The sequence below is a fragment of the Muscardinus avellanarius genome (genome assembly GCF_963383645.1).
Source record: "Muscardinus avellanarius genome assembly, chromosome: 7".
NCBI lineage: Eukaryota > Metazoa > Chordata > Mammalia > Rodentia > Gliridae > Muscardinus > Muscardinus avellanarius.
In genome coordinates, this window is record NC_137793.1 from 83003047 (window position 1) to 83120731 (window position 117685).

Genomic DNA, 117685 nt, shown 5'->3' on the forward strand with positions numbered 1-117685 from the left:
TTCATCCCACATTTACTTCATTTTAGAAAGAAAATCCAAGACAATTGCTGAGTATCAAGTAGAAGAAAGCAGCAATTTAGAACATTCGCTAGGAATAAAAAACCCAAAGGACTTATAGAGATCCATTTTGTTTCCAGAAATTGTTGTAATGGGGATAAACTAAAATTTAAAAATAAACCCATATTGTTGAAATAACCTGTAATTCTAACATAAACATTTTTTTTCATTCTCTCTAAAATATTTCAAAGGAAGAAGCCACTTTTCAAACATTTCAAAGGAAAGAACAGAGATGAAGAAACTTGTGGTTTTCAGTCTTGAAGTGACTGGGTACTATTTGATAAAAATGTGAATCAAACATAGAGAGTAAATATAGGATAAGCCCTCATGGTTTAATAGTCTGAGAGCAAGAGGTGTTTGCGTAACTAACCCTTGTTCCATTTCAGGAAAGTATTGGGAGTGTATTGAATCAGGAAATCTGGAAAATTATACCTGTGATCATTTTGTATATTGAAGACACACCAGGTCCAGGTGAGAGGGCATAGAGTGTATCATGAGCATCCAGTGTGTAGAACTGCTTCAGCCTGAAATGGCCATACTTAGGGCACATTGTAAACTTCTAAAGTTCTCACTAAGCTCTCATACAGCTGAATCATCTCAATTATAAATTCTCTAATTTTTTTATCTGTGTATGTGGTACTGGGGATTGAACCCAGGCGCATTCTACCTCTGGGCTATACCTCAGCCCCATTTTATTTTTTTATTTTTGAAATAGGGTCTAAGTTGCAGATAGTCCAAGTTGCTGAGGCTGGCCAGGACTTGGCGATCCTCCTGTCTCAGCAGCCCAAGTACTGGGATTACATGTGTGTGTCACCTCGCCCTGCTGAATCCTCTGGGTTCAAAAATTGGTAACTTAAAATAGGGCTGGAGGTGTAGCTCGGAGGTAGAATGTCTCTGGGTTCTACTCCCAGGACCATAAAACAAAACAAAGCAATCTGGAAACTTGACCTTTACCTAGCCATAAAATATGACTCATCTCTCTGACCTTTATGCACACCTTGATGACTCTCATCTGTATTTCTCTATTTTTTAATAAGCAATCAATTTGACTTATTCATACATTTAAACTTTCTTTTGACCTTTTTTAAAGCACTATAAATACTATCACTGGGTAGATAGTGGGATTGACACAAAGACCCACACCCATTATATCTATGTCTGAGTTGAGAAACACTTGGACTAATGAAGGTGAGACACAGGATATTGTGACGTCTGGGTTATCATAACATGCAGAGTTTAAGATAGCACAAGTCTTGAGATGTATAATATGAAGTAGATCTTACCAGTGAGCATGAAAACTATGACCTTGACTCCCAAGAAACTGGTCCAGTGAAATGTATTGGAATAATGTAGAGAACAATAACCACAAAATCCAATATTCTGTGTGTGTGTGTGTGTGTGTGTGTGTGTGTGAGAGAGAGAGAGAGAGAGAGAGAGAGAGAGAGAGAGAGAGAGAGGGAGAGAGAGAGAGAGACTGGGAATTGAACCCAGAGGGATTCTACCTCCAATGTACACCTCAGCTTATTATTATTATTATTATTATTATTATTATTATTTAATTTGGAAACAGGATCTTGCTAGGTTACTGAGAGTCTTGCTAATTTTTTTTTTTTTTTGCACGGTTGAAAAATATGAACCAATAGAGGGAGCCCAACTCCCATAAATGAAACTTCTGGATCCTGGGGCTTATTAACAATGTTAGACTTAAATAGTGACATTAGCTTTTGGGATTTAGGATAAAACACGAGAGGCAATATAAACAAATTCTGTTTAAAAGGAAAATATGAAAATATTATTGGTAAGGATACAATAAATAGTGGGAAAATCTGCCACTGCCTTCCAAATCACCAAGGTATTAAAGACCTATCCAATTTCTTATTTCCTGTTTTGAAGTATATTTTGTATGTACTTATACGTACAAAAAGTGTAATATCTTAGATGTAGAGCTCATTGGCCTCAGGAGTGAACACACCATGTAACTCCATCTAGCTGAAGGACCAGACATTGAGCAGCACCCCCAAAGCCCTTCTGGTGCCTCCTTCCCACCAGGATTTGCTATTGCGATTTCAAGTGCTATGAAGCACTTAGGCCTGTTTCTGTAATTTACACAAATAAAACAGTGTGTACCCTTTTGTGCCTGACACTCATCCACTATACATTTTATGGTTTGAAATCTATCATAAAATCATTCATTCCACTGTTGTGGTCCATTCATTCCATCATGAGGCACACCATGGTGAATTTATGCCCTCTACTCCTCATGAGCATCTTGGTAGTTCCTGTTTGAAAACAGGGCTCCAAAAGACCGTCTAATGCATCTCCACTGTAGAGCATATATATGCTCTTCTCGGGAGTAATACCTAGGGATGGAACTTCGGATCATAAGAGCAGGCACAAGTTCAGTTTTGATAGTTACTGACAAAGAATTTTGCGAGGCAGTTGGACCAGTTTCCCCAGAAAATTTTCAGGGGCAGTTGCAATAGATTCTTGTATTTTAATTCAGCTATCTGTCTCAGAATATAGTGAAATGGTACCATGGTTTAAATTTTTTTTGAAGATTTAAAGAAGTTTTTAAAGAAGTTTATTAGAAAGATAGAAATACAGAGTATAGAAATACAGCCCCATGCCAAAATGGCATGGGGGGGTGACTCGAAATGAATACACCCTAATTTTTTTTTTTTAATACTAAGGAAGGAACCCAGGGGCATTCTATCTCCAAGCTACATCCTCAGCCCTATTTTATTTTTTATTTGGAAACAATATCTCATCTCATTAAGTTGCAGAGTGCCTCACTAAGCTGCTGAAGCTGGTCTCAAACTTGGCAATCCTCCTGTCTCAGCCTCCCAAGTACTGGGATTACAAGCATGTGCCATCACACCCAGCTTTAATTTTAATTTCCATTCAAGTAATAATATAACAACAATTAATTTCTATAGCCACCAACACCTCTTCAAACAGTTCTGGCAAGTTCTTTTAAACCTATGCATTTCTTATTCGCTTGGAAAAACTTTCCTTCATTTCAGCAACAATTTCTTATGTTTATTTAATGCCTTATAATTACAAAAGTATCCTTTGGTTTTTTTCATTTCTTGTTACTGTAAGAAAATTTAGTCAACATTTATGATAGCAGAATTGTTTTTGCTTTATGGATGGACATATTTTCTATTCAATTGGTAGCAAGAATCGGAGATGGCATAACTAACCCAATGGGAAAATAAATGTGTTTTAAGCATTTTTTAGCATTTATTTATTTATTTATTTATTTATTTATTTATTTAGGAGCATTTACTTATATATAAAAATGACTTGAAAATTAAGTTATTTTAATTTCTAAAGCAACCTGCAAAGATTTTTTATATGTTATTCTGAACATATTATCTTCTATCTGAATTAGAACAATTTCCTCGATATTAAAAATTTTCTTTATAATGTACAAATAAAAAGAATAATAAATGTTCTTTTATTTAAAAATAATCTTTTATTAATAACATAGTTCATTGCGTTCTCTCAAAATATTCGAAATTACCACCATTTGATTGTATTAAGACTGTATTAAGTCTTCACTGGGAATTTTTCTTCATACTTTAGAGAAGCAATCCCTTTCTCAATAACCACATACCCACCACATGAGCCAGAGACCTTATTAGGGTTGAGACCTCAACGGGGCACCATGCTGGGAAAATACTCTGCAACTTGGGGGCACAGTGCAGCATCCACACTGAAGCTCGGCGTCCTTGAATGTCTTGAATCATGATGAAGAAACATTCTCTGCTTAAGCAACAGTTGGAATGGTGCTAAGGGCACGTGTCACTAGCTAGGAAGGGCAAAGAAAATGACCTGAAGACAAGCTGTTGAACATGGATCCCGCAGGGGTAAGCTGGTATGGCCCCTTCATGGTGAGAAGAGTCTGGAACTTTCTGCAAGAGCTTTGTATCTCTTTACTCTTAACTCAGGACTTCATCAGTGGTCAGGTGGGCAGGGAAGGAGCTCCTTTCTGGGTGTGTATATGATTCCTCTATGAGTAAGTAAGAGTCAAAGGCAAAGGGGTGTAAAGAATGTGTGGCTAGCTCAACAGGAATTAGAAGTCACAACATGTTAAAAAGCCCGGGATAAGAAGCAGCGCCAGCCCAGGGAGGTGGTTTTCTTCATAGGTACAGATTGCCCACAGATGAATGGGCTTTCAAAAAATAAAAATCTAAGCTGGGCATGGTGGCACACGCTTTATTCCCAAATCCCAGCATTTGGGAGGCTGAGACTGGAGGATCGCGGTTCACGAACAGCCTCAGCTACTTAGTGAGGTCCTTTGCAACTCAGTGAGACCCTGTTTCAAAATAAAGAATAAAGGCTGGGCGTGGTGGCCACACGCTTGTAATCCCCGCACTTGGGAGGCGGAGACAGGAGGATCGCGCAGGTTCGAAGCCAGCCGCGAGCGCTGGTTTAGGAGACCCTGTTTCCAAATAAAAATGTAAAAATAGGTCTGGGAGTGTAGCCCGGAGGTAGAAGGGCTTCCAGGAACCCCAGTACCACCAAAAATAAATAAATAAATAAAGAAAGAAAGAAAGAAAGAAAGAAAGAAAGAAAGATAGGGTAGGGGTGTGGCTCGGAGGTAGAATGCCCCTGGGTTCTATCCCCACACCTACACACACACACACACACACACACACACACACACACACACAAAATCTATAAGGTTATATCTCTTCCTAGACAGCCTAACCAGAGCACAGTAATGCAAGTCTGAGTATAAAAATTCTAAAGAATCTAGTCCAAATGATAATTATTCTTATATTTCTTTAGTGGGAATTTTTTTTCATAATTTCCAGTTTCTTTTAATGTACCTAAGACACATACAATTCTAGTTTGGGAACTATTCCAGTCCATGTTTGCAGAAAAGAAAAATACACCAAAATCTAAATTATTGACAATGATGAATTAGAAGAAAGGAAGATTTATTAGGACTTTCAGAATTTCTGAATGTTATTGGATCAGATAGTAGTCTCAAAGCATAAAAAGACAAGTTGTTGAAAGACACACTTGATATTCTTCATGGACGGTAAACCCCAAGATTAAGCTTCCCTTAGCCATCTGGAACTGCTTAGTATTCCTCCAGATCATCTCTACATTTAGTCCTAAAGTGAGAGAGATGACGCTACTACCAGTCTGGATTCTGTACTTTGATCAACTGCGTTTTCTGTTCCCGGAAGAGACAAAGCTAGTTATCCAGGCAGAGTCAGCTTCAGAACTTGTCCCAAAGTGCTTTACACTACACAGCTAAGTTGGAATATATGCTACATACCAGTAATAGACTGCTTATTTCTTAAAATTACTAGAAGAATTACCAAATATAGCTGAGCAAATTTCTTTTCTTTCCTTTTCTCCTCCTCCTCCTCCTCCTCCTCCTCCTCCTCCTCCTCCTCCTCCTCCTCCTCCTCCTCCTCCTCCTCCTTCTTCTTCTTCTTCTTCTTCTTCTTCTTCTTCTTCTTCTTCTTCTTGTGGTACTGGGGATGGAGCCTTTTACCTCTGAGCTACATCCCCAGCCCAATTTTTTATTCTTTATTTTGAAACAGGGTCTCACTAAGCTGAGAAGGGCCTCAGTAAGTAGCTGAGGAAGAAAACTAAGTAGCTGAGCCTGTTCTTGAACCCAGATCCTTCTGTCTCAGCATCCCAAGTACTGGGATTACAAGCATGCACCACCACGCCAACTTCTGAGAAAATTTCTTTATAATACTGATGAAAACATAATTAAACTTCCTAGAAAGAATGGGATAAAAATGAATTCACTAAACAGTTGCTTCCTGTAGAAAGAGAAACTATGATAACAAAGAGTAATTTAAATGATTGACCAGAAGGCTTTATTAACCTGGTTTTAATTTTAAACATACAATGTACTAAAACTTTATATGAATTATTGTAATTAATCTCAGAAAGCCCTGTGTCATGGCTTTTCTTTATTCTATAGATGAGAAAACAAGTTCAAATAGATAAGTAGCCAGGTGTGGTGATGCATGCCCATAATCCTAATACTTGGGAGGCTGGAACAGGAGATAGAATGTCAGTGTCATTTGTCTCAGTGTGTGTGTGTGTGTGTGTGTGTGTGTGTGTGTGTGTGTGTGTGTGTTGCCGTGGATTAAATCAGGGGTATTCTACCTCTGAGCTATACCCTAAGCCTCATTTTATTTTTTAGTTGAAAGCAGGATCTTGCTAAGTTGCTGGCAGCCTCACTAAGTTGCAGGCAGAGACTGGCTTTAAACCTTCGATCTCTTAGCCTCTCAAGTATTCATTTTACAGGTGTATAACACACACACACACACACACACACACACACACACACACACACACACCCCAATTAAATAAACTCCCCCAAACCTCTCAAAGGAAAGAGAATAATAGTTGAAGAACTTGTGCTTCCTGATATCAAGACTTAATATAGAACCGTTACGAACAAGACACTGTGGAAACGTTTCCCTGAAATCAATGACTGCAGCTGCTCTGCCTTCTAAAGACGAGAGCAATCATTTCAGGAAAAAATATAAATGCTCTCAATGTTGGCAATGCCAAGGTGATGTGGAAGAAATAGGCTAAAGGGAGGAGGAAGAAGCAGAGTTCAGTGAGAATAGAGAAGCAATAATTTCATATCCTGTGGCAGAAACTCAGGTCAATAAATAAGCAGGCAGGAGACTGGAGGGCCCGTCTCTGGAGAAACTATAAAGCAACACAGGTGGTACCAATAATTTAGAGGGGATCCCTCTAAATTTTCTGTGTATACGATAAGCTGCTATGATAGAACCATAATGGCTAACCAGGCAGAAATGTATATCTCTCCTATGAAACAGTTCATGATGTATATTCACAGTCATGATGTATATTCAGTCAATCACTAAGGCAAACATGAAAAGAAGAGAGTGGGGAGGGAATGGAGTGGAAATGGAGGGATAATTGAGTGATGTGTGCATGTATGCCTCTACCATCTTGTACTCCATTAAGATGTATGACTACAATGCACCAACAAAAAAGAAAAGAAAAGAAAAGAAAAGAAATTTAGTAAGGCCCTCAGCAACTCAGTGAGACCCTGATTCAAAATAAAAAGTAAAATAGGGCTGGGGATGTAACTCAGAGGTAGAAGGCTTGTGATTTATTCTTTGGCCCATAGATTAATTAGGAGTAATTGTTTATTTTCCATGTTCTGATATATATTCCAAATTTCATTCTTTTTTATTTTTAATTTAATTTCAATGTAGTAGTAAAATATTTTGTATGAGTTCAATTTTTTTTATAAGTTTATTGAGATTTTATGACCTAGCATATGATCTATCCTGGAGAATGTTTTATGCATTTTTGAAAATAATGTATATTCTGTTCTTCGGTGGATTATTGAATAAATGTCTATTAGGTACAGTTGGTTTTTATGGGTGTTCAGGTACTATTTATTTATTTATTTATTTATTTATTTATTTATGTATTTAATCACACTGGGGATGGAACCCAGGAGCACTCTACCTCCTAGATACACCCACCAGCCCTATATTTTTTATTCTTTATTTTGAAACAGGGACTCACTGAGTTGCAAAGGGCCTAAGTAGTTGAGGCTGTCCTTGAACCGCGATCCTCCTGTCTCAGCCTCCCAAATGCTGGGATTACAAACCTGCACCCCCACGCCTGGCCCCAGTGCTATTTTTTTATTCTTTATTTTGAAATAGGGTCTCACTAAATTGCAAAGGGCTTCACTAAGTGGCTGAGGCTATCCTCAAACCGTGATCCTCCCTTTTCAGCCTCCCAAATGCTGGGATTACAAGCATGCGCCACCATGCCCGACACTAGGTAATCTATTTTCTAATTGATTTTATGCCTCACTGTTGTACCCATTATAGAATATGGGATATTAAAGTCTCCAATTATTGTTATTTCTATTTCTATTTTGAATTTCTGTTTTTTGCTTTAGTTTGGCCAAGTTTTAGTTGATGTATTTTTGGTCTCTGTTGTTTGGTACAAGTATGTTTGTAATTATGCTTTCCTACTGAATTGACTCTTACCATTAGGAAGAGAAGATTTTGAAATATATCTGTGTTGTTGTTCATCATAGCCCCTTTGATCCACCATAGAACACCAGAACTTATCCTCCTGACAAACTATAACATTAACACATTGACTTGTCTCTCCTTATTCCTCCCCCCCCCCACTGTTCCTTGCATTGTACCTCCTAAATACATATTATGTGCCAATAAAAAATCTCAATAAATGAAAAATATAAAAAGAAGTGTGTTCCAGTTGATCCGAGCTCTGACTCAGGATGGCAAGGTCACCCAGGAAGGGACCCGGTCCCTTCCTCATTATTACTCCAGCATCCCCCCCAGCAATGTCCTCCACGTGGCAGAAGCCGGCCCAAGAGCATCCGGTCAGCATTTCAGTCCTCAGTGGGGGGAAGGAGGAAGTGGCCAGCAAGCCACTTCTAAAATTTCCTTTTTAAGAAAGTGACTGAGAGTTGCACCCATTGGGAGGTTTCTCCAAGGGAGGGTCCAGCTGATCAACCACATTCCTTGCTGATCTTTAAAGAAGTAAGGGCAGTTGTATTACCTAACACAAGTAGGGGAAAGGGGATACTTAGAAACGATTAGAAGACTCTGCTACAACTTCCATTAAGGACAAAAATCTCTCTGAGTAAGCTCCTCGTATACATAAAATTTGAATCAGCTATTCTGGGCCTCAGCCTTCAAAACGACAATAGAATCTACACTCATCATTCACAGAAGCTTGCAGAGAGCAGAAGAGAACTTTCAAAGAAACCTACTAACATCGTCTGATAAATATGAATAGACACTGCATTCATAAAAAGAAGGCATTTTAAATAAAAGAAATATATTTTAATTAACAAAATCATAACAGTACAGAGTCAAATGAATAACCCAAAGGATACAGAGGAGGGATGAGGCAAATATATGCAATAGAAAGAGAAAATGTAAGGAAACAAAGAATTGACAAAGAGTCTAATATCTGAGCGGTAGGGATTTTTGTCTTTGTTTTTGTTTTTGTAGTACTGGAGATGGAACCCACGGGCATTCTACCTCCGAGATGCACTCCTATCCCTATTTTTTATGCTTTACTTTGAAACAGGGTCTCACTGAGTTGCAAAGGGCCTCGCTAAGTAGCTGAGGCTCCCTGTGAACCCAGATCCTCCTGTCTCAGCCTCCCGAATGCTGGAGTCAGAAGCTTGTGCCACTACAACCGTCTCCAGTAGGATTTTTGTAAAGAAAAAACAAGGAATAATATTTCTGAATTTTTGATAAAGCCGGGCGTGGTGGCGCACACTTGTAATCCCTGCGCTTAGGAGGCTGAGACAGGAGGATCGCACGGGTTCGAAGCCAGCCTCAGCTACTGAGTGAGGCTCTCGGCAAGTTAGTGAGACCCTGTTTCCAAATAAAATATAAAAAAGGTCTAGGAGTATAGCCCGGAGGTAGAAAGCCTCTGGGTTCCACCCCAGTGCCACCAATAAATAAATAAATAAATAAATAAACAAACTATGATAAACTGTGAAGTCGTCTTGTCCTGGCTTTATTGGACCTGAGTTACTTCTTTAGTCTCTTTTTTATTGGTCTGGTCAAGCTCTCTATTTTTTATTCATTTTTGGTAAGTTGCATTTTTTTTTTTGCATGTGGTATTGGAAATTGAATCCAGAGGCATTCTACAGCAAAGCTACACCCCTAGCCCTATTTTATTTTGTTATTTTGAAATAGAGTGTCAATAAGTTGCCAATGCTATCCTTAAACCTGCAATCCTGTCTCAGCTTCCCAAGTCCTGAAGCAAGTTACATTTTTCTAGTACTGTATCAATTTCCCTTAAACTATTATTTTTCCCGATAAAACTTTTCATACTTGTCCCTTATGCTTCCTTTTAAAAAACATTTTGAGGCCTATGTTGAAATGTTCCCACTTTCATTCTGATTTTTCTTATTTGCATTTCTCTTTTTTCTTAGCTTAGCTACGAGTTTATCAATTTTGTTTACCTTTTAAAAGAACCATCTCTTGGTTTTATTGATTTTTTCCCCTATGGATTTCTGTTCTCTAGATATTTGGATTCTTTCTGCTTTGTCAGTGTAGTTACATTTATTGTTATAAACTACCCTCTTGTAAACTGCTATTACTGCATCCCATAGATTTTGATATACTATGTTTCCAGTGTCACTTGTCTCAAAATGTATTTTTATGTTTAAGCACTGAACATTTTTTATTTTTTTATTTTTTTTTTATTTTTATTTTTTTTTAATTTTATTTTTTATTTTTTTTTAATTTTATTTTATTGGTGCACTGTATTCATACATCATAGTAGGATACATACTTTTGTAGACATACATGCACACATCGCCCAGTCAGCCCCCACCCGATCCCCACCCTATTCCCTCCCCATCCCTCCCTCCCATGCTTGGCTTAGTGGTTGACATCTAGTATTATAGCAATTTATCCAAAATTAAAAATGATAATCTCACATAACAGTTTCATTTGTCTGATACCAAGCTTTTGATGACTTAAAGATAACATTTCAATATTTCTTTTTGCTTTCTTTCTTACCAGAGAATATTTTTTTCTTTTTTTTAGGTGAAACTATCATATATTTATTTTTCAGAAAAAAATCTATCCTGATATGGAATATGGACTCTAGATACCCAAAACAATCCCGAAGCAAAAACAAAGCTAGAAGATGTATATTTTCTGATTTCAAACCATATAAAGCTACAATAATTGAAACAGTGTAGTACTGTTCTAAAGGCAGATATATAGACCATTGGAGTTAAATACAAGCCTAGAGCTAACTTCTTCCCTATATTGTCAAGTTATTTTTGACAAGGTTTCCACGAACATTTGGTGGTGGAAATAATAATCTTTTAACTAAATATTGTTGAAAAATAATAATTACATGGAAAAGAATAAAATTGGACCCTTACCTAATCCCACATACAAGTATTAACTCAAAATAGATAAAAAACCTAAATATAAATCTTAAGACTATAAGCTTTTAGGAGAAAATCTGGGTCATAAAACCTCACAACATTGAAATTGGCAGTGATTTCTTGGATATGATTTCAATGGCACAGGCAACAGAAGAATATACAAGCTCCCTAAAAAATAAAAGAAAATATTGTATATCCAAAGACAATGTAAACAGAGTTAAAAGTTACTAATAGAATTGGATAAAATATTTCCAAATGCTATATCTGAAGGTATATTAATATTCCAACTAGAAATCCTAAAAATTAACAACAATAAAGGCAAACAATACAATTTAGAGATAGGTAAAAGACTAACATAAATAATGGATCTCCACAGATAACCAATCTTAGTTGTCTGTTGGATGGAAACTCTTGTTTCTCTGGTTCTGGTGAGTGTTACCTATTTCTTCTTTGTAGTTAATCTCTTTGAGTATTTTCTCTAGCGCTGGTTTTGAAGACATAAATTCCTTCAGTTTCTGTTTGTCATGGAAGCTTCTTATTTCTCCATCTAGTTTGATAGAAAGTTTTGCTGGATAGGAAATTTTTGGCTGGAAGTTGTTTTCTTTCAGAGTTTGGAATATATTACTCCAAGCCCTTCTGGCTCTCATGACTTGGTTTGGGAAGTCTGGAGTGATTCTAATTGGTTTGCCTCTGAATGTCACTTGGCCCTTTGTTTTTGTTGCCTTTAAGATTCTCTGCTTGGCTTCCACATTGGTCATTTTGACAATTATGTGGCGTGGGGATCCTCTTCTCGGATCCTGTCTAAAGGGAGTTCTATAAGTTTCCTGGATCTGTGTATCAACCTCTTGCTCTATATTTGGAAAATTTTCTGCTATTACTTCCTTGAAGAGATTGTTGATCCCTTTGGTATCACTTTCTTTTCCCTCCTCTATTCCAATTATTCTTAGGTTAGCTCTCTTAAGATGGGCCCATATTTCTTCAATGTCAGATTCCTGCTGTTGGATATCTTTTTCTAGATTAGAAACTATGCATTCATTTTTGGATTGCTCATCTTCTAAGAGCGAGATTCTTTTCTCCATGTGGTCTAATCGGTTGTTTGTGCTTTGAATTGAGGCCTTTACTTCATTAATTGCATCCTTTATCTCTTTTTGGCTCTCTCTGAGTTCTTTTCGAAGCACCTCTATTATTTCTACAGTTATTTTCCTGATTTGATCTTCTAGAAATCTCTGATTTTCTGTTTTATCAGGTTCTGATGTTGTGGGGTTGTGCACATTCATTGCTCCAGTGTTATTCCTCTTTCCCATGATTTCGGAGGTTTGTGCCTTCTCTGGGTTCTTCCCTTGGGTCACTATGGCTTCACTTAAGGTGCTCTGGATCTCGAGTCTGTATTAGCTCAGAACCTACTACTCCTTTACTGGGTTGTATCACAGAGTCTCCGACCCAGGGAGTCGATAGAGGCTGCTTTAAACTATGGGGGGTGCCAGGTTGCACGCTCTCCTATGGTGTGATATCTCTGCCACCACTACTCCCTCACTGGGTCAAGTCCCAGGAGGCACAATACTGGGATTTCTCCTCTGTGGCCCGCAATTTGACTCACTGTTCTTGAGTACGTAGATGTAGCTGTACTGGACTCGGTGAATTCACTGCTGCTGCCGCCGCCGGTGGCAATATGGCGCCTCTGCCACGCCCTCGGCCATGAGGCTGGCGTATTTTTTCTTCTCTGGTTTTGATTTCCACTCTGAATCCCTGCAGCATGTGCTGAGCTCAGCCACTGGGAGCTTTAAATGCTGTCTGCGCCGAAAGATCCCGCCTGGCTGATCCGCGTCGGCTCACCTCGGCTTGCTGTAGCCTTCCGCTGAGTTCACCGCTGCCGCCGGCAGTATGGCGCTGCTGCCGCGTCCTCGGGCGCGTGTGTCTCCTCTGTGGCCCTGAGCTCTGTTCTCAGTCCGCTTTCTCTCTGGAGACTGGTGGTTTTTTTGTTTTTCTGGTGTTGGTGTTTTCTGGCTATGAAAGGCGCTCTTTTTGTGGTAATGGAGATTGGTTGTTAGCGGGACTCTTAAGCCCCGCTTTTCTCGGTCGCCATCTTCCCGGAAGTCTCTCTCTGAACATTTTTTAAATTTTATATTGGTGCACTGTAGTCATGCATCCTAATGGAGTACAAGATGGTAGAGGCATGCATGCACACATCAGCCCTTACCCAAATTCCACCCAACCCTTCCCCCTCCTTCCTTCTCATTCCTCAATGTACATGATGTACATCCACAAACATAGCAAATATTTTTAATTCCCTCTTTTGTTTCTTCTTGTATCTATTGTTTTTGCAGCATGTCGTTTAATTTCCCCATATTTGTGCACGTTCCAAGATTTCTCCTGCCACTGAGTTAATCTTGAATTTGTTAAGATTTGTTTTATGAAGTAACATATGGCCTATCATGAGACTGTTTCATGTGTCAGTAGGAAAAAAAAAAATGCATCTTCTTCTGTTGGTGGATGAAAAGTTCTGTATGAATTTTTCAGTTCCATTTTATCTAAAGTGTAGTTCAAGTCCAGTGTTTGCTTATAAATTTTCTATGTAGTTGATATATCTATTATTGAAATTGGGATATTGACAAATGGTGCTGGAAACTGGATGTGTATACGTAGGAAAATGAAACTAGGTCTCAATCTCTCACCCTGAACAAAAGTCAACAGACTTGAGGTCATCTGTCACGTGTGACCCAGACAGGACTTGGAAGTGCTTGCTAGGGCCCCAGCATGTAGGCACGCTCTGGACCACCTCTGCCTGCTGCTTTGCCCAGGCGTCTCCCACAACCGCAGCAGCAGCAGCTATCCTGCCTTTACCCTCCATGAGAGGTGGAAACTATTTTTAATCAGGATAACACCTCTTTCGCCTTTGGGTGCGCTCACTCTCTGCGTATGTGAGTGACAGCTCTGCCTAGTTTCTCCATGGGATTAGGCTCTAGGCACCCGCAGTGCTGAGCACTGACATCGCACTTCACCTCGACTCCCTTTCTTCTCTCCTTTCGCTGTCCCATTCTATTATTACCCAGATATCTGCAAATTTTGAATACATGTAACAGTCAACCAAAGAGGTTTGAATAAGATACTTAAAACACTGAGGTTATAACATAATTACTTAACTCATAAGTGAGTTTTTGTCTACAAAATGTGATACGTCATACAATATAAATTACAAATTAGGTTTCATCCTACTCCTAAAAAAACATTTATTCTAATGTAAGTGAGCAGTGAAATACCTTATTAAATATATAAAATGAATCCTACTAGTATTTAACAAAGAAGATAAAAATAAATTAATATTTTAAGTCATTACCTAATGATTGTAGACTTTTGTGTGTATTTGTGTGTGTGTGTGTGTGTGTGTGTGTGTGTGTGTGCATGTGTGTTATTGGGGATTGAACCCAGAGACATTCAACCTCTGAGCTACACCCCCAGCTCTTTTTTTTTTTTTTTGGTGGTACTGGGGTTCCTGGAAGCCCTTCTTCCTCCGGGCTACACTCCCAGACCTATTTTATATTTTTGAAACAGGGTCTCTTACTCCAGCATGGCTGGCTTCGAACCTGCGCGATCCTCCTGTCTCCGCCTCCCAAGAGCAGGGATTACAAGCGTGCGCCACCACGCCCGGCCTCCCAGCTCTTTTTTAATGTGTTGTTTTTGAGACAGTCTCGCTAGGTTGCTGGAAGTCTCACTAAGTTGTTGAAGCTGGTCTTAAGCCTTCAGTCTCCCCATACTAGGCTTACAGACATGCACCACCAGCCTAGTTGGCTGGAGCTTTTCTTGAGTGAGGTATGGTAGAAAGAGGAAGGAGAGGGTATAACCAGCCACTCTTATTGGGGGAGAAGATGAGAATTAGCAAGATTGAGAGAGGGAAACAGAATGTGCCAAATACTTATCTATATCTAACCCCAAGAATCTGGCCAGCATCCTCTTCTCCAGTCTCTGAAGCAACAGGAAATAAATAAAAGGAAGCAGTCCAGGAAGTCACAGACACAGCACAGTGGACATTTGTTTGTGAGTTCTTTGCTTACGATTGTACAGTTCCTGCTGTCATGAGTCTGTGTTGGCAATACACGTTTTTTGAATGCGATATAACTGCCCACCTTCTGAAAAGAACAATGGTAATTATTTTTTGTATATTCTAAAATTTACTTAAAATTTTTGTATAAAATATTCAGAATATCTTCTTTCCTCTTATTCACACCATCCGTGAGCAACAGGTTAAACAAATTCCTCTACCGCAAATACTGCCGACACTACTAGGTATCCTAGGCTCTTGACAATCTCCCTCACCTTCCTAGATCCTGTTCTCAGTGAATAATGTAGGAAAGATGAACGTTATGAGATAGAAGGCATTTAAACATTGAGAGCAGAAAAGGAGATCCTACTGAGAGGATGTTCTGAGCCACCAAGGTAACTCATGGTTTATCTGCTTTCTCAGGGGGAAAAAAAAAGATGGAATCAAGTTTGTCATAGTGAATTGTTGATTTATTAGTAAATTTCAATTAAACTTTTTTTTTTTTTTTGCAGACAGGTTGGCAAATGTTTGTGAGAATTAGGTTACAAGAGTGTAGACCCAGAGTAGTGTGGGAGATGAGAAAATAGATCGCTACCCTGCCAAAGTGAATGTGATTGTGTTGGGGACACCAAAGGGCATAGTGGCCAGGATCTGACAAGAGAAGTCAGATCTGTGTGGGGAGAGTGTGGAAGATGGAATGATGCGTCAGCCCATGAGACCACACATGAGACTCCAGAGGGTCCTTGTGCCCCGACCCATGCCCTTGACCTTCCTTGGAAGTCACTGTAAACAGCCCTTGTGGGTGACAACGCTAGCAGTGCCTGTGTCTGAGGGTGGTTAATCCCTGCCCCTGGACCTTTATTTGCTGGCCACAGTGTGGTCCCTTGGGCCAGGGAGTCAGTGCTGTTGGAGCAGGTCTTCACTAGCCCTGGAAGGTGATCAGTAGATAAGGTCCTCATCAAACTCAGGGTTGGATTTTGCACCTTCTGAGTACTGTGGGCCTGACTGGGCCCCTGTTAGTAATAGCAGCAATCCCCTTCATGATGGTCCCTTGTTAGCTTTCCTTCTTTCTCTGTCTTGAGACCCACACATTCACTGTGTTTTCCAAAATTACCTTTCAAGCAAAATAGTAGCCCATATATCCTGATAATCAGGAAAACCCAAAGATGAACACCAAAGACATTTCTAGTAGGTCTTTTAAGATCAGGGATCGATACCTCCCTTGGTAGGTGGGATTCCCTAGCAGTTCAAGGCCCTCTGTCATATATGAGACTCAGTGAGAGCCTGGGACACCATGACCTCCTTGCAGTATGTTTGGGAAAAATAGAGAAGATGATGTTCCCCATAGATTTCTGTGTAAAAGAGAGAGGAGATAGCAGGAGATGCTGAGATAGGAATGCAGAAGAGACTTCAGAGGAGTCTGCGGAAGTATTACCCAGAAAGAATAAAACCCTCCAGCAGACCCAGGGGATAAAGGAGATTGGGACAGGTTTTCTCTTTATTGTGTGACAGTTTCTTAAGCCACTTTATTTAATACTAAGGAAAATGTGGCCAAATCAGATGCAAGACTTGGGAATACAAAGGTGGCTGAAGTATGGACTTCATGTTCATTAGCCCTCTGGAATTTCTTCTTTGGGGTTGGAAAGAGGAGATCAAACTGCCCAAATCCCTGTCATGTAAATCTTTAATCTGATCTCTGAGGGCCTGAGTGACCTGTGCATGTTGGTCTGTAGAAGCCAAAGAGATGTTGGTGTAAAATCCAAGTATGTACTTCTTAGGTCTACACAATAAATAAAAGTAGCAAGGTATGTATTGGATCACAAAGACAAAGTAGTTTTGGTATATGACTGTTTACTATCATGAATATTGATGCCAAAGATATAGTAGAGTTTCTAAATATTAAGTGATCCTTTTGAATTGAAGGCAGCAAGCCAGGCAGGCATGTCTTTCTCCTTCTTTGGGGAAATATTACAGTGATGACTCTGGAATGGACTGTTCTGCCTTCTCTCTCTGTAGTTCCAGTAGTTCTGTCTCCAGAGACAGCTTGTATGCCTCCAGGGCCATTTTCACCTCATCCGCGCTTGGGAGACCCTGCATGAGTTTTCTGCCTGCAAGTACTTGCTCACAGCCATCAGGGACCTCCTGAAAGAGATAGAGGTGATAAATGTGGTGAAGCGTCTTCTCCAAATCACGGAGGAGATGCATCTGATGATAGTAAGGCTACCGGTCAGAACTTAGACCAGGCCCAGCATGGTGGTTAAGCAGGAAAAACCAAAGGTCACATTGAGGTCTACCAAAGTTTTCCCAACTGACACATGTCCATTCTGAGCATGGTGCCCAGATTAAGGAGATAGAGGTTATTTCTGCTGATCATTCAGAAATAGAATAGTGTCTTACATGCTCTGTAAAGTGTACAGTTAGGAGTCAGCATCCCCAGGTCTATGAGATCCTGTTCTCTAAAGGGCTGTTTTTCCTGTTCTCAAAGAAGAAAGAGAAAACTTGCCACACTTAAGAATGCTTCAAGAAAAGAAAAGAAAAGAAAAGAAAAGAAAAGAAAAGAAAAGAAAAGAAAAGAAAAAAAGTTTCTGATGACTCAGAAATGAATCCTAGAAGTCAAATGTCACCACTATTGGCTAGGAAAAAAGCTTTGTAGGGACCACCAAAACTTTTGGTTTGATGGCACAGAACTTCATTGCATTTTCTCTACTTACCCACTCACACTTGGGCACCTCTGGGTACCAGGTTCCATTCTCTGAACAGGTAAGATTTTGAGGACCTGCCAGTCCAAAGCCAGAGTCACACTGGACAGTGACATTTTCCATTTCAACATACTGATCCTTATCTGCAGACAGCTTTCCATTTTCAATCTCTGGTTTCAGACACAGAACTATAGTAGAAACACAGGAAAGCAGACCTTATTATAGTCTAGAATAATAAAAATGAACTTTATTTAGGTGCTGTTTACTATTTTATCTTATCTTTCTTTCTTTCTTTCTCTCTCTCTCTCTCTCTCTTTTTTTTTTTTTTTTTTTTTTGTGGTACCGGGGATGGAACCCAGGGGCATTCTACCTTCAAACGGCACCCCCAGCCCTATTTTTTAATTCTCTCTAATTTCGTAACAGGGTCTCACTCAGTTGCGAAGGGCCTCGCGTAGTAGCTGAGGCTGTCCCCGAACCGTGATCCTTCATTCTCAGCCTCCCGAATGCTGGGATTACAAGCGTGCACCACCACGCCCAGCTCCTTTTCTCTCATTTTTATAGCAGTAATATTATTGTTATTAAACATGGCTACCTATCAAATTTGGGGCTGAGTTCTTAGTGTGACCGTCTCATTTAAGCCTCATAATAATGCTGTAAAGTGATTACTATTATTATTTCCATTTTACCTAGGAGAAAGTTGAGACAGGGAAACAAACTTGTTCAAGGTTTTAAAGGTTCTCAATAGAGGGATGAGGTGTTTATAAATCTATGTGATATTAGATTCTTAGCTATCAAGGTAACTATCCCTCCCAGCTTAGTGTTATAAGATGCAAAGTTTCAGATTTCCCCTCTTGATCTTATTCTTCTGTGTGCCATGGAGACAATGGTGGCAAATAAATAAATTTGCTAACAGCAAAATGATGCTTATTGATACAAACCTGTATGCCTATGAAAATTAGCCTGTCATGACTCCTCCTGTTCCCACAATAGGCTAAAACCAACAAGTCCCTTACTTGTACAGAACCCTACAGTTTAGTGGGGCCTACCCTGTACATGACTCTGATGGAAACACCTATCACATTATGAAGTTTAAAACTGGCCTAGGAGAGCCTACGCTCACACTAGAACGAGTCTTTGAACAAGCCCACAGGTACACGCATGTGAAATGTGATGCTCTAAAATATATCAGGAAATATATACAAGAAACTGGGAGTAGGGGCTGCCTCAAGAAAAAAGAACTATGTGAGTAGGAGGAAGAAATGAAGAGGAGGAATGTTTCTGTACATTCTTTTTGCTTTCCACTTGCATATATTAATTTCCATCTATATATATTAATTATTTTATTTTATTTTGTGGTACTGGGGGTGGAACCCAGGGGCTTTCCCAGGGGCTTTCCTACCTCCGGGCTATACTCTCAGATCTATTTTATATTTTATTTGGAAACAGGGTCTCACTAAGTTGCTGAGCGCCTCACTCAGTAGCTGAGGCTGGCTTCAAACCTGTGTGATCCTCCTGTCTCAGCCTCCCAAAGCACATGGATTATTACAAGTGTGCTCCACCACACCCGGCTCTATTAGTTATTTTAAATAAATGAAATGAAGTGGGGTGAGATGTCTTTTTGTCGTTTCTGGCAGGGAAGAACTTTGCTCTCAGTCCTCTTGCGACAGTTCCAGTATGCGTCGTGGGCTGAGAAGGGAGCAGAGTTACCTTTGCACTGAGGGGCTGCAGGTGACCACTGTGAAGAACTGCAGGAGAGTTTGGCTTCTCCGACCATTCGGTATCCCTCGTCGCAGTCATACCTAACCTCGTATTTGAAGATATTGTATGAGTTAACGCGTGTGTGATATCCGTGGGCAATGCTAGGAGGAAAATCGCAACCTTGATGAAAAGACACAAAGTGAGAGAGTGTGAGTTTGTAAAACATGTAAGATAGCACATCCCAGAATTTGTGTGGTTGGTGGAAAGCTTCACCCCGTGTTTCCATCTTCTCTGCCCCTAGGATCATTTGCCAAACCTGTGCACCTGTTTTTCTCCCGTAAACCTCAGGTTGGGGAACTAGAAAGGCTCCCCCTTAGGCTTTATTTTGTTCAACTCGTTGACAAGTTCACTCAGATTCATCTTCTTTAGGAAACATTTTTGCATAGCAAATTGAATTTAGTCCTAAGTCATATCACACTAGTGGTACATCTAATTAATTTCAGGATAAATGCAGAGATGCATGTCTGTGAGATTGTGTAAAGATGTTAATGTCTGAGTGCCTGTTCTCCAACCCAAATGCCCATCCATTTCCACCAAGAAAATACTGGATTTTAAAATATCTCAAAGGAGAGCTCATAAGAAGAATAAAAATGTCGATAACATGCACATTGAAATAATCAATAGACCAAGGTACAAAGTCCTCTCAAAGGGACCACTGGCAGGGACCACAAGTATTGCATGAGAAAGTTAAATAAAATGGAACAGAGCTGGGTGTGGTGGCACATGCTTGTAATCCCAGTACTTGGGAGGCTGAGACCGGAGGATAGTGGTTCGTGGCTCAGCTACTCAGTGAGGCCCTCTACAGCTTAGTGAGAACTTGTTTCAAAATAAAGAATAAAAAATCAGGATGGGGTTGTAGCTCCGAGGTAAAGTGCCCCTGGTTCAATCCCCAGCACCACAAAAATAAATAAATAAATAAATAAATAAATAAACAAACAAACAAATAAATAAATAACAGAGAAACTGGGGAAGGGTTAAACTAGTGCTCTATTCATGTAGAGCTGTACTATCTCGTACCCCATCAAGAGGTACGATTACAATGCACCAATAAAAAAGTGGAATAGAGCAAATGTTCAGGTATCCTACTCAAATAAGATTGGCTGGAAACCAAGTAACAATTGTTTCCAAAGTATAAATTTACTAAAAATAAAAATTAAAAAACATTTACCAGAAAATTAGTATTTAGAAAACTCTCTCCTGGCCTTTCGCATAGATACTTCAACATTAGTCACTGCTATTTTCTATAGGAATCATGTGTGTGTGTGTGTGTGTGTGTGTGTGTGTGTGTGTGTGTGTGTGTGTGTGTTACTGGGGACTGAGCCCAGGGGCATTCTACCTCTGAGCTTTATTTTGAAATAGAGCCTCACTAAGTTGTGGCTGTAACTCCCAAGTACTGGGATTACAAATGTGCGCTACCATGCTTGGCTTCATAGAAGTCGTCTTCATAGACTAATTAATCAATCTAACCATTGGTCCCAGTATGTCATTCACATTTCCACATGGTACCCATACTCATTATCTTCTCTCCTACACAGAATGCCTTTCTTCTTTTTCTAGTCCCATTGCTCTGGGAAGACTTTCCTTTCCTAGTAAGCAGTTACTAATTTCTCTGAACTTTTACAGTTTTTAAGGAAGAGATTATATAATATATACAACTACTTACTGAGATCTTACTATAACACCACATATTTTATATACATGTATCTATAAATGTATACATGTATATTTACATTTTTATTATAAATATATAATTTATACACGGTTTCTATTATACATACTTAAATATACAGTATATTTGGTATGCATTCTATGGCAATATATAATATATATACATATATATATAATAGCTTATATATAGTGTATTACAGAGATTATCTAAACACAATATTTTCTCATTCGGTCATCAAAATACCACTAACAAATACACATCATCATCTTACCCATTTTTTATAAAAGAAAACATTTTTACAGAAATTTAGCATCTTGCCCCATTTAACACAACCATTACGTGGCAGAGTCAAAATTAAAACTGAAGTCTAGTTTTCTCAAAACCCCATATTCTCTACAGCTTCAGCCTACACTTTCCAGCTACTATTTAACAGCTAACTTATACTATTTGTATCTTTCATTTCCCATTTTCCCAACAAGGAATATTGCCAACAGTGTCTTTGTTCTTGACATATTAGGCCCCAAATAAATGTTCACCTATGTACTACTTTAAGTTTACAAATGGAATTTCCTATGCATAAAATAAAACACACTCCTCAGGAAAAGACCTTTCCTGAATTCATCTAACAAATATATCTGTAATTCATTTCCATAAGGCTGTTCAGAAAACAATGAGCTTCAGTCTCGCAGTACTGTAAGAAAATAAGTCAAGCTGGGCGTGGTGGCGCACACTTGTAATCCCTGTGCTTGGGAGGCAGAGACAGGAGGATCGCACAGGTTTGAAGCCAGCCGCGCTGGCTTAAGAGACCCTGTTTCCAAATAAAAAAAATATAAAAAATAGGGAGTGTAGCCCGGAGGTAGAGGGGCTTCCAGGAACCCCAATACCACAAGAAAAAAAAAAAGTCATGACCACATGAGTAGTATAACCACAATACTGGTCAATTTACAATTATGTCCAAAAAGTGGCCTGCAAAAAGGGTATAAAAAAGAAGGAAAGAGAACCAAGGGAGAGAGGGATAGGATGGAGTTTCTTGGAGAAGACTGTGTGTGTGTGTGTGTGTGTGTGTGTGTGTGTGTGTGTGTGTGTGTGTGTGTATGAGTTACTAAGACTTAACTCGAGGGACTTTTACCCTCAAGCTACATCCCCAGCCCTTTTTTTGTGTGTAATACTGGGGACTGAACCCAGGGGCATTCTATTTCTGAGCTACACCCCCAGTCCTTTTTATTTTTTATTTTGAAACAGGATCTCACTGAATTGCTAAGGCTGGCTGTGAACCTGTGATCCTCCAGCCTCAGTCTCCTAAGTACTGGGATTATAGGTGTGTACCACCACACCCAGCTAACAACCCTTTTATTTTATTTTTATTTGTATTATTGGTGCATTGTAGTCATACATCTTAATAGGATAAAAGATAGTAGAGGCATACATGCACACACCACTCATTTAGCCCTTCCCAAATTCCCTCCCCTTTTCCTCCCTTTTCCCTCCTCTTGTTTGGCTTAGTGATTGACTTTGATATGTTTGTGCGTGTACATCATGTACATTAGGGAATTTCTCTCTTCACTCTCCCATGCGCCTCAGTTAGGTCACCTTATTTGCTCATGTATAGTTTCTCCTTCTTTTTCTAGAGTTCTTCCTACGACCCATTTTCTCCCTAGCTTCCACATATTAGGAAGAGCACCTGATTTCTTTGTGTGTGTGTGTGTGTGTGTGTGTGTGTGTGTGTGTGTGTGTGCCTGACTAATCTCAGCATAAATTTAAAAAGAGCACAAGTGAACTTTATTTTTTTGTTTTGAAACAAGATCTAGTTAGGTTGTTGAGAGTTGCACTAAGTTGCTGAAGCTAGTCTTGAACCTGTGATCCTCCTGACTCAGCATCCCAAGTGCTGGGATTATAGCTATGCACCAGCATGCCCAGCTTGGAATAATGATTTGACCAAAGGCTTAGAGGCAGCAGGAAGTTGACACTGGTGGAAGAAAAAGAAACAAGCTTAAAAACTAGGTTGACACTGATTTGGGTTTAACTTAGACCACAGGTTAAGAAACATGGACCAGTGGTAGGATTTTGATGAAGTTGGAAAAAAGGGATAAATACAGAAAAACCTGAAAAAATCATGACATCTTTTGGTGATCTGTTGGATACAGAGTGCATTCCCTGCCTTAGAAAGAGGGGGAGAACTATCAGGCTAGGAAAATAGTGTTCCGGGGGGAATAATGAGAGGGTTAGAGTAGAGTATCTATCTTTGGAAGAATAACCGATTTGGCCATTTGAATTCCCAAGGATGGAATCACCAAGGGTAAAAGAACTCTTTTAAGTAACTTCAAATTTCCGTTATAATATAAGAAAACTTCCAAAGTAAAATACTCTTCTGCCATTCTTAGAAAAACACCTATGAAGTCACCTTGTGATATTAAGAAAGTTTAAAGTCTAGAAAATATGGGATCGTTCTGGAATCCTAGAAATTAGTTTTGACAAATTGCCTATATGCTCTTATCAGGATGACAAAATGACATTATAGGAATCCACGTTCTATCTGCTTTGCCTGTAATCTTTACATCACTGGAATTCGGAAAATGCCCAATATCACTTGAATATGGAATATAATATCCATAGGAATAAACAAAATGAGTGGCAATATTTTTTCTTTTCTGTCGAGTGAATTTGAATACAAACAAAATGCTTCACTTTAAATGTTCTGATATTAGTATAAGGAATGTGTACGTAAGTACTTGTTAAATGATCTTAGAAGTTTTTCTCTTAAAGAAAACATACCAGAAGAATGAGAGATATTAGTTTTATCAGCATATCTTCATTTATAAATTGAAAATATCATCACATCTGCATGTATAACCAGCATTATCTTAATGGGACCTGAAGCTGCTCCTAAGACCTTTCTGTACTTGTTGGTTATAATAAGTTATAATATAAGACCTCACACTTAGACAATGTTATAAATTTATCCAGTACTTTGGAATTTTACTCTAGCAAATTTACTCATGATGTATAATAATTTAAAATGTTACTTTCACAGTGGCAAGTAGGTTCAACTAAATTGCTGATGCAATAGAAAAGAAAGAAATCTTATGGAAGAATTAACTTTTAATTATTTAGGAATACTTTTTGATATATCATACATGGATAATATAAAATTATTTTGGTGCTAGACCATTACTTCAAGAATTTATAATATTTAACTTTCCGAGTAACTATAGCCTATATTAAAAGAGCTAAAACTACTCAAGCCAGGCATGGTGGCTTGTAATCCCAGCATTTGGGAGGCTGAGAAGGGAGGATAGTTGTTTGAGGTCAGCCTCAGCTACTTAGTGAGGCCCTCCACAACTTAGTGAGACCCTCTTTCAAAATAAAAAGTAAAAAGTAGGGCAGGGGTCGTATCTCGAATGTCAGATGCCCCTGGGTTCCATCCCCAGACCCACACACACACACACAAAATCTAGTCAAACATACTTCTTGGTAATGCACTTCATTGTATATCTCCAAAATTGTACTGAATTATGGCTATATGCTTTACTAATTCTTAGTCAATAATTCTCCATACCTTGATTTAAGCAACCTATTTTTCCCCATAATTTCATACTTACCACACCGGACAGGTGGACACTGCAGTAGAGACAGGACCCCAAGGAACCACATTGCTGGGAAAATGCTCTGGAATTTGGGGGCCATGGTGCAGTATCTCAGAGGCACAGCACAGGGGCTTAGCATTAGATGCCCTGAATCAGGCTAAAGTTAAAGCTTTAAATTACTTGTAAATGGATCCTTGAGTTGAGGAACTAAGTCCTGGCAAGGACAAAACATGAAGTCACTGAGAGGGAGGGGCAGAGCTGGGGAGAGCAGGTTCAGGACAGCCAATAAAGCCCCCAGTCTGGGGGACAGTGAGGTGGGCTTGACAGGAGAGGTCTCTCAGATTCTGTGGCTATTGATGATCACAACTCCAAGACTTTATGGCTGTGTTCTTCCCTGAATAAAGAGGCATTCGTTGGCTTGTTATTTCCATTTATCCCTCAATTTCCTTCTTTCCTTTCTTCTTTCCTCCCTCCCTTTCTTCCTTCTTTCCTTCCTTCCTTCCTTCCTTCCTTCCTTCCTTCCTTCCTTCCTTCCTTCCTTCTTTCCTTTCTTTTTTTTTTTTTTGCTGTGGTACTGGGGGTTGAAGCCAAAGGCATTCTACCTTTGAGCTACATCCCCAGCCCTTTTTATTTTTTGTTTTGAATAGGGTCTCACTAGGCTGCTGAGGCTGTCCTCAAACCTAAGATCCTCCTGTCTCAGCTTTCTAGGTACTGAGATTACAGGAAAGGACCACTATACCTCAAGTTTCCCCTGAGTAATACTGATCTAGTCTGTGTGGCAGGGTTTCAGGGAACAGGTTGAGATGCCAGAGCATGTTGTACACCATTTTCCAGAGGTGCTAAGTCTTTAATCACTTGTTTGAATCTCCAGTAAGAAAGTGGGGTAAAAAAGATCTAGAGTTAAGTTTTCTCCTTAGATACTTCAGTCTAGTTGGACTAGAGACTGTATGCAATTCTATAATCATGAAAAGTCAAAAATACAGTAACACGATTATTTATTAAATATGTATGTTTTATTGAAGCATATATGGAACCAAATTAATCAACTTCAGGGCTGCATGAGTTGGAAAATGCAGGAAAACTTCTGAGAATTATGTTTATAGTGCAGATAATGCATGCATGGGAAATTAAAAGTAGAGTATGAGATGTTATTAGTGGAGAAAGTTTCATGACAACTTTATAAAAAACTTTTTTGTGGTGCTTATTCAGAGTGAAGACCTTTCATGTCAGCATTATATCTCTAACAAAAGCACAAATAGGCCAGGCATGGTGACGCATGCTTGTAAAACCCCCACTTGGGAGACAGACAGGAGGATCGCACAGGTTCGAAGCCAGCCTCGCTGGCTTAAGAGACCCTGTTTCCAAATAAAAATATTTTAAAAATAGGTGTCTGGGAGTGTAGTCCGGAGGTAGAAGGGTTTCCAGGAACCCCAGTACCATCACCACAAAAAAAAGGCACAAATTGAGTTGTAGGAGGCAAATTTGTTAACCCAAGACTTAAATCATTAATAATTATTTTTGTGTTAAAGCTGGCCCACTAATAGCTATCTGGATCTTATGCCCAGATTATTTATTTTAGTCTCCATGAAGGAGAAGGGGAAGTTATCAACTTGTACTTCTGCTTGGATATTTGCAACTTGAAAATACACAAATATTTATCCTGAGGTGATGGTGAACTCTGGAAAATGTCTGAAAATGACCTTCATGTCCAAGCTGAGCTGTCATGAGTATACTAGGGCTATAACAACCAAGTGCTTAGCTCTCAGAAATAAAGAGGAACATTCCCCAGAAGTAAATGAGTGGACTCCACAGGAATACTGATGACAGTGTAGTTAAATTTCAACCTTCTTAGAAAGAAAAGCAAATAACCCCACCAAGTTCCTTTATAAACAGGAACTTAATAGGAGTATGTCATATAAAAAAGGATGTGTAAATGATTGAACAAAATATCATTATTGAAACACAGATATGCTTATTAATCAGGTCGCAAATGTTTACATAAAAGATTGCAATACTTTCTTAAGGTTATAGCATGGGTAGTATTAGCCATGTTTTACAGATCAGAAGGGCTGAGTCTTCTCCCTAATGCCTTTCTCATCAATGGCTAGGTCAGATTCTAAACTCAGGCCTGAATCAAATCCCAAGCTCTTTCCAGTAGAACAAATTCATTTTTATTAAACAGAATCAGATTACAAATGTTTCTTTTGTAGGATCCTGATCGTGTCACCTAGGAGAGTGTTCCTGGGAACCTTCTGCTTCTGCAGTGGTGGGAAGGACTACAGACTACCTGTGCTAACAGAAGACCAGATTTCATTATCATTTACCATGCATCCTGTGGCTTAGTCTCAAAAACTCAGTCTGTAATATCCGCACATATTAAAGAAAGGGTTGGGACTAGAATGACTTCTCCATTTTAAGTTCAGAGACTTTATATTTTTACACTAATGGCAAGAAAGAATGATAGGTATGTTTTTTTAAAATAAAGTGGAGGCGGGGTGGAGAGCAGGAGTGAGGTTGGGATCTTGAGGGATGAAGGCCTACTTCTATGGTCCAACTCAACATTAAGGATCATATCAATACCTATCAAATGAACAAAATATATAAATGGAAAAGACCTATTTGCCTTAGCCTGCCAAAAAACAGACCTTGAAATTGAGTGGAGGAGCTTCATATGGCAGGTAAACCCAGATTGTACCATTAAAGGAAAACAAATATAAAAATGGAAGAGAAGTTTGCACTTATAAATTACTTTTGTGGCAATTGAGGCTAAATTTCTTAGGGAACCTCAGATAGAGAGTGTAAAACATTTCTTAGAGATATAATACCTGTGGAAAAAGAAAGTTAACATTTTAAATCTACCAGCATCCATTATGGTACCATTTTCCAGAGAGAACAGTGATTTGCCTTTGCAGGAGTGGGTTCTTATATGAACTTAGATTTACAGTCCTATGACCTATGATCTTGTCTTGTACCTCATCATGGTTGGACACGCAAAATTGCTTCTGATCAAGAAATTCACTTACCAATAGAAGAAAGGAAGTCAATGGACCAATGCTCCAGAGCTCCACTGGTTCTACCTAGAATCCCAACATACAGAAGCATTGATCTATCTTATAAAAGAGTATGATGACCTATCAAATGCCCAGGCAGCTGAAAAAGAATGCTATATGAATTTGGAGGGTTTTTTTGTTTGTTTGTTTTATTTTGTTTGTTTTGTTTTGTTTTGGTGGTACTGGGGTTCCTGGAAACCCTTCGACCTCCGGGCTACACTCCCAGACCTATTTTATACTTAAAAAAAAAAACATTGGAAACAGGGTCTTTTAAGCCAGCACGGCTGGGTTCAAACCTGAACGATCCTCCTGTCTCTGCCTCCGAAGCGCGGGGATTACAAGCGTGCGCCACCACGCCCGGCTGAATTTGGAGTTTTGAACTATGAAACGTCCTGTATTATTCGATATAGCAACTGGTAGTAGGTGACATCCTGAAGTGGCCAAACTAGTGAGACCAAGGACAGACATTGCATAGAAACAGTGATGCCCGAGGAGCCCTGGTGGCTCTAAATCCCAACTTGTGGAGTCTTCCAGCTCAGGAAGACAGGCCAGTGAGTGAGTTCAACTCCAGAACCTTCTGGACCCCAGTCTTGAGACACCCTGGCTGATGCTGAGTAGAAGAAAGTCATGCCCCCAAATTCCTGCTCACATTGTAGATTGTGGAACATCGGAAATGTTATCACTTTAGGCCACATATTTTTGAGTCCCCATGCAACCACAAACAACACTAAAGCATTCCCTCCATTAATTAAAAGTGCCTTTGATCATTTCAGTAGATGCAGAAATAGCATTTGATAAATCTCAACACACATTTGTGTAAAAATAAAAGTCTCTTAGAAAATTAGAAACTGAGCCGGGCGTGGTGGCTTGTAATTCCCATGCTTGGGAGGCAGAGACAGGAGGATCGCGCAGGTTCGAAGCCAGCCTCGCTGGCTTAAGAGACCCTGTTTCCAAATAAAATATAAAAAATAGCTCTGGGAGTGTAGTCCAGAGGTAGAAGGGTTCCATCCCCAGTACCACACACAAAATAAGTACCACACACAAAATAAATAAATAAATAAATAAATAAATAAATAAATAAAAAATTAGGAATTGTAGCAGGCACCACCAAGCCTGGCAGGAAGGGGACTTCTGTAATTTTATTAAGAATTCTACAAGACACCTACAATTGGCATCCTCTATAATGGGGAATAGTAAAATATTTTCTCCCGAAATCAATAACAAGGGAAGGACAACTCCTATCAGCCTTTCCATTTCACAGGGAATTGTAGGTCTTTTCCATGGGAAAAGAGTATTATTGATAGGGGTAGATAAATGGATAAATAGGCAGACAGACACATAGAAAGAAAGATAGAGAAATTAATAAAAGGCAGAAGCAGCAGAAAGGAGAGTAAACTGTTAAAATTCACAGGTGGCATGAACTTAAAAAAATCAAAAGACTTATGTAGAAAATAAATTAAAATTAGCAAGTTATTAAATACCAATAATCAAAAACAACTTTTTATGTGTATGTGGTACAAGAACTGAATGCAGGAACATTAGCTATATCCCTAACCCTTTTTTATTTTTTGTTTTTAAACAGGGTCTTGCTAGGTAGCTGAAAGTCTTATAAGTTGCTGAGGCTGACCTCAAACCTGTGATTCTCCTGTCTCAGCCTCCCAAGTACTGGGATTACAGGCATGCATTGCCATACCCAGCTCAAAAACAACTTTTTCTATGTCCAAAAAAGTTATGCAAAAATATATGTTTCTAAATAAATTCTAGATATCTTGATGTGGGGAGCCTTCTAGGCCCTGCATGCTAAGGTAACCATCTCAGACAGGCACATAGCACTTGCTGAGTGAAAATTATCTGTAAGCAGACAAATTTCCTTTGACCGGATGGAACCAATAAGCAAGGTGGATTTTTATTTTTTATTTTATTTTTTGTAGTACTGGGGATTGAACCCAGGGGCATTCTATCTTTGAGCTACACTGAGCCCAAGTTTTTATTCTCTACTTTAAAACAGTAACTCATTATGTTTCAGAGGGCCTCTCTAAGTAGCTGAGGCTGGCCTTGAGCCTGCAATCCTCCTGTCTCAGACTCCCAAGTACTGGGATTACAAGCATGTGCCACCACACCCACCCAGGTAGCAAGGTGGCTTTTGATGATCTCCTATTCTCCAAGAAATGTTTACCTTGCCCCTCCCTAAACCTAGCTCATGACTACCTCTCTACCCTGACTGCCTTTCCCTAAACTTAACTTGTGATTGCCCAGCTGTTTAATCATTTTAGAAATGCTTTCTTAAAACCCTCAATAAAGCCGGGCGTGGTGGCGCACGCTTGTAATCCCCGCGCTTGGGAGGCGGAGACAGGAGGATCGCGCAGGTTCGAAGCCAGCCTCGCTGGCTTAAGAGACCCTGTTTCCAAATAAAAATATAAAAATAGGTCTGGGAGTGTAGCCCGGAGGTAGAAGGGCTTCCAGGAACCCCAGTAACACCATACACACACACACACACACACACACACACACACACACACACCCTCAATAAAAAAGGATGCTGGTTGAAGGAAAAGCAGAACCCTTTCCCCCAGCTGCCCCATATCTCTCATAATGATTTTCTATAAAATTAATAATTCTTTTTTTGGTTGTACTGGGGTTCCTGGAAACCCTTCTACCTCCGGGCTACACTCCCAGACACCTATTTTTTATATTTTTTAATTTAGAAACAGGGCCTTTTAAGCCAGTGTGGCTGGCTTCAATCCTGTGCAATCCTCCTGTCTCCCTCCCAAGCACAGGGATTACAAGCGTGCACCACCACGCCTGGCTAAAATTAATAATTCTAACTCTGAGTCATTTTATGTGAGAGATTTCTAACAGCAGCAGCTTTCCATGGTGGCTAGTGCCTGTCACACCTTGAGATAAATTTAATGATAGATGTACAACTAATCTTCATTAAAACCTAAATAAATTATATAAATGTACAGAAATACCATGTTTATGGATTGGAAGGCACAATGCTGTATAGATGTCCATTCCTGTTAAATTGACCTGTGGATAAATGCATACTAATAAAAGTTTCAGTAGGATTTTAATGGAAATTAGCAAGCTGATTCTAAAATACATGTGAATGCAAAAGATGGAGAGCTGTCATACCAATCTCTAAAATAAAGGAGGAGGTGAATCCGAAATAGGAGAAAAGAAACAAAATTGAAGAACCCACATTTTTTTTTTTTTTTTGGTGGTACTGGGGTTCCTGGAAACCCTTCTACCGCGGGCTACACTCCCAGACCTATTTTTACATTTTTATTTGGAAACAGGGTCTCCTAAGCCAGCACACGCGGCTGGCTTCGAACCTGCGAGATCCTCCTGTCTCTGCCTCCCAAGCGCGGGGATTACAAGCGTGCGCCACCACGCCCGGCTGAAGAACCCACATTGACAGTTACCAAGGTTCATTGCAAAGGTTTAGTAAATAAGACATCAAGATATTGGTGTAGATAACCAAATACATCAAGTATTAACAACTGAGAGTCAAGTAACAAAACCCAAATTTATGTGCTCAGTTGATTTATGACAAAATGACACTTTAGTGAAATGACAAAATGACACTTTAGTGAAATGGCATTTTAAATGAAGGGGGTAGATATATTGTATATTTGTATGTAAGAAAATGAATCTTGGTCTTTGGCTTCACACCATAGTAATTTCAGGTGGATCATAGATCTAAATGTGAAAGTATAATTGTAAGTCTCCTAAAATAAAACATCGACAAATATATTTGTGACACTGGGGTAAGGATAATCTTTTAAAAAACAAAAAGGCTAATTGAAAGGGAAGAAGCACTATATTAAAATTAGGATATTAATATGGCACTGTATTAAAATTAGGATTTTGTGTTTATCAAGACACATTTTATGAAATTCTCATTAAAGTGAAAAGGTATGCCATAGAGCAGTAGGAAAATATTTACAATACATATCTCACAAAGGATCTTTATCTAGAATATTTAAAATTATTATAACTAAGCCAAGCGTGGTGGCGCACGCTTGTAATCTCAGCATTCAGGAGGTGGAGACCAGAGGATCATGGTTCGCAGACAGCCTCGGCTACTTAGTGAGGCCCCTTGTAACTCAGTGAGACCATTTCAAAAGATAAAGAATAAAAAATTAGGGCTTGGGGTGTCACTCAGAGGTAGAATGCCCCTAGTTTCCATCCCCAGTACCACAAAAAAATTATTATAACTAAATTTAAGAAAGATAGATTTCCCACACAAGAAAAATGTGTAAATGATTGAACTGGAACTTCACAAGAAAAGGTTTTATTTATTTTTTATTGAAAATTTCATTACTTTTATAGTGTACAACATGATGTTGTGAAATATGTACGCAATGAGGAATAGCTAAGCTGAGCTATTTGTCATTTTTTACTTAACTGCTCTGGCTCTCAAACTGAGTACAATGTTGAGTAGAAGTGGAGTGAACAGACACTTTTCTTGCTTTTAGAGGAAAAGCTTTCCACTTCTCACCACTGCCTATGATGTCAGTTGTGGGCTTGCCCTATGTTGCCCTCTCCTGTGTTTAGAACGTTCCTTCTTTGCCTAATCTCTTGAGAGCTTTTATCATGAGAGGATGTTAGATTTTGTCAAATGCTTTCTCTTCATCTACTGGAACTATCATATGGTCTTTATCCTTCATTCTGGTTAATGTGGTGTTTCACATTTGTAGATTTGTGTATGCTGAACCACCCTTGCATCGCTGAGATAAATTTCACCTGATCATCGTCTTTTCAATGTGCTATGAAATCAGCATGCTAGTATTTTGTTGAGCATGTATGCATCTACATGCATTGGGAATATTGGCCTAAGAAAAGGTTTTATTTATTTTTGAGGTACTGAGGGTGGGACCCGGGGCATTCTACCTCTGAGCTACACCCCCAGCCTTATTTTTTATTCTTTCTTTTGAAGCAGGGTCTCGCTGAGTTGCAAAGGGCCTCACTAAGTAGCTGAGGCTAGCTGTGAACCATGATCCTCCTGTCTCAGCCTCCCGAATGCTGGGATTACAAGCATGTGCCACCACGTCCGGCTAAGAACAGAAATTTTAAATAGTCAAGGAGCATATTAAATGTAGTTCAAACTCAGTAATCATCAGGGAAGAACAAATGCAAGTATAGTTTGATGACATTTCACAACAGAGCTTCTCAGAAAAGAAGAAACATAGACAACAGCAAGTGTTACAGAGAATGCTCACATTCTGCATGTGGGAGTTGGTTTATCTGGATTACTTTGAAATTGCTGAACACATACGCACCCCCTCTGGGCCAGCAATTTCATCCTTAGATAGATGCTGAACACCATAGTATGTATTCAGAAAAAGACAAAAATGTTCACGGCAGCATATTCATCTCATTTATAATATCTAAAATATTAAAGATATTCATGATATCCACATAAATATATTTTTGAACATTAATAATATTTAAAAACTAAAAAAAACAAATGTCTATCAATAATAGGTCAAACAAGTAAATTGTGTGGTATATTCATATGCTGGTAGAATACTAAAGAGAAATGAAAATACATGGACTTTACATGCAATGTGAATAAATCTCACAAATATAAAGTTTAGGGAGAAAATATATAAATTAAATAATGCGCAACGTATGATTCCATTTATATAACGTGGAACTAATCGCAAAACCAATTGGTGCTGGTCAGATCCAGGAGAAACCAAGTCTTTGCTGGGGTGGAGTAGAGAACTAGTGGCCAGAAGGGGGCACTAAAGGACCATCGCAATTTGAAGACTTTTTTTCTCACTTTGGTTTTTAGTTCTGTAAAAATGTTTATTTGAAAGTCCACGGGATTTGGGACCCTTTCCAGTAAGCACAGGTTTGGCAGGCTGGACCTGTGAGGAGTGTGGCAAGAGCATCAGGTCAAGGCAGGGTCTAAACACAGTTTTAGTTTTCTGGTTTTCCTTCTTTCAGAGGGAAATAGTTAATTGCAAATGTCAGAGGGGGGCAGGGTACTGATCATCATACCCAGGGGCACTCTACCTCTGATCTACACACCCAGCTCTTTATTTTTATTTTTTTGCGGGTCTGGGGATGGAACCTAGGGGCATTCGACCTCTGAGCTACACCCCCTACCCTATTTTTTATTCTTTATTTTGAAACAGGGTCTCACTGAGTTGCAAAGGGCCTCACTAAGTAGCTGAGGCTGTCCGGGAACCACGATTCTCCTGTCTCAGCCTCTGAAAGGCTGGGATTACAAGTGTGCGCCACCATGCCCAGCTCACCCAGCCCTTTTAATATTTTTATTTTGAAACAGGGTCTCACTAAGTTGCCCCAGGCTGCCCTCGAATCTGTGATCCTCCTGATCCTCAGCCTCCCAAGAACTGGGATTACAGGCATGAACCATCACACCCGGCTACAAATCGCAGAGATTTTAAGGAACAGAACTTTGTCCTGGGTGTGTGTTATATTTATGTGATATGCTGACGAAGATGACAACACAAGGCAATCTGATATTTGAGCGATGGTTATTTATTTAACCAGCTTAGTGAGTCAAGAAAAATAGACATTGAAGCCACAACAGCAAGATAATCAATAATTACACATCTTCAATAACAATAATCATATGTCATTTTCTAAGCCTAGACACAACATGAGCAAAGATGCTTAAAGAAAAGGCGAAGTTGGTGACTGGAAATTCTGGATATTAATTTAATGACAAAACTGATCCGTCACTTTCATCTTTTTTAGTAAATGTGTTCTTGATCTTCACATACTTGTCTTTCTCTTGCTCTAGTATAGCAATCTCCAGAGACAGTTTATACACCAGCAAGGCCAGTTTCACATCCTCCGGGTTTGGGAGACACTGCATGAGATTTCTGCCTGAGATTACTTGCTCACAGCCTTCAGGAATCACCTAAAGGTGATTGAAGAAATGAGTAAGTAGAGAGAGGGGGCATCCCGAGGGGGTGGGGGGTTACTGGTAAGAGTGAGAAGCCTGAGGACCCAGTGAAAAGGAAATCAGTAGACTTTGCTCCCAGCAGGTGTTCACTGCAGGGCAAGTTCAGATCTGCTCTGAGCAGCAGTCAGATACAGTTGACCCAGGAAAGACCCAGAGCTGTGAATGGATCTGGGAGTGCCTCTGTAAGGACAGGGGAGGGATGCTTTTCTGGCTAATCAGAAATGCAAGAAAATGAGCAACATTTACTATTAAAAAAAAAAGTGCAGCTAGAAGTCAGGGTATCTGGTGCAGATGACCCTCAGGTCTAGACTTTGGCCACAGAGAAGAAAAATTTGCCTCTCCCAGCTCAGGTTTGTGCTTCAAATTCGACATTGCTAATTTGGATAAATTATTTAGACATCCTGAAAAAAGTTAGATGTCACCCTTGTTGACCGGGGCAGGCCTCTGGGGGACACTACCATTGTCAGGGGTTGAAGAACCCATACCTTCCCCGAGATGTGCCCCTTACCTTCTCACACTTGGGTACCTCTGGGAACCAGCTTCTGTTCTCTGAGCAAACGATACTTTGGGAACCAACCACCTCATATCCAAAGTCACACTGGATGGTGACATTTTCCATCTCAACATACTGAGCTTTCTCCACAGACAGCTTTCCGTTTTTTATATTTGGCTTTGAACACAGAGCTATAATGAAAACATTTTAAGCATTTAATAGTCTTTTCAGGAAAATACATCAAAACATATTAGATAGTGAAAATAATGAGAAACTTTGCTCATAGTTATACTCACGTCCTAGAAGTTGCTCTAAATCTTCATTTTAGCGATACTTATAATAATCATAATCAGCATTTGCTGAGTAAACACTCTATGTGTCTATATAGGTGCTAATGTTTCTAACTTGCCTCATCTCAGTTCATCCTTACTACAACACTATGAATTAGTTACTATTATTTTATCACCATTTTGCCAACAATGACACTGAAATTTTTGAATGATTTTTCTCATTGTCACATAGCTTTTAAGAAATAGGACTGTGCTCCCAGTTGGTGGCCCTGCAGCCGTGATCTGTACAAGACCCCGTGCATGCATGTACTTTCTATTCTTCCTTCAGCGTCTTCCTGAGTTCAGTGAAGACTGTGGCATTTGTCAGCAAAAGGCTGAAGGTGCATGCACAATGAAGAAACGGACCCTTCCTTGACTCCTCTTGATTCTACATCAGGTGATTCACCAGGAGCATCACCAGGTCATCCAAGGTGGAAACAGAAAGGCCATGGGTGAAATGGTGGCCATCATGAGGTTTTAGTGGAGATTTCCAACACTTCATGACTTGGGAATTCACATTTGAGATTCCTCTTTCTTAGATTTTTGAGGAACCATCAGAGAACACACATTCTCATTGCAAAAGGAATAATTATGTATAAAAGAGTAACAAGTCTAAAACTCATCAGGTAATGAAAAACCATACTACATCTTAAAGCTGGAGATATGTTTGTTTGTTTGTTTGTTTATTTTGTGGTGCTAAAGATTGATCCCAGGGGCATTTCACCTCCGAGATACATCCCCAGCCCTATTTTGATTTTGATTTGGAAGTGGGATCGTGCTAAGTTGCTGAGAGCCTCGCTAAGTTGCTTCAAACCTGCAATCCTCCTGTCTCAGCCTCCCAAGTACTAGATTCTAGGCATGGACCACTATCCTCAGAGAGTCAATCTTCTTTGACTCCACATCTGGCGTTCTAGGCACACTGGTGTGAGATTAGGCCCCAGACACCTCAAGAAGCCCTGATCCTCTGGCTTTGCTGGGCTAAGCCTGCACTTCGCTCTCTCAGGTGTGGTATTCCACCCGCAGCTTTCCCAAGCAGGCATTACACATAGGTAGTGCTAAATAGTTCTGGGGCCTCAGTGGTCGTTCCATATCTATGAGTCCACTAAGCATTTGACAGGTACTGAAAGACATTTCCACTTAGAGGAAATGTTTTTCAGTTTCACAAACTTACACAAAAATTTGCAAAAATTAACTGCACTGGGAATGCCAAAAAATTAACTGCACACAGGATGTCCTACATTGAAGGATGTTTCCTCTAAAAGTTGAAACTAAATGAAAGGAATTTTGGCATGTTTTATTTTCCGAAAATGGAGTGATGAATATATTCAACAACACAGAGGCATTAAAAAAAAAACTTTTGTTGGATTCTTTCGAAGATCCTTCAGGTTTTTATGGAGCACTCTTTCTATTTAACTAAAGTAGTAAACTCATCTTTCCTTAAACATGTCTCGTGCATTTCTACTTCTATATATCTCCTCTTGGGAGCCTACCTTATAAGACTGTTCTCTATTCATTTTGTCAAGTCTCATGTTCTCTGTGAAACCTTCTTTGATTATCCCAGTACATGACGGCTATTTTTTTTCCTTTTATAGCACTTATGAACAATAGATTATGTGTGATTATTACTGAATTCTTATCACATATCAAACATTACACTGTATACTATATCTGCAGGGGCCCATTTAAATGTCACAGCAGCCACAGAAATAGGGCTTAATGAGTGATGTGTGCATATATGCCTGTACCGTCATGTACTACATTAAGATATATGATTACAATGCACCAATAAAGAAATTTAAAAAATAGATATTACCATCATCCTATCCTCCAACCCATACTGTTCTATAGCTGCCTCTCTTGGGAGTGTTGTCTTGGTGACCCCCTACCCTTGGCATAATGCTTAGAAAAACAATCCTCACCCCGGCATGGTGGCACAGTACTAGGGAGGCTGAGACAGGAGGATCGCAGGTTCTCGGCCAGCCTCAGCTACTTAGCGAGGCCCTCGCAATTTAGTCAGACACTGTTTCAAAATAAAGGAAAAAAAAATAGAGCTGGGGGCGTAGCATGGAGGTAGACTGCTTCTGGGTTCAATCCCCAGTACTAGAAAAAAAAAAAAAGACAATCTGCACCTCACTTAGTTTTAAGAAGTTTACTCTTTTGCATAAGATCGTTTGGGGATTCTGGGAAATACTGATGTCACCCAGCTCTCTTACCTGGCTCACATGATGGTATTTTTGGTTTCCATCTGCCATCTGCTTGGCACAAACTCCTTCCGTCATTAGAAATAGGGTAGTAGCCTTCATCACACATATAGAAAACATAGTCTCCATAGGCGTAGACACACATACCAGTAAAATCCCGCCTCTCACTTATGATTCTGATCTTCTCCAGATTTGGCTTCGGGCAACACACCCCTGGAAAATTAAAAAGTGATGTTCATGCTTAATGAAATTGTCAGGGAAACATGTCAGGTGATGGGCAGAAACAGATTCAGGTTCAAATGACTGGATTAAATATCGACTCCTTCAATCTACAGACTTGGTGACACATCAAGCGTCAGGAACTTCCAGGGAACCACACCTCATCTACCAGGCAAAATAAAGCACCGGAACTTGGCCATAAAGTGCTGGATAGGTGCAATTTCTCACACAGAGAATCTAAAATATCACTGTTTTTAAGGAAATTCAATGAACTTCAAGAAAATACAAAGAAACAATTCAATAACATATCATATAAACTCAACAGAGAGATGTAAAAAAATTTAAAAATCAACTAGATATCCTGATGCTGAAAAGTATATTTCAGTGAAATGAAAAATGTTTTAGAAGGCATCAGTAAGGGACTCAAAGGAAAGAAGGAATTAATGAACTCAAACTATTTGAAAATACACAGAAGAGAAAAAATTTAAAAAATAGGAATGAAGAAAGCTTAGAGGAGGTATGGAGGAACATTAAAAGGGCAAATAAGTGGGTTACTGGGGTTCAAGAGGGACTTTAGAATGGCAAAGGGATACAAAGTTTACTCAAAGAGATAACAGAAAACATCCTAAGCCTAGGGCAAGTTGTAAATATTCAGAGATAGTAATAGCAAAGGCCAATAAGATTCAGCTCAAAAACATAGTATAATCAAAATTTCAAAGATTAAAAACAAAGAAAGAATTCCCAAAGCAGCAAAACAAAGGAAACAACACCCAAAGCTGTTTCAATTCACCCAACATTTGTTTTCTTAGCAGAAATCTTTCAGGCCAGGAGAGACTGGCAGGACATATTCACAGTGCTGACGGAAAAATACTGCAGCAATCTGGCTCCATCAAAACTACACTTCAGAGGTGAAAGAGGGCTAAAGGTGTTTCCGGACAAATAAAAGATGTGAGAACTTATTACCAGCAAACCCATCTTACAATAAATGTTAAAAGAGAGTTCTTCAGACTAAGATACTGATGAGTAAGGAGAAAATATTGGAAGGTATTACAATCACTAAAATGTTCTAATATTGCAAACATGATTATATATATATATATATATATATATATGAAATTAAAAAACAAATAAGTTTTAAAGTAATAACTACATCAACATGTTAAGAGATAGGCAATATAAAACAATGTAAAGGAAAACAAAAATTCAAAATGTAGGAAGAATGGAATGTAGGTATAAAATATTTTATTATTATTATTATTTTCATTGTTTCTTTTATATATATTTATGAAATTAGAAAAAATCAATTTTAAAATAATAACTGCATCAACATGTTAAGAGATAGGCAATATAAAAAGATATAAAACGAGCTAGATGTGGTGGCACATGCTTGTAATCCCCGCACTTGGGAGGCTGAGACAGGAGGATCACACGGGTTCAAAGCCAGCCTCAGCTACTTAGTGAGGCTCTCAGCAACTTAGTGAGACCCTGTTTCCAAATAAAATATAAAATAGGTCTGGGAGTATAGCCCAGAGGTAGAAAGCCTCTGGGTTCCACCCCCAGAACCATTCACACACACAAAAAAAGATATAAAGCAAAACAAAAATTCAAAATGTAGGAAGAATGGAGTGTAAGTATAAAATATTTATTACTCTTTTAATTGTTTCTTTACAATGTTAAATTTTTAGTCATTCAAGAAACTTGATATAATAAAAATATATTTTTTGTAAGCCTCATGGTAAAACACAAGACAAAAAAAAACCATAATAGATACATAAATAATAATAAGGAATGAATCAGCACACATGACTAGAGAAAATCACTTAACCACAAAAGAAGACTGGTAAAAAGGAAGAAAAAAACCACAAAAATTATAAAACAAGTAAAAAATGATAGTAGAAAGATATTACTGGCCAATAATTACTTTGGTTGTAAATAGATTAAATTATTCCATTAAAAGACAGGTGGCTGACTAGTTTTTTTCTTTTAAATAAGATCCAACTCCATGGTATCTATGAGAAATTTATTTCACCTATAAAGACATATGGATTAAGTGAAGGAATGGACAGAGATAGCCCATGCAACTAGAATCTAAAAGGTAGCAAGAAGAGCAACACTTATATAAAATAAAATAAAAATTTCAGTCAAAACATTACAAAAAGACAAGGAAGACCATAATATAACAATAAAGGGTTAGATTCAGCAAGAGGAAATAGCAGTTATAAATATATGTGAACCCATGTGGAATACAAATTTAATCTCATCAAAGTTAAAAATAGAATAGTGGTTATGTGAGTTAGAGTAAGGGGAAGAGAAGCATGGGGAAAGGTTGATTAATGGATATTAAGTTCCATTTCAGATAGGGGAAATAAGTTGCAGAGGCTATTGTATGGAAGGATGATAATAAATAATTATAATATGTATGTTGCAGAAAAAGTATTAAGAAAGGATTTTAAATGTTTTTTTCCATATAAATGATAACTGTTTGGGTAGAAATACAGGCTCAACCTGACTTGAAAATGATACAATGTGTCTATATATTGAAACATCACCTGGTACACCACAAATATGTATAATTTTTATGTAACAACTTGAAAAAAGATGAAAGAAATTAAGGAATGAGTTTTGCCAGGTATCTTCTCCAAATTCTGCCACTGGTTGAATTTCTATCACTTAATTTGCCTCTTTGACTGGTTTTCTTAGAAGTCCTTAAGAAAAGAAATTGATTTTGCTGGGCTGGGCTATGCAGTTCACACTCCCCTTCCCTTTAGCCAGTAGATAAACAAAGGGGTGGTGGTAGTCCATGAAAAATTCAGGGGAAAACTCCTCAATTGTCTTATGTATCCTTATTTTAACGAGAAAGAATGAAATCCATAGAGATGAGCCTGGAGGATAGAGCTCCTTTCTATAAGAAGGCTACATTTCTTTCCATAAAGAACAGTTGAATGCCTAAAAAGTTGATCACAAACCAAAGTATGTGGTGGTGGTGGTGGCCAGTGGATTACTGGTAAACCTCAGCTCTTGGAAAATTTCAGAGCTCTACTCTGAAGTAAACAAAACCCAAACCAGACCAACTATCTAAGCACCGAAGCCCAGTTTTGTATCATTCTGATGCCTGACCACATGCAACAAGGAAACCATCAACAAGAGAAAAAACAAAATTTTTAAAAGCCAGAAAAGCAAGAGACAATAAGAACAGACCTAATTTAAACTGATTTAAACAGAATTGCCTTATGATGATAAGAAAATAAAAGACAACATAAAAATTTTGGGTAGAAAAATCAATATGATAAATTCAGAGAGACTTCTGGGAAGATGGCAACTGAGAAAAGCGGGGCTTAAGAGCCCCGCTAACAACCAATCTCCATTACCACAAAATCAGCACCTTTCATAGCCAGAAAACACCATCACCAGAGAAACAAAAAAACCACCAGGCTCCAGAGAGAAAGTGGACTGAGAACAGAGCTCAGAGCCACAGAGGAGATACACCGGCCTCACGCCCGAGGACGTGGCAGCAGCGCCATACTGCCGGCGGCAGCGGTGAGTTCACCAGATGGCTACAGCAAGCCGAGGTGAGCCGCTGAGGAACAGCCAGGCGGGATTTTTCAGCGCAGGGAGCATCTAAAGCTCCCAGTGGCTGAGCTCAGCACACACGCAGGGACTCAGAGTGGAACGCAAAACCAAGAAGAAATAAGCCAGCCTCATGGCCGAGGACGTAGCAGCGGCTCCATATTGCCACCGGCAGCAGCAGCAGCAGCAGCAGCAGCAGCAGCAGCAGCAGCAGCGAATTCACCGAGTCCAGTACAGCTACATCTGCGTACTCAAGAACAGTGAGTCAAATTGCAGGCCACAGAGGAGAAATCCCAGTACCGTACTCCCTGGGACTTGACCCAGTTGGGGAGTGGTGGTGGCAGAGATATCACACCATAGGAGAACATGCAACCTGGCACTCCCCATGGTCTAAAGCAGCCTCTATCGACTCCCTGGGTCTGAGACTCTGTGATACAACCCAGTAAAGGAGTAGTGGGGTCAGAGATACTACAGACTCAAGATCCAGAGCACCTTAAGCGAAGTCATAGTGACCCAAGGGAAGAACCCAGAGAAAGCACAAACTTCCGAAATCATGGGAAAGAGGAATAACACTGGAACAATGAATGCCCACAACCCCACAACATCAGAACCCGATAAAACAGAAAATCAGAGATTTCTAGAAGAGCAAATCAGGAAAATAACTGTAGAAATAATAGAGGTGCTTCGAAAAGAACTCAGAGAGAGCCAAAAAGAGATAAAGGATGCAATTAATGAAGTAAAGGCCTCAATTCAAAGCACAAACAACCGATTAGACCACATGGAGAAAAGAATCTCGCTCTTAGAAGATGATCATTCCAAAAATGAACGCATAGTTTCTAATCTAAAAAAAAATATCCAACAGCAGGAATCTGACATTGAAGAAATATGGGCCCATTTTAAGAGAGCTAACCTAAGAATAATTGGAATAGAGGAGGGAAAAGAAAGTGAAACCAAAGGGATCAACAATCTCTTCAAGGAAGTAATAGCAGAAAATTTTCCAAACATAGAGCAAGAGGTTGATACACAGATCCAGGAAACTTATAGAACTCCTTTTAGACAGGATCGGAAAAGAGGAACCCCACGCCACATAATTGTCAAAATGACCAATGTGGAAGCCAAGAAGAGAATCTTAAAGGCAACAAAAACAAAGGGCCAACTGACATTCAGAGGCAAACCAATTAGAATCACTCCAGACTTCCCAAACCAAGTCATGAGAGCCAGAAGGGCTTGGAGTAACATATTCCAAACTCTGAAAGAAAACAACTTCCAGCCAAAAATGTCCTACCCAGCAAAACTTTCTATCAAATTAGATGGAGAAATAAGAAGCTTCCACGACAAACAGAAACTGAAGGAATTTATGTCTTCAAAACCAGCGCTAGAGAAAATACTCAAAGAGATTAACTACAAAGAAGAAATAGGTAACACACACCAGAACCAGAGAAACAAGATTCTCCATCCAACAGACAACTAAGATTGGTTATCTGTGGAGATTCATTATTTATGTTAGTCTTTTACCTATCTCTAAATTGTATTGTTTGCCTTTATTGTTGTTAATTTTTAGGATTTCTAGTTGGAATATTAATATACCTTCAGATATAGCATTTGGAAATATTTTATCCCATTCTAATAGTAACTGTTAACTCTGTTTACATTGTCTTTGGATATACATTATTTTTTTATTTTTTAGGGAGTTTGTATACTCTTCTGTTGCCTGTGCCATTGAAATCATATCAAGAAATCACTGCCAATTTCAATGTTGTGAGGTTTTATGACCCAGATTTTCTTCTAAAAGTTTATAGTCTTAAGATTTATATTTAGGTCTTTTATCTATTTTGAGTTAATATTTGTATATGGGATTAGGTAAGGGTCCAATTTTATTCTTTTCCATGTAAGTATTATTTTTCAACAATATTTAGTTAAAAGATTATTATTTCCACCACCAAATGTTCGTGGAAACCTTGTCAAAACTAACTTGACAATATAGGGAAGAATTTAGCTCTAGGCTTGTATTTAACTCCAATGGTTTATATATCTGCCTTTAAAACAGTACAATACTGTTTCAATTAGCTTTATATGGTTTGAAATCAGAAAATATATATCTTCTAGCTTTGTTCTTTTTCAAGATCGTTTTGGGTATCTAGAATCCATATTCCATATTAGGATAGATTTTTTTTCTGAAAAATAAATATATAAATATATGATAGTTTCACCTAAAAAATAGAAAAAAATATTCTCTGGTAAGAAAGAAAGCAAAAAGAAATATTGAAATGTTATCTTTAAGTCATCAAAAGCTTGGTATCAGACAAATGAAACTGTTCTGTGAGATTATCATTTTCAATTTTGGATAAATTGCTCTAATACTAGATGTTAATCGCTAAGCCGAGCATGGGAAGGAGGAATGGGGAGAGAATGGGGTGGGGATCGGGTGGGGGCTGATTGGGTGATGTGTGCATGTATGTCTACAAAAGTTTGTATCCCACTATGATGTATGAATACAGTGAGTGCACCAATAAAAAAAATTCAATGCAAGTAGGAATTTTGAAAATGAAAAGATAACTGAAGTTAAAAATTCAATGAATAATTATGAAGAAATATTACTAAACATTATTTGTATTTATATGAACATTATATCAGATAAATGAATAATTACTGCACATTATCTGTGTTCATAGTAATGCTCTGGAAAACAGAAAGTTCAAAGACATAGATAAGAACATAGGAAACACAGAGGTCTCAGTATAAAAGTGTAACATAATGATGCAAGTGAGAAAAATTAGTATCTAAAGAGGATTAATTTGAAATGCTGACATTAACATTTTTCCTAAATCAATGAAAAACATCAAACCTCAAATTCTGGGAGAATTCTGAATCTCAGGGAGAATAAACATGAAGAAATCAGCATGCACATATCTGAGAACACTGCTGAAAAATAAAGACAAGGCGAGCATCTTAAAAGCAATCAGAAAAACGTCCAACCCTCAGATGCTCGTCATTGTGAACAAAATTCTTGTGTGAACAAAATCCTTGCAAAAACAACAGAAGGCAGAACATGAGAGGATGAAATCTTTCATGTGGCTCCCCCCCCAAAAAAATATTGCCAATCTAGACTTGTATTCAAATGTTCAAGTGAAATAAAGACATTTTTGATAAGACAGAGCAAGCTTTCAGCAGCAGCAGACCCCCGCCCCCACGAAAGGAAACTAGAGCATTCATCAGGCAAAGGAAAATGGCAGCAGATATAAGGCAGAAGAACCAAGAGAGAACCAAAAGCAATAAGAATAGTAATTATATAGATACATTCACTTTTTTAAGATAATAATAACAATAGTGGTAACAATGGTAAGAGTAATATGGAAATTGAGACTTAAGTAGAATTGAAACACACACACACACACACACACACACACACACACACGATACAACCCACTCGGGAATAAATCAGGTTAAAGGTTCTAGGGCTTTGCATTGTCTGGGAAGAGACAGGGGTAGTAAGATACACTAGAGTAAAAACGCATAATAAATGCCAGGTTATAAATGAAAAAAATTCAAAAGAAGTCAAGAGAAATGAATTTCGAAAGGTGGAAAATATAATAAATAGTAATATGACACTAGTATTAAATTATATAGAAATAAAAATTATATACTGCACATAAACTAAGTGCTCTGTGAAATTATAAAAATTGTCAAATAATATTAAAATATCCAACCATATGCTGCTTCTAAGATGCACTAAAACATAAAATATAAAATTATAGGAAGCTTAAAATTATTTATTTATTTTTATGTGTGTGGTGCTGGAGATGGAACCCAGAGTCTTTCTACCTTCGGGCTACACTCCCAGACCTATTTTATATTTTATTTGGAAACAGGGTCTCACTAAGTTGCAGAGAGCCTCACTAAGTAGCTGAGGCTGGCTTTGAACCTGTGCAATTCTCTTGACTCAGCCTCCCAAGTACTGGGATTACAAGCATACACCACCATGCACGGAGGAAGCTTAAAATGAAAAGAGTAACTTAAATATATCATGCAAACACAAACTGAAATGCAGCTATTAGAGGTATATTAAAATAAAAGTATAATTTATAGATAAAATAATTATAGTAATAAAGATGGTCATTTCAAAATAAAAAGTTAAATTCACCAGTGGAACAAACCATTCTAAATATGTGTGTATCTATTAATTCATCTCAAAATGTAAAGAGAAAAAAATGGCTTTAAAAAACTAAAAAAGCCAGGCGTGGTGGCGCATGCTTGTAATCCCAGCATTTGGGAGGCTGAGACTGGAGGATCATGATTCCCAGACAGCCTCAGCTACTTAGTGAGGCCCTCCGCAACTTGGTAAAACCCTGTTTCAAAATAAAGAATAAAAAATAAGGCAGGGGATGTAGCTCAGAGGTCAGATGCCTCTGAGTTCCATCATCAGGCAAAAAAACAAAAACAAAAACAAAACACTAAAAACTAAACAAATACATGACAAATCCATAATTAGGTAAATATTCTTCAATGACAAATAAAACACAGACCAGAAATAAGTATATTAATTTAACCTCACCTTCAAAAATTAGAACTTATTACCATACATCAAACATTGATTCCAACAACTGCAAAAGACACATATTTTCAAATACACACTGAACATTTACAAAAATTAAATATATGTTGTGCAATGAAGCAAATACCAGGAAATTTTGAAGATTGTTCTCAACATTTTTAATAGGAAAGAAAATCGACACCAACACATAAACAAAAGAGTTCAAGCTGACTTACTCTCACACCTTTTGGAAGGTACCCAGGTCAAATTTTCCTGACAAGTCGCAGTCTGAGGTTCATCTGGGCTTGGTGAATAGCCAGGCTTGCAATGATATTTCAGTTCTGTCCCAACTTCAAATACTTCCTGATGTCTTGAAACATAGCTATTTCTATCCCAGGAAGCATAGGCAATGTCTGGTAAGCCTGTACAACCACCTAGTTATGAAGTGAATATGAAGGTGAAAAAAACTGTTATAGAACTTGGCCATGTGACCCCCCCTGTGTCTGGTTTTTTTTTTTTTAATTAGATATCTTATGTTCATTGAGCAAGAAACCAGATGGTTAAGACTAAATGGGAAGACCAGAAAAAGTCTCAACAGTATCATTGCCCAATACACTGATATCAAGCACTAAATGATGGACCCCGGGAGAAGCTGCCACTGGGTATGGTACAGGGATAGTGCCGGAAGCAGAGAGTTTTAGGTGTTGGTCCAAGTCTATGGGGCCTTAGTTTTACTTCGCTGCATCTTCAGGAAAAGCATTAGAATCACTGAGATTACACAGCAAACATTTCCTCGGAGCTAACATTAACTTTCAGTGGTCTCTGCCTGGTGGAGAATTAAAATGAGAGGCATTCACTAGGAACTTCAACCGAATCCTGCACAAGACCTTGGCCCTGTATTATTTTCACTCAGTCATGTGCTAATGTGGATTGGAGAGGTTAGACTTGTCTGTCAAGTTACATATGTATTGAATTTCATCACTATACATTTTCAATGACACCTAGGTTCTTGCGATAATGAAAGAGAATAAATAAACCATGATATAGTGGTGGCTTCTACCACTGATTAACTATGTAAATTTGAGCTAGTTACTTAGTGTTTCTCAGCTTTCTTGCCTCTGAAATAAGACGAAAACTACTGTTAACTCCTAGGACTTGTGTGAATATTAAATTAGTCCTCATAAAGCACTGAGAACAGAGAGCAGTAAGTGTCGCTCATGTTATGAATGATCTGAATATATTGTCAATGTCAAGATCTCAAGGCAAATATTGGCCCAATTTGAAGCATCTCTGCAAATAAGAAAAAAAGTAAATGTCTAAATGAAATTCTACTTCCATCTTTCAATAAACACTCATAAATATGTTGATTTTGTTAGGTTGAGGAACTTTACTGTCACCTATTGGAAATTTTTCTGTGATAAATATATAATATAATATAATATAATATAATATAATATAATATACAATACCAGTCAAGTCATAAATACATTTCTGTGAAAATATGTAATGAACAATATCAACCAAGTGTGACAATTATGTGATATATATGAAATCTTTTAAATAACACTAAGAGATTGCTAACAAGAAAATCTTTCTGGAGCCAGGCATGGTGGCTCATGCTTGTAATCCCAGCACAGGGAGGCTGAGGCAGGATGATTGCAAGTTCCTGGTTAGTCTCTGCAATTTAGTGAAATCCTGATTCAAAATTAAAAAATAAAATAAAGTAAAATAGGGTTGGGGTGTATCACAGAGGTAGAATGCCCCTGGGTTCAACCATCAATACAAAAGAAAGAAAGAAAAGAAAGAAAATAAAGAAAGAAAGAAAGAAAGAAAGAGAGGAAAGAAAAAAATTTTTTTCACCAAGAAAGAAAATCTTTCTTCAACAAGAAAATTGGGATGAGTACAAATTTAACTTTTGTCAGTGATTCTTGGAACTGAAGTGAACTTGTGCTTGCAAAGATGCCACAGCTTTAATGACAAATATTACAGCTCCTTCTTAGTCCACACTCACCGGGTGCACAGACGGGAACAGAAGGATACCACACATTATTAGGTTCACAGTGGATTAAACTGCTCCCTTTGAGGATGTAACCTTTCTTGCAGCTAATCACAATGGAGTCTTTGTAACTATAGAAGGGTCCAAATCCGGAGACCAAATTCCCATTTGGAATCCGTGGCTGATGACAGACGATTTCTAAAGAAGCATAGGAAAGGACCTCTGAGTTCAAAGAAGAGAAGTGGCAATAAAGATGTGACGGCAAATGTTGGTATGATGCCAAAGAAGGGCTAGGACAAGTTACACACAGAAACAAACATTTTAAAGCTTCATATGTCCTTTTCATTCCTAGGAACCTCAAGTAATCAATCACTGTAGATAACTTCCTCCTCGATTAAAACTAGTAATATATAAACCTCTCGAACCCTGAAGCTCCAAGTCCCCAAGTCCACTGCTGTGGGCTAATTTCCAAGATGATTTGGGTTGTGGGTCAGTGGTTCATGGTAATGACACAGTGGTCATGGAGAGGCAGCCCAGGCATCTGGGACCTGCCCACCTCCCAAAAAGAGAGCAAATTTCACCCACATCCCGGTCTCCATCCAACCAGTTACCAAGCCCAGTCAATCTGCCACCTGAATCGCTGTCGCTATTTCAGACTTACTACCACGCTTATAGTGAAGCCCCCCTTACTTCTTGGCTGGATGGTGGCGACAGTATTGTAAGAGTGTTGCAATAGTCTAAGAGCCCGCCAGTGGTGTGTGCCACTTCAAATTGTCTTCTCAGCAGTCCCCTTCACCTTCATTCTGAACTCCTGAGACCGCCACACAAGGCCCTTCATTACAACGCACCTGCCAAACTTTCTAGCCTCCACTCCCACCTTCCCACCTAGCTCCGGGCACTTAGCTCTTTATTACTGGCCTTCTCGTCCCAGTACTGGTTGAATCCTGGGTACTGAATCAAAACAATAAATGAGCGTTTGTTTTTAAAGCACTTTAATTGTAGGATAAAAAAAGGCTATAGACCAGCAAGCAGAGTCACTGTTAGTATTGACATATCTCTTTTGGCTTTCCTAGGGAAGTCTGGGTAAGGTACTCTTTCGTTGTTCCTTACTATCAACCTGCCAAAGTTGGTATAGTTCTGCTTCATAGGCATTTGTGGTTGACATTATTAATAACGCAGTTATCTCTAGTTCTTCTAGGGTAAACAAAAGTCCTTGGCCCTAGGCATAAATGAGAGACTTGTTCTTGCCAAAAGGTTGTAATGACAATTATGTGTGTCAATTATGCCTCCAAATTTAAGAGCCAGGGATGACCCTCCTTTCTCTCTTCCCCAGCTGCACTGATTGAGGAAGTGTTGACCCGAAGATGTCAGAAGATTTATTATTTATTTGTTTATTTAATTAATTAATTAATTAATTAATTTATTTATTGTGGGTCTGGGTGTGGAACCCAGGGGCACTCAAACTCTGAACTACACCCCCTGCCCTACTGTTTTTTTTATTCTCTATTTTGAAACAGGGTCTCACTAAGTTGCGGAGGGCCTCACTAAGTAGCTGAGACTGTCCATGAACCATGATCCTCTGGTCTCAGCCTCCCGAATGAATGCTGGGATCACAAGCATGTGCTACCACGCCCGGCTGGTGTCAGGAGATTTAAACAGTCCTGATTACATAGAAATAAGAGCTGCCCAAGGCAGTTTCCCAAGCCAGTGGTGCCTATAAAGATCACAGGAGATACTGTTAGGGAGTATTATTGCAGGAGAGCCCTTGCCACCCTGATTAAGACAGCATGTTATAAGACTAGTTGAACAAATGAATTACTTCATAACTACAGTGTTTACTCTGTCCTGAAGTCATTCCACTCCCCCTGGTAATTATATCTTCCTTTTTCTTTTAAACAAAAGAGAACAAATAATTCAAATTCCTCTTTGTAACTTACTTTTACATGTAGGAGGGCTTGGACTCCAGACACCTACTGTCTTATTCACCACCATGCAGGAAATGGAGACATTGCCTACCAGTGAGAAGTGGTGGTCACAGCTGTAGGTGACTGAGGAGCCATATGTGTAGAGGTCTTCATCTCCACCGCTGTGCTTCCCATTAGGGATGTCTGGAGGGGACTCACACTTGACAACTGAGAAGCAAGAGTAAAAAGAAAGAATTAGGGGAAGCATCATTATGAATCTAAAATTCCTGCAGATTCAAAGGAGGCTCCAGGAGACAGTGGAGGTGTTCAGGAAAGAGACACCTCATCTGGCTAAGGTGTGTAATCATGCCAGGAAGAAATTTTTACTTACTTACACATTCTGGGAGAGGATCACTCCAGTCAACGCCTTTACCTTGGATTTCACACTGACTAGTGGTCGAGCCAATTAGGATATATCTGAAAGGAAAGATCAGAGATTTCAGTAAAAATTTCTTGCTGTAAACAATTCCCAATAGGTTTTGGACAAGTAAAATTTTAAAATGGAAAACCATAATGCTGTCTTGATTACAATTTTCTATTTGGACCAACTTTTGGTTCAAGTCCATCATATCAATCAGAGCACATTTGCTACTTTTTAAAGCTCCTTTCATTTTAACCACATTATTAAGCTTTTTCTAAGTATCAGATGGTACTCATCTATAAGCAATAGAAAAATCACAAGTTTGGGCCAGGCATGGTGGCGCACGCTTGTAATCCCTGCACTTGGGAGGCGGAGACCAGAGGATCACGCAGGTTCGAAGCCAACCACACTGGCTTAAGAGACCCTGTTTCCAAATAAAAATATAAAATAGGTCTGGGAGTGTAGCCCAGAGGTAGAAGGGCTTCCAGGAACCCCAGTACCACCAAAAAAAATCACAAGTTTGTATCCTAAATCTTAAAATTCAACTCAAATCTTATACTTGTTTTCTCCCAAGCTATGAATCAAACAGTGCACAACAGGTAAATTGTTCACTTGAACTTCTTATGTAGTTTCCTTGGGATAAATGATTTAAACACATTACTAATTTAAATTACTTTGACATCTAATTTGGATTTTCTCTTTAGCTTCTGGAGCTTGTTTTATCTTTATAATTTAACATTAACTTCTTGATTGCCATTCTGGCTCTTGACAAGTCCCAATCTCTCTTCCAGAACAGTTTGCATTAAAATAAAAAATCAATTTACCTAACTATCAATGAAAATTTCACAAATAATGTGTTATTCAGAAAAACTTAAAAATAACAATATACCATGACAAAATGCATTTATTCTGATAATAAAAAGAAGCTTCAAAGCAAGATAGTTTTATACAATATATTATTATAAACTGAATACACATGTCTGCTACTAAAGTTCACATGTTGAAGCCTTATTGTGAATGTATTTGTGTAAGAAAGTAATGAAGGTTCATGAGTATGGGCCCCTGATCCAAATGGATTCGAATCCTTTTAAAAAGAGACACCGTTATAATCCCAGCATTTAGGAGGCTGAGACAGAAGGATTGTGGTTCGCAGATAGCCTCAGCTACTTAGTGAGGCCCTATGCAACTCAGTGAGACCCTGTTTCAAAAACAATAACAAATAGGGCTGGGGATGTAGCTCAGAAGTTTAATCTCCCTGGGTTCCATCCCTAGTATTGAGGACAGAGAGTGGGGGGAGGGAGGGAGGGAGAGAGGGGGGCTGCTAGGTTCTCTTGCTTGTGTTCTTCTCTACCTTCATCCTTGTGCTTGCACAAAAGAAACACCATATGATGACAACACAGTGAGAAGGCTGCCATCTACAGGGAAGGAAGAAAGCCCTCCTTGAAACTGAACTTTGCCAGACCTTGACCTGGGACTTCAGACTACAGAACTGTAAGAAACAAACCTCTATCATTTAAGCCACCCAACCTATGGCATTTTGTTACGACAGTCTGAGATGACCTGATATTGTTAAATCTAACACAAGAAATATGTCATTCTCTCAATAGACACTAAAATCAATCAACAATTATTCTTGGGGAAAAGTTGTTCAATATAATAGGACTAGGCAGAGATACAGGACTACCAAAATTAAGTGGAAGTTTTTAGAATCATGTCTGTTAAAATCAAGAATAAGAAAGCAATGACTAGTATCATTATATTATGTGGGATCATTGCTAGCATAATGAGATAAGAAAAATAATTAAAAATACAACAGTAGGAAAAGAGAAAGTAACAATCACTATTTTCATATTATATAATTATATACCTAGAAATTCCAAGAGAATCCAACTGAAAGGATAACATAAATAATAATGCAGGGAATTATCTCAAATATGAGATTAACATACAGAAATTAACAGTTTCTGTATATACAGACAAAATTTGTTAGGAGATTTACTAGAAGAAAAGATACCATTTGCAATATCAAAAATATGGTAAAGATAATATGAGATAACCTAAAACGATACATAAAAATTGAAAAATGTAAGTCAGAAAATCTTTAAAACCATCTTGAAACAGAGAGAGAGAAAGAGAGAGAGAGAAAAAAAAACATTTGGTAGTGAAGATGAAATATCACTAGTCCATATTTGTCTTAAGTTTGGGCTACTGCAATAGAATGTGAAGGACTCCATGGCTTAAACAACAGAAATTTTATTCTCATAGTTCTGGAGGTTAAAAAGTTTGAGATTTGGGTGCTGGGTTGGGTGAGACACCTCTTTTCTGGTTTGCAAATAGCTATCTTCTTGCTGTCATCTCATACTGACAGAGAAAGAAAGAAAGCTCTCACATATACCTTCTTTTAAGGGCAGAAAACACATCTACTTACCTCCTGAAGTCCACATCACTCAAAACCATCACAATGGAAATTAAGATGTGAATTTGGGGAAATACAAACAGCATTCATTTCATAGTAACAATGTTAACAGAAAAAGTAAAAGCAAAACTCAAAATAGAGCATGCAGTCAGATATCTTTTGCATAAAAGAAGGTAAAATGCTGATAAAAATGTTTGTATTTGATCGTATGCACATAAATCAACACTAAGAAGGTAAATCAGAAAGTCACTTCCTGTCAGAATCTAGACAGGATTGAGATGAGAGAGACTGGGTAGACAAGAGAATTTTTTTCACTTTTATTAATTGGTGTGTTATGGCTATGCATAATATTAGGACTTGTTGCTGCTGACTTTGACATGTACATACATAACTTGGTCAGTCTCACTCCTCAGGACCTCTAACCTCCCTCACCCAGTCCCCTTCTTCTGTTTTACTGGTTTCCCTTCTATTTTTATGAGATCTCCCTTTTTTATTTCTTCCTTTTTTCTCTAGTTTTCATATATAAAGTAAAACATAATAAAACCCTTGACTTTTTGAGTCTGACCTATTTCACTTAACATAATGCTCTCCAGTTCCATCCATTTACCTACACATAATACAATTTTGTTTTTTCTTCTTTATGGCTGAATAAAACTCCATTCTGTGTGTGTGTGTGTGTGTGTGTGTGTGTGTGTGTGTGTCATATTTTCTTTATCCTTTCATCTGCTGACAAGCACCTAAACTGGCTTAATAATTTGACTCATGTGAATTGCACTGCTATAATCATGCGTGTGCATGTCATCACTATGTATTGCTGACTTTAATTATTTTCAATAAATACTTAGGAGTGGTTTAGCTAGGTAATATGGTGGGTTTCATTTCTAGTCTTTGAGGGACCTCCATACTGATTTCCATAGTGCTGTATTGATTTCCAATCCCGCCAACAATATATAAGTGTTTCTTTCCCCCACATCTTAGAAACAAGAATTATTGATGGCTACATTAGTATACATTTTTTATTCTTGAAACAGGAATTACCTCCTTCCAAAATTAAGTTTAAGCTGGGCGTGGTGGCGCATGTTTATAATCCCAGTGCCTGGGAGGCTGAGACAGGAGGATCGGCACAGGTTCAAAGTCAGCCTCAGCTACTTAGTGAGGCTCTCAGCAATTCAGTGAGACCCTGTTTCTAAATAAAATATAAAAGGAGGTCTGGGAATATAGCCCAGAGGTAGAAACCCCTTGGGTTTCACCCTAGTGCCACAAAAAAAATTAAGTTTTAAAAAAGGCATTGCTTTTAGTTTGCCTTATACTCACCCCTCTGCGCAGCTGAATTGTACTGTTGAACCAAGGAGAAGATTGTCTGTAATTTCCACTTTCCCATTGGCCAATTCTCCCGGGCTTCTGCATCGCTTCTCTAGAAGAAAAATCAAACACTGATGATGAGTGTAAATATTCACAAGACATAACTTGGGGGGGGGGAGCCTGGTTAATTAACTTTAACTCCTGCTTCCAGATAGATTCACGGATATGTTTCAATAATTATTTCTCATGCTGACTCATTGAATTTTTAATAATTAAAAAATTTTTAATTTTAATAAAATAAAAGTAAATAGATTCTGACGTGTGTGTGTGTGTGTGTGTGTGTGTGTGTGTGTGTGTGCTGCTGGGGATTAACTCAGGGACATTCTACCTCTGAGCTTCACCCCCTAGCCCTATTTTTTATTCTTTATTTTGAAACAGGGTCTCATTGAGTTGCAAAGGGCCTCACTAAGTAGCTGAGGTTAGCCACAAACCCGGATCCTCCTGTCTCAATCTCCCAAATACTGAGATTATAAGCTTGTGCCACCACACCCAGCTCTGACAGATTTTAAGGGAAAAAACCCTTCATTTGTTAATTAAGCCACTGTAAATATATAAGATGTGATATATTAACCAGTTGTACACATAATAGTGTTCTCTCAAAAAAGATACGCCCTTAGCCCCAGGGAAATAGAAGACAGAAATGAGAATAGTTCAATACCCTTAGTTTTAGGAAGATATCTCATAAATAAATTATTTTATTTATTTATTTATTTATTTATTTATTTATTTATTTTTGGTGGTACTGGAGTTCCTGGAAACCCTTCTACCTCCGGGTTACACTCCCAGACCTATTTTTTTTTTAATTCTTTTTTATTTGGAAACAGGGTCTCCTAAGCCAGCACGGCTGGCTTCGAACCTTCTGTTTATGCCTCCCAAGCACCGGGATTACAAGCGTGCGCCACCACGCCCGGCTAAATAAATTATTTTTAAAGAAAAAAAAAGCCAGGTGTGGTGGTGCACACTTGTAATTCTAGCATTCGGGGGGCTGAGAGGAGGATCAGGGTTTTTGGGGAGCCTCAGCTACTTAGTGAGGCCCTTTGCAACTCAGTGAGTACCTGTTTCCAAATAAAGAATAAAAAATAGGGCTGTGGGTATAGCTCGGAGGTAGAATGCCCCTGGGTTCCATCCTCAGTACCAAAAAAAAAAAAAAAGAGAGAGAGAAAGAAAAAAATAATATCTGTGGTGTATTCCCAACGGATTTCTTCCCAGTAGTTTAGATGTTAATTCCTCAAGATACTTTACTTAAAGATTTTCATATGAATTAAGGACTTTTTAAGATCTTAGGAGCACTTTCTGGTTAAAAAAAAAAAGAAATACAAATGAGAACAATAAATCTTGATATTTACTGGTACAAAAGACACTGTAGATCCATACACCATTTACATCACAAGTCAGATTATTTGAATTGATTCTCCTGTAGCCACGGTGGCAGCTGTATTTCAGAGTAGTTCCAGTTTTGAAGTTTGTCTCATACAACTGGTTGATTGGAGAAGCAAATAATAACTCAGGTGGAGGACCACAATCTCCTGGACTCAAAATGACAAGAAGCATCAAAAGTTACATCTTGGGACACAGCATTTCAAAGCTTAATTTTCAGAGTAGGAACCATGCTTTTCTCTTTCATTATGACTCATTTGTCCCAAAGTTTAATGAGCAAAGTGAATTATCATTAATGCATGTTGATATTGACAATAATATCAATATAAATAATCATAAAAAGACATAATAAATTATACCATAATAAAATACAATAAAATGATATGTCGTAATAAGTAATAAATATCAATATCAATAATATCAACAGTAATAAAAAGGCCAAGGAAATTTTATTCATCCTTCTCTTCATAATTTGTCAAAATAGGTGAACACAACTTAGTTTTATTTCTCTCAGATTGCCCACATCTGCCTATGCAGAATCCAGGCATTTATGCCATCCCATGACTACGCTTGCCTTAGTAAAAACACATGTTTTATTATTAATATTATTCTTTAAAACTAGTTGCCTCAGGAGTCCAGGATGAGAAGTTACTTCATTTGTGTTATTTTGGACTTTTGGGATTTTGAATATATATAGTCTAACTAAAAAATGCAAGTGGTTTTCAAAAAAGCATCACAATGTGGAGAATGCATTAAACTCATGGAAAATAAGATCTTAATTCTACTTCCCTGGCAAGAATTTTAAAATGCACTAAAACCCTTCCTGAGGCCACAGAAGAATGGTCTCCATGCAGTCTCCATTCTAAATAACAACATAAACAGAGTTCTTTGAGGCTAGGCTGGAAAATAATATATGTTTATTCTAGGTCATGATTACTTTAAGATTGTAAATTCCTGGAGAAGGGGTGTGTGTGTGTGTGTGTGTGTGTGTGTGTGTGGTTACTGGGGATTGGCTTCAGGGGTGTTGTACTTCTGAGCTACACCCTAGCTTCGTTTTATATTTTATTCTGAAACAATAAAATATTCTGTTTGTTGAGGTGATCTTCCTGCCTCAGACTCCCAAGTACTAGGATTACAGGCATGAGCCACCACACCCAGCTCTGAGGAGGACATTCTAAAAGGGAGTATCAAAAACATCAATTAAACAGTCTTTTCATGGGATTATATCAAATTTTCCTAAACTCCAGCTTGTCAAAGATGCCCCACAATATGAAAGATGGATGTTGGTTAGACATTTCTGAAAGTAAAGTGTGTGATAAACCCGTTGTATGGTGACAATCTGGCCTGTATCCCCATTACTCACCAAGAACAGGAGCCACAAGAATAGCAACCAAGGTCAATCGGAATGGAGCTGAGTCAGAGAGTTTCCACAGCCCAGCGAAGGGCCAGGCTGCCATTGTCCCTGTGCTATGGAAGGCGGGGCTCTTGCGGGGTGCATGAGGAGCTCCTAAGAAGCACATGAGCTGATGCCTCTTCAATATTTCTCTGCAGAAAGAACTCTAATAAACAGTCATAGAACTCCCACTTGTCACAAAGTACAAGGAAACATCACCTGGGAACAATCTTCAAAAACAGTAAGTGCAAATATTTACAGCAGCTTCTATTATTCCCTGCTTCAGAAACATATTCAGGGGACTAGTTAATTCCAGATGGACATGGCTTTCCAGAGGTAGTTTCATCAGCCGTAGATATGTGGATCAGAAGACTTTTATGCCAAAAATAAAAATCAAGTAAAGATACAACAGTGAGAAGGTGAAGGCTATTTCTGGGAGAGAGTCATGTAGATTCCCTAGAAGTTAAGAAATATTGGTAGGGAAGCCCGGCATGGTGGCGCACGCTTGTAATCCCAGTACTTGGAAGGCTGAGACAGGAGGATTACGCAGGTTCGAAGCCAGCCTCAGCTACTTAGTGAGGCTCTCAGCAACTTAGTGAGACCCTGTTTCCAAATAAAATATAAAGTAGGTCGGGGGTGTGGCCCAGAGGTAGAAGGCCCCTGGGTTCTATCCCCAGTAACACACACACATACACACACACACACACACACACACACACACACACACACAAATATTGGTAGGGAAGAAACAGTTAAAGATACAAAGGGATGGATTAGAACTGGAATTTATTTGCTTTAAAAAAGCCAAGATTAGAACTTAATGAAATGGAGATCCACTTTTATTTGTTTTTTTAATATTTCCTGTGAATTTAGAAGGTAGCTGTAGTGAATGTATGCACCATGTGGTTGAAGGAGACAGAAGAGACAAGGAAGTTGATTAAAGACTGTTGTGATGGGCCAGGTAGACTCTGAGATGTCGGAAGAAGGTAACGGCAGGAAAGTTAGGCAAAAAAGAGCAAAGCTAAGAAAAATAATAAAATGATGAGACTGAGGAATGGAGGTGGAGATCTCTAGTGTCATCTATTTATAGTATTATCTATGTGAACGTTCTAAAGCAAGTGTCAACAAAGGCAGCATCACATTGGGCCAATTCAGAATTTCCTTCTTTTTTTTTTTTTAGCTTTTTTTATGTTTTTTTTTTTTTTAAACCCAGGAACATTCTACCTTTTGAGCTACATCTCCAGCCCAATTTTATTTTTCTTATTTTGAAACAGGGTCTCAGTTGCAGGGGACCTCACTAAATTGCTGAGGCTGGCCATGAATTGCAATCCTCTTAGCCTCCCAAGCACTGGGATTACATGTACCACCACACCCAGAACTTTTTTATACTTTTATTGGTTCAATGTAATTCTACATCAATGAGATTCAAAGTGATACAGCATATATATCAATTCAGAATTTTCAAGAAATAGTTGGGCCACAAACACTATATGCACACGTACACACATACACACACGCGCGCGCACACACACCTGCGAGGAAACATTTCTATTACTGTTATCTTTTTGTTCTGGTCTTTTTTTTTTTTTTTGGTGGTACTGGGGTTCCTGGAAGCCCTTCTACATCCGGGCTACACTCCCAGACCTATTTTATATTTTTGAAACAGGGTCTCTTACGCCAGCGCGGCTGGCTTCGAACCTGCGTGATTCTCCTGTCTCTGCCTCCCAAGCGCGGGGATTACAAGCGTGCGCCACCACGCCCGGCAATGTTCTGGTCATTTGTTAATTAGAGGTTTCATCAAAGCAAGGTTTATGTAAAGTCATTTTTACTCCCTATATGACAAAAAAAAAAACCCACATATTCTAACTTTAGTTAAGAATAGTCTTAGCCAGGCGTGGTGGCACATATCTGTAATCCCTGTACTTGGGAGGCTGAGAAAGGAGGATTGTAGGTTTTCAGTCAGCCTCAGGAACTTAGCAAGGCTCCTCTGCAACTTAGCGAGACCCTGTTTCAAAATTCTAATTAATTAAAATAAAATAGGATTAGTGTTGTAGTTGGGAGGTAGAATACCTCAGATTCAATTTCCAGTACACACACACACACACACACACACACACACACACACACACACACACACAGATATTCTTTATGCCCAGAGTGATAGATGAGAATAATTTCCAATTAAATACAAGATTTCACTGTTAACTGAAAACCTCAAGGAAACTGAGCTTGTTTTAGCTATGCGCTCCTATTTATGCTACATGTCTACATTCCACACGTCTGCTTAGGACCACACAGTGTTCTCACTGTTCTTCACCAAACTTCCTGCTCAATTTGTGTGGGGTGTGGGGAACGGAGCTTCTGGTACCCCCACACTACATGCAGAAGCTTAACTCACTTGTTGAGCAAAAATTCATGCCAGATTCCTTACTTTCTACAAATCCTGGTTGCAGCACCACCACTCTGCCACCGGTGCACACATGCCTCCCATCCCACAGGCTCTACTTGTGTCTCCAAGGACAACTCTGCCTAAATCAATTGATTTTGTTTATAATAATTCACATTTGAGTAGGTCAGCCTGGTCCAAAAGTGTCGTGGAAACAAACAAACAAACAAACAAACAGAAAGTGAAGATTCAAATTCTCATCTCCATCACAAGGTGACCAATGGTATCTATTTGCTCAGAAGTGACCTTGTTCTCAGATGTGGGACTTACAGTACTAAACCCAGAACAGCCCCAGATAAAGTGAGGTGACTGGAAACCCTGCTTCCAGGTCCTCTTGACTTATGCTCTAGGCCCCGCTCTCCCCACCACCGGTCTTTGCTCCCTCTCAACCCTTTACCACTGCAGCTGGAGGACGCTGTAGGCAAGACCATTTTCACTGATGTAAACAAGGTATCTCAAAGCTCCCAGAAACTTAAAAGTATGAAAATCTTCCCACTAATAAAAGTTGGTGAACTCTAAGAAAATAATTTTAGGTTGTTGGAAATCTGCAATTTGGTAACTAGTGAATGTGGTCACTCAAGTGAAATTGGCAAGAAGCTTTAAAAAAATGCTAAGAAGTTGGCAAAATAACAAATGGCTTTTGTGTGTGTGAGTGGGACTGGGGATTAAACTCAGGGGCATTCTACCTCTGAGCTACACTCCTAGCCCCCCTTTTTTTTGCGATACTGGGATGGGACCCAGGAACATTCTACCTCCAAGCTATCCCTCCAGCCCTATATTTTACTCTTTATTTTGAAACGGTCTCACTGTGTTGCAAAGGCCCTCACAAAGTAGGAGCTGAGGCTGTCTTCGAACCGTGATCCTCCTGTCTCAGCCTCCCAAATGCTGGGATTACAGGCGTGCGTCACCACACCCAGCCCTTTTTTATTATTATTATTTTGAAATAGGATCTTGCAAGGTTGATGAGCGTCTCATTGCTTGCTGAGGCTGTCTTTGAACCTGCGATCCTTCTATCTCAGCCTCCTAACTACTGGGATCACAGGTGTATGCCACCACGCCCAGCTGAAAATGGCTTAAAAATTAATATACCATTTTAAAGTGAAAAGTTCCTTTGTGGATCTCCATACTTGTACTCAAATTTATACTGAAAATGCATCCATTAAAAATCTGAGGAAGAAGATCATCATAAAGGGCCATAAAATATAATCATGAAGCTGGGTGTGGTGACGCACACTTGTAATCCCAGTATTTAGGAGGCTCAGACAGGAAAATCTGAGTTCACAGCCAGCCTCAGCTACTTAGTGAGACCCTGTTTCAAAAATAAAAGAATAAAAAATCGGACTGCGGTAGAATGCCCCTTGGAAATGTTGCTACAAAGTACAGATTCATAACTCCCTCCAAGGCAAACCCATTTATATCTTGAATATGCTTTAAAAGAACATTTCCGAAAATGGTATAAAGTAAGTAAATTGATAGTTTGATAAATTCAGCAAATTTACTTTAGAAATCTGATCCTTGGGGATTTAACATCCGTATAGGAGAGTGATTGCTTTGGGGGCAAATCTGTGTTCTGTATTTTTTCAGCCATCCCTGTGCCCTGGCTGCCCCAGACAGTCTCCAGTTACTGACAGTTTCAAACTCTCTCCTCACCCCTGCTCCCAGCATCTGCCCTGCTGTCCCTTCCTTCATCCAGTCCTACTCATTTTTTTTCCCAGATACTTTTCTAATGCTTCTCCCAATCTCCATTCCAACCTCCATATTACAATTCCAGATTTGTGTTTCTAACTCTGTTCTTGTTCTGATTTGGATTATGGCTGAAGTCTAAAGTCTGTCTTTCCCACTGGACCATAATTCCTTTAAGTCAGAGGGTGGAATTTTATTCTCTCTGTGTTGCACATACCCGACATTATGCTGTATACAGATGTGCTCAAAACATGGTTGTTGAGCCTGGCGTGGTGGTACACGTTTGTGGTACCAAGTAGTGAGACTCTCATCAGCCTAGCAAGACCCTGTTCCAAAATAAAAATAAAAAGGGTTGGAGGTGTAGTTCAGAGGTAGAATGCCCCTGGGTTCAGTTCCAGTACCAAAAAAAAAGTTGTTGAATTTAAACCCAAAAGTGCCTAGTGATAAAATATGTTCCTTAAAAAATGCTTTATATGCATCCTTATCCTTTTACTGAAATGTCAATTTTTTCCTGTGTTTTGTTTTTGATACTAAACACCCAGGGGCATTCTACCTCCAAGCTACACCTCCACCCCTTTTTACTTTTATTTATTTATATTTTGAAACAAAGTCTCATTAAATTTCTGAGGCCGGCCTCAAACCTGTGATCCTCCTGTCTCAGCCTTCCGAGTACTAGGACTACAGGTGTGCACCACCACCACACCTGGTTTGGGCTGTCTTAAAGATAGGCACATCTGTAGGAAACTAACACCTGCGATTTTACTTCATGCTGCAACATTCTCTTTTCTACAACTATCAACCAGTCAGTGGAGAGCAGGAGCATGAGGCAGTTAACAGTGGGGTGGGAGAGGGGTGTGAAATAGTTCTCTTCCCCATTGTGGGCAGCAGCTACCTTAGGTACTGGCAGTAGATGAAAGCCAGCCACACCTGCTCAGAGATGAAGGATGTATTTCACCCCCTTTTCCTCAGGCTCACTCTGAGGCCACATCCATGGTGCTGGGGACATAGATGGCCACGTGCCAAGGACTGTTGGCCTGAGCTTTGAACTCAGACTTAGACCATGTGGGTTTGAACCCTGGTTTCACCAAGTGAGAACTGATGATTCCCTGGGTAAGATACTTAGGCTCCTCTAAGCCTTCATTTCCTCCTTTATGAAATAAGATGGTAATTGTATATATATTCTAGAATTTCTGAGAGAATTCAGTATGAATATTCTCTGTAAAGGACTTGGCATGATGTGTAGAACATGGATATATATATATAAATATATATATACACTATATGTATATATATACACTATATATATATATATATATATATATATATATATATATAGTACTGAAGGTTGATCCTATATACATCCTATTTCCAAGACATATCCCCAGCCTTATTTTATTTTTTAATTTTGAAACAGGGTCTCACTAAGTTGCCGAGGGCCTCACTGAGTTGTTAAGGCTGACCTCAAACCTATGCTATGATCCTCTTGCAAATTCTAGTATTATAGGCATGTGCCACCATGCTCAAGAACATTATATATGTGATATCAACTGTTGACCCTAGGAAGAACATAACAGAATTGGAATTGTGGGCGGCTTCTTTCCCGTAGCATAATATTTACTAAGTGGATTCATCAAAGCATGTATCAGTGACGGAGGACATGGATGAAGCCTGAGGAACGAAAGGTTCTGAAAGAATTAAAGGAGATTCTACAAAAGGTTGAATCCTCCAAAAATTCTGGGTGTGACTTCTGTCCTCTCCAGAATTTGCCCTCTAAGGCCCACCAGTGAGAGCAGGGGGCTGATCTTAATCACAAGACCTTTAATGTCTCACCAGGTCTTTTTGTCTTGTTTATGATTGTATCTTAGCAATTTACCCCCCATTGTATTTTGGTATTTACTCTTTCCCATGAGGATTTGATAATTAACCTAACTGGAGAAGGATATAAGAACTTAGTTTTAGAGAATAAATTTTGTCAGTTGCACGAGAGGCAATTGTCCGTGTGTCATTAATTCAGGTTTCTCCCTCCCAAGTCCCAGAGAGGAATCTCCACATATCAGTACTTCATTTCTTTTCAGTACTGAACAGTATTCTATTATATCAATATTTCATAGCTTGTTCATCCATCTTTAACTGATGGGCATTTGGGTTGTTTGCAGATTTAAACTATAGATGCTTGTTAATGTCCTAGAACCGCATCAGAAGTTGAGGTTTCAATCAGGCACAGTTAGTTGAATATTATTGTAAGTAGAAAACACATTTAATGCATATCTAATCTACCAAACACCACAGCCCACAGCCTAGCCTATTCTCCATTAAGTATGCTCTGAACACTGAATTAGCCCACAGGCAGGCACAATTATCTAACATAAAACCTGTTATACTAAAGTGCTGAATATCTCAAGTGCACACAGAGAAGGGTATTTTGTAGACATGAAGGGATGCAAAAACACAAAACACAACATCCAAAAAACAGGGCAAAGCAGTGCACTTCAAAGCATCAGTCATGATGTAGCTTCTTAGCACTGCTCAGTGTCATGAGAGTATATTGTGTCATGTATTGCTAGTTCAGGAAAATGCCAAAGTTCAAGGTATGATTTCTATGGAATGTGTGATGCTTCCTCACCTCATGAAGCTGAAAAATCACTAAGCCAAAGGTTCTAAGTTGGGGACTATCTCTATTATAAATAATGCTGCTTTGAACATTTGTGTGCATTTTTATGTAAGTCTATGTTTTAATATTTCTTAGCTATATACCTAGAGGTAGAATTGCTGTATCACATGGTGACTGTGCCTAACACTTTCAGGAACTATCAAACTGTTTTTTGAAGTGACCATCAACTTTCTCATCAATAATAGATGAGGATTTCAGTTTTTCTACATTTTCCCTCAACACTTGTAATTAACTGTCTCTCTCTTTTTTTTTAAGGTACTTGGGATTGAACACTGAGCTACATGCCTTGCACTTTCCATTTTTTATTTTGAGACAGGGTCTCATTACATAGCCTAGCCTAGCCTCAAACTTGAGACTCTCCTGCCTCTGCCTCCTGAGTGGCTGGGATTACAGGAGTGCACTACCATGCAGGGCAATTAACTTTTAAAATTTATTCATCTCCTTTGTATGAAGTGGTACTCACTGTGTGCTTGATTTATATTTCTTTAATGAGAAGTGATATTGAGCATCTTTTCATGAGCTTAATAGCCATGTGTATGTATCCTTTGGAGAAAGGTCTATTCAAATCATTTGCTCATTTAAGAGAGTGGGTAGAGGGTGATAGGTATCCTCATAAGATGTATAGATATTTGCTCTCAAAAGCCAATTAGGGATTGGAGTCTCTAAAGAGAAACTTCACAATTTTGCTGAACATAGATTTTAAAAACCAGGTCACCTGTGTCCCATGCCCCCCTACCCCACAGGAAAACTGGTTTACTTCCAGCTTCTACCCCCAGATAGAATAAGTGGACAGAAAAACCAAACAATACACCTGTATGTCAGAATCAGTAGACATTAAAGCTTAAATTTCTAGTCTACGTTACAACTTATTTCACTGATAGACATTATTTTCCACTCATAAGCACACAACTACATTCTCAAAAAGTGATACGTACTTTCCATGTCACACAACTCATTCTTTTTCTACTACAAAATCCTAAAAGGATTTTTGTTGAACAGACACTTGAGTATCTCTCTCTCTCTCTGCCTTATCCTTTGAATTCTTCCCTCCTCAAAGGAAACAAAACACTATCCTCCCCCAGGTAGTCTGAGTGTTTAGTAAAAAACTGACCAGCAGGTATCTAAGCAAGAAGTAGAAGACTCTGTAGAGTGGCCTTGGGTTGCTTCTCTCAGAATGAAGTGCCTTTGATCTATGACATTCCTAGCCCCTCCCTAGAATGGAATTTACCATAACATTCTCTTTTCTTCAGGCTAAATATTTCAAGCAACGTGGCTCTGGTTGGCTGGTCAGGTAGGATGAGTAGAAGTTGACAAGAACCTATTGTCTCTGCAAGTGACCAAGTGCAGAAAATACTTCAGTTATAGGTAGTCATCCCCTTCTCCTTAGTGAATCTTCAAGTTTGATGAGATGTCATAGCGTGTGTTTTCTCCTCTGTCTCCATGTATGAGGGACATTTGGAAGGAGGCATTTCTATTGACCAATCAAAAGAGAACACACTGAAATCTTCCACATTTGTGGATTCAACCAACTGTCATCTGTGTAGATACAGTATAGGCCTATGATTATGTCTATACTGAACATGGAAAGACTTTTTCTGTTGCTAATCTACACCTTGCTATTATGGTCAGATAGAGTATCCCTGCAGAAGTCATGTATTCATGTTTAGGGTTGATAGGGCTCAGTCATGAGGGCTGTAATCTTACCAGTGGATACATCTGTTGTGATGGATTTATCTAAGTGGTGACCTGGGCCAGTGGGGAGTGGCTGGAGAAGGTGGATACCTAAAGGTGTGGCCTCAGGGATTGTGCTTGTGTCTTGGAATCACCTTGTTTGCTTGCTCTCTCTGGTGTCTGGCCTCCATGATGTGAGAGCAAAGCCTTGCACTCTCCCTCTCTCTGCTTCCTGCCTGCCGCCATGTCCTGAGATCCCAGTCCCCAGCCTCACATGAACTGAACCTAAAATCTCAAAAAAAAAAAAAAAACCCTGTGAGCAAATAAATCTTCCTCTAAGTTGTATGTCAGTTCTTTGGATTATAGCAAGGAGGATGCTGACTAAGACACTTGCTCAACTAATCATTACCAAAGAACTAACAGGAAAACTATATTACAAAACCATATTGGAAATATATTCAACAACTCATGACAAACTGATATCTCAGAACACTTCATCTAGAAAGGGCTGTTTGCAGGCAAAAGCAGCCACAGGCTTGTTTCCCTCCTTTATGGCCTCCACTTGCTACCTCTCTTTTTCTTTCTCTCTTTTCACCTTTTGAATATTTTAAATTTTCTTTTGCCTTCCCACCCCATTTTCCCCCTTAACAGATTGCATTTTTACTATCATTTATAACAATTTAGTTCATATAGCATTTGCCACCACCATTCATGTCATTGTGATTATTAACACTGTGGGTGTACTAGTTGACTTCTGATGTTTACCTTAATGCTATATCTAGATCATGGTTGTTTGGTATTGTTGCTACTGTTCATTTCTGACCCAACCATTACTGGTCTTGGAGTTATTTGTGTAGATGTCATAGTAGGTACCTGGCATTTATTTTAATCCCGTATGCTCTGTTCTGCTATTGTTTTTGCCCTTTATCTGTGAGGTACCAAGAATGTAGTGTGACCCTATGAGTTCATGGGGTCTTGATAGGTTACTGAGAGTCTTGCTGTATTGCTGAGGCTGTCCTTAAACATGGGATCCTCCTGTCTCTGCTTCCCAAGTACTGGGATTACAGGCATGAGCCACCACATATGGCTTAAAAGACAGCCTTTTTTTAAAAGCAACATTGGTGGGAAAATTTGATATCAATATGTTTTCTCTTACATATGGATACTAGAGATCAAAAAGAAAAGAAAGGAGCGGGTCATGGTGGCACACACCTGTAATCCCACTATGTGGGAGGCTGAGACAGGAGGATAGCAGTTTCAAAACCAGCCCCAACAATTTAGCAAGACTCTGAGCAACCAAGTGAAACCCTGCTTCAACACAAAAACAAAAAGTTCGGGGGGGGGGTCTAGCCCAAAGGTAGAACACCCCTAGGTGCAGTCCCCAGTACTGAGAGAGAGAGAGAAAGAATGAGAATTAATCTCATTAAAATATAGAAGAGGAAAAAAGAAAAAAGGGTCTAGGAGGAGGGAGAAGAGGGGCAATGGTGAGGTACTGGGGAATAAAATTGGCCAAATTATCTATGTACCTGTACAAATACATAATAAATACATAATAAAAATCCTACTATCATATATAATAATAATATACCAACAAAAGAACTTTTTTTTTTTTGGTGGTACTGGGGTTCCTGGAAGCCCTTCTACCTCCGGGCTACACTTTTTTTATTTGGAAACAGGGTCTCTTAAGCCAGCGCATGCAGCTGGCTTCGAACCTGCGCAATCCTCCTGTCTCTGCCTCCCAAGCGGGGGAATTACAAGCATGCGCCACCACGCCCGGCGTCAAAAGAACTTTTATTGGGGGGGGTGGGTGCTGGGGATGAAACCCAGGGGCATCCTACCTCTGAGCTACACCCAACCTTATTTCATTATTTTATTTGGAAACAGTCTCACTAAAGTCTAGAGGGCCTCACTAAGTTGCTGAGGCTGACCTTGAACCTGTGATCCTTGTGTCTTAGCCTCCCAAGTACTGGGATTACAGGTGTATACCATCATGCCCAGCTAAAATATTTAAAATTAAAATTTTACAAAAAAGCTTTCTGGAAGACTAGAGATCTTCCCAAAGGCCTACAACTCATTTCTCACAATTATTTTTAGACTTAAGCTGGAGTTTAAGACATGTTTATGCTATCCAAGATTAAAGAAAACTAGTGTGATCAAAGCAATGATTGAGAAAAAAGGTTCATAAAACTCTTTCTGAGATGTTTCTCTTTCTTGAAATCTTGCTCATTTTTGAAATTGCATGAATAAATTATTTACTTTAAAAATAAAATAATGAAAATAAAAAGCTGTCATAGAAGGTGACTTTTTGAATAGCAGCAATTTAATATTATGAAACCATAAAATAAATTTATTTATGAAATTAGTTTTGGAAGTGGAAAAAATAAATTCTCACATTCACCCAGTATCCAAACCAATTTCATAATATTGTAACCATAGCTATAATATCCACCAAGGATTTTTATGTACATAGTATAATTATTACACAAACCATATAATTTCCTACAATCTACTAAACTCATTAGAAAATTTGGTTGCGTGTAGTATTCAACGTTATTATAGTATAAAATTAAAATTAGAATTTTAGGAGGAAGAGCCGGGCGTGGTGGCGCACGCTTGTAATCCCTGCGCTTGGGAGGCGGAGACAGGAGGATCGCGCAGGTTCGAAGCCAGCTGCGATGGCTTAAGAGACCCTGTTTCAAAAATATAAAAATAGGTCTGGGAGTGTAGCCTGGAGGTAGAAGGCTTTTAGGAACCCCAGTACCACCAACAAACAAACAAACAAAAAAAGAATTTTAGGAGGAAAACTGAGGTTCATTAATGGAAATACTACCATCAACCATGTATACATATGTGACTATACCAGTGTCAATCTCAGTGCTCTGAACTGGGAAGGGAGGAAATGGGAAGGCTGATAGGGGCCCACCAAGTCCTGTGTACAATTACGTCATTGTCAATATGGTTTAATTATGATGTGAGACTATAATGCACCAATAAAGCACATAAAAAATAAAAAAGCAGCTGGGTGTGGTGACACATGCTTGTAATCCCAGTACTTGGGAGGCTGATACAGGAGTATCAGGGTTCTTGGCAAGCCTCAGCTACTTAGTGAGGGCCTCTGCAACTTAGTGAGACCCTGTTCCAAAGTAAAGAATAAAAAATCGGGCTAGGGGTGTAGCTCAGAGGTAGAATGCCTCTGGGTTCAATTCCCAACACCATACACACAAAAATAAACAAACAAGTAAATAAATAAATAAAACTAGGGTTTTATTCTGCTCTGGAAAAAACATGGACTATACTATAATATAATATGACATTAAAATATATGTATGTATTAAAATATAAAATATATATGTACACACATATAAATATATTTGGGGGGCACTGGGAATTGAATCCAGTGACATTCTACTTCTGAGCTACATATAAATATATTTGGGGGGCACTGGGAATTGAATCCAGTGACATTCTACTTCTGAGCTATACCTCAAGCGTTTTTTATTTTGTGGTTTTGAAAAGGGTCTTATGAGGTTGTTGAGAGTCTCACTAAATCGCTGAGACTCTCCTTGAACCTGTGATCCTCCTGTTTCAGCCTCCCAACTGCTGGGATTACAGGCATGTACCACCATGACTGGCTATATAAATAATATAAAGGATAATGAAATGGGAAACTCAGCATATAACTGAGTTATAAAGTTACCTGTTAAAAATCACTATTTGATGAAGGAAATTTTTCTAAATAATATTTGGTGCCAAGAAGAAAGAGATGGGGGTGTAGTCTTTCTTTGTGTGGCAGCAGATGAGCAAGAGTTAACAAAAACAAGTCAGCAAAACAGCAGGTGCCAGATATTTATCCACATTCAACCCCACAGAACTGGCCAATATCCTCTTCCTCCAGCCCCTGCGGACTTTTAAAGGAGATAAAGAGAAGCAATACAGGGACATAAATAACATAAATAACATGGGCATCTATTGCTAACAATTGTACTACAATGAGCCTGTGCAGACAGTTCTGCTTTTTTGTGTGTGACACATCTGGCCACATTATGATAAGCCAGTGGTAATTATTTTGTGTGTGTGCTCTAAACTTTGTTTAAAACATTCAGTGTAAAATGTCCAGGCTCTCTCCTTTCCTCTCATTCAAACCATCAAGGAGCAGTTGATTGAACACATCATCCCTTCTCTTGCATTTTCTTCTCAGAGGACTTTTCTAACCCATATTTCTAAAACTTTCTGAGGTCATATTTTTGGTGAAAAATGTTGAGTAAGTGAAGTTTATACCTCACAAGGAATCAAAACAATGAGAACCAAAGAGGAGAAACCCATTTGCAGAATGTCTAGGCACCACTGGGGCTCCTAGTACATCCTCATGCTTAGGGAATAAAGAGGGCAAGAGAGCATTGTATTATAGCAGATTGTTTTTCTTACTTGTAAATTTTGTTTTTCAGACAGGTTTGGTATATATATATATATATATATATATATATATATATATATATATATTAATTTGTGAGAATTGGGTAACAAGAGATATGGGCATAAGCCCAGAGCACCATGGAAGATGAGAAACTACACAGCTCACTCTGCAAAAGTGAACAAAAGATGGAGTGGGTCAGGATCTGATGGGAGAAGTCAGATCTGTGTGTGGAGACCATGGAGGATAGACCATGTGTCAACCCATAAGACCATACAGAAGAGGTGAAACAGAGGATGCTCTCTGTGCCCTGTCCCATACCCTTGGCCCATTCTGGAGGTTGCTGCACTCAGCCCCAGTGGGTGACAGCGGCTACCAGTGCCTCTTCCTAAGGCTGACTGATCCTGAACTCAGAGCCTGCTCTGCTGGCCCCAGCATGGGTCCCTTGGCCTGGGAGCCAGTGCTGCTGGAGCAGATCTTCACATCCACAGAAGGGCATCAGAAATCCTCATCCTCAGGAGGGCAACTCAGAGTTGGATTCGTTTACTACTAAGGAAGATGGTGACCAAGTCAGATGCAAGACTTAGGAAGACTTGTAGGTGGCTGACTTGTGGGCTTCACTTTAATCAGTGAAGGAGTTGAAAACAAGAGATCAGACACAAATATAAATATCTGCAATGGGAGATCTCTTAGCTCTTAGCTTTTTTTATCACGGTTATAGATATCTGAGAAAAACAACTTAGAGGAGAAAAAGGTTATTTTATTTATTTATTGTGGTACTGGGGATAGAACCCAGGGGCATTCTACCTCCAAGCTATACCCCTAAACCTATTTTTATTCTTTATTTTGAAATAGGGCCTCACTAAGTTGCAGAGGGCCTCGCTAAGTAGCTGAGGCTGGCTGAGAACCTGTGGTCCTCCTGTCTCAGTCTCCCAAGTACTGAGATTACAAGCATGTGCCACCAAGCCCAGCAAAGTTTATTTTTGTATTAAAAATTTTTCTGATACTGAGTATTGAACTTGGGGTGTCCTACCTCTGAGCTACATCCCCAGTCTATTTTATATATTTTTTTTTTATTTTGAAACCAGGGTCTCACTATATTGCTGAGGCTGGCCTCAAGTCTGCAATCCTTCTTTCTCAGCTTCCCAAGTACTGGGACTATAGGCATGCACTACTGTGCTCGGCAGAAAAGTTTATTTTGGCTCACAGTTTCAGATGTTTCAGTCCTGGTTGTCTGGCTCCATTGCTCTGAGCCTAAGTTAAGGCATCGGGGTGGAAGGACACGAAGGAGGAAAGATGCTCAGCTCATGGCAGCTGGGAAGCAAATAATCAGAGACAGAGAGAGGAAAGGTCCAAGAACAATTATAGTCCCCAAGACCACCACCCCAATGACTTACTTTTTCCAACCATGCCCTACTGCCTACTATTTTTTACTACCTCCAAGTAGTTCATTCAAATTACTGAACCATCAAATGGATCTGCCCACTGACAACAGTGGAGCGCTGGTGAACAACACTGAACCTCTGAATGATGTTGCGCTGCCTAACACATGAGCTTGGGGAACATTTCTAGGTTCACAAACTAACTGAAGGCAATAGCCGAGATGCGTCAGGAGTGAAAGAGGCCATATGCGCACAAGTTTATGACCAGAGGAGGTCAGAGAGGAGAGCTTGACTTCTCCTCTCCAGTGGGTGGGAATGGACAGGGGTTGGTGGGGCTGACATTTAATGTGAACTCTGACCACTTGAGTGATGTGTGCATGTGGAACTATGGATTCTAGGAACATGTTAGTGTGAGCACGAGTATATATTCTGACATAAAAAAAATGTATTGATTTTATGTAATGAGTTTGGTTAGGACATTCATTCCATTGAATACTAATTGGCCAGAAAGATAAAATATATTTTGACATGTAAAATTTTAATTAAAAAATAAGTGCACTTTGCATTCAGAAAAGCAAAATGATGGGCCACAAGATGATTGGTGATTCTATAATTTCAAAGCCTTAGACTTTAACCAGTTTTTCTTTCTAGATATTTATTACTATAGACATTGGTGCTAGTGACAAAAAAGGGTTTCGAAACCAAAATGATCTATATGGAATTGAAGGCAGCAAGCCAGCCAGCATGCTTTTCTCCTTCTTGGGGAAAAAAATTACAAAGATGATGCTGGAATCAACTTTCTTGCCTTGTCTCTCTGTAGTTCCAGTAGTTCAATCTCCAGAGACAGCTTGTACACCTCCAGGGCTGTTTTCACCTCTTCTGGGCTTGGGAGACACTGCATGAGTTTTCTGCTTGCAAATACTTTCTCACAGCCTTCAGGGACCTCCTGAAAGAGATAGAGGTGGTGGGAGTGGTGGAGCATCTTCTCTACAATTCATGGGGGAGATGCATCCAGCAGATGGCAGGGCTATGGGTCAGAATGAAAACCAGTTTCAGACTGGTGGTTGATCACAGAAAATCAGATTTTATGCTGATGCGCTTCCAAAGTTATCCACAGACTTACTATGTCTGTTCTAAGACAGGTGCCCAGAATGACTTCACTGAGAGGGAGTGTTTCTGCTGACCACCCATACATTGGACAATAGTATTCTACATGGTCTAGAAAAGTACAGTTAGTAGTCTGACCCACTCTGTGCATGTATAGGGAAATCAAATCAGAGAGGCAATGTTCCTCCCTACAGAGTTCTCTGTAAAGGAGAGAAGAGATAGAGAAAGTAGCAGCTCCCTACAGGGCTCAGTTTTTTCCCCTTTTCAAGTGAGAATAGGAAAATTTGCTACCCCTAAGCAGCATGCTTCATTGAGAGAGAGAGAGAGAGAGAGAGAGAGAGAGAGAGAGAGAGAGAGAGAGAGAGAGAGAGAGATTGAGAGAAAGAGAGGATTTTAGTGATTTTGAAATCATTTGTGGCAAGTCACATGTTTCCATTACTGGATGAAAATAAAATTGGTAGGGGCCATATTTTTAGGATGTTGCAGCACAGAGCATCCTTGAATTATGCCACTTACCCATGCACACTTTGGTACCTTTGGGTACCAGGTTCTGTTCTCTGAACACATGATACTTTGAGGACCCACTACTCCAAAGCCAGAGTCACAATGGATGGTGATGTTTTCTGATTCCACATATTGAGCCTTATTCAAAGATAGTTTTCCATGTTTTATCTCTGGTTTCAGACACAGAGCTGTAATGGAAACATATATTAGACAATCTGTAAATCTTAAAAAAAAGACATAATAATCTAGAAAATAAGAATGAATTAAATTTAGGTGCTGCTTATTATGTCTTTTCTTCTATTTTCATAACAGGTATATTGGTTAACATTTTTTCTTGAACATGATGGCCTAAGCACTTTACAAGACTATCTTGACTTTTATAATAGTCCTATAAGGTGAGTTACATCATTATTTCCAATTATCTAGACAAAAGTTGAGACACAAGGAGGTAAGAAATTGTCATGGTTTATATCTTTCAATAACACAACAGAATATTTTTAAAAAGGGTATGTGACCCCAGATGACCAGCTAACAAAGGGACTCTCATTCATAGACTAGGTAGTTTCAAGATTGTAGGCACTGAGTTTTCTCTCTAGGCTGTTATCTTCCTGTGTGCTACAGAGATGACGATGCCAAATTAGTCTTGAATTATTGTTAATATAGTGGTACTGTTGTGCATGCATATAAAAATCAGACCCAAACTTGGCCCTTAGTGTTTGCAATAGTTGGCACTAGCATTCCCCTCCAAATATACCTCTGCAATGCAACAGGTGCTACACTGCACACAACTCTGATGGAGACACCTATCAATGCATGAAGTTTTGAATTAGCCCAGGAGAGCCTACACTCACACTTGAACATGTTTCTTCGAAGATTTTGCACAGGCCCATGTGTTCACTCATTAAATGTGATGTTCTAGAATATATCAGGAAATAGACAAAGAAACTGAAATTAGGGTCTGCCTCAAGAAGGCTGAGTTATGTGACAGGTGAGAAAGAAATGGATGAGAGGAATTGTTTGCATACATTTTTTGTGTTTTCTACACAGGTACCAATGCAATAAAATGTCTTTGTGCTGCTTCTGGCAGGGAAGAACTTTGCTCTAGATCCTCTTGTGACAGTTCCCAGGGCTTGTCGTGGACCGAGAAAGAAGCAGATTTACCTTTGCACTGAGGGGCTGCAGATGACCACTGTGAAAATCTGCAGGAGAGTGTGGCCTGTCCGACCATTTGGTATCCCTCGTCACATTCATACTTAATCTCAGTTTGCAAGACACCGTATGAGCTAACTTTGTGATGTCCATGGGCAACGATAGGAGGGAGATTGCAACCTTGATGGTGAGACATAAAAGTGAGAGAGTGTGAGTTTGTAGAATGTGTAAAATAGCACATCCCAGAATTTGTGTGGTTTGTGGAAGGCTTCACTTCATCCTTCTATCTTCTCTGCCACTAGAATCACTTAGCCAAACTCGTGCACTTGTGGACCGCCCCTGCAAACCTTGGGCTGGGAAACTAGAAAGGCTATAGCTATAAGCCTTTAGGCTTTATTTTGTTATAAAAGTTCCCCAGGTCTTCACTCTTGTGAGAATCTCCATGCACATGTAAAAACTAATTAAACTTACATGTTTTTCTCCTTTTGATTTGCCTTGTGTCACTTTGGTTCCTAGACCCAGCCAAAGATTCCACTTGAGAACTTAGTGAGTAGAGGCATCTTTAGCCTCCCATACATCCAACTGGAAGACCCACTCATGGCAATACAAGAGTAACAAAAATATGGTCTTAGAATAATAGTCACAGAATTAACTAGTCAAACTATATACTCTGTCTCCCCTACGGATCTGTTAGAACAGTGGAATATCCTGAGAGGCAATACTTAATGACTGGCACTATCTTCCACAATGCAATATTTACTTTGAACCCAAAATCAAACTTTATATGGCTCTAGGTTCCCAGTAAAACACATGAATGTATCTAGAAACCAAGACATGGAAGCATCACTCTAAATGAACCACTTGCTTGGGGAACAGGTGCTTCTCATCCCTGAAACTCTGACCTATATAGGTCTAAAAGCCCTGATTGGCAAAGTGGAAACATTTGTAATAGGGAGAAAGGAATTAACTAATGGCTGGCCACTCTAGGCTTCTTTGGCTTCTTAGCCAGAAGGAAAGATGAGGAATCAAAATCGTGACAGGGGTAATTGGAAAGATGAGGAATCAAAATCGTGACAGGGGTAATTGGTCCTAGTAATCAATAGATAAAGCAAGCTGGGCATGGTGGTGCACGCTTGTAATCCCAGCATTTGGGAGGCTGAGACCAGAGAATCGTGGTTCGCGGACAGTCTCAGCTACTTAGTGAGGCCCTCTGCAACTTACTGAGACCCTGTTTCAAAATAAAGAATAAAAAATAGGGCAGGGGGTATAGTTCGAAGGTCAAATGCCTTGGTTCCATCTCCAGACCCGCAAAAAAAAAAAAAAAAAAAAAAAAAAAAAAAAAAAAGAAGCAGTTTTCAGCACTGGAGTACTTCTTGACTGGGGAGAGGAAGGCATTTTACATTGGAGTGGCAGACTGACTGGAGAGCTTACTAGAAGATTGCTGTTTGAAAAAGAAAAGCCAGGCATGGTCATGGTGACACACATCTGTAATCCCAGTACTTGGGAGGCTAAGACAGGGGGATCACAGGTTTGAGATTGGCTTCAGCAATTTAGCAAGACTCTCAGCAACCTAAGAAGACACTGTTTCAAAACAAAACATAAAAAAGGGTTGGTGGTATAGCTTGAAGGTAGAATGCCCATGGGCTTAACACCTAGTACCACAGGAAGAAAGAAAAAGATAGATATATGACAGGAAGGAAGGAAGGCAGGGAAAGAGGGAAAAAGAGAGAGAAGGGAAGAAAGAAGAAAGTTCAGAAAGTAAGGTATAAAAAATTTAGGCAGGTCTTATTTTGCAAATTATAAAACGTTCATCTTACCTCTCAGATGCAATATATTTTCACTGATTCAAAAAAGAAGAGGAAATGTAGAAGAACAAGAGAGCAGGAATAAGCCATGGGGAGAAGAGAGGGAAGGCTGTATCTACTACAAGAATCACGCAGGGTATTTAATTCTTTTACCTAACGTTAAATCTTCTCCTAATAATCTCCATCCCACTGATATAAAGAAATTCTCTAAGTAGCATAATTATTTAAGCTCTTACTTTGATCACAAAATGGTCTTTGAGGACCCCATGTACCATCTGATTGGCACATAGCTGAAAGAACTTCCTTTTTATTATTGCACGTATACGAAAGTACGTCTTCATAGAAATAAGCACAACCACTGTCCGTATGTTTTTTTTTAAGTGAAGTGATTCTACCATTCATCAGCTCTGGTGTTGGGCAACATACCTCTAAAAAATAAAAAGTGAGGATAATGGTTAGTAAAATCACCATGAAGAGGCTCCTATGTCTAATGATTTTATTTCTACCTTTGGACCATTTCACCACTGAAGAAAGGCTGGGAAAACAGAAGGAGACCCCAAACACTCAAAGTCTATTCCCTGTCCCTGGGTACTAAAGAACTCAAACTCAGCCATTTCCCTCCAACTAAGCATTTTCATTAAGAGCCTCCAAAGAAGAGGCTGGAAGGAACCTATGGGAAAATGTCAATTTTCAAAATTGTCCAAGAGCATTCATTTATTTATGACATCATTGGGGTTCCATCATGATTAAGCTCTCTACTATCTTACAATTCTCCAGTCACAAGGAAAAAAAAGTTCTCAACAAAACTTTATATCTATCTGGCAGCTAACACATAGAAATAAATTTAAATTATTGCTTTTGGCCAGGATTTTTTTTTCATGATGCAAAATTTAGAGAAACAGCAATTCAAATTCCCTCATTTTGAACCTGTAAGAGCTGATATACGTCTATAACTTTTCATTCACTACTAGAAATACTTTAAGATGAAATATTGCCTGATGTTAGATAAAGCATCAGGATAGAATAAAATATTCTCTATATAAGGGGCTTGCTTGATGGAGTCTTATAGGCACACTAGACTACTTTAAGTGTTCAGCTATTAATAAAATATAATAAGAATACTCAACATACACATGGATTTTAAATTGTAACAATATTTATATATACATTTTACTGTAGAAAACACTTAAATAGGTGTTTAAATTTATGAGTCTAAATTTATATTTAATCAGGTGTTAACAATTTGAAAAAGTACCACTTCACTCTGCTTTTTAAATTGCTAAAATAGCCTATATCAAATAATTAAATCAATAAGACTACTGGGAGTAAAATAAATATAACTAAAAAGCAAGTTTTAAAATATCTATAAGAAATACCTTTTATGTAAGTGGTGGCAAAGCATTTTGCTAGATAAATTTTAGTTTCAGCTTTTTTATTAAAAATGTTTCATTCTATTTTCCCAAACATGAGCATTAATAACTGATTAAACTTTGTTAAGTTTTAATATGAAATAAATAAGCCAGGTATGGTAGCACCCACCTGTAGTCCCCGTACTTGGGAGGCTGAGACAGGAAGATCACAGGTTCATGGTCAATCTCAACTACTTAGTGAGGCCTTCTATAATTTAGTGAGACCCTGTTTCAAAATAAAGAATAAATAACAGGACTGGGGGTGTAGCTCAAAACACAAGTCCCTGAAATTAATCCCCAGTATCACAAAATAAATAAATAAATGTAAATAAATAAATAAATAAATATGATCTCCTGATAGGTTGATCTACACTACCACTTTTCCTTATCTGTGAATTTCACATATTTTTCTTTTCCTTTTCTTTTCTCTACTTTCTTTTTCTTTTTTCTTCTTTTTTTTCCCCCCAGTACTAGGGATGGAGCCCAGGGGCATTCTACCTCCAAACTATACCTCCAGCCCAATTTTTTATTCTTTATTTTGAAACAGGGTCTCACTGAGTTGTAGAGGGCCTCACTAAATAGCTGAGGCTGGCCATGAACCTGCAATCCTCCTGTCTCAGCCTCCCAAGTACTGGGATCACAAGTGTATGCCACCACGCCTGGCTTCACATGTTTTTCAAATACTAGTCTGCAGCATAAGATTCCGTGTACTCAGGCTCTCAGTGTGTTCATCCTTGACATAGTTCTGTTATATGGCTAGAGGAAAGCACTTTCTCCCTTTCTTGCCAGTTTCACTGAGATCTATAAACTAGAATTCACCTGTCCTACTTGCATTCTTCTCTGGTTCTCTCAAGCAAAGGAGTCACTTTTCCTACCAATGAAACTGGAGGAAGTCTCCTTCCTTCTGAGGTAAGAATACTGGATTAGGAGTCCAGATCCATCTTCAAGAGGAAGGTGAAAAAACCTAGCTCTGTCTCCTGGCTCAAGAGGCATGAGCCAGGAGAGAGGAGGAGGTGGAATTAAAGGCACTCAGCACTTGCCTGCTGCTCCAAGACACCAAACCAAAACAAGTGTGTAGCACATGTTGAAGTGGAGGAGGGGTGTTGGGAGAAAGTGGTGGAGTGCAGCGGTTCAGATTCAGGGACTCTAGAAGACCCAACATTGAGCACTTAGTGGTGCTGGCAGGAGGGAGGAGGTAGCTCCATTGGTGGGGTACAGGGAGAGAGTGTGCAGAGTTCAGCCTCAGGCAAACATTGGGTCTGAGCAGAAGGGAGACTTGGGTTTTGCAAGCAGGCTGGGGCTCTCTGCACTTCCCCATGGTACCCTAAGAGGGAGCATCTTCATAAGGGCCCCAGTGTCTGAGCTTTTTTTATCTTCAAGACTTAAGGGCCTCTCCATTTCACTGGCTCAGCAGGTGCCCACCCTGAGAGAAAACTGGGGGTCCAGGAAAGTGACTATGGCACAAATCTGCTAAGTACTCCAGGCTGTGGGACACGCGGCCTGCCGGGCAGAGGGCAGAGGAAGGCGCTTCCTTTTAACATTGGCCGTTGGACCTGTGACGAGGGGTGAGACCAGCTGTATGTGGAATTGAGTGGGGTCTGGGCCCTGGAGCGCCATGGCTGGGACTGGCAGATCACGTGGTTCCCATGGTCTCCATCCAGGGCAGCTCCCCTGGGTCTGATCACCTTTCTGTGTTTAAAAGCATTCAGAGATCCGGGCGTGGTGGCACATGCTTGTAATCCCCACACTTGGGAGGCAGAGACAGGTGGACTGCACTGGTTTGAAGCCAGCCTCACTGACTTAAGAGACCCTGTTTCCAAATAAAAAAGTATAAAAAAAAATAGGCCTGGGAGTGTATCCCAAAGGTAGAAGGGTTTCCAGGAACCCCAGTACCACAAAAAAAAAAAAAAAAAAAAAAAAAAGCAGTCAGAGGATATACACCTCTGTGGCTTAGACATCTACTGCACCCCTGAGCACTGACTGAGGGTCTTGGGACCAAGGGAGCACAAACCCATTGCTCCATAGGCTTGACAGGGCAGAAGGAGTAGAGAGTGGTGGTTTCTACATGGGGGAGCAGAGCAAATACAGAAGCCTCAGAGGTGAGTACAGTCCTGCTGGGGACAGTTTTGTATCAGCGGGCAAGGAGGGGCAGGCCTCAACCTCCACATTTCCCTGACTGGTTTGGCCCGTTCCGCTGAAGCCCAGCAGCAACACACCAGATTTCACTTATCTCTGTTCTTCTGTATCGTTTTATATCTTTTTATTTTTCCTTTCACTTACCTACTTTCCTTCTTTCCTTGTTTCTCTTTTCATTTCTATCCTTCTTTTCCTCCGTCTTTCTATTTATTTATTTATTCATTTATTTATTTTATTGTGTGTGTGGTATTGAGGATTGAACCCAAGTGCATTCAAACACTAAGCTATACTCCCAGCCCTTTTTTATTTTTTATTTTAAAACAGGGTCTTACTTGGTTGATGACAGTCTCACTACGTTGCAGAGGCTGCTGCCTTCAAACCTGTGATCCTCTGTTTCAGTGTCTCAAATACTGGCATTACGGGCATGAGCCATCACATCTGGCTTATATTTATTTTATTATGAATGTTACTTTCATTAATGTTTAAATCTTTATTCTATATTATTACTGCCTCTTCCTGTACTCTACAGGTGCTGTTTTTAATAGCTTTCATTGTGTCTCTATATCTGGTTTGCTTTTAAGTTGTCACTGATGGTTGTTTCTCCTATAATAGCAGTGCTAGGGAGTGAACCCAGCATTCTATGTTGGGTGGGTGCTTTGCTACTGAGCCATATCCCCAGCCTACTTGAGAAAAAATGTTCTTTATTCCATCCATAACCTTGTCTTGCTTAAACTTTGAGAGATAGCTCAACTTAAAGAACAGAAGAGACAAAAGCCCCAGCAGATGACACAGCCTAAAGTAGGCATACATTCAGAGAGAGGGAGAGCTGAAGATACACTATTGGGCATCCCCCCAACCTTGCCAACAACAACAGAGAAATAATACAAATGCTGTGGCTATCCTATTCATAGGAGGCCCTAGAATAGGCTGCTCCCAAATCCTTTCAGACTTGCACAGTGCTGAAAAGTCCAGAGAAGTAATCACAGAGAGTATACCTTGTATTCTCTGCTGTCAAATCATACATGCCTGAAGAGCAGGGGTAACCCACTACATGGGTCCTATAGAGAAACTGGGTAGGACAGAGAAAGTTTTGGACACAATACAAATAAAACTAAATACCACCAAGCATAGCCTTAGCAAGGCACAGAGAAGCTACAATGTGAAGTTAATTTGAACTAAACTCAACACTGTACAGTATCCCAAATTATGTTCTCAAGAGAAGGCAGCTCATTAAGAAGACCTTTACATAAAAGTGAAAGAAATAAACATCTCAACAGATACACAAATATCAAAATAGAAACATAAGAAATATGAGAAAACATGCTTCTTCCAAAAGCTTATAACTTCCTAGTAACTGAATCCAAAGATATTGCAGTGAATGAGAGGACAAAGAATTAAAAAGATTGACTATTAAAATGGTCAGTGAATTGAAAGAAGATACAAAGAAGCAGCTGGATTATTTGAGGAAGACAATGCAGGATATGAAAGAAAGAGATTCTGAAAGGAGAACCTAACAGAAATCTTGGAAACAAAAAAACTCAACTCAGTTGAAAGTCAGGAAGACACGAAATAATTTATTTCAAACCCTGAAAGAAAATAACTACCAACCTAGATTATCATATCCATCAACGGTATCCTTCACAATTCAAAGACAAATAAAAGATCTCCCAAGATAAGCATAAACTAAAAGAAATTATGATCATTAAACCAGCATTACAAAAGATACCCAAACAAATCCTACGCCCAGGTGAGAGAGCAAGAAAAACATAACCACAAGATCATGAGAAAGAATAAATCGAGTAGAAGAGTAGTTAAACAAATGAGAAATATAAAAGAATCAAACATAATTGTTCTAGTAAACCATCAAGTCTCTAAAATAAGGAAGAAAGAAAAAAACAGAATTCTCAAAACAACCAAAAGTAAAAGAAAACAATTGACAGTAACTAGTATATATCTTTCAGTAACGATTCTGAAAATAAATGGTTTAAATTATTCATTTAAAAGATTCAAATAAGCTGATTGGATTAAAAAATAAGACTCAGCTATTCACTCTCTGCAAGAAACTCCCATCACCAACAAAGAAACACACATACTGAGTGTGAAGAGATAGAGAATGCTATTCTGAAAAAATGGAATTCAGGAGCAAGCAGGAATGGCTATACTCATATCAGATAAAATAGACTTCAAATGTTAGAAGAGACAAAGGTCACTACATATTGATAAATGTAATAGCTCTTCAAGAAGATATAATAAATCCCAGCATTCGGGAGGCTAAGATCAGAGGATCGCAGTCCGAGGACAGCCTCAGCTACTCAGTGAGGCGTTCCGTAACTTAGTGAGACCCTGTTTCTAAATAAAGCATAAAAAATAGGGCAGGGGGTGTAGCTTTGAGGTAGAATGCCCCTGGGTTCCATCCCCAGACCCACACACACAAAATAATAAATTATAATAATTTTTTTGGCAGTACCAGGGATGGAACCCAGGGACATCCTGCCTCCAAGGTATATCCCCAGCCCTATTTCTTATTCTTTATTTTTGAAACGGGGTCTCACTGAGTTGCAAAGGGTCTCACTAAGTAGTAGCCACCACGCCTGCCAAGAAGATATAATAAGTTTAAACATATGTGCAGCAGATGATTGAGTGCACAATTTTATACAACAAACACCATAGGACATAAAGGGAGAGCTAGACCCCCAAACAATAATAGTGACTTTAGTATACCACTCTCACCAATAGATAAAATTTAACTAAGAAACATCAGAATTAAATTACCCTAGAGAGCAAATGAATTTAACAGATATCTACAGAATATTCACCCAACAGTTGCAGAATACACATTCTTTTTATCAGTACATAGAACTTTCTCCAAAGTAGATCATATTTTATGATATAAAGCAAGTATTAAAAAATCTAAAGAATTTGAAATAATTTCCTGAATCTTATCAGACCATAATAAAATTAAATTAGAAATCAATAGTAAGAGGAACTACAAAAATTATATAATCACAAAGAGAATGAACAGTATACTTTAACTTTTTTTTTCAGTACTGGGAGTGGAACCCAGGGGCATTCTACCACTGAGCTACACCCCCAGACCGATTTTTTATTCTTTATTTGAAACAGGGTCTCACTGAGTTGCAAAGGGCCTCACTAAGTAGTAGCTGAGGCTGTCCTCGAACCACGATCCTTCTGTCACAGCCTCCCAAGTGCTGGGATTACAAGCGTGCACCAACCACACCTGGCAACAGTATACTTTTAAACAAATAGTGAGTCATTGAAGAAAGTAAAGGAAATTTAAAAATTCCTAGAATCAAATTAAAATGGAAACACAACCTAGTAGGACCTGTGGGACATAGCAAAAGCAGTTCATAAGAGGGAAGTTTATAGCTATATATGCCTACATTAGAAAAACAGAGATTTCAAATATCGTAATGATGCATCTCAAGGTGTTAGGGGGGGGGGAACCAAAATCAGTAGAAGAAATAATAAAAATCAGAGCCAAAATTAATGAAATAAAAACCTGAAAGAACAATACAGAAGTTCAATTGAACAAAGAGTTTTTTTTTTTTAATGACAAATCCTTAACCAAATGAACCAAGAGAGAAACAAGACCCAAGTAAAATTAGAGAAGGAAAGGAGGTACTACTACAGTTACCACTAAAATTCAGAGGATTATTAGGGACTATTTGGAAAAATTATATGACAATAAATTGAAAAAATACAAAGAAATAGACAAATTTCTAGATATATGTGACCTATCAAAATTGAACCAAGAGGATATAAAAAGTCTAAGTAGATCAATATAAACAATGAGATTGAAACAGTATTCGTCTCCCAGCAAAGAAAAGCTCAGAACCATATCAGAATCAGAACCAGACACATTCACAACTAAATTTGACCAGACCAGACTTTAAAAGAACGAATACAAATGCTCCTCCAACTAGTCCATAAAATAGAAAGGGAAGAAACTCTTCCAAACTCAATTTATAAAGTATTACCCTGATGCCCAAACCTGATAAAGACATAATAATAAAAAAAGAAAATTCTATACCTTAATGAGCACAAGTGTAAAAATCCTCAATAAAATAATTGCAAATTGAGTTCAGCATGTCATTAAAAAGATCACACATACATGCCAGGCATGGTGGTGCACACTTGTAATCCCAGAACTTGGGAGGCTGAGACAGGAGGATCACGGGTTCACAGACAGCCTCAGCTACTTAGTGAGTCTCTCCGCAACTTAGTGAGACCCTGTTTCAAAATAAAGAATAAAAAATCAGGCTGGAGCGTAGCTCGGAGGCAAAATGCCCCTGGGTTCAATCCCCAGTACTGAAAAAAGTAAGGAAAAAGATGTACACCGTGATCACATTGATTTCATTCAAGGGGTGCAAGAAGCCGAGACACAAACTCAACTTGCAGCAGGTTGAGTTCATGACTGTTTCACAAATGTCTCTTCTGCCGAGGTCCTCAAAGTTTATGCTGTGAAGAGAAGGGGTATGAAGGGACTCAGCCTGGCAAGGATCGAGCCAGAGTCTCTATTCTAGTTCTGCCAGTCATGAAGCTGATACTTAACTTACGTCGTGTTTTCCTCTGCATTCATTTCCCACTTGATTCTGAATGAGAATAATGAAAAGTCATTTCTTAGTACTTCAGATTCTAAGAAGTTTCTGCTCCTTTTTTGGGATCAAGAATTCATTATTTGGTTGAAGTAGGATATTCTAAACTTACCTGGAGAGATAACATTATATGCTTAAGATAAGAAATCCTGTCACATACTATACATTTAATATGCAAAAATATCTAAAAGAAAAACTCACCCTTACACCCTTTAAATGGACTCCATCTATAATTTCTCTGACAAGTGACAGTTGTGGGTTCATTTGTGGCAGGCTGGTAGCCTTCGTGACAGCGGTACCTTAACACAGTATCCACCCTAAACAACGTCTTTCTTGTTTGCCAGTAGGTTAATTCCCAGGAAGCATGTGAAATGTTTGGTAAGCCAACACAACTATCTGCTCATAAAGGAAGAAAATGAGAAAAGAAGACTCTTTAATAGGGCTGCCACAGTAATTGATGAACATGTCTTATCATGGGGTCTCATGTGCTCCTGCAACCAGGAGCTAGCCTACAGTGACAAAGGTGTCAACCACATGAGAATACACATATGGATATTCACTCACTATCCAGTACCAGAGGTTCTTACTAAGTGCACTACTCCCATGCTTTTTATGTGTCCTGACAACCATGTATAATATTGTTTCTTATTCTTCAATATACATCAGAAAATTTCATTTCTTTTTTACTGGGTGGATGGAACCCAGAGGCATTTTACCTCGGAGCTACAGCTCCAGCCCTATTATTTATTATTTATTTTGAAACAGGGTCTCACTGGGTTGCAAAGGGCTTCACTAAGTAGCTGAGGCTGGCCACGAACCGCGATCCTCCAGGTCTCAGCCTCCCACATGAAGTTTCATTTCTTGATTCAAGCATTAGGCTTGCCAAATAAACAAGGCACAGAAACTGTCACAGATAAACAAATCTAACTGTCTGTTTCCTGACTGGGGAAAATAAACCAGTCATTCCCCCTCATCCAAATAATACCAGGGACTTGGTCATCAAAAGGCTTGGCAAGGATAAGTCACACTCCAAGCATTGCCGGAGCTTCAAGCCTACCCCTCCCCCTTCCTGATGCTGTTGATTTATATGATATGGAAATATAATAAAAGACCTATAGAGTTACAGGTTTAACTTCAAACATTTGAAATAGCATGTAGAGCAAGACCCTTTAAAAGTGTAACACAATGTATTTTTAGGATATTCACAAAGTTCTGCAACCATCACCACTAACTAGTTTCAGGATAATTTTCTCACCTCAAATAGAAATTATTTTTTTATCAGTCACTCCTGATTTCAACCTTCTCCCAAATCCTGGAAACTACCAATCCACTTTTTTCTCTCAGTAGATATCCCTGTTCTTAACATTTCAAATAAACAGAATCATGCAGTGTGTGTGTGTGTGTTTGTGTGTGTGTGTGTGTGTGTTCTTTTACTTAGCTTAATGTCTTTAACTTTCATCTATGTTGTAGTACATGTTTTTCTCTCTCCTTCCTTCCTTCCTTCCTTCCTTCCTTCCTTCCTTCCTTCCTTCCTTCCTTCCTTCCTTTCTCTCTTTCTTTCTTTCTTTCTTTCTTTCTTTCTTTCTTTCTTTCTTTCTTTCCTTCTTTCTTTCATTTTTGCTGTACTGGGGATAGAACCCAGAGGCATTCTACCTCCAAGCTATACCCCCCAGCCCTAATTTTTATTCTTTATTTTGAAACAGGTTCTCACTAAGTTGTGGAGGACCTCACAAGTTGCTGAGGCTGGACTCGAACCTGCAATCCTCCTGTCTCAGCCTATCAAGTACTGGGATTGCAAGTGTGCACCACCATGCTTGGCGAGTATTTCATTTTTATTGTCAAATAATATACAATTGTATGAATATACCACTTTTTTCTTACCTATTATTTAGGTTGGTTTGCTTTTATGAAAAATACTGCTCTAACCCTTCATGTAAAATTATTTTAATGTGGACATGTTTATAATTTCAGAGTGTCAGAATCATAGCTAGTTCATATAATACTTTTATGCAATTTAGAAAAGGGTACTTTTCCTAGGATATTTTATTTATCTTTCTAGTGGCGCACGCTTGTAATCCCAGCTCTTAAGAGGCGGAGACAGGAGATCGCGCAGGTTCGAAACCAGCCGCGCTGGCTTTAGGAGACCCTGTTTCCAAATAAAAAAGTATAAAAATAGGTCTGGGAGTGTAGCCCGGAAGTAGAAGGGCTTCCAGGAACCCCAGTACCACCAAAAAAAATTTATCATAATATAATGACTTTTTAGAATAAGAATTTTTCTACCAACTGCTGGAAATTTTTGAAGTACATATACTAATCCACTATATCTACAATGTGAATGCCTCCCCTTAGGACTGGGATGTATGACCTGCACAACTGTATGGCAGCCTTTTGTGATTACATAATGACCTTGCAGACTGTACTGAAATCATTCTTATTTCCAACAATTAATAAAATAAAGGGAATTGCTGATCTAAACTTAAACTTTTACTGTAATTCAAAGTGAGTCTAGGCATACAAGTATTTCCACTTCAATATTTCTGGAAACCTTTAGATGCCAGACATTGAAATTCCTCCCTGGTGCGTACTTACTGGGCTCACAAGTGGGAAGAGAAGGATTCCAGTTGTTATCAGCTTCACAAACGGTTATACTTCTGCCTCTGAGGGTATAACCTTCTTGACAGTCAAACATAACAAAGTCTTTATAAGAATAGATGGACCTAAATCCAGACACAATATTTCCATGTAGAACATCTGGCGTAGGACAGATGATTTCTAAAGAATCATAGGAAAAGATAAGTGGATTTTCAAAGATTAAAGGCAATTAGAATATTACTGGTATTACTAATCCATTTACTAGTGCAAATGTCTGATATAAGTACAGGTCATGTAAATATGAGAAAAGAATTTTGAATGAATATATATTTACTAAATAAATATAAATTCATACACACAATTTCAGTTTTTAAAAGCCTTAATAAAATGAGGTCCCATCACATTGATCCTTATATAATTATGGATAAATTCACCAATTTACCAATAAAAACTAGCCATATGTTACCCAGAAAAATCACATATCTGCTAATCTCCCCACATGTCCAAAATAATGGCCTGATTTCTTGGGTGAGTTGGGTTGTAGCTCAGTGGCCTGTAATATGAGGGTCACAAAGAAGCAGCCAGAGCACCAGAGATCCAGTCGCCAGTGCCCTTCTACCTCCAGGCTATACTCCCAGACCTATTTTATATTTTATTTGGTAATGGGGTCTCACTAAGTTGCTGAGAGCCTCACTAAACAGCTGAGGCTGGCTTTGAACTCGCATGATCCTCCTGTCTCAGCCTCTCAAGCACTGGGATTACAATCATGCACCACCACACCTGGCCAGTCCCATTTCTTGAATGAACAAAAGAATCTGAAGGTAGTGAGTGGGGCCTAGTCATCATTAGTTCTAAGGCTGAGATGAAGTAATACGTAGTCACTTCTAGGCCAAAGTTCTTAATAGCCAGAGTATGGTTTGCGTTTTTCTCTTCCTCTGCTGAGGAGATTGTAAAAACACATTGTGAAGATGTCTTTGTTTTGTTTTGTGATACTGGGGATCAAACCCAGGGGTTTATACCTTTGAGCTACATCTCCAGCCCTATTTTATTTTTTATTTCGAAACAGAGTCTCACTAAGTTTCTGAGGGCCTCACTAAGTTACTGAGACTGGCTTAGAATATACAATCCTCCTGTCTCAGCCTCCCAAGTATTGAGATTACAGGTATGTACCACCACAACAGGTTGAAAGCACAGTTTGATATAGAGTTTCCATAAGATCAAAGCAGGCTGGACTGCTGCTGGTTACTAAGTTAATACATAGGCTACAGGTGCCCTAGATTGTCTCCTGGACATACAGTTGACTCTGAATAAATGAGGAGAAATGTCTTACTTTATCAAAACCGTAGCTATCAGTGCTGTTTTGTGACTACATCCTAATACAGAATGCAGTAAGTATCTGTTGGCCAAATAAATGACTATGTCAGTACGATCACCAGATTATCTCTGAATTGTTTTACTTTCCTGAAAAAATTCACCTTTATTTTTCTTTTAAACAAAGGGGACAAACAGAATTTATTAAAATTAAATTCATTAAATTCATTTAAAGCAGAATTCATTATTACGACTTACTTTCACAGGTAGGAGGGCTTGGGCGCCAGACACCTGTTTTATTTTCCAGGGTACAATAAATGGAGGCATTGCCTCTGAGTGTGAATTGGGGATCACACATATAAGTGACTAAGGAGCCATATGTGTAGACATCTTCATCTCCACCAATGACTTTCCCATTTCTGATTTCTGGAGGGGACCTACACTCACCAACTGAGAGAATGAAAAGAAAGAATGAGAGAGGGCATCATCACAAATTAAAAATTCCTGCAAATTCGAATGGAGGTCTCAAGAGGCAGTGGAGGTGCACAGGACTGTTATTCCCTAATAATTTAAGGCAAAACATAACAATAGCTTAAGTTTATAGTCAAGCCAAAAAGAACTTTACTTACTTATACATACTGGGAAAGGATCACTCCATTCAACTCCTTTACCTTGGACCTCACAATGACTAGTGGTTGAGCCAATTAGGATAAACCTGAATGAGACAGGATCAAAGATTTTGATGTAAATATTCTTACACTAAATTAAGTTGATAAAGGGGTCTGGACCAATAGAATTTTTACTTAATATTAAAGTGAAAAAATAATGTTTTCTTGGTTACTCCTTCCCAGCAAGAACTCCATTAATGAAATTCCATCACGGAGATGAGGTGTGTGTGCATGCTCATTTGTTTTTCCTTCTTCAGTACTGAGCATGTACTTGGTGTCAGGTGTGGACTCGTCCAAAGTTCAAGCAGAACAACAAAGGACTAACCTGAGTGTGCTCCTCAGTTTTCTTTGATTGAGTATACAAGCCAAACTCACAAGACAACTGGCTTGCAATCCCCTTCTGAATTGCAGATATTATGGCTTTCTTTCACACACTATTAACTATCTGTTCACCACCACCCCCGCGTGTGTGTGTGTGTGTGTGTGTGTGTGTGTGTGTGTGTGTGTGTTATTAAGGACTGAACCCAGGTACATTCTGCCTTCAAGCTATACTCTCATTCATTTTTTTAAAAATGTTTTTGATTTGAAATAAGGACTTACTAGGTTGTTAAGAGTCCTGCTAAGCTGCTGAGGCTGGTCTGGAACCTGCCTTCCTCCTCTCTCAGCCACTCAAGTACTGGGATTACAAGTGTGGGTCACCATGCTCAGCTGACCACTCCCATTTGTGTGTGTGTGTGTGTGTGTGTGTGTGTGTGTGTGTGTGTGTGGTACTGGGGTTCCTGGAAACCCTTCTACACTCCCAGACCTATTTTATATATTTTTTTTATTTGGAAAGAGGGTCTCTTAAACCAGCATGGCTGGCTTCGAACCTGCATGATCCTCCTGTCTCTGCTTCCCAAGCGCAGGGATTACAAGCATGCACCACCATGCCTGGCTTGACCACTCCCATTTTTATGACATTTTTTTGGTTGTTGTTGTTGTTGGTACTGGGGTTCCTGGAAACCCCCGGGCTACCCTCCCAAACCAATTTTATATTTTTATTTGGAAACAGGGTCTCTTAAGCCAACAAGGCTGGCTTCAAACATGCACCATCCTCCTGTCTCTGCTTCCCAAGTGTGGGGATTACAAGTGTGTGCCACCACACCGGGCCTTTTTTTTTCTTTTCTTTTATTCTTTTTTTGTGTGGTACTGGGTACTGGGGTTTCTGGAAACCCTTCTACCTCTGGGCTACACTCCCAGACCTATTTTATATTTTTATTTGGAAACTGGGTCTCTTAAACCAGCACAGCTGGCTTCCAACCTGCGTGATCCTCCTGTCTCCGCCTCCCAAGTGCGGGGATTACAAGTGTGCGCCACCACGCCAGGCATGCCGGGCCTTTTATGACCCTAATATCTCTACTTAGATATTTAGAATATCTTGACTCACCCGGCGTGGTGGCGCACGCTTGTAATCCCAGCATTTGAGAGGCTGAGACAAGAGGATTGCAGTTCGAGGACAGCCTGCAACTCAGTGAGATCCTGTTTCAAAATAAAGAATAAAAAACAGAGTTGGGGGTGTATCTTGGGGGTAGAATGCCCCTAGGTTCCATCCCCAGCACTGCAAAAACAAACAAAGAAACAAACAAACAAAACAACAACAACAAAGTAAGCTTTCTTCTATTTGACTTCCCTCTGTATATATGATGAGAGGGAAAAGGACATTGCTAGTGTTATTTCACATTGTATCATCACCAAAGAATACACCTACAGTGTAATAAAACATTAAGGTAAATGATACTTTTAGCAATCTAACAGCCCCATGAATTTATTGGATAATAACTTAATAAAAATTTTTATCAATTAATAAAGTAAAATACAAATATAATTAAGCATTTTTTACATTGCTTGAAAGTGTCACTTTTCTAACGAAGTGTTGTTTCTGGTTATTTCAGTAGGAACAGTTTAGTGCTACAACATCACCTTACTTCTCAAATCTTCTCACTTTCACTCTTGGGAGCCATATACAACAGGGGAAAGAGGACAAGAATTAAAAAATCAACCAAAATGAAACACCATAAAAACATTAACAAGAAACAATAAATATAGATGAAAAGCAAATGGGAATCACTGTATGCTTAATTAGAGAACAAACTAGCTATTTTAAAAGTTCTTTCAGGCAAATGATACTGAAATGACATTTTGATCTACATATTAAAGTTGCACGTCACACAGCAGCAAAAAACTTAGACCAAGGTCTCTACTGCAGCTACATGTAAAATTATTAGATTTTAAAGCTAAAGAATAATATCTTTGGCAAGTCAAACACAATGTCAAGTCATATTTAAAAGAAATAAACTTAGGTCAGTATCAAGAGTTCTCCACAGCATCATCTGCCAGTAAAAGATGGTACTGCAGTACCTCCAGGATACCCAAGAAATGAAGGTATTTTATACCCAGTCACATTGTCACTTAAGTATAAATCAATGACTCAGATATAGTAAAACCTGCAAGAGCTCTAAGAAACATTTTTACTTGCTTTTTTGGTGGGGGGGGGGCAGGGATTGGGTTTTTAAAAACATTTTTTTAAACCACTATAGGTTCAACTATAGCCAGCCAAAAGACCAGAAGGAAACTTTAGCCAAAAAAAAAAAAAAACACAAATGATAAAACACAGTCTCTCATAGCTTCATCTGCAAGAGCCGAGAATGAAATCAACCTGTAGACATATATGCATATTTAGCATTAATATTAAATGCAACATAAATACTAAGACAATACAAATATATAAATCTACTAGTAGAGAAGATAGAAGGGGTAGGGAGGGAAGAAAGAATACAAGTTTGTTGTTGTTGTTGTACAAAGAACAAATTTAAACTTTCTAAAAACAAATAGGAATAATAATGTATAAATATAAATTTATCAAGATAACCACTAGAACCAAATTTTAAACCTCCCTAAAAAAACAGTATTTATACCTCTCTATATTAAAATAAAATAAATACGTATGCATCTACAAAATAAAACAATATATGAAATAATATGACAAAACTAAGTGTATAAGTATAATTCATTCAATAAATGTAATTGGGCTTAAATATCCTACTGAAAGAGCTTTTAAAAAGGAAAAGAGCAAGCTGGGCTTGTGATCCCCATGCTTGGGAGGCTGACACAGGAGGATGGGGCAGGTTCGAAGCCAGCCTCAGCTACTTAGTGAGGCTCTCAGCAACTTAGTGAGACCCTGTTTCCAAATAGAAAATAGGTCTGGGAGTGTAGCCTTAAGGTAAAATACAAAATAGGTCTGGGAGTGTAGCCTGAAGGTAGAAATCCTCTGGGTTCCATCCCCAGTACCACACACACACACACACACACACACACACACACACACAAAGAACAAAATTCAACTCATCTTGTATACAGATACAAGTCTCAAAATGTTTCAAACATATTAAAAGACAAACTTATATCAAGTAAATACAAACAGAAAAAAAGCAGAGATGAACATCCAAAGATTAGACATCAGAACCAAAATTATTAAATTACACAAAGATGGGTGCTATGTGTGTGTGTGTGTGTGCAGGTTGCTGGGAATAGCAATCAGGGGCATTCTGCTGCTGAACTAGACCCCCAACCCCATTTTATTTATTATTTTGAAGCAGGGTCTCTGCTAGGTTGCTGTACATCTTGCTAAATTACAGAGGCTGGCTTCAAACTGGCGATCTTCCTTTCTCAACCTCTCAAGTACTGGGATTACAGGCATGTGCCAGCAATGCCCAACTAAAATGGGTACTTTATAATGGTAAACATTTGGTCTTCATTGAAGAGCTATAAAACTTTATGTACCAAAATATGTGGCAATCATTTTAATAAAACAAAAGTATATAGGATATAAATCAAAAGGTTAAAATGCTATTAATTAATTATAATTAATATATTTTATAATATTTAAATGAAGTTAAAATATGAAAATATTTAATTTACATTAATTCATAGTTTTTTTTAGCTGGGCATGGTGGTGCATGCTTGTAATCCCAGCATTTGGGAGGCTGAGACAGGAGGAACGTGGTTCATGGACAGCTTCAGCTACTACTTAGTGAGGCTCTTTGCAACTCAGTGAAACCCTATTTCAAAATAAAGAATAAAAAATAGGGCTGAGTGTGTAGCTTGGAGGTAGAATGCCCCAGGGTTCCATCCTCAGTATTGCAAAAAGAAATAATTCATAGTTTATGTAAAGTCTATGGAGAGTCGGAAATGGTGGCACATACCTGTAATCCCAGCTACTTAGGAGGCTTAAGCAGAGGGATCATAAGTTTGAGACCAGCCTGGGCAACCCAGCAAGACCCTTTCTTAAAATAAAAAAGTCAATAATAAAGAAAATAAAGCATAAAACAAAATCATAGCAACAGATTCAAAAGAGAGTATCAATGAAGTAGATCTGATCTGATGTATATATCAAACTCTATATGTCGATAATAAAATTATGCCTTTGTTTGAAGTGCCTGTAGACTATTAATGAAAATATTAATGAAAACTCATTATTATGATGCATTCTAAAATGTCAGTAAATTCTGAAAGTAGAAACAAGTAACAGTCTCTGTGAGAAACTACAGTCTTAGTTTCCCATGGAGGAATGCTCTACCATGGTAGATAGCAAGACTTTCAAAAACAAGTTACCAGAGTTTAGCAAATAAAAAGATAGGAGCCCTACTTTTCAAGTTCAACATGAATTTTACATAGTCAACAAACTTTTTTTTAGTATGAGTGTGATCCATGCTTATACTAAAATTTGTTATTATTTATCTGAAATTCAACTTAACTGGGCATCCTGTGTTTTACCTGGAAATCCCAAATTAAACTTGAAGTAGAGCCCTGACAGCTCTGGACCCTCATGCAAGTGAATGAGTAGGCACCCCAGGGCCTATTTGATGACTGTGTGTGGAGGTGGGGGGCTGACTGTTTCTATACAATGGTGTTGCTCAACTGCATTTGTACAAATTAACCTATCTATAACATCAGGGCATTTTTTCAGACTAGCAGAGACTGGAAACACCCAAGGACCCATCAAAGAAGTTTCCTGACACACCTACACAATAAAATTCTATACAGTATTAAAAGGTTATTAATAAGGAACCACTCTATACACAAAGAAATATCTCCAATATATTACCAATCACTGAAATACGCAAGCAAGAAATATATCTAATATAGTACCAATCAGTGAAAAATCAGTGAGATTCAAAGCTAGGTTTGTTATTGAGAAAGAGGAAAAATAAGAATATAGTTTCATACCTTGTATTTGTATAAATAAATACCAGAAAGAAACCAGTGAAAGTAAATCCTTGCTTGAGGATGGGAAAGAGTAGAGCATATGGATATAGTATAAAAGTGGGAAGATTGATTGATTGATTGATTGAGGTACTGAGGATTGAACCTAAGGTTCAAAGGATTCTCCCTTTGAGCTACACCCCGGCCCCATTTTAATTTTTTATTTTAAAATAAGGTCTTGCTAAGTTGCTAAGAGCCTCACCGTATAGCTGAAGCTGGCTACCAACCTGTGATCCTCCTGTCTCAGCCTCCCAAGTACTAGGATTCCAGGTGTGTGCTACCACACCCAGCAAGAATTTTAATGTATGCCTTTTCACATCACTTTAAATTTTGAAATATATGAACACATTAGTTCTTCCAGTATTGATTATTAGTTGAAATGCAGAAAAAGCTGAAACCCTTTACACCATATTTAGGCAGCTATCTGCTTTCCCCCTCCCCTTTCTCTGTAAATATTAGGTCTGTTGGAAAAGCAAAATGCAGCTGTGAAGGCTGTTACCATAACAATTCAGATAATCCCAGCCTACAGCAGACACTGAGTCCTAAGAGAAAATGCTACAAACTTTGAAATTTAGCTTGATAATTTCAAGCCAGGCTGGCTGCCCTGGTAAAGACAAAGGATTAAAACAAGGAGCTAAAGAAACATCATGCATCCTCTCTTGTAGGCACTAAGAAAGCAGACATACAAAGCAAACTATTTAAAATAAGCTGACACCTACATTTAGTGGGCGGCAACAAAGATAAGAAGGATGGGCCAGGGTCTGCGTGTTTGTCCATCCAGGCCTGTGAAAGACTAGGTTAGCAGCAGAAGACCTTATTTAAGATAAAAATTTGGTGGAGGGTAGTGATCCACTGAAACACTCTGCCATGCCCCCTTTTTTGGTGTGATGTTCTTCTTTTCCTAGCTCATTATTTTTATTTATTTTTTTTTATTTTATATTTTTATTTTTGGTGGTACTGGGGTTGCTGGAAGCCCTTCTCCCTCTGGGCTACACTCCCAGACCTATTTTATACTTTTTACTCTTTGGAAACAGGGTCTCTTAAGCCAGCTCAGCTGGCTTCGAACGTGGGCGATCCTCCTGTTTCCGCCTCCCAAGCGCGGGGATTACAAGCATGCACCACCACGCCCGTCTAGTTCATTATTTTTAAATGGGGTGAGGAAAAGAACCCACCACTGTGGCACCGAACTGTAACATTAACTATTTTAAAAATTAATTTAAAAGCATTATAATCTAGATTACCTCACACTCACCCTTCTGAACAGCTGAATTCTATTTGCGATCCAAAATATAAATCTGTCTTTATTTTCACTTGCCCATTAAGTAAATCTCCTGGATGACTGCATCGTTTCTCTGAGAGAAAAAATTGAAATGATTATGCGATTTCAAGCATTCACTATCTGTGTAATAGACTGAAAAAGTCCCATTTCTCCTTCCAGACAGACACAGATGTTCACATTTATTAGGGTAGGTAGTTAGCTAGACAAGGTAGAGCTGTAAATGGGCCCCTGATTAGCAATGAACCCTGATGACTCAGTACTCTCACATGACCACACCACCTAGTAAGAAGGTGAGCCTTTAAAAACAGAAATCTACCCTCCTCTTGCAGGTGGGGCTATGGACAAGCTCCATCCAGGAACCACCAAAGGTGCCCACCACCCTTCCCCTCTTCTGCTTTTCAAAAGTGGCACCAAAGCTGGGTATGGTGGCGCATGCTTGTAATCCCAGAATTTGGGAAGCTGAGACAAGAGGATCGCTATTTAGTGAGGCTCTTTGTAACTCAGTGAGACCTCGTTTAGAAAAAATACAGAATAGCCGGGCGTGGTGGCGCACGCTTGTAATCCCTACGCTTGGGAGGCAGAGACAGGAGGATCGCGCAGGTTCGAAGCCAGCCGCGCGCGCTGGCTTATGAGACCCTGTTTCCAAATAAAAAAGTATAAAAAATAGGTCTGGGAGTGTAGCCCGGAGGTAGAAGGGCTTCCAGGAATCCCAGTACCACCCCCCCCAAAAAAAATACAGAATAAAAAGTAGGGATTGGGGTGAAACTCGGAGGTAGGATGCCCCTGGGTTCCATCTCCAGTACAGCCAAAAAAAAAAAAAAAAAAAAGTGGCACACCAGTGTACATTAAAATTTGTAGCCAACAAACTATCTGGCTCCTTAATGACTAAAGAAAGTTTAATGGGCTTCCTCTGCTCCCTATGAAGTGCATTATGATATGAAACTATAATGTGCCAATAAAAGTATAAAAATACTTAAAAAATCAGTAGTTTACAAACTGGATGGTGTTTTAGTGACTACTGCTCCAGGAAGCTTCTATCCTGAGACAATTTACCAAAGCTGGAAAGTGTAAAGCAAATAGAATAAATGTTGGTACTTACTGACACAGAAGTAACTATAGTCCCATTGGCCATTAGATTTACAGGTAACAATACTACTCGAACTTGTCCTACTATAGCCAGGGCGGCAGGTGTATCTCAAGATAGCTCCAGTTTGGAATTCTGTCTGCCTCACGTCATGTGCTAGAGCAGCAAATTGTAAATTGGGTGGGGGACCACATTTGCCTGGATATCAAAATGAGAAGAAGCACCAAATGTTATATCCTGAGACACAAGATCTCATTGTTTCAGTGGCTTGATTATAGATCAAGGACCATTCTTTTCTCTAATCAAGAAAAAATATAACTCCTACTATCCTCTCTGTCAAGTGAAACCAAAGAGTGATCTGTGATATATGTTTGTCAGTAAATGATAATGAGGTATAAATTTTATTCCTTCTCTACTGTGTATCATATAATTTATCTTAAAACATGACAGATACAAATTTCATCAGCCTATCAGAATCCCCATTTCTGCTGATTTAGATACATCTATGCAAAACCATAAATCCAAACAAGTTTGCCTAAACAAAAATGTGATTTCAATAAAAATGACATTACAATTTCGTTTGCCAGAGAGAAAGGAAACTACGTTGCTAGGAGATGTGTATGAATAACATTTGTTTTATTTTATTTTTAATTTTTGCATCTTTGGATTTAGAATGTAGAGAAAGAAGCATGAAACATTTTTATGCAAGAACTTTAAAACATAAAAATCTTAATCCTGCTTTCCTTACAACAATTAAAGAAACAGGACTGATTGACATGTTAAGAGCTCAAGTAGAAATACACAAGTCACCTCTCTGTTCTGGATAAACCCACAGGCAGTGAAATTGTTTAGTTAAATTGATAGATTATATAGATTCATTTCAAGTCATGGTTGGGAGAAAGATTGCTTTGGAAATTCCTAGAGAAGAAATTCTAGAGGAATATATCTGGAAAACTGCCCCTTTCCTGTGTAAAGCAAATTCCCTCTAAGTTCCAGCTGGCCAAATAAACTTTTTGTGGCTGAAACTGGATATCTACTAGAAGCTTAGTCATCTCTTATCTAGACTAAGTCAACTAAGTGTGATATCTTGATTGCTGTTCATCTGGACATGTTTCTCATTACTCACCATGAACAGTGGCCAACAGAGCAGCAACCAATGTCATTTGGAATAGAGTTGGATCAGAGACACTCCACAGCCTTGAGAAGGGCCAGGCTGCCATTTTCCCCTTTCTATGAGGGGTTCTATTTGGAGTTCTTGAGGGGTGCATGGCCTGCTGTTTCTCTGACATTTTTCTGCTGAGAGAACTCGATTCAATAAGCAGTCATTGAATTCTCACTTGTCATAAAGCACCAGGACTTGTGTCTTCAAGGAAATGGGAGCCTAGATTGGAAGAAAAGATAGGAGCACAAATGTTAGAACAAAAGATAGTGGCAGCTGGCCTCTGCAGAAGCACCTGCTTAGGAGAGAGGTTCATTCCAAATGGAGAGAGGGAGAGAGCACCTGAGATGGCTATGCTGAAAAGTTGGAGTAAATGCTGACCATGATGGGAGACCAGTAGAGAAGACTTCCATTTGGAAGGTAAGTGTCTGAGATAACGAGATGAGTGTTATGGAAAGGGTAGTTTATATATAGATCCGTCTGACGGGGATGTGAGGGCCAAATTTAGGAATTTACAGATTGTTTTTTCTCTCTGGGGAACTGAGAATCATTGTTGTTTATTTGGGGTTTTGGATTTTGTGTGTTTGTTTTTAAGGTAAGGAGTGACACAATTATTGTGCTTTACGATGACTATGGCAGATATGTTTAAGATAGGTTGAAGGGGACTGAAGACAGAAACAAGGAGATGATTAAGAAGACATTGAAGTGAAGCGGCGGGCGCCATTTTGCCTTGCAGCACCAGGCTCCAGAGAGGAAGGGAACTCATAACGGAGCTCAGAAAACAGAGAGGAGATACGTCAGCCTCACGCCCGAGAACGCGGCAGCAGCACCTTACTGCTGGCGGCAGCGGCGAGTTCACCGGACGGCACCAGACCAACACACTCAACAGCCCACCAAGCTCCAGAGAGGAGCGGCGGACAGCGAGCTGAGGTGAGCCGCTGCCGGGCGGGATTCGGCAGATTTCTCCGCGCAGGGAGCATCTAAAGCTCCCAGGGGCTGGGCTCAGCGCACCCTGCAGGGACCCAGAGTGGAGTTCAAAAACAGAAAAGAAATACGCCAGCCTCACGGCCGAGGGCGCAGCAGCAGCGCCATATTGCTACTGGCGGCAGCAAGAGCAAATTCACCAAGTCCACGACAGCTAAATCTGCACACTCAAGAGTGAGTCAAATTGGGGCCCCTAGAGGAGAAATCCCACTACTGTACTCCCAGGGACTTGACCCAGTGGGGGAGGGGTGGTGGCAGAGATATCACACCATAGGAGAACATGCAACCTGGCACCCCCCATGGTCTAAAGCAGCCTCGATTGACTCCAAGGGTCTGAGACTCTGCGATACAACCCAGTAGAGAAGTAGTGGGAACTGAGATACCATAGACTCGAGATCCACAGCACCTTAAGTGAAATCGTAGTGACCCAACGGAAAAACCCAGAGAAGACACAAACTTCCGAAATCATGGGAAAGAGGAATAATACTGGAGCAATGAATGCCCACAACCCCACAACATCAGAACCTGATAAAACAGAAATTCAGAGATTTATAGAAGATCAAATCAGGAAAGTAACTGTAGAAATAATAGAGGTGTTTCGAAAAGAATTCAGAGAGAGCCAAAAAGAGATAAAGGATGTAATTAACGAAGTAAAGGCCTCAATTCAAAGTACAAACAACAGATTAGACCACATGGAGAATAGAATCTCGCTCCTAGAAGATGATCATTCAAAAAATGAACGCATAGTTTCTAATTTAGAAAAAAAAAATCTGACCGCAGGAATCTGACATTGAAGAAATATGGGCCCATTTTAAGAGAGCTAACCTAAGAATAATTGGAATAGAGGAGAGAAAAGAAGGTAAAAAAGGGATTAACAATCCTTTCAAGGAAATAATAGCAGAAAATTTTCCAAACATAGAGCAAGAGGTCGATACACAGGTCCAGGAAACTTATAGAACTCCCGTTAGAGAGGATCAGAGAAGAGGATCCCCATGCCACATAATTGTCAAAATGACCAATGTGGAAGCCAAGCAGAGAATCTTAAAGGCAACAAAAACAAAGGGCCAAGTGACATTCAGAGGCAAACAGACATCCAGACTTCCCAAACCAAGTCATGAGAGCCAGAAGGGCTTGGAGTACCATATTCCAAACTCTGAAAGAAAACAACTTCCAGCCAAAAATTTCCTACCCAGCAAAACTTTCTATCAAAGTAGATGGAGAAATAAGAAGCTTCCACGACAAACAGAAACTGAAGGAATTTATGTCTTCAAAACCAGTGCTAGAGAAAATACTCAAAGAGATTAACTACAAAGAAGAAATAGGTAACACATACCAGAACTAGAGAAACAAGATTTTCCATCCAACAGACAACTAAGATTGGTTATCTGTGGAGATTCATTATTCATGTTAGTCTTTTACCTATCTCTAAATGGTATTGTTTGCTTTTATTGTTGCTAATTTTTAGGATTTCTAGTTGGAATATTAATATACCTTCAGATATAGCATTTGGAAATATTTTATCCCATTCTATCAGTAACTTTTAACTCTGTTTACATTGTCTTTGGATATACAATATTTTTTTTATTTTTTAGGGAGTTTGTTTACCCTTTTGTTGCCTGTGCCATTGAAATCATATCCAAGAAATCACTGCCAATTTCAATGTTGTGAGGTTTTATGACCCAGATTTTCTTCTAAAAGTTTATAGTCTTAAGATTTATACTTAGGTCTTTTATCTATTTTGAGTTAATGTTAGTATATGGTGTTAGGTAAGGGTCCAATTTTATTCTTTTTCATGTAATTATTATTTTTCAACAATATTTAGTTAAAAGATTATTATTTCTTCCACCAAATGTTCGTGGAAACCTTGTCAAAAATAAATTGACAATATAGGGAAGAATTTAGCTCTAGGCTTGTATTTAACTCCAATGGTTTATATATCTGCCTTTAGAACAGTACTACACTGTTTCAATTATTGTAGCTTTATATGGTTTGAAATCAGAAAATATACATCTTCTAGCTTTGTTCTTTTTCAAGATTGTTTTGGGTATCTAGAGTCCATATTCCATATCAGGATAGATTTTTTTCTGAAAAATAAATAAATAAATGTATGATAGCTTCACCTAAAAAAAAAAGAAAAGAAAAAAATATTCTCTGGTAAGAAAGCAAAAAGAAATATTGAACTGTTATCTTTTAGTCATCAAAAGCTTGGTATCAGACAAATGAAACTGTTTTGTGAGATTATCATCGTTAATATTGGATAAATTGCTATAAAACTAGATGTCAACCACTAAGCCAAGCATGGGAGGGAGGGATGGGGAGGGAACGGGGGGATCAGGTAGGGGCTAACTGGGCGATGTGTGCATGTATGTCTACAAAAGTATTTTCTTTATACCATTATGATGTATGAATACATTGCACCAATAAAAAATTAAATTAAATTTAAAAAAAAGAAGACATTGCAGCTGGGCATGGTGTCACATGAGTGTTAATACCAGTACTCGGGAGACTAAGACAGGAGGATTGCAGGTTCGAAGACAGCCTTGACAAGTAGTGAGACTCTCATCAACTTAGCAAGATGCTGTTTCAAAATAAAAATAAAATAGAGCTGGAAGTGTAGCTTGGAATACCCTTGAGATCAATCCTCAGTGTCACACAAACAAAAATAAAAAAGGGTTGGGAATGTAGCTCAAAGGTAGAATGCCACTGAGTTCAAACCCCAGTACAAGAACAAGGAAGAGGAAGAGAAGGAAGAAGGGGCAATGGCATTGCAAATGACCAGTGATCTGGACAAAGAAATGGCACAGGAGTTACCAAAAAGAGAAGAAATGTTAAAACAAAGCACAAAGGCAGGGAAAGGATGAGATAGAGAAAAACAGTTGGATTACTATATATGGTATAAGCAATCTGTAGCTTTTTAAAAAATAATGTTATATGTGTAATACAATATATATATATATATATATGCACATTACAAATATACTTTCATTTTTTAATCAGGCTAGTCAAAAGAATATATTTGTAATTATTGAATATATTCAAAGTGAATATTTCTTAAGCAGTATTCAGTAAGGTGATAATTTGATAAAATCAGTAAACTGTTTTCAGGTGCTGAGCCTTCAGGAAGTGGCATTTCCTCAACTAGCATTGGCAGCTAACACTGAGTAGTCTGGCCTGAGCACGGTGCTCCATGGGTCCTGGACAACTAGGATTCCTATCAGTTTCAGACACGTTCCTACCTGCTAACCCTGCCCACATCAACCTCCCTCCTCTTCTTTATGGTGCCTCCCCATTCTGCCATTCCTTTCCTCAGTGTCCTTAATCTCCAGGTCAGCCTCCAGCTTTATGTTTCTAAGTCTCACCCTGACTTTGGTTTGCAACTAACATGAGAAATCTGTCATCCCCACTACACCACCAGGTCAAGGACGTCAGAAGATGGACTCCTATTTTTTGCTGCTTCGCATCATACCTAGCCCTCCGGATTACAAAGTCAATAAATGTTTGCTGAATGTAAATCCAAAAGCACCTAGTGATCAAATACGTTTCAAAGAAAAGCAATGCTGTCTCAGATCCATACTTACATTATAGTGCTTACTTTCTCAAGGTATATCAGATGATATTAAAACAAGGCACATCTGTATTTTAAAGGAAACAGACCCACACGATTTTACTTTAAGCTCTTTTCCATCATTAACCTGAAGTCATCATACCACCGACCAGTCAATTGGAGCGGGGTGGGGTGGGTGTCCAAAAACTAGTTCTGGTTATGACATAGACACATACACACCCTGTACTATGGTGAAAAAGTTATTTCACTCTCTTTATATTAGATTGTCAAGGTCACAGTCATAGAGCTGGGGAGAGAGGACAGTATTTTCATGACCTTGGGCCGGGGGCTCTAGACTCAAACCCAGAGCCTGTGGGTTTAAGTCCTGGCTCCACCATGTGGGAACCAAGTTCCCAAGGGCAAGACCCTCAGCCCCACCGCACATCAACATTTTCTTTTAAATGTAGGGACATTTGCAAAGGGCAGAGAATCAGGTAATTATCAACAACTGAGTTTCTGGAGCACATATTCTGCCTCTATAGGAGGCAGTTGGGCCCAGAGATCTGTGAATGATACATATCTTTTATAAAATAAGAATGGTAATTATACAAGTCTCTGGGAATTTTTGAGAGGGGCTTATCAAGGTGCATTGATGATAAATAGTAAGCATTCCAAAGAAATGTTTAGGAAAGAGTTTGACAGAATTGGCATTGGAAGGTCACTGTTAAGAAGCAGAACTCCTAAAGATCAAAATATCATCATCATCATCATCATCATCATCATGATTTGAATCATCAGAAAGAATGGTGACCATCTCACCAGGTAGACTTTAAGCCCCAGTGCAACAAAAGCCCTCTAGATCTGAGGCCAGAAGCCCTTTGTCTACAATGGCCTTTGGTTCAATGATATCCAATATGACACCCTGAACAGAGACACTGGGGCCCCGAGGGCTGTCTTTGGGGATTTTTACTCCCTCACCCTCAACTGTCACCCTAGAAGGAACTCATCCACATCTATGACCCTTATCATCACACATGCATCATTCACAGACCTCTGGGCCCAGCTGCCTCCCATAGTGTTAGGATATGTGTTCCAGAAACTCAGTTGTTGATAATTACTTGATTCTGCCCTATGCAAATCTTCCTACATTTAAGTTTTAAGCCATTCGGGCCTGTCTTTTTAATTCTGGTTTCTGTGAAATTTCTTCTTCTTCTCCTCCTACTTCTCCTTCTCCTTCTCCTTCTCCATCTCCTTCTTCTTCTGTGCTAGGGATAGAACTCAGGGATTTTTCTACCTCTAGGCTATACTCCCAGATCTACTTTATATTTTATTTGGAAACAAGGTCTCACTAAGTTGCTGAGAGCCTCACTAAGTAGCCGAGGCTGGCTTCAAACCTGCGTGATCCTCCTGTCTCAGCCTCCCAAATACTGGGATTATAATTGTGCGCCACCATGCCCGGCTAACTGTGAAATTTCTGTACTTAATTTCAAAGGTAAATCTTTCTGCCTTTCTAAAGTGAGTAAAAGAAATCTTAGGCCAGGCGTGGTGGCACACGCTTGTAATCCCCGCGCTTGGGAGGCAGAGACAGGAGGATCACGCAGGTTTGAAGCCAGCCGCACACGCTGGCTTAGGAGACCCTGTTTCTAAATAAAAAAATAAAAAAGGTCTGGTAGTGTAGCCCGGAGGTAGAAGGGCTTCCAGGAACCCCAGTACCACCAAAAAAAGAAAGAAAGAAAGAAAGAAAGAAAGAAAGAAAGAAAGAAAGAAAGAAAGAAAGAAAGAAAGGAAAGAAATCTTAGCAAAAGTAAGACGGAGATATCCTCTACAGCTGCAGAAAAGCAAATAATATGTGCATGATAAAACCAGCCTTGCAAATGTTCTTTCCCACAACAGAGTCATTCCTAGACTTTAGAGGTTGTTGTTCTGCCACTTGAAAGTAACATTTAGACTTCCGGGAAGATGGCGACCGAGAAAAGCGGGGCTTAAGAGTCCCGCTAACAACCAATCTCCATTACCACAAAAAGAGCGCCTTTCATAGCCAGAAAACACCATCACCAGAAAAACAAAAAAACCACCAGGCTCCAGAGAGAAAGCGGACTGAGAACAGAGCTCAGGGCCACAGAGGAGACACACGCGCCCGAGGACGCGGCAGCAGCGCCATACTGCCGGCGGCAGCGGCGAACTCAGCGGACGGCTACAGCAAGCCAGGTGAGCCGCTGCGGAACAGCCAGGCGGGAACTTTCGGCGCAGACAGCATTTAAAGCTCCCAGTGGCTGAGCTCAGCACACGCTGCAGGGATTCAGAGTGGAAATCAAAACCAGAGAAGAAAAAATACGCCAGCCTCATGGCCGAGGGCGTGGCAGAGGCGCCATATTGCCACTGGCGGCGGCAGCAGCAGTGAATTCACCGAGTCCAGTACAACTACATCTACGTACTCAAGAACAGTGAGTCAAATTGCGGGCCACAGAGGAGAAATCCCAGTATTGTGCCTCCTGGGACTTGACCCAGTGAGGGAGTGGTGGTGGCAGAGATATCACACCATAGGAGAGCGTGCAACCTGGCACCCCCCATAGTTTAAAGCAGCCTCTATCGACTCCCTGGGTCGGAGACTCTGTGATACAACCCAGTAAAGGAGTAGTAGGGTCTGAGATAATACAGACTCGAGATCCAGAGCACCTTAAGTGAAGCCATAGTGACCCAAGGGAAGAACCCAGAGAAGGCACAAACTTCCTAAATCATGGGAAAGAGGAATAACACTGGAGTAATGAATGTGCACAACCCCACAACATCAGAACCTGATAAAACAGAAAATCAGAGATTTCTAGAAGATCAAATCAGGAAAATAACTGTAGAAATAATAGAGGTGCTTCGAAAAGAACTCAGAGAGAGCCAAAAAGAGATAAAGGATGCAATTAATGAAGTAAAGGCCTCAATTCAAAGCACAAACAACCGATTAGACCACATGGAGAACAGAATCTCGCTCTTAGAAGATGAGCAATCCAAAAATGAATGCATAGTTTCTAATCTAGAAAAAGATATCCAACAGCAGGAATCTGACATTGAAGAAATATGGGCCCATCTTAAGAGAGCTAACCTAAGAATAATTGGAATAGAGGAGGGAAAAGAAAGTGATACCAAAGGGATCAACAATCTCTTCAAGGAAGTAATAGCAGAAAATTTTCCAAATATAGAGCAAGAGGTTGATACACAGATCCAGGAAACTTATAGAACTCCCTTTAGACAGGATCCGAGAAGAGGATCCCCACGCCATATAATTGTCAAAATGACCAATGTGGAAGCCAAGCAGAGAATCTTAAAGGCAACAAAAACAAAGGGCCAAGTGACATTCAGAGGCAAACCAATTAGAATCACTCCAGACTTCCCAAACCAAGTCATGAGAGCCAGAAGGGCTTGGAGTAACATATTCCAAACTCTGAAAGAAAACAACTTCCAGCCAAAAATTTCCTATCCAGCAAAACTTTCTATCAAATTAGATGGAGAAATAAGAAGCTTCCATGACAAACAGAAACTGAAGGAATTTATGTCTTCAAAACCAGCGCTAGAGAAAATACTCAAAGAGATTAACTACAAAGAAGAAAGAGGTAACACTCACCAGAACCAGAGAAACAAGAGTTTCCATCCAACAGACAACTAAGATTGGTTATCTGTGGAGATTCATTATTTATGTTAGTCTTTTACCTATCTCTAAATTGTATTGTTTGCCTTTATTGTTGTTAATTTTTAGGATTTCTAGTTGGGATATTAATATACCTTCAGATATAGCATTTGGAAATATTTTATCCAATTCTATTAGTAACTTTTAACTCTGTTTACATTGTCTTTGGATATACAATATTTTCTTTTATTTTTTAGGGAGTTTGTATATTCTTCTGTTGCCTGTGCCATTGAAATCATATCCAAGAAATCACTGCCAATTTCAATGTTGTGAGGTTTTATGACCCAGATTTTCTCCTAAAAGTTTATAGTCTTAAGATTTATATTTAGGTCTTTTATCTAGTTTGAGTTAATACTTGTATGTGGGATTAGGTAAGGGTCCAATTTTATTCTTTTCGATGTAATTATTATTTTTCAACAATATTTAGTTAAAAGATTATTATTTCCACCACCAAATCTTCGTGGAAACCTTGTCAAAAATAACTTGACAATATAGGGAAGAAGTTAGCTCTAGGCTTGTATTTAACTCCAATGGTCTATATATCTGCCTTTAGAACAGTACTACACTGTTTCAATTATTGTAGCTTTATATGGTTTGAAATCAGAAAATATACATCTTCTAGCTTTGTTTTTGCTTCGAGATTGTTTTGGGTATCTAGAGTCCATATTCCATATCAGGATAGATTTTTTTCTGAAAAATAAATATATGATAGTTTCACCTAAAAAAAAGAAAAAAATATTCTCTGGTAAGAAAGAAAGCAAAAAGAAATATTGAAATGTTATCTTTAAGTCATCAAAAGCTTGGTATCAGACAAATGAAACTGTTATGTGAGATTATCATTTTTAATTTTGGATAAATTGCTATAATACTAGATGTCAACCACTAAGCCAAGCATGGGAGGGAGGGATGGGGAGAGAATGGGGTGGGGATTGGGTGGGGGCTGACTGGGCGATGTGTGCATGTATGTCTACAAAAGTTTGTATCCCACTATGATGTATGAATACAGTGCACCAATAAAATAAAATTAAAAAAAAATAAAAAAAATAAAAAAAAAAAAAAAGAAAGTAACATTTAATCTTAGAAAAATCTGTAGTTCTGAATTGTTATCTCAGACAAATTACTTTTGTCTGAAATAATATTTAAATTAACATTTCTGCTTTTTTTTTTTTGGTGGTGGCACTAGAGATGGAACATAGTGGCATTCTATCTTTGAGGTATACCCCCAGCCGTATTTTATTCTTACTTTGAAACAGGGCCTCACTAAGTCGTGAGGTTGGCCATGAACTTGCAATCCTCCTGTCTCTGCATCTCAAGGACTGGGATTACAAGCGTGTTCTACCAACTCGGTTAACATTTTTACTTTCTGAAAGTTTTAAGTACTTCCTTTTTTTTTTTACCTGCAATCCTGAATATAAGCTAAAACGTTCAATTCTGTTAGATTTCTTAGTTAAGCAAAATATACTTTTAAAAAATTAAGCTTTATATCTAGTATTGCCAACTTTGTGTCGCCCTGGCACCTTGAATCTGACATATTTGCTATCTTCCTCCAGCACTGCTTGACCTCTGTGCTTTCTGTCTTAGCTTAAGTAGCAAGACATCAGCCTCCCTGACTCATCCTCACGGCCTGCCTCACGCTCCCTTTCTATATTCAGAGGTCCAGTCCCAGCAAGCTGACCATAGCAATATCACTAGAATATGCCACTTCTGCTCACACTCCATTTCCATAGTCCAGGTTTAAGTTCTCATACTTTCTTTCACCCCACCTTAGACTACTTCAAAAACCACTAAACATTTGTTGCCAGTTTCCATGTTGATATGTTATATTCCTGAAAAGCTATTTATGATGTCACTGTTTAGAAATGTACATGATCCCCAACCCTTAAGTCCCCACTCCTTTCCCAGCTCTCTGCTTGCCTCTTTACAAACAGAAAAATGCTATGCTCCAACCTACCCAACCCTTAAGTCCCCACTCCTTTCCCAGCTCTCTGCTTGCCTCTTTACAAACAGAAAAATGCTATGCTCCAACCTCACGAAGGTACTTGCCTTTCCCAAAACACATCCTGGACTTTTTAAAAAAAAACACCTATAAGTGTCTGCTGGTAGTGTCTCTGGTACATGAATGTTCTTACTGCCAAGATTTCCTTTACTCATTCTCCACATAGAATATCACCTCCCTTAAGAAATGTCTGACTCCCAAAAAAAATTTCTAGAAAAAGCCAATGTCCTCTGTGTTGGCTGGTGCTCTGCTAACACCTTAATCATACCTTACTGTATTGTAACTGTCTATTTCCTGTTGCCTTTTGAAATAAATTGTAGATTCCCTAAAGAAAAGAAAGGTGTCTATTCAACTTTCTGTCTCTAACCTGGGATTATAAGTGATGTATAATAGTTATCCAATAAATGTAAAATAATAAAACTATCGAGTTTCACCTTTTGAATTAGAATGATTCACTCACTGAAAACCAAATGGATCACAGTGTGTGAAGTGCCTTTCATGATACTGTGCTTAGACTTCTCTCGTGAGCTCTAAGGCTATGTCCTGGCTCAGCTCTCCAGCTGCTCCTTGGGTCCATCAGCAGAATTTGTACAGAAGCCAACAAGCCACAGACCATGGAGATGGAAATGAGGACTTGTAGGCTAAGGAGATCTGAGCTGGAACTTCAGCAATACCACAAGCTAACTCTGACTTTTTGTTTGTTTTCTTTTTTCTTTTTCTTTGGCACTCCCCAGTACCAAAAAAATTGGATTAAACCTTGAAGCTACATCACCAGCCCGATTTTATATCTTATTTGGAAACAGAGTCTCACTAGGTTGCTGAGAGCCTCGCTAAGTTGCTGAGGCTGGCTTTGAACCCACAATCCTATCTCAGCTTCCCAGTACTGGGATTACAAGCATGCACCTAGATTAAGTGTGATTTTGAAGAAGCAACAATATCATTTTAGAACTTGGTTTCCTCATCTCTATGATGATGACATTAAACTTAGGTGATCTGTTTTATTCTATATAAACTGCAAATCAATAAAGGCCTACTAAAAAGCTGAGACTACTCTAGAAAATGTCCCCATAGTTCAGTGACCTCATCATCTGTTTACTTCCGAGAGAAACGAAACCAACTCAGGAACTATAGTCAACATGGTAGGTGTTTTGTAAAAACAAGCCAGCATCTTCAGTTGCCAATGCAGTACTATTTGAGAGACATTGGGGAAATCTTCAGTCCCTACATTTCTCTTTTCATTAGTGATTATCTTTTAAGTTAATGTGTGTTTTTTGTCTAATTCCCCCCTTTTAAAGTCACATCACCCCTGGGAAGGGTAATATTCTCAAGTAGATATCTTCTTCCTTAAACTTGGGCTCTCAATTGCATTGCTTGCAAACTCCAGAAAGAACTCGCTTCCAGACTTCCCCTCCTTTCTTGGGATCTCATTATCCCCCTCTCAGCTCCTTTCTTCTATGTTCCCAGTATACGCAAATAAGCTTTACACCCCACGAAAGCATTGATGCTTCTGCCACTTTTATACACTCTACTCTTTGTTGTCCTGATTCTTCCATATTTAAGGGCAGAATCAGAATCAGCAAAGAGACAAGTAAAATGCGGACTGGAATAGTACTGAGTCCTGGCCAACCAAGGAAGAGAGAATTTCAAGAAGGGAGGATAATCAACATTGTCAAATTTGGAAAGTGGGGAAGAGAAAGGAGGCAAGGATGACTAAGTCTTCCTCTAACTTCAGAGACTAACTGGAGGCTACTCAATGTCTTCTTATTACCAATTCTGAAGATCTTTGCTGTTGATAATAAAGACTTGGAGGAGTTAATAACATCTCCAATGAAAACTGCACCAACGTTCAGAGTATAGACTGTGGAAACCAATACGTCTGATTTACCTCCCCTATGTGCATAGACAGTGAAGAATCAATAAACTTATCTTCTAGATAAACAACAAGAACAATAGATTTCTGCTGAAAACACTGCCAAGTTTTTGTCTCTGTCCTGTCCTTCCTGTCCTGCAGTCCCTAAAGGGCCAAACCACCAACTTTCCCCACAAGACCCCCTAGTACTCAGTAGTCCACTGACCTGCAATATCAGAGGAAGAAGACTGTAGGGTGGCAGCTTGATCTCTGTATCCCTAATTTCTTCCGAGAGCAGAGTTTATTATAATATCCCAGTATTTGGCTAGTAATTGGTCCCTGAATTCTGGCCATGCAGTTGGCTGCTGAGAAATAGCAGACTGGAGATGGATGGGCAGAAATTCTGGCCCAGTAAATAATTAACAGCAGAACCAGAGGAGTGATGTTTACCCAACCTCTTCTTCCTCTTCACTAGCTCTCATTCTGGATACTGTGTCACAATCATTTATTTTATTTTCTCCTCTGCCAACCATTTCCCCTAAGTGGAAAGGTAATTTGAGTTTGATGCCAGAACCCATTTTTTTTTTCATAAACACAAGGAGGCTATGCAGGATGCAATCTGGCTAGCCTGGAAACCTTGAATACTGCAGGATTCTGACAAGCCCCACCAAAATGATCTATTTCCCATGACATTAGGTCCAGAGGCTCTCTGCGGGGCCAGGGACTGATGGTATTTCCTGTGCTGGTTTCTATCCCATCCCAAGGAAGTTTAAAAATGGCAATTTATCAAATTTTTATAGAGCTTTTGTTCTGTGCTGACTTTCCTGAAACACAGAGTTCAATACAAGTTAACTCCCACACCACTGTTACAACATGCTGGGTACCAAAGACCCTCCGGAAGCTGGTCTGTCATTGAATACTGCTCAGAAGGGCTAAATTGAGGGGGCTGAATGTGTTTACTATTACCTAGATCTAGAAAGGAACCCCAAACCCTGGCGTTGTCCAATTAAGCTATTAACACTAAAGCTTTAGAGTTGCATGCTCAAAAGATGGCTTTAAAAATTGCTTCCTGCTAGCACAGTGGTTAATTCCTGTAATGCCAGCTACTCAGAAGGCTGAGTCAGGAGGACTGACCAGCCTAGGAAATTTAATGAAACCCTGTCTCATATAATAAAATAAAAAGGGCTGTGGATGTATCTCAGTAGTAGAGCACCCTTGGGCTCAATTCCCAGTACTACAAAAAATAAAAAACGAGTATAAAGGAGGACTCCTAGAGTCTTGTTAAAAAAAATAGTGCCATTAAAGTTGAATTTTTATTTTTATTTTTTATTTTTTATTGGTGCATTGTAATCATACATCACACCGGAATACAAGACTTGAGAGGATATACAAGCACACATCATCCAATTAGCCCTCATCCAATCCCCATCCCATTCCCTCAATCCCATGCTTGATTGGTGATTATCTTTGATACATTTGTTTACGTACCTCCTGAGTTTTAAAGAGATTCCATCCTCCTCCATCCCATACCCTCTGATTGGTCACCTTAGTTGCTTCGCTCTAGGGCCCTTTCTATAACTTGACCTCTTGTTACCCCTTTCTTCCTAGTTATTGCTAATTAGGGGAAGCATCTGGTATTTATTTCCTGTGATATTTCTTTGTGCATGCTGCATTACAAGTTCCGATCCCACTCTTGACGGCCTCAGTAGTGGCCTGGTCACCCGGAGGACTCTGATCCCAATCTCGCTGGCTCCAGCACCGGCCTTGCCTCATGGGAGGTCCCGATTCTGGCCTCGCTGGCCCCCGCACTGGCCTAACCACTTGGCTGGCTCCGATCCCGGTTTCAGAGGCCCCAGCACCAGCCCTGCCTCAGGGCAGGCTCCAATCCCAGCCTCGCTGGCCCCGGCACCGGCCTAACCCCTCAGCAGGCTCCAATCCCGGCCTTGGAGGCCCCAGCACCGGCCTAACCCCTCGGCAGGCTCCGATCCCAGCCTCAGAGGCCCTGACACCGGCCTTACCCCTCAGCAGGCTCTGATCCCAGCCTCGGAAGCCTCAGTAGCGGCCTTGCATCACGGCAGGCTCCAATCCTGACCTTGGAGGCCTCAGTAGCAGCCTTGCCTCAAGGCAGGCTCCAATGCTAGCCACTGGCCCCAGCACCGGCCTAACCCCACAGCAGGTTCCAATCCCAGCCTCGCTGGCCCCGGCACCAACCTAACCCCTTGGCAGCCTCCGATCCTGGCCTTGGAGGTCCCAGCACCGGCCTTGCCTCATGGCAGGCTCTGATCCAGGCTTTGCTGTCCCTGGTACCAGCCTAACCCCTCAGTAGGCTCCTATCCTAGCCTTGGAGGCCACAGTAGCAGCCTTGCCTCACGGCAGGCTTTGATCCCGGCCTTGCTGGCCCCAGCACCGGCCTAAATCCTTGGGAGGCCCTGATCCCAGCCTCGGAGGCCCCAGCACCGGCCTTGCCTCATGGCAAGCTGCAATCCTGGCCTCACTGGCCCTGGCACTGGACTAACCCTTTGGCAGGCTCTAATCCCGGCCTCGGAGGCCCCAGCACCAGCCTTGCCTCATGGCAGGCTGCAATCCCGGCCTCGCAGGCCCTGGCACCAGCCTAATCCCTCGGCAGGCTCCGATCTTGGCCTCGGAGGCCTCAGTAGCAGCCTTGCCACCTGGCAGGCTCCGATCCCAGCCTCACTGGCCCCGGCACCGACCTAACCCCTCAGCAGGCTCCAATCCCAGCCCCAAAGGTCCCAGCACTGGCCTTGCCTCATGTCAGGCTCCAATCCTGGCCTTGTTGGCCCCAGCACTGGCCTTGCCTCATGTCAGGCTCCAATCCTGGCCTTGTTGGCCCCAGCACTGGCCTAACCCCTTGGCAGGCTCCAATCCCAGCCTCTGAGGCCCCAGCACCGGCTTTGCCTCATGGCAGGCTCCAATCCCGGCCTCGCTGGCCCCAGCACTGGCCCTGCCTCACTGCAGGCTCCAATCCCAGCTTTGCTGTTCCCATCACTGGCCTCACCCCTCAGCAGGATCCGATCCGATCCGAGCACCCTCTTCACCCAGCAGGTTTTCCCACATTCCCGAGGGTGCGTGGTGGTAGTATTCTGCCTCTGGGGTTATTTCTTCAAAAGTTCCAGGTATAATGCATCAGATCTCTGCCTTCCCTGAGTATTGGCCGCTGCCATTGCCAGTGTCTCCACCATTTCAAATCTTTCCCAAGCTCTTTTTCCACTCTGCATGTTGTCCGGGGTTCCGAAGCATGTGCGATGGTAGCATTCAATGTTTGGGGTAATTTCTCCAGAAGATAAGATTGGTAGGATCAGATTTCTGCCTCTCCCGAATATAAGTCTCCACTGCCATCGCGGCAACCGCTTCCAACACCACCTTCCTTCTAGGTCTCTGCTAAACTCTCTCCTACAAGTGATGTCCAGGATTCTTATGGGTGTAGAGAAGAAGCAGGCCTCCTACACGAGGAATTTTTCCAAAAGTTCCAGTTCAGTTGGATAAGTTTTGTCTGCATCTCCAGTATCCTGGCAGCTGCCACGGCCATCTTGACCCCTCTCCAATATTTTTCTTTTCCTTTTTCTTTTTCTTTTCCTTTTTTTTATTTTTTAAATAAGAGAAGACAGTATGTGTGGTTTGAGGAGGTTGTGGGATGAGGCACTCAGTAGCAATGTGGCCCGGGCCCTGGTTCTTCCGGGGGTCCGGCGTGCCCCCCGCCCAGGGCCCAGGGCCTTAAGACCCAGACCCCGGTTCTTCCAGGGGTCTGGTGTGCCCCAAGTGCCCCCCTCCCAGGGCCCAGGGCCTTACGACTCAGCCCCCAGTTTTTCTGGGGGTCCGGCGTGCCCCGCGCAACCCCTGCCTGGGGCCCAGGACCTTCTAAAGTTGAATTTTTATTATTTTTTTTTAATTTTTTGCGGTACTGGGGATGGAACCCAGGGACATTGTACCTCTGAGCTATACCCCCAGCCCTATTTTTCAGTATTTTTAGTTTTTTAAATAGGGTCTCACTGAGTTGTGAAGGACCTCACTAAGTAGCTAAGGCTGTCTGCGAACCACAATCCTCTGTTCTCCACCTCCTGAATGCTGGGATTATAAGCATGAACCACCACACCCAGCCTCTAAAGTTGGGTTTTTAAAATACCAGTTCCCAATGTATTGGGCATTCCTTTGTCTACTTTCCACTGTGATCATGCCAATTTTTCTCTCCAAGTTCACCAAATTGTCTTATTCTTTTTTTAAAAAAAATTTTATTGGTGCATTGTATTCATACATCATAATGGGATAAAAAGAAACTTGTGTAGACAAACATGCACACATCACCCAGTTAGCTCCTACCCAGCCCCCATCCCATTCCCTCCCCATCCCTCCTACCCACGCTTGACTTAGTGGTTGACATCAGTATGTTTGTTTAAGTACATCCTGTGCTTTAGAGTTTTCTTCCCCCATCCCATCCCTTCAGTTAGGTTGCTTTATTTGCTCCTCTGTAGGATCTCCTTCTTCATCTAGTTTCTTCTATGACCTATTTCTCCTTAGCTTTCACATATTAGGAAAAGCATCTGATTTCTTATTTTTTGTGACTGACTAATCTCACTTAGCATAATGTCCTCCAGTTCCATCCATTTCCCTGTAAATGATGTAATTGTGTTTTTTTTATGGCTGAGTAAAATTCCATTGTGTACATATCCCACAGTTTTGTAATCCATCCATCTGTTGATGGACATCTTGTTTGGTTCCATAGTTTGGCTATGGTGAATTGTGCAGCTGTGAACATAGATACGCATGCATTAGTTTGGTAGTTTGGTTTGCTTTCTTTTGGGTAGATACCCAGAAGTGGTATTGCTGGATCAAATGGTAAATTTGTTCCCATTCTTCTGAGGATCCTCCATACTGTTTTCCAAAGTGGTTGCACTAATCTGCAATCCCACCAACTAACATTGTAGTGCTGGGGATGGAACCTAGGGCCCTTGAATTTATTCTTTTCTTAAATCTTCAACATTCGATCATCTAACAAGTTTTTTTGTTTTGTTTGTTTGCTAGTTTTGTAGTGCTGGGGATGGAACCTAGGGTCTTGGGCATGTGGGACAACTGATCTACCACTGAGCTACACCCCCTGTCCCGACAAGTTGTTTTGATGTGAGTTTTCTGAAATGCCTCTAATTTATGCCATTTCTTTTTTATTTCTGCTGCCTTCAACCCAGTTCAAATCATCATTGTTTCTTATGTGGATGTCTTAGTCTGTTTCCTGCCGCTATAACAAAACGTCTGAGAAAGAGTAGAGATTTGTGTCTTAACACTTCTGGAGACTGGGGAGTCCAACATGGAGGGGCCTACATCTGGTAAGGGACTTCTTGCTGCATCATTTCATGGAAGGTCAAGAGAGCACAGACGTGACAAGAGGGAAGGAAATTGAACTTAATCTTTATCAGGCATTCACTCTCATAATAGCTAACTACTCAATAGCAATATTAGTCCACTGGTGAGGACTCTGTTATCATGACCTAACCACCCACTAAAGGTTCCACTTATCAACCCTGTTGCACTAGATTGATTAAATCTCTGATGCATGAACTTTGGGGAACACATTCAAACCACAGCAGTTGACTATTGCAGAAGCCCTTTTATTTACTGGCTTTTATGTCTTAATTCTTTGCCTGCTTTAACCAATACTGCATACTATTGTGAGGGAAATCTTCCTCTGTGCTGCATCCTTATCACACCCTTGCTTGAAAGTCTTGCATGTCTACTCACCACTTCACCATGTCAGGCGTCACTGGAAATCCTCTGTTAACTGGCTTTAATGGATTTCTGCAGTCTTCTCTCTTACTTTTCATTTTCATGGGGAAGGTAAGCTTTTCCACTTATGTAGGAAGCACCCATGCTTCCTTCAGGCCAATCTGGGCTCTCTGCTATGCCCTAAACACGTTCCGTCTGTCCTACCTTTATATAGTACTTTTAAAGAAAATTATCAGATATTCATTTTAAAACACTGAAGTACCTTAAGAGAGTAAGTACTTATAATTCCAATGTTCTAATATGATAGTTTTCATCTGAGCCTATTATTGTCTAGTCTTTTCCCATAAGAACAAGGGTTTACATAAATGAAATAATTATATTATTAATTATGATATGATTATATTTTATTATCAATCACATTATCATTCTATTTTTACTTAAGATTACATTTTTAAGATTTTCTATTTCTTCATAATTATCACTGCAAAATGATGCATAATTTTTTTTTATGTGTGTGGATCTGGGGATGGAACCCAGGGGCATTTGGCCTCCGAGCTACACCTCCTGCCCTACTTTTTATTATTTATTTGGAAACAGAGTTTCACTAAGTTGCAGAGGGCCTCTCTAAGTAGCTGAGGCTGTCCGTGAATCGTGATCCTCCGGTCTTAGCCTCCCGAATGCTGGGATTACAAGTGTGCGTCACCATGCCCAGCTCAAACTGATGTATAAATTTGATGTACCACAAATTATTAAAATTTTTCCTACACGGGGGTGGTGGCACACGCTTATAATCCCCACGCTTGGGAGGCGGAGACAGGAGGATTGACCGCACTGGTTCGAAGCCAGCCAGGCTGGCTTAAGAGACCCTGTTTCCAAATAAAAATATTTTTTTAAAAAAATGGTCTGGGAGTGTAGCCCGGAGGTAGAAGGGCTTCCAGGAATCCCAGTATCAAAAAATAAATTCCTAAGACTGGACAAATGCTTAGAAAGTATAGATAAATAATATAATAAATACACTCAAATTAAAATCAGTGTGTTCCAATTAGATTGATTAGATTAATTCTAGGAGTGAATTTACTTGGCTAAAAACATGATTCTTTTACTCCATTTTGATTTTTTTTTTTTGTACTGGGGTTCCTGGAAGCCCTTCAACCTCCGGGCTACACTCCCAGACCTATTTTATATTTTTATTTGGAAACAGGGTCTCCTAAGCCAGCACACGCGGCTGGCTTCGAACCTGAGCAGTCCTCCTGTCTCTGCCTCCCAAGCGCGGGGATTTCAAGCGTGCGCCACCACGCCCGGCCTTTTACTCCATTTTTAAAACTTCCTTATCACCTGAAATGTTCTCCTCCTTAATCATTGTCTGCGTGCACGTGTGTGTGTGTGTGTGTGTGTGTGTGTGTGTGTGTGTGTGTGTGTGTTACAGGTGGTTGAACCCAGAGGCATTCTAACTCTGAGGTATATACCTGGGCTTTTAATTTTTTATTTTGCTACAGAGTTTCACTAAATTACTTAGGCTGACTTCAAATTTGCAATCCCTCTAGCAGATATTACAGGTGTGTGCCACCTCAGCCTCCCTCAGCCTCTGTAATCCCTATATCAGGGATTACAGGTGTGCACCACCATGAGAACCTTCTAAATCTTACTTTAAAGACCCAAATAACTATGGCTCCTTTCTTGTCAATTTTTCTGAATCCTTCTCCCAAAGAATCTTCCTTCATTTTCAGTCCCTCAGTACACTGTTTTCCAAAAAGTATTTCACTCTAACCTCCCCGAAACAGTGTTATGTGTACATAACAGCATTATGTGTCTAATGTCTACTGAAAGACCCTAGGCTACTTAAGCAGCCATTTCTCATTCTCCTTTGGAACTTCACCTAGAGGTTTTCCATTCTTTCAAGCTGACCAGTGTGTTTTGGCTGTATTTATCCAGATTTCCTGTGTACAGGTGAGGATCAGGGTGAGAAATGGGACAGGCTTATCATGTCATCTCAGTATGGCATCTTGATAGAAAGTCTTAGGATTCTTATTTCTTACCCTCTAAAAAAGAAGAAAGTAGAGCCAGGTGTGGTGGCCTATGCTTGTAATCCTTGTACTTAGAAGGTTGAAACATGAGAATCGCAGGTTCATGGTCAGCCTCAGAAACCTTATGAGGCCCTCCACAACTGAGACCATGTTCCAAAATAAAAAAATTAAAAATAGGGATGGGAGTGTAGCTCAGAAGTAGAATACCTATGGGTTCAACTGCCAGTGCCTCCCCAGAAAAGAAGAAAATAAATTTGCCTGTGTTTTAGCATCTCAGCTCTCATGGTAACACAGGGCTGGGCTTCATCCAACAGGCAGAAAACAATATTAATTTGGAAACCTGGTTTCATATATTGGATGTAGGGGAGACACAGGGGAGAGTTCAAGTCTAACTCTACCTCTCTCTCAATGAGTCATTTGAAGGATGTAATTGTTTGAGCTTAATTCCCCAGAATGAGAGGTTAATTTTTGCTTCATAAGTTTTGAGGAATTTAGGGTTGACTTTTGTTTCATAATTCATGTTTCATATTAAAATATGAGGTACACTC

General features: G+C 39.5%; 2 protein-coding genes across 2 annotated transcripts; both read right to left on the minus strand.

Annotated features, from left to right (window-relative positions):
* Positions 1–13899: 13899 nt before the first annotated feature.
* Positions 13900–97461, minus strand: LOC308265124 (zona pellucida sperm-binding protein 3 receptor-like; the record flags this gene model as incomplete). Its single annotated transcript, XM_080698720.1, has 15 exons — positions 13900–14050; positions 15628–15702; positions 17005–17174; positions 17744–17919; positions 19439–19609; positions 34513–34693; positions 35247–35422; positions 37774–37974; positions 46315–46512; positions 48090–48272; positions 50012–50206; positions 50370–50455; positions 95062–95161; positions 96188–96370; positions 97299–97461. 15 exons carry the CDS (start codon positions 97459–97461, stop codon positions 13900–13902), a joined length of 2409 nt encoding a protein of 802 aa, XP_080554846.1.
* Positions 71984–90508, minus strand: LOC308265554 (C4b-binding protein alpha chain-like; the record flags this gene model as incomplete). The annotated part of the gene is made up of 6 exons (XM_080699341.1): positions 71984–72157; positions 72835–73010; positions 73984–74151; positions 84139–84333; positions 86527–86709; positions 90490–90508. 6 exons carry the CDS (start codon positions 90506–90508, stop codon positions 71984–71986), a joined length of 915 nt encoding a protein of 304 aa, XP_080555467.1.
* Positions 97462–117685: the final 20224 nt, after the last annotated feature.